The 120,513-nt window shown below is 36.7% G+C and overlaps 7 protein-coding genes, 1 long non-coding RNA gene and 1 other non-coding gene across 10 annotated transcripts; 8 read left to right on the top strand and 1 right to left on the bottom strand.

The window, feature by feature from the left end:
* Window positions 1-19,732: 19,732 nt before the first annotated feature.
* On the top strand, window positions 19,733-23,232 carry LOC133713106 (photosynthetic NDH subunit of subcomplex B 5, chloroplastic). Its single transcript, XM_062139228.1, has 5 exons — window positions 19,733-20,023; window positions 20,113-20,173; window positions 22,400-22,462; window positions 22,552-22,610; window positions 22,749-23,232. Exons 1-5 carry the CDS (start codon window positions 19,772-19,774, stop codon window positions 22,980-22,982), a joined length of 669 nt encoding a protein of 222 aa, XP_061995212.1. The 5' UTR covers window positions 19,733-19,771; the 3' UTR covers window positions 22,983-23,232.
* Window positions 23,233-25,314: 2,082 nt separating this feature from the next.
* LOC133709879 (serine/threonine receptor-like kinase NFP) lies at window positions 25,315-28,759 on the top strand. Its single transcript, XM_062135818.1, has 2 exons — window positions 25,315-26,481; window positions 27,870-28,759. The coding sequence occupies exons 1-2, from the start codon at window positions 25,345-25,347 to the stop codon at window positions 28,602-28,604; spliced, it is 1,872 nt and encodes a 623-aa protein (XP_061991802.1). The 5' UTR covers window positions 25,315-25,344; the 3' UTR covers window positions 28,605-28,759.
* A 3,953-nt stretch (window positions 28,760-32,712) lies between these two features.
* Window positions 32,713-42,507, top strand: LOC133708843 (putative ion channel POLLUX-like 2). Its single transcript, XM_062134381.1, has 24 exons — window positions 32,713-32,973; window positions 34,254-34,330; window positions 34,910-35,028; window positions 35,338-35,624; window positions 35,879-35,950; window positions 36,322-36,397; window positions 36,496-36,594; window positions 36,680-36,834; window positions 36,932-37,036; window positions 37,214-37,300; window positions 37,493-37,577; window positions 37,663-37,810; window positions 38,267-38,343; window positions 38,434-38,514; window positions 39,017-39,193; window positions 39,296-39,409; window positions 40,102-40,194; window positions 40,316-40,439; window positions 40,543-40,619; window positions 40,764-40,811; window positions 40,910-40,979; window positions 41,071-41,144; window positions 41,378-41,488; window positions 42,063-42,507. Exons 1-24 carry the CDS (start codon window positions 32,879-32,881, stop codon window positions 42,162-42,164), a joined length of 2,553 nt encoding a protein of 850 aa, XP_061990365.1. The 5' UTR covers window positions 32,713-32,878; the 3' UTR covers window positions 42,165-42,507.
* Window positions 42,508-43,832: 1,325 nt separating this feature from the next.
* Window positions 43,833-52,882, top strand: LOC133708844 (putative ion channel POLLUX-like 2). Its single transcript, XM_062134382.1, has 24 exons — window positions 43,833-44,405; window positions 45,483-45,559; window positions 46,108-46,226; window positions 46,364-46,650; window positions 46,901-46,972; window positions 47,344-47,419; window positions 47,521-47,619; window positions 47,697-47,851; window positions 47,949-48,053; window positions 48,204-48,290; window positions 48,477-48,561; window positions 48,650-48,797; window positions 49,262-49,338; window positions 49,420-49,500; window positions 49,939-50,115; window positions 50,218-50,331; window positions 50,999-51,091; window positions 51,212-51,335; window positions 51,440-51,516; window positions 51,674-51,721; window positions 51,819-51,888; window positions 51,978-52,051; window positions 52,302-52,412; window positions 52,551-52,882. The coding sequence occupies exons 1-24, from the start codon at window positions 44,326-44,328 to the stop codon at window positions 52,650-52,652; spliced, it is 2,538 nt and encodes an 845-aa protein (XP_061990366.1). The 5' UTR covers window positions 43,833-44,325; the 3' UTR covers window positions 52,653-52,882.
* Window positions 52,883-58,439: 5,557 nt separating this feature from the next.
* TRNAD-GUC (transfer RNA aspartic acid (anticodon GUC)) lies at window positions 58,440-58,511 on the top strand. The gene has a single exon. It is a non-coding gene; the product is annotated as a tRNA-Asp (tRNA).
* Window positions 58,512-59,745: 1,234 nt separating this feature from the next.
* On the top strand, window positions 59,746-70,015 carry LOC133711885 (putative ion channel POLLUX-like 2). The gene is made up of 25 exons (XM_062137963.1): window positions 59,746-59,969; window positions 60,791-60,867; window positions 61,424-61,542; window positions 61,672-61,958; window positions 62,214-62,285; window positions 62,655-62,730; window positions 62,827-62,925; window positions 63,006-63,160; window positions 63,258-63,362; window positions 63,513-63,599; window positions 63,786-63,870; window positions 63,959-64,106; window positions 64,574-64,650; window positions 64,741-64,821; window positions 65,309-65,485; window positions 65,588-65,701; window positions 66,377-66,469; window positions 66,598-66,721; window positions 66,823-66,899; window positions 67,198-67,245; window positions 67,347-67,416; window positions 67,507-67,580; window positions 67,863-67,973; window positions 68,216-68,267; window positions 69,906-70,015. Exons 1-25 carry the CDS (start codon window positions 59,893-59,895, stop codon window positions 70,013-70,015), a joined length of 2,595 nt encoding a protein of 864 aa, XP_061993947.1. The 5' UTR covers window positions 59,746-59,892.
* Window positions 70,016-78,775: 8,760 nt separating this feature from the next.
* LOC133708889 (uncharacterized) lies at window positions 78,776-79,523 on the top strand. The gene is made up of 3 exons (XR_009846110.1): window positions 78,776-78,896; window positions 78,983-79,107; window positions 79,232-79,523. It is a non-coding gene; the product is annotated as an uncharacterized LOC133708889 (long non-coding RNA).
* A 3,997-nt stretch (window positions 79,524-83,520) lies between these two features.
* Window positions 83,521-93,484, top strand: LOC133710225 (alpha-mannosidase I MNS4). 2 transcript variants are annotated; one of them, XM_062136237.1, is made up of 18 exons: window positions 83,570-83,706; window positions 83,828-83,918; window positions 84,577-84,696; window positions 84,815-84,907; window positions 85,521-85,607; window positions 86,376-86,466; window positions 87,525-87,580; window positions 87,822-87,894; window positions 88,282-88,391; window positions 89,469-89,519; window positions 90,430-90,518; window positions 90,601-90,682; window positions 90,806-90,919; window positions 91,075-91,154; window positions 91,319-91,454; window positions 92,062-92,132; window positions 92,237-92,462; window positions 92,675-93,484. In XM_062136237.1, exons 3-18 carry the CDS (start codon window positions 84,586-84,588, stop codon window positions 92,888-92,890), a joined length of 1,686 nt encoding a protein of 561 aa, XP_061992221.1. In that variant the 5' UTR covers window positions 83,570-83,706; window positions 83,828-83,918; window positions 84,577-84,585; the 3' UTR covers window positions 92,891-93,484. The 2 variants fall into 2 exon arrangements, with proteins under 2 accessions (XP_061992220.1, XP_061992221.1); XM_062136236.1 differs by lacking the exon at window positions 83,828-83,918 and having other exon boundaries at window positions 83,521-83,706.
* Window positions 93,485-95,469: 1,985 nt separating this feature from the next.
* On the bottom strand, window positions 95,470-96,948 carry LOC133710907 (auxin-induced protein 22D). The gene is made up of 3 exons (XM_062137048.1): window positions 96,594-96,948; window positions 96,197-96,502; window positions 95,470-95,950 (listed from the first exon to the last, which is right to left on the bottom strand). Exons 1-3 carry the CDS (start codon window positions 96,809-96,811, stop codon window positions 95,875-95,877), a joined length of 600 nt encoding a protein of 199 aa, XP_061993032.1. The 5' UTR covers window positions 96,812-96,948; the 3' UTR covers window positions 95,470-95,874.
* Between the last annotated feature and the right edge of the window lie 23,565 nt (window positions 96,949-120,513).

Below are 120,513 nucleotides of genomic sequence, written 5' to 3'. Positions count from 1 at the left end.
TAATTATTATTGTAATTATTATTATTCAAAAGGGCAAGTTTATTGTTCATTGCTTATATTTAATATTTGATTGAACAAGGTCCAAGGAATATGAGTTAAAGAGAAAGTAATCTAAAGAGTTAGATGTGTGAGACCTTTACTCTTTCACACTCTTATCCTAAAAGGTTCCTAGTCATAGGATTATCACTTGGACATTGATAATCCGGAAAGACTAGCACATACTATGTATGCTCAATATGGAGGATGATATGTCTCTTGTCATTTGTGTAGAGACACTAATACAAGTATGTGGGTGCTCTTAACTTAAAGAGTACACTGAACGCGATCATTAGAGTTCTTGTATGGAGTCTTACTTACATGTCAAACTTGAACTCTAAATTGCAATAATACAAATTAGTCCTTTGACCTGAGACACCATAGTTGCCTTATGAGTGAATGGATTATTTCTTGATGATGCAATAATATTGTGTCCCTTAATGGATATAATAGATGCATTCATTGGTATAATCAATTCGGTCATGGAGACATGTGAGTGTACAATAAGGAATCTCTATCCTTAAGTAAATAAGGTGTATGTTCAAAGATGTGATTCAATGAGTCTTTGGCCAAAGCATTGAATGAGATTAAAAAGGAGTTTTTAATCACATTCTAAGAATCACATAAGAATGAAAATCACATTAGGGGATTGACATATCAATTCCATACCCCGATGATGTGATTTAGAACATAGTGTTAGAGAAGGACCGTATTGTATTGTAATTCCAATTGAATAGGTTTTTTGTCATTCTACATTAACTAGGGTAGTCATGATATGTTGCAAGACGTCACTCATGACTTGTGAAGTCCCCGAGGATTAATAAACATTTATAATCCTAATAACAAGGGAGAATCAAAAATGGAGTTTTTGATTCGTAAACAAAATAGAATGGTTTCTATAAACTTCACTGCCTTGTTAATTAGAACCTAAGAGATCGCACACCATATTAGTGGATCCTTGAGATTGTATATGAAGAAGATTAAACAAGAGTTGGTTATGACCAAATAATTAATTAGATTTATTATTTGGACATAATTAGGTTTTTCGGGTAAAACCGAACCTATTGGGCCTAAACGATTGTCGGGCTTTTCGTGTGGACTTGGGCTTCACTAAATGAGATTTAAATGAAAGCCCAAGACACATTTTTAGTGCCCAATAACAAGTATGGACCAGCCAAAATATTGGCTTTATGAAAGTCAATATTTTCTTTTAGTAATTGGAGTTATTTCCTATTATATAAAAGTGAAAGCATGGACAAAGAGAATAAGTGTGTCTCCACACTATTATTTTCAGATTTGAGAGAGAGAGAGAGAAAGAGTTCTTTCTTGGTCCATTACAAAATTAAAGTAAAGAAGAACACTTGCATAATTTCTTCTTTTCTTTCATCTTTCTTCATCTCTTGATTCACTTGGTGAAGATCCTTAGAGGCCATATATTTTTGTGGCTCTACTTGTTACATCAAGGAGAATATTACAAGCACAAGGAGTACAAGAAGGAGTTCTTAATTCAAGGTGCTTCAAGGTGGAGGAAACACACACAAGGAGAGATCAAGGAGAGGAACTTTGGTGGTTCACTTGGATCGGATTAAAATCACGCTCCAAGGGTGAGTAGAACATAAACTCCCTCTTTGTTCTTCCTTACTATGCATGCTATGTTTATATACATATCACAATAAGCCAAGATCATGGGTTAAAGGAATGGATTTTATGTTTAGTTAGTAGTTTAATTGTTAAACTAATTCCGCACTAATTAAAAAGTTTTGAAATCCATCCATTCCTTCAATTGGTATCAGAGCCATTGGCTTAATTTTGATATGTTATAAACATGGCTAAGTATGTTGGTTGATGTGATTTTCTTAAGCTTAGAGTAATATGTAATTTAGATCATAAAATTTGCTTTATCATAAAAGTTATGAAGCATGTGATGTAAGGTAGATTTTATGATAGCTAGAAAAAGTTTTCTGGAAATTACATGTAAGAAGTGGTTTAAGTTTTATGAAACTTTGATGCATATGAGATATGTATTAAGGGATTCTATATGTTTCTTAATTAAGGTGTTAATCTTAGAAACATGTTAGATTATATATGTCTTAGGGTATGCATGATTTTTGGCTTCAAAGATGAAGTAAACAAATGTTCAATGGAAGAACACAAAACTGGAATTTTATTTCCAGCTTTGGAACATGTCTAAACTAGTTATGAACTAGCTAATTTTTCATGGTGTTTGCTTTCACTTTTGATCCATAAATTCATGAATTGAAATATACCTAATAGTTAATGATGACATAAAATCATTTCCATGTTTCCCTCACCAAAAGGTTGGTAGAGTTAGTCATCTTTACTATTAGTTTCTCTAAATTACTCACCAAAAGTTGGAATGAGATAAAAGACATGTCTCCCTAAATTATGAGATAAAAGACATGTCTCCCTAAATCACTCACCAAAAGTTGGTGAATCATGATGTAAAACATCATCCCCTAAATCACTCACCAAAAGTTGGTGATGCATGATGTAAAACATCATCCCCTAAATCACTCATCAAAAGTGATGTGAGACATCATCCCCTAAATTACTCACCAAAAGTTAGTGATGCATGATGTAAGACATCATCATCCCCTAAATCACTCAACTAATTTACTTGCATTAAATTAAAGTAATTTAGTGGTTAACTTATTTTGATTGAGTTAATTATGCTTGTTTAATTAACCTTGTTAATCTTGGTTAATTAAAGGATGATTATGGACTATGGCCAAATATAATTGAGCATGTGATTGGCCGACTATTCATTTTGAATGAATGTGGTTATGTAATTAAAGTAGTTAATTCATTTGGGTTATGTAATTAAAGTAGTTAATTCATTTGGTTGTGTAACTAAGTAGCTTATTTAATTTATTCAAGTTTGATTAAATTAAATGGGAGCTTGTATGCCCCTCATCCACTCTTGTAATCAAAGATGGAGGCACATGAGGATGATCCAAAGAAGAAGTTTGAAGTCATCAAGCCTTGAAAGGAGTTCAAGTGCAAAGTGTAATAACTTAGCTTAGTTATTTAATTCTCGTAATCGTTACGCGTAATTAAAATCAACCACCCAAACATGACCTTGATCCAACATATTGGCTCATGTTGGATCAAACAACAAGTCCATAATCATCCTATGTGACCTATTATAATTGCATGTTCATTGCACTTGATCAAGTAATTTTATATTTCCCATGATTCCATTTGAAAAATGTTTTTGATGAAATCAAATTGTTTTCTGAAAACAATTAGTGGGAGTATTTTATTATAGATCAAGTATAATGAATGTGTGATTGCATTAGGATCAAAGCAAATGCAATGTGATTGTTATTAATGAGATTATTAAAGATGAGACCTTAAAATTCCCTCAAAGTGATATTAAGTTGAAAAACGAAGAAGTCATTATGAATGCTTCTTTGTGGCCTTCCAACATTGTAATCTCCTAGTAGATGTTCTTGCATGTGAATATCATTCCGAACGGAGGTATTTCTTGCTAGGAGCATTAAAGAGAGGTTATTCAACATTTGATGTTGTAAGGTAGGGACAAATCTTGGTCAATATTCTATTATGATGAGATTTAATTTTTGATCTCTATACTTACATGAGATGTTGGGTATAGCTTAACTAGAGTAATTTATCAATATCCTATTATGGTGAGACTTAATTACTTTAGAGGCCAAAGTTATGGATATTCACATTTGATGTGATTGGATAAGAGTATCCTCTCATGGAAATTAAGTTGACTTATAGTTCTATTATGATGCGGTTGGCTTAATGAAAATGAGTCTTCCATACTCACTAAGAGTTTTAATTTTTTAATTTATACTCTCGAATTCCTTTGAGGGATTTGGAATTTGTTAAAATAGTGAGAGGGTGCCATTTGATTCTTAAGACCCGAGTCACTTGGTTTTAAAATCAATCTCACTTCTTTTATTTTATGTTATGTAGACTGCAATATGTCAGGACATCCTATCACCAAAATTCTCAATGAAAATCGTCTTGAGGGCCCAAACTTCAATGACTGGCTCCGCAATTTGAAAATTGTATTGACATTCGATAAGATCGCTTATGTCTTACAAAATGCACCTCCTCACACTCCATTGGCTCAAGATGCAACCGATGAGCAACGTGTTGCTTATCAAAAGCATAAGGATGATGACACGCAAGCTAAATGTGTTATGCTTGCATCCATGAACTCACAACTTCAGAAGCAACATGAGAATATGGATAGCGCCAGTTCTATATTACTTCATCTCACTGAATTTTTTGGTGAGAGAAATAGAAATGTGCGCTTCACAGTAGTCAATGAGCTTGTTAAGACAAAGCATGTGAGGGGTGCACCTGTTCATCAACATGGTCTAAAAATGATAGGCCTTATTGAGCAAATTCAAGACCTTGGATTTGCACTTGATGCGGAGCTAGCTCAAGATCTTCTTCTTTCCTCCCTAGATGATTCATTTTCTCAGTTCATAATGAACTATAATATGCAACAAATGGATCATACTCTTTCTGATCTTCTCAATATGCTGGTAACAGCTGAGAAGCAAATTAAGAAAGAGAGTGGGAGTGCGGCTATTATCGCTTCTTCTTCATCCAGTAAGTCCAAATGTAAAGGCAAAGGGAAGAAGAAACAAGTGATAAAGCCTAAGGGAGTAGTCCAAAAGAAGAAGAAGAAGGAACAAAAGGAACCAAAAGGTATTTGTTTCTTTTGCAACAAAGATGGGCACTGGAAGAGGAATTGCAAAGCTTATCTTGCATCCTTGAAGAACAAGTCTTCAACAGAAGGTATGATCAATGTGATTGAATCAATATTTACAGTTAATAATACTTCCACTTGGATAATTGATTCAGGTGCATCTCACCATGTTTGCACTTCGTTGCAGGACCTAGTGGGAGCAAGGAAGCTTAAAGCTGGAGAAATTTCCCTACGTGTAGGAAATGGCACAAGAGTTGATGCCAAAGCCGTGGGGACTTATATTTTGAAGTTACCATCAGGAGATACATTGGAGTTAAATAATTGTCTTTATCTTCCTATATGTATAAAGAACCTTATCTCCATCTCCATGCTTTTGAAGGATGGTTATAGAGTAGTTTTTGATAAACTAAGTGGTTTTGTATCTATTAATGAACGCATGATATGTCATGCTAATATTATTGATGGTCTCTTTCATCTAGCTTTAGATGGTAGTATTAACTGTATGAAGGAAAATGCTTTGGGATCTAAGAGAACTCGAGAAACGGTTAACCCCATTAAGATGTGGCACCTTAAACTTGGTCATATTAGCCAAGATAGAATTCACAAATTATCCAAAAATGGATACTTAGAGTCATTAGGATCTGATCCTATGCCTACTTGTGAGTCTTGTCTAAAAGGAAAAATGATCAAGTCACATTATGGTGGACAAAGAACAAGAGTTAAAGAACTCCTAGGCCTAATACATACCGATGTATGTGGTCCCATGTCCACTGTTAGTAGAGGTGGATTCTCATACTTCATAACATTTACCGATGATTATTCTCGGTTTGGTTATTTATACCTTATGAAGAACAAATCTGAAGCCTTTGAAAAGTTCAAAGAATTTAAGAATGAAGTTGAGAAACAAACCGACAGAAGTATTAAGGCTCTAAGATCTGATCGAGGAGGCGAATACTTAAGCAATGAGTTTATTGATTATCTCAAACAAGAAGGCATTGTTTCTTCATTAGCTCCTCCTGGAACACCACAACTCAATGGTGTCTCTGAAAGGAGAAATCGAACTTTGTTAGACATGGTTCGTTCCATGATGAGCTATACTGATTTACCTATATCCTTTTGGGGATATGCACTTCAAACAGCAATTTATTTGTTGAATAAAGTGCCTTCCAAGTCCGTCCCTCTTACACCATATGAGATGTGGCATGGGAAGAAACCAAGTCTCAATCATATTAAGATTTGGGGTTGTCCAGCTTATGTCAAAAGACTAGAAGCAGGCAAGCTTGAAGCTAGATCAAGCAAGTGTTTATTTGTGGGATATCCTAAAGATAGTTTAGGATATTATTTCTATCAACCTGAAGAACAAAAGGTGTTTGTTAGCAGGAATGCCACTTTCCTTGAAAGGGACTATGTCCTTGATGGAAATGTTGAGCAAATGGTAGAACTCAAGGAAGTGTCCAACAAGCCACAAACTAACACTTCATTTCCCGTTGAACAACTTCCTGAACCAACTATAACACAAACTCCAAGAATATCTAGTAGGATCCGGATACCTCCCAAGAGGTATGGTTTGTGTCATGAAAGCCTTGGGGAGTTAAATCTCCTTGGTGACAATGAAAACCTGCATGATCCTTCTAGTTATAATGAAGCAATGTCAAACGTTGACTCAAAGAAATGGCAATAAGCCATGGAATCCGAGATTGACTCTATGTATACCAATCAAGTCTGGACTCTCGTTGACCCTCCACCTGGTATTAGACCAATTGGAAACAAATGGGTCTTCAAGAAAAAGATAGGTTCAGATGGTAAAATAGAAACCTACAAAGCAAGGTTGGTGGCAAAGGGCTATAAGCAAAGAGAGGGCATTGATTATGAAGATACGTTCTCTCCTGTTGCCATGGTTAAATCTATTCGGATATTATTTGCTATAGCTGCTCACTATGATTATGAGATATATATGGCAAATGGACGTAAAGACTGCCTTTCTGAATGGCAACCTTGAGGAAGACCTTTATATGGATCAACCTGAAGGCTTTACGTCTAAAGATGACATTCATAAAGTGTGTAAGCTTCATAGGTCCATCTATGGACTCAAGCAAGCTTCAAGGAGTTGGAACATCCGTTTTGATGATGCAGTCAAATCTTTTGGTTTCACACAAAACATGGATGAACCTTGTGTTTACAAGAAGGTCAGTGGGAGTGCTGTTGTGTTCCTTGTACTTTATGTAGATGACATCCTACTATTTGGGAATGATGTAGGAATGTTATCTTCAATTAAAGTTTGGTTGTCCAAGACCTTCCTTATGAAGGATCTTGGAGAAGCTGCCTATGTACTAGGAATAAAGATCTATAGAGACAGATCAAAAAGATTAATTGGATTATCTCAATCCTTGTACATAGACAAAGTGCTGAATAGATTTCACATGGAACAATCTAGGAAGGGTTTTCTGCCTGTCAGACATGGCATTCACCTTTCTAAGAAAATGTGCCCACAAACGATTGAGGAAGTGCAAAAGATGAGCAAGATCCCATATGCATCTGCAATAGGGAGCCTCATGTATGCGATGCTATGCACAAGACCTGATATCAGTTATGGCGTAAGCATAAATAGTCGATATTAGTCCAATCCAGGTTTAGAACACTGGAATGCTGTTAAGAATATCCTTAAGTACTTGAGAAGGACTAAAGATTTATTCCTCGTTTATGGAGGTGGTGATTTGCAATCAGAGTTGCAAGTGGAAGCATACACAGACTCAGATTTTCAATCTGATGTGAATGACAGAAAATCCACATCAGGGTTTGTCTTCACCTTGAATGGAGGTGCAGTAAATTGGAGAAGCTGCAAACAAAGCGTTACTGCAGATTCCACTACTGAGGCAGAATACATTGCAGCATCAGAGGCTGCAAAGGAAGCAGTTTGGATGAAAAAGTTCATCACTGAACTTGATGTTGTTCCTACCATTGAGTCACCGATTCCACTTTACTGTGACAACAATGGGGCAATTGCTCAAGCCAAGGAACCAAGGTCTCATCAAAAATCCAAACACATCGAAAGACGTTTCCATATCATAAGGGAGATTGTTAATCGTGGAGACGTTAACATTCTCAAAGTAGCATCTGTTGATAACATATCAGATCCATTCACTAAGCCTTTATCACAAGCAAAGCTAGAACAACATCTTGAGAAGATGGGTGTACGTTTCATGGCTGATTGGGTTTAGTACAAGTGGGAGATTGAAGGAATTGTGTCCTAAAACAATCATTTTGATGTAATTATTATTGTAATTATTATTATTCAAAAGGGCAAGTTTATTGTTCATTGCTTATATTTAATATTTGATTGAACAAGGTCCAAGGAATATGAGTTAAAGAGAAAGTAATCTAAAGAGTTAGATGTGTGAGACCTTTACTCTTTCACATTCTTATCCTAAAAGGTTCCTAGTCATAGGATTATCACTTGGACATTGATAATCCGGAAAGACTAGCACATACTATGTATGCTCAATATGGAGGATGATATGTCTCTTGTCATTTGTGTAGAGACACTAATACAAGTATGTGGGTGCTCTTAACTTAAAGAGTACACTGAACGCGATCATTAGAGTTCTTGTATGGAGTCTTACTTACATGTCAAACTTGAACTCTAAATTGCAATAATACAAATTAGTCCTTTGACCTGAGACACCATAGTTGTCTTATGAGTGAATGGATTATTTCTTGATGATGCAATAATATTGTGTCCCTTAATGGATATAATAGATGCATTCATTGGTATAATCAATTCGGTCATGGAGACATGTGAGTGTACAATAAGGAATCTCTATCCTTAAGTAAATAAGGTGTATGTTCAAAGATGTGATTCAATGAGTCTTTGGCCAAAGCATTGAATGAGATTAAAAAGGAGTTTTTAATCACATTCTAAGAATCACATAAGAATGAAAATCACATTAGGGGATTGACATATCAATTCCATACCCCGATGATGTGATTTAGAACATAGTGTTAGAGAAGGACCGTATTGTATTGTAATTCCAATTGAATAGGTTTTTTGTCATTCTACATTAACTAGGGTAGTCATGATATGTTGCAAGACGTCACTCATGACTTGTGAAGTCCCCGAGGATTAATAAACATTTATAATCCTAATAACAAGGGAGAATCAAAAATGGAGTTTTTGATTCGTAAACAAAATAGAATGGTTTCTATAAACTTCACTGTCTTGTTAATTAGAACCTAAGAGATCGCACACCATATTAGTGGATCCTTGAGATTGTATATGAAGAAGATTAAACAAGAGTTGGTTATGACCAAATAATTAATTAGATTTATTATTTGGACATAATTAGGTTTTTCGGGTAAAACCGAACCTATTGGGCCTAAACGATTGTCGGGCTTTTCGTGTGGACTTGGGCTTCACTAAATGAGATTTAAATGAAAGCCCAAGACACATTTTTAGTGCCCAATAACAAGTATGGACCAGCCAAAATATTGGCTTTATGAAAGTCAATATTTTCTTTTAGTAATTGGAGTTATTTCCTATTATATAAAAGTGAAAGCATGGACAAAGAGAATAAGTGTGTCTCCACACTATTATTTTCAGATTTGAGAGAGAGAGAGAGAAAGAGTTATTTCTTGGTCCATTACAAAATTAAAGTAAAGAAGAACACTTGCATAATTTCTTCTTTTCTTTCATCTTTCTTCATCTCTTGATTCACTTGGTGAAGATCCTTAGAGGCCATATATTTTTGTGGCTCTACTTGTTACATCAAGGAGAATATTACAAGCACAAGGAGTACAAGAAGGAGTTCTTAATTCAAGGTGCTTCAAGGTGGAGGAAACACACACAAGGAGAGATCAAGGAGAGGAACTTTGGTGGTTCACTTGGATCGGATTAAAATCACGCTCCAAGGGTGAGTAGAACATAAACTCCCTCTTTGTTCTTCCTTACTATGCATGCTATGTTTATATACATATCACAATAAGCCAAGATCATGGGTTAAAGGAATGGATTTTATGTTTAGTTAGTAGTTTAATTGTTAAACTAATTCCGCACTAATTAAAAAGTTTTGAAATCCATCCATTCCTTCAATTGGTATCAGAGCCATTGGCTTAATTTTGATATGTTATAAACATGGCTAAGTATGTTGGTTGATGTGATTTTCTTAAGCTTAGAGTAATATGTAATTTAGATCATAAAATTTGCTTTATCATAAAAGTTATGAAGCATGTGATGTAAGGTAGATTTTATGATAGCTAGAAAAAGTTTTCTGGAAATTACATGTAAGAAGTGGTTTAAGTTTTATGAAACTTTGATGCATATGAGATATGTATTAAGGGATTCTATATGTTTCTTAATTAAGGTGTTAATCTTAGAAACATGTTAGATTATATATGTCTTAGGGTATGCATGATTTTTGGCTTCAAAGATGAAGTAAACAAATGTTCAATGGAAGAACACAAAACTGGAATTTTATTTCCAGCTTTGGAACATGTCTAAACTAGTTATGAACTAGCTAATTTTTCATGGTGTTTGCTTTCACTTTTGATCCATAAATTCATGAATTGAAATATACCTAATAGTTAATGATGACATAAAATCATTTCCATGTTTCCCTCACCAAAAGGTTGGTAGAGTTAGTCATCTTTACTATTAGTTTCTCTAAATTACTCACCAAAAGTTGGAATGAGATAAAAGACATGTCTCCCTAAATTATGAGATAAAAGACATGTCTCCCTAAATCACTCACCAAAAGTTGGTGAATCATGATGTAAAACATCATCCCCTAAATCACTCACCAAAAGTTGGTGATGCATGATGTAAAACATCATCCCCTAAATCACTCATCAAAAGTGATGTGAGACATCATCCCCTAAATTACTCACCAAAAGTTAGTGATGCATGATGTAAGACATCATCATCCCCTAAATCACTCAACTAATTTACTTGCATTAAATTAAAGTAATTTAGTGGTTAACTTATTTTGATTGAGTTAATTATGCTTGTTTAATTAACCTTGTTAATCTTGGTTAATTAAAGGATGATTATGGACTATGGCCAAATATAATTGAGCATGTGATTGGCCGACTATTCATTTTGAATGAATGTGGTTATGTAATTAAAGTAGTTAATTCATTTGGGTTATGTAATTAAAGTAGTTAATTCATTTGGTTGTGTAACTAAGTAGCTTATTTAATTTATTCAAGTTTGATTAAATTAAATGGGAGCTTGTATGCCCCTCATCCACTCTTGTAATCAAAGATGGAGGCACATGAGGATGATCCAAAGAAGAAGTTTGAAGTCATCAAGCCTTGAAAGGAGTTCAAGTGCAAAGTGTAATAACTTAGCTTAGTTATTTAATTCTCGTAATCGTTACGCGTAATTAAAATCAACCACCCAAACATGACCTTGATCCAACATATTGGCTCATGTTGGATCAAACAACAAGTCCATAATCATCCTATGTGACCTATTATAATTGCATGTTCATTGCACTTGATCAAGTAATTTTATATTTCCCATGATTCCATTTGAAAAATGTTTTTGATGAAATCAAATTGTTTTCTGAAAACAATTAGTGGGAGTATTTTATTATAGATCAAGTATAATGAATGTGTGATTGCATTAGGATCAAAGCAAATGCAATGTGATTGTTATTAATGAGATTATTAAAGATGAGACCTTAAAATTCCCTCAAAGTGATATTAAGTTGAAAAACGAAGAAGTCATTATGAATGCTTCTTTGTGGCCTTCCAACATTGTAATCTCCTAGTAGATGTTCTTGCATGTGAATATCATTCCGAACGGAGGTATTTCTTGCTAGGAGCATTAAAGAGAGGTTATTCAACATTTGATGTTGTAAGGTAGGGACAAATCTTGGTCAATATTCTATTATGATGAGATTTAATTTTTGATCTCTATACTTACATGAGATGTTGGGTATAGCTTAACTAGAGTAATTTATCAATATCCTATTATGGTGAGACTTAATTACTTTAGAGGCCAAAGTTATGGATATTCACATTTGATGTGATTGGATAAGAGTATCCTCTCATGGAAATTAAGTTGACTTATAGTTCTATTATGATGCGGTTGGCTTAATGAAAATGAGTCTTCCATACTCACTAAGAGTTTTAATTTTTTAATTTATACTCTCGAATTCCTTTGAGGGATTTGGAATTTGTTAAAATAGTGAGAGGGTGCCATTTGATTCTTAAGACCCGAGTCACTTGGTTTTAAAATCAATCTCACTTCTTTTATTTTATGTTATGTAGACTGCAATATGTCAGGACATCCTATCACCAAAATTCTCAATGAAAATCGTCTTGAGGGCCCAAACTTCAATGACTGGCTCCGCAATTTGAAAATTGTATTGACATTCGATAAGATCGCTTATGTCTTACAAAATGCACCTCCTCACACTCCATTGGCTCAAGATGCAACCGATGAGCAACGTGTTGCTTATCAAAAGCATAAGGATGATGACACGCAAGCTAAATGTGTTATGCTTGCATCCATGAACTCACAACTTCAGAAGCAACATGAGAATATGGATAGCGCCAGTTCTATATTACTTCATCTCACTGAATTTTTTGGTGAGAGAAATAGAAATGTGCGCTTCACAGTAGTCAATGAGCTTGTTAAGACAAAGCATGTGAGGGGTGCACCTGTTCATCAACATGGTCTAAAAATGATAGGCCTTATTGAGCAAATTCAAGACCTTGGATTTGCACTTGATGCGGAGCTAGCTCAAGATCTTCTTCTTTCCTCCCTAGATGATTCATTTTCTCAGTTCATAATGAACTATAATATGCAACAAATGGATCATACTCTTTCTGATCTTCTCAATATGCTGGTAACAGCTGAGAAGCAAATTAAGAAAGAGAGTGGGAGTGCGGCTATTATCGCTTCTTCTTCATCCAGTAAGTCCAAATGTAAAGGCAAAGGGAAGAAGAAACAAGTGATAAAGCCTAAGGGAGTAGTCCAAAAGAAGAAGAAGAAGGAACAAAAGGAACCAAAAGGTATTTGTTTCTTTTGCAACAAAGATGGGCACTGGAAGAGGAATTGCAAAGCTTATCTTGCATCCTTGAAGAACAAGTCTTCAACAGAAGGTATGATCAATGTGATTGAATCAATATTTACAGTTAATAATACTTCCACTTGGATAATTGATTCAGGTGCATCTCACCATGTTTGCACTTCGTTGCAGGACCTAGTGGGAGCAAGGAAGCTTAAAGCTGGAGAAATTTCCCTACGTGTAGGAAATGGCACAAGAGTTGATGCCAAAGCCGTGGGGACTTATATTTTGAAGTTACCATCAGGAGATACATTGGAGTTAAATAATTGTCTTTATCTTCCTATATGTATAAAGAACCTTATCTCCATCTCCATGCTTTTGAAGGATGGTTATAGAGTAGTTTTTGATAAACTAAGTGGTTTTGTATCTATTAATGAACGCATGATATGTCATGCTAATATTATTGATGGTCTCTTTCATCTAGCTTTAGATGGTAGTATTAACTGTATGAAGGAAAATGCTTTGGGATCTAAGAGAACTCGAGAAACGGTTAACCCCATTAAGATGTGGCACCTTAAACTTGGTCATATTAGCCAAGATAGAATTCACAAATTATCCAAAAATGGATACTTAGAGTCATTAGGATCTGATCCTATGCCTACTTGTGAGTCTTGTCTAAAAGGAAAAATGATCAAGTCACATTATGGTGGACAAAGAACAAGAGTTAAAGAACTCCTAGGCCTAATACATACCGATGTATGTGGTCCCATGTCCACTGTTAGTAGAGGTGGATTCTCATACTTCATAACATTTACCGATGATTATTCTCGGTTTGGTTATTTATACCTTATGAAGAACAAATCTGAAGCCTTTGAAAAGTTCAAAGAATTTAAGAATGAAGTTGAGAAACAAACCGACAGAAGTATTAAGGCTCTAAGATCTGATCGAGGAGGCGAATACTTAAGCAATGAGTTTATTGATTATCTCAAACAAGAAGGCATTGTTTCTTCATTAGCTCCTCCTGGAACACCACAACTCAATGGTGTCTCTGAAAGGAGAAATCGAACTTTGTTAGACATGGTTCGTTCCATGATGAGCTATACTGATTTACCTATATCCTTTTGGGGATATGCACTTCAAACAGCAATTTATTTGTTGAATAAAGTGCCTTCCAAGTCCGTCCCTCTTACACCATATGAGATGTGGCATGGGAAGAAACCAAGTCTCAATCATATTAAGATTTGGGGTTGTCCAGCTTATGTCAAAAGACTAGAAGCAGGCAAGCTTGAAGCTAGATCAAGCAAGTGTTTATTTGTGGGATATCCTAAAGATAGTTTAGGATATTATTTCTATCAACCTGAAGAACAAAAGGTGTTTGTTAGCAGGAATGCCACTTTCCTTGAAAGGGACTATGTCCTTGATGGAAATGTTGAGCAAATGGTAGAACTCAAGGAAGTGTCCAACAAGCCACAAACTAACACTTCATTTCCCGTTGAACAACTTCCTGAACCAACTATAACACAAACTCCAAGAATATCTAGTAGGATCCGGATACCTCCCAAGAGGTATGGTTTGTGTCATGAAAGCCTTGGGGAGTTAAATCTCCTTGGTGACAATGAAAACCTGCATGATCCTTCTAGTTATAATGAAGCAATGTCAAACGTTGACTCAAAGAAATGGCAATAAGCCATGGAATCCGAGATTGACTCTATGTATACCAATCAAGTCTGGACTCTCGTTGACCCTCCACCTGGTATTAGACCAATTGGAAACAAATGGGTCTTCAAGAAAAAGATAGGTTCAGATGGTAAAATAGAAACCTACAAAGCAAGGTTGGTGGCAAAGGGCTATAAGCAAAGAGAGGGCATTGATTATGAAGATACGTTCTCTCCTGTTGCCATGGTTAAATCTATTCGGATATTATTTGCTATAGCTGCTCACTATGATTATGAGATATATATGGCAAATGGACGTAAAGACTGCCTTTCTGAATGGCAACCTTGAGGAAGACCTTTATATGGATCAACCTGAAGGCTTTACGTCTAAAGATGACATTCATAAAGTGTGTAAGCTTCATAGGTCCATCTATGGACTCAAGCAAGCTTCAAGGAGTTGGAACATCCGTTTTGATGATGCAGTCAAATCTTTTGGTTTCACACAAAACATGGATGAACCTTGTGTTTACAAGAAGGTCAGTGGGAGTGCTGTTGTGTTCCTTGTACTTTATGTAGATGACATCCTACTATTTGGGAATGATGTAGGAATGTTATCTTCAATTAAAGTTTGGTTGTCCAAGACCTTCCTTATGAAGGATCTTGGAGAAGCTGCCTATGTACTAGGAATAAAGATCTATAGAGACAGATCAAAAAGATTAATTGGATTATCTCAATCCTTGTACATAGACAAAGTGCTGAATAGATTTCACATGGAACAATCTAGGAAGGGTTTTCTGCCTGTCAGACATGGCATTCACCTTTCTAAGAAAATGTGCCCACAAACGATTGAGGAAGTGCAAAAGATGAGCAAGATCCCATATGCATCTGCAATAGGGAGCCTCATGTATGCGATGCTATGCACAAGACCTGATATCAGTTATGGCGTAAGCATAAATAGTCGATATTAGTCCAATCCAGGTTTAGAACACTGGAATGCTGTTAAGAATATCCTTAAGTACTTGAGAAGGACTAAAGATTTATTCCTCGTTTATGGAGGTGGTGATTTGCAATCAGAGTTGCAAGTGGAAGCATACACAGACTCAGATTTTCAATCTGATGTGAATGACAGAAAATCCACATCAGGGTTTGTCTTCACCTTGAATGGAGGTGCAGTAAATTGGAGAAGCTGCAAACAAAGCGTTACTGCAGATTCCACTACTGAGGCAGAATACATTGCAGCATCAGAGGCTGCAAAGGAAGCAGTTTGGATGAAAAAGTTCATCACTGAACTTGATGTTGTTCCTACCATTGAGTCACCGATTCCACTTTACTGTGACAACAATGGGGCAATTGCTCAAGCCAAGGAACCAAGGTCTCATCAAAAATCCAAACACATCGAAAGACGTTTCCATATCATAAGGGAGATTGTTAATCGTGGAGACGTTAACATTCTCAAAGTAGCATCTGTTGATAACATATCAGATCCATTCACTAAGCCTTTATCACAAGCAAAGCTAGAACAACATCTTGAGAAGATGGGTGTACGTTTCATGGCTGATTGGGTTTAGTACAAGTGGGAGATTGAAGGAATTGTGTCCTAAAACAATCATTTTGATGTAATTATTATTGTAATTATTATTATTCAAAAGGGCAAGTTTATTGTTCATTGCTTATATTTAATATTTGATTGAACAAGGTCCAAGGAATATGAGTTAAAGAGAAAGTAATCTAAAGAGTTAGATGTGTGAGACCTTTACTCTTTCACATTCTTATCCTAAAAGGTTCCTAGTCATAGGATTATCACTTGGACATTGATAATCCGGAAAGACTAGCACATACTATGTATGCTCAATATGGAGGATGATATGTCTCTTGTCATTTGTGTAGAGACACTAATACAAGTATGTGGGTGCTCTTAACTTAAAGAGTACACTGAACGCGATCATTAGAGTTCTTGTATGGAGTCTTACTTACATGTCAAACTTGAACTCTAAATTGCAATAATACAAATTAGTCCTTTGACCTGAGACACCATAGTTGTCTTATGAGTGAATGGATTATTTCTTGATGATGCAATAATATTGTGTCCCTTAATGGATATAATAGATGCATTCATTGGTATAATCAATTCGGTCATGGAGACATGTGAGTGTACAATAAGGAATCTCTATCCTTAAGTAAATAAGGTGTATGTTCAAAGATGTGATTCAATGAGTCTTTGGCCAAAGCATTGAATGAGATTAAAAAGGAGTTTTTAATCACATTCTAAGAATCACATAAGAATGAAAATCACATTAGGGGATTGACATATCAATTCCATACCCCGATGATGTGATTTAGAACATAGTGTTAGAGAAGGACCGTATTGTATTGTAATTCCAATTGAATAGGTTTTTTGTCATTCTACATTAACTAGGGTAGTCATGATATGTTGCAAGACGTCACTCATGACTTGTGAAGTCCCCGAGGATTAATAAACATTTATAATCCTAATAACAAGGGAGAATCAAAAATGGAGTTTTTGATTCGTAAACAAAATAGAATGGTTTCTATAAACTTCACTGTCTTGTTAATTAGAACCTAAGAGATCGCACACCATATTAGTGGATCCTTGAGATTGTATATGAAGAAGATTAAACAAGAGTTGGTTATGACCAAATAATTAATTAGATTTATTATTTGGACATAATTAGGTTTTTCGGGTAAAACCGAACCTATTGGGCCTAAACGATTGTCGGGCTTTTCGTGTGGACTTGGGCTTCACTAAATGAGATTTAAATGAAAGCCCAAGACACATTTTTAGTGCCCAATAACAAGTATGGACCAGCCAAAATATTGGCTTTATGAAAGTCAATATTTTCTTTTAGTAATTGGAGTTATTTCCTATTATATAAAAGTGAAAGCATGGACAAAGAGAATAAGTGTGTCTCCACACTATTATTTTCAGATTTGAGAGAGAGAGAGAGAAAGAGTTCTTTCTTGGTCCATTACAAAATTAAAGTAAAGAAGAACACTTGCATAATTTCTTCTTTTCTTTCATCTTTCTTCATCTCTTGATTCACTTGGTGAAGATCCTTAGAGGCCATATATTTTTGTGGCTCTACTTGTTACATCAAGGAGAATATTACAAGCACAAGGAGTACAAGAAGGAGTTCTTAATTCAAGGTGCTTCAAGGTGGAGGAAACACACACAAGGAGAGATCAAGGAGAGGAACTTTGGTGGTTCACTTGGATCGGATTAAAATCACGCTCCAAGGGTGAGTAGAACATAAACTCCCTCTTTGTTCTTCCTTACTATGCATGCTATGTTTATATACATATCACAATAAGCCAAGATCATGGGTTAAAGGAATGGATTTTATGTTTAGTTAGTAGTTTAATTGTTAAACTAATTCCGCACTAATTAAAAAGTTTTGAAATCCATCCATTCCTTCAACAAAGGCCCCATCTGTGTTACATTTAATCCACCCTACCGGTGGTTCTTGCCAACCATGTCGTTGCAGCCTTGGTTGGGGAGGAGAGCTATTTGCTTTCTTAAAATCTTCCCACCACCCAATTGCCATTAATACTACATCACACGGATGTTGTTTCACTCCATCCCACACTTGTGTGTTTCTGTTTTTCCATATGGCCCATATGATCATCATAATCTTGCAAAACTGGTCCTTACTCACTGTACCAATTGACTCCAATAGCGATTCTTTAAATTCCATCGTTCCCATTTGAGGTAGAGGAAGACCTGCTGCTGTCCATATTTCAGTTGCATACCCACAATGATTGAATAGGTGTGTATTTGTCTCTACACTCCCTGCACAGAAGGGGCACATAAGATCCCCTATATAGCCTTTTGTACTCAAGCGTTGTCTATTGGGCAGGATAAGATCCCAAAATTAATTGTTGTTTAACAAACGAAACAAAAATTAAAGAAAGTAAAGCTTAGAAAATCAATTACAAAAAAAACAGATAAGTTATATGTTATAGAAAAAAGAGAAACATATTTAAAAAATAAAAAATATATAAAATTATTAGGGCTTAGTGGGCCGGGTCGAGCTTGGCCCTAACGGGCTCATACGGCCGAGCCGGGTTTCATTTGCATGGCTCATATCCTACCCTATTTGAAAAAGGGTCGCGCCGGCCCGCCCTAATGCAAGGGCCAAGTCGGGCTTCGGCCCTTTAGGCTGGGCTGGTTTAGGGCTGAATGACCAAATGATGACCCTTAGTCCAGATCTTGGATCCGAGTCAACTACTCATTTTGTTTTGGTATTGGTTCTAGTTCTTGAAAGTTTGTCAGCTAAAGTTCGATTTTCTGACACCCTCGGTTGCTCGGTGGGCGAATCACCTCTTCTAGGTGATCATATCACCGGTTACGGTTACAGTTATTATTACATTTACGCTGCTCAAATGACATATGCATTGCAGTTCAACGCGTATCGATATTTAGTCAAATCCCAGTTACTTTTCATTTTAAATGCACTTGTGCATCTATGTTTCATTGCTTTTCTTTCGATGCTTTTGCATTGCACCATGTACATCTTAGTTTTATTTAATACATATGGTCGTCATTCCTTTCACACACACAAAAAAAAAAAAAAAACTTTATTTTAGATCATTAAATGAATAAACTCTAGGGAGAAATATACAAATTGTCACTGAATTATAACTCATTTTACACTTTGGTCACTGACTTCTCAAATATATCATATTAGTCACTTATATTGAATTTTGCAATTCACTTTAGTCATTACCGTCGAATATACCATCATACACTATTAAACTTAAGGGTATTTTAGTTCATTCATACAATAAACAAAATCTGTTTATTAATTTCTATTTTCGGTCGAGCATGGTCGAGTTTAAAGCTTGATCAAGATTATGAGTATCTTGAAAAAGTTGAATATGAGCATGGTCGAGAGAGATAAAATAAAGAGCTAAAAAAATTATTTTCGTATCATCTTGACCAAAATATCATCTCAATAGTGAACATCTACGAGTCTTTAATGGACAAAATTGATGGAATGATTAAAGTGAAATACAGTATCTAAGTTGAGTGACTGAAATTATATTATTGAAAAATGAGTGACCAAAGTGTCAAATGGTTCAAAATTGAAAATTCAGTGACCATTTATGTAGTTTCTGCTTAAATTCTAGTCCCTCCTTAATATTCTTCTTTTATCTTTTCATTTTCTCTAATGTTATTCTCTGTAATTCTTTCAAATACGTGTCGAATTACAACCGGGCCTTCTCCAAATCGATACACACTGCGGGTGATTATAACACCCTCCGATACAGTTGCATGAAATGAAGCGCGCATTTGAGCCTCACACAACGGCTCAAACCGAAGATAAACCAGAAAAATGGCAGTCTGCTCCTCGCCACTTGCAGTTGTCTCTCCCAAACCAGCAGCACTCCCCAAACTCAGCTCTAAGCTATCGCAAACTAGGCTTAACGTTTCCTCTGCTCACATTCACAGCCCCTCCAAATCATCATTGCTCGTAAACTTGTCTAAGAGAAGTTTCACACGGTTGAACGCTGCTGGGTTCGCAGAGATCGAGCCTGACCTCAATGAAGACGCCACTAACCGTTGGGAAACTAACAGTATCTCCGCGGTACGTATCAAATAAATTATCTTTTCTTTTTTGATGGAATTTTGTGAGTGAATTTATTGTGATTGGTGGTTGTGTGTGGTTTATTTCAGGAGGATTTTAAGTATGGAGACTATGATGACCACCATACTTACCATGAAGGAGAGGAGACAGGTACTTCCATTTAGTGCAATTTTATTGTAGGATCATAGTTACTGTTATTTAGCAATTCTAAAGAATTAATATAATTTTTTTTTTTAGTCAAATTTTAATCACCAAATAATAGATGAGGAGGAAATGGAACCTAGAGATGAAAAGTTAGCAAAAATTGTTACGAGTGTAGGTTACTTTTGCAAATGAAGTAATGGAAGATGGGATTCTAATAGCATTGTGATTAGAAAACGTTTAATTTGCATTTAGATATGATATAGACTATATAGGACACTCAGAATGCATATAATCTTGGTTTTACCAGTGGAGGAGTGGTGAGACCAAGATTTGAAGGGTTGGCTTTGGAGCCAGTTTAGGGAGAAGAGGGCTTGTTGGTTAGGAAGACCTTGTGAGGAGGAGGAAACAAGAAATGTTGAGTTTAGCAAGGACAAACTTTTCACGTGTTGATGGTTTTCATTGGCTGTGTATCATCATTGTTGGGATTGGAGGTGATTTTCTCAAGGTGCTTGAAGAGCTTTAAAGAAATGGGATAGTAAATGTGTCATTAGTCACTAGTGGACATATATTCATCTTTTTCAGTAAAGGGTAGTCGCTGTTCAGGTAGTGATATAAGACCAGTTAATTTGGTTAATATTGCACAAAAAGCTTCTCAAGATTGAGAAGATTTTGTGAGGGCGAGACAAATTCTAGATGCATCTCTAGTAGCCAATGAGGTGTGCAGGAGGTGGAGAAAAAGAAAGAACAGGGCTTTGTAAAGCATGTCTATTTGGATTGGTACGTTTTCAGACTAAGTCAAGGGACAAACAGGTTAGACATTTCTTATTTCAGGGAAATCAGTCATTTGCAATTTGCAGCTGATGCTCTATTTTTTCTCTTGGGGATAGAAGATGACCTGAATAGCTTATTGAGGGTGATTGATACTATGATACACCATTATCTCGCCCATTTTAAGATTCCTTATGGTGTCACAAGAAGACTGGAAGGAGTAAAGTGAATTTATGTGGGAGTGGGTAGCAGAAGGTAAAAATAATCATATTGTAAGGTGGGATGTGGTGGTGCAAGCTAATTAAATAGCACAGCTAGAGGTGGGTAATCTGGTGAGGAGAAATGAAACTATTCTAGGGGAATGGCTGCGAGATTCCAATCAAAGAACATATCTCTCTGGTGTGCTGTAAGTAGGAGTAAGTACAGACTGAATCAAATAGCTGGAGTACAACCCATTTTGTTTCTTGCTCTCATTTTCGGGTAGGCACTAGGCAGTGGAGACAGACTGAGGTCTTGGAGGAGTGGTGTTTCTTCTTTTCCTTTGAGTTGCCATTTTAGGTTCCAAAGAAATCTAAATGGGATGGGGCTCACTGCATTGCTGCCATATTTGACCTGTTCTAATAGTTCCAGATAAGCTAGATACGAGAATTTGGTTGCTGGAATCTTTTGAAGTTTTTTCTGTTGAAATTTTTACGAAGTACCTCGTGGATAACTACATATAATAAGGAAGAAAAGTACCTTCCCCCACCCCCACCACCCTACCAACCTATGATTGTTAGCCTGGATAATTTCTCATTGAAGCTCAATCTTGAGATATGGTTCACGGAAGGCAGCCTTTCATTGTTACCTGTCTCCCCATTGGTGTCTTATGTCAAATAAGTGGGATAACACTGTTTTATATAATGAATTACTTTGTCTGAGGTTTAAATTTCCTTGGAGGAAAAGAAAAAAAAAGGTGTGGTCCTGAGAATATGTGCTATATGGCTAATATATGGGTTGAGATGGTTGATCTCTTCTGGGAAAGGGTCTGTTTTTAGGTTTCTTCATGGGCATCTACTTCAGCTGAGTTCAGGAATCTTTCTTTTTCTCTATTCTTTTACTTAATGTCTTTGTTTTTGGTTTTCTGAAGCAGACCTCTTATAGGTGCTTCTACAATTTTTCTGTAGTGGACTCTTTACTTTTAATGAAAGTTCTGTTACTCAAAAAAACAAAAGTGCTTTTTTTGAAAGCATGGAAATCAAAGTTGCAGTATCCCCCCTGGTACAGCCAGTTAATAGGGGATGCAACTGACAATGCTGCAGTGGAGTAACACCATTATAAGGAGTCCAAATAGAGCTATGAGTTTGGTGTTCTTGAGATTTGGCCTTTTTGTATCTGATTCAGCTCATAGATTGCTAAAGAAATTGAATACTAAATTGTACAATTCAATAATCTTGATTTATTGCTGGAATCTCTGTGATTCAGGAACCTTCTGGGGATCAATAGCAGAAGATGTTGAAGCAGTAGGACCCCCTACAGGTTTTCAGGGTATAAATGCGTACCAAAGAACTTTGATAATTTAGTAATTGACCTATAAGACAGTTATTGATCATCATCTGGTTTGATTCTTTTGGCAGGTTTAATATCATGGCTTTTTCCCCCTGCAGTTGCTGCCGCAATGTATTTTCATGCTCCGGTAATGCAAATTTCAGACGTATATGAAGGATTAATTAGACTGTCAATTAAGATGTTTCTTTGTTTGAGCATAAGCATTATGGTCTTGTTTATCATTTTAAGGAAATCAATATCTAATTTCTCTTTCTTTGTCTTTCAGGGGGAGTACTTGTTCATTGGAGCGGGTCTATTTACGATTGTATTTTGTATTATTGAGATGGATAAGCCAGATCAACCCCACAACTTTGAACCTCAGATATACAATATGGAGAGGGGATCTCGTGACAAGTTGATAGCTGATTACAATACCATGGATATCTGGGATTTCAATGAGAAATATGGGGACCTATGGGATTTCACTGTGAAGGCGAAGGATGATATAACAAAGAGATAAATGATGCAACACAGCACACCATAATCGGAATCTTTAACAACTTGAGCATAAAAGGTATAACTATATTTTAGGCCTCTTTTAGTATTGTCCAAATTCTCCTTTCTTTCTGCATTGTCTTATGTTTTGTTTATATATCAGGTTTAGTAATTGTAATTTGTAAATCTCCAAGAAAGAGAGAGTACATATATGAATTTCATTTATGATGTTATTGGTGTACAAATTCAATAAAATATGCAGCACTTATCTGTCAGTTTCTCTCCCAACGTACAGAAGCAATCTGTTAGTTGAGATTAAGAATATTCAAGTTCCCTGACCAAAAATTGAAAAAAGAAAAAGGGATGTTTGAGCTCTGCTGATACGTTGGGAAATATTCTAGTAATGAAAACTAAAAAATCACATCATGCTGCAGGCTACTCTCAAGTCTCTTGTAACTGGTATTATGTACACATATATTATGCTGAAGACTAGACATAAACAGGGGTATGTCTGTTTAGAATATGAACTCCAATTTATGAAGTGTCTGTCTGTCTGTCTTATCCACAATTCATATGCAGCTCCCAAGAGGGCACTTTTCCTTTCTTGCATTTTGACATGTGGAATTTGAACGTCCAATGTGACTTGATGATTGTTAGTCCAATATCAACTTTGTATGAAACAACAACATTCTAGGACCAATCAATTATGGGTTGTTTGCTTCCTATTTTATATTATGAAATCTGCATTTAGTATTAGCAAATCCAGCTGTTTAACACCAGAAACTCTGTAATCCATGATGAATCCATGTCGCTTTTTGGCCTTTTCTGTTCTCATAGACTAGATCACAGATCTGTAGCAGTTGGGCTTTAGAGTTGTTCTAGATTATAGACCAAATACTGAAAATAGACTAGTATTGTTGGCGTTGGTTTTTCTTTCCAAGACTGTTTGTACCATGAATATCATCTGAAATCAAGCATAGTCGCACTTCATAGCAATGTCAAATGTTACTGGAACATTTGAATCTTGTGTCCTCTGTTCCCTCTATGAAAAAGACTGATGTGGCTAACCTCTTTCATACGCTAACGTAAATTTGGAATCTAGTGTCAACATTAATACCAATGAAGTCATGATCAGATGATATGTATGAGCTCTCACAGGTATTGCAACTTTTTTCAGCTAGGTTTAGCTACAAGTCTACAAGCCTACAAAGCCACATTTCTTGCAGATACTTAGACTTTCATGTCATTATATCTGTGTTCACAATTGTTATCTCTGAGTCTTTGTATGTCATGTAAGTCAATCTTTGTCTGCTAAAGTGCGTAGCGTGCTTGAAAATATGGCCAACAGTATTCTCCTTTGCACAAGTTAGATAAGAGCTATTGACCAAGTCTTGGTCCTTCCATCCAAATCTTAGCTGCAAATTTGATGCCACAAGTGACATCAATGTACAAGCACTTTGGATTTACTTAGCTTCAAGGCCATGTTTGTTTCACAGAATCTGGGCATTGGGAAATGAAAGTCTTTCATTTCCTGTATTTTCCTGCGTTTGGGATGGCCCAGGAAGGGAAATTGATTCCTAAAGGAAAGGAAAAAGAGGAGGAAACTAGTTCCCCCCACCCACCTTAGGAAACTGATTAGGGTTTAGGATGGCCCAGGAAGGGAAATTGATTCCCAAATGAAAGGAAAAAGAGGAGGAAACTAGTTCCCCCCCCGACCCCACCCACTTGCAAAGTTATATAACTAAATTGTCCCTGCTCAAAATCATTATTTGCTAATATAACTAACTATACTTATTGTTTGTATGATTTTTGCACTACCCCTGCAATGAAAACTAAAATGTGCTACATTCCTAGTCTTTCCAAACATTGGAAAAGAAAATTGCTGGAAATTGTAATTTCTCATGCCTATGGAAAGAGCAAGGAATTGATTTCCTTTCCTTTCCTTTCCGCGAACCAAACGCGGCCCAAAAGTAAAGAGAGTTCGGAAAGTGATTTCCACACACCTCATCAGTACATTTGCACTCATTTTTCTGGCTTTTATGTTTCGGTAAAAGATTTTCAAAAGATTAGAAGCCTCTGATGTTCTGATCAAACGATCCAGTCTTATTATATCCCTTGGAATTCCAAAGCCTGATAAATTAGTGCAGAGGATAGTGGAGTGACGGCTACACTGGCCACATTGGACCTTGACCAGAAAATTTTACAGGTTTGAAAATTTATGAGACGGGACAACAAGTGGATTGATAATGCAGTAGAATTAAATAAGAAAGCATCTTTGACACCAATGTTGACAAAAGGGCTTCAAATTATTACATTAGAGCCATATATATACATCAAAACATACGCTGATACGCAGGTAGATCTGTCACAACTACAGGCATTAGAAAATGAGAAGCTCCAAACCCAAGTGTGTCTCTTCTCTTTTCCTGTTCTTCCTATGCTTCCATCTCCTTCTTCACCTTTCACAAGCTCAAGAGCCATCAACTGAAGGCTATACCTGCTCAATCAATGAGACCACCACCAATCCATGCCAAGCCTATGCCTATTACAGAGCCACGGCTCCTAACTTTCTTGACCTGGCCTCCATAGCTGACCTCTTCTCAGTTAGCCGCCTCATGATCTCCAAACCCAGCAACATCTCTTCCCCAACTTCACCTCTGATCCAAGACCAACCCCTGTTTGTTCCTCTATCTTGTTCCTGCAACTCAGTCAACACCAGCATGACCATCTCCTATGCCAATCTCTCATACACAATCAATAAAGATGACACATTTTACCGAGTCTCCACCTACAGCTTCCTAAACCTCACAACCTACCAATCTGTGGAGCTTGTGAACCCTACTCTTGTAGCCACCAACCTTACAATTGGGGTAACTGCATATTTCCCAATCTTTTGCAAGTGCCCCACCAAAACCCAGTCGCAAAACAACGTCAGTTATCTAGTCTCCTATGTGTTCCAACCTTCTGATAACTTGTCTACAGTTGCTTCAAGGTTTGGGGTCCAAACAGACTCTATAGTTGAAGTTAATGGCAATAATACTCAGCCTTTTGATACCATTTTCATTCCAGTGACTCAGCTTCCTGAGCTATCACAACCTACTGTTGTTCCTTCACCTCCTTCAAATAAGACTGAGAGGAAAGGAGTGATTACAGGGTTGGCAGTTGGGTTGGGGATTACTGGGTTTTTGCTGATCTTGGCTGTGGGAGTTTTGATTTTTGGAGGTGGGTTGGTGAAGAAGAGGAGAGGTATAAGAGGAGATGAAGAGAGGAATCTGAATCTATATAAGAATGAGAAGGGAGATAAGAGGGCGAAGGAAATGGAAGTGAGTTTGATGGCTGATGTTTCAGATTGCTTGGACAAGTACAGAGTGTTTGGTATAGAAGAACTCAGAGAAGCTACTAATGGGTTTGGAGAGAATTGCTTGATTGAAGGGTCTGTTTACAAAGGAAATATTAATGGGGAGGTCTATGCCATCAAGAAGATGAAGTGGAACGCCTGTGAGGAGCTCAAGATCTTACAGAAGGTACTCTTGTCTTTTCATTTTGTTTCTTTAACTTCTGTCTATATGGTAAAAGTTTTGCTTTTGGCCTATCTGTATAGCTTCACATGGTTACATTGAAATTTGATATTAGTTTCTGTTGCATGAAGTTTTAACTCATCTATTATCATTTCATCATCCCATATAGCAAAGTCTCATAGTTTAATGTTGAGTTAGTAAATATAGGATCTTTTTCTTCTGTTTCTTATGTTGATATTGTGCTTATAATAAAAACAACTGTGTTTCAAGATTAAGGATTACATGAAAGCATGAAGCAGTGTAGCTTTGGATATAAACTTAATATAAGCAATGGATTTGTAGTTGTATTAGGTAATCCAGTTGAACAATTCTTCCAAGAGACTTGCTCACTGAGAGTATCAATTGTCATTTGGCATATAAAAAGCTAGAAAGCTAGTGCCAAAGTAGAAAATAGGTATCATATGTACAGATGAAACTGTAGTTGATATCAGATCATTCGAATGATTTTTCTCTTTAGATTTAACCAAAAAATGACGTTGTGTAGAGGTTCTTTTTTTTAGTGATCAATGCATTTCATGTTCGTAAGCATGTTTTGGATTGCTACTAGGAACATGTAGTGAAGGAATCATTAGAATTCCAAAAGTCATAAGGATCCCGTTAAGAAACCTCATTATTAAATTGGTTCATCTTTATTGCTAATATAAGATGTTTCCTGTCTGCTTATTACGTTTTTGAAGTTTTAAATTGTATCTTGTTTCGTTGCAAGCTTTATAATAGTGATTAGGTCTGGTGGAGAAAAAACAATGTGAAGAAAATGTGTGCCGTCGGTGTCACAATTTGGGTCCATTTCATTGGATATGCTCAAACAAAGGGATATGCCTTACTAGGTTGATTTCAATAAATAAACGCTCAGAACTTATGCCTTACTAGGTTGGATTAGCAAAAGTCCTCTATAGATGACATAATTCTAAAATTCCGAGGAGATCGAGTTTGACAGACGTGATGAGCTTTCCAGATAAAATGAAGTCATAATCTAAAAGACTTCAAAACTGAGTTAGAAATTGTGTTAATTGGACACGAGGACTTTAAATTTTTGGTAGAAAAAACAAAGCCATGTATATCAACTCCAAGTGTGCCCTTAGGATTTGTTTCTTATTTGATTAGTTGGGAATACTTTTTCATGTTTCATGTTTCATGTTTTATTAGTTGTTTTATATCTATAAATAATAGGTTAGGTTACCTCATTATTTTAATTTTTTCATAATACTATTTGGTTGGTAGATAGAAGTTCAGGGACTTTCAGAAGGTTTACTTTTCCTAAGATTCGGAAGGTTTATTTTTTGCCATACTTTGAACTATATAATTGATCAAAGATTGACTTTCAAATTTTGCAGGTAAACCATGGCAATTTGGTGAAGCTAGAAGGCTTCTGCATAGACCCAGAGGATGCAAATTGCTATCTAGTTTATGAGTATGTCGAAAATGGCTCTCTCTATTCATGGCTGCATGAAAACCCGAATGAAAAGTTAAGTTGGAAGACAAGGCTGCATATTGCTGCTGATGTCGCAAATGGTCTGCAATATATTCATGAGCACACTAGGCCAAGGGTCGTGCACAAAGACATAAAGAGCAGTAATATTCTCTTGGACTCCAACATGAGAGCCAAAATAGCCAATTTCGGGCTTGCAAAGTCTGGTTGCAATGCCATAACAATGCACATTGTTGGAACTCAAGGTTATATTGCCCCCGAGTATCTAACTGATGGGGTGGTGTCAACAAAAATGGATGTGTTCTCCTTTGGGGTAGTTTTGCTAGAGCTTCTTTCAGGGAAGGAGGCCATTGATGAAGCTGGAAATATTCTGTGGGCTAGCGCCGGTAGGATTTTGGAGGGAAGTGAGGAACAGAAGGCAGAGAAACTAAAGCAGTGGGTGGACAAGGAGCTTTTCCTTGAGTCATGCTCAATGGAGAGCATAGTGAATGTTGCGACTGTTGCCATTGCCTGTTTGCATAAAGATCCTTCTAAAAGGCCAAGTATGGTGGACATTGTTTATGCCTTGTGTAAGAGCGATGAATTGTTTTTCGATATCTCAGACGATGGATCATCAGCTCCCCCAGTAAGAGCACGGTAAGTTTAGGTTCTCATTTTCTATTTGATTCAGATGAAGGGAAGACAAAAAATCAAATTCTTGCACAGGATATGAGACCAAGGGACTATTTGGTTTTACTAGTTGAGGCGATGTACAAGAATAAAGTGAGCAATAAAAGTTTGAGAATATTATCATTATGTACCTGTATATAAGATAGAGAAAAGTTATAGTACTATTTTTTGAGTCTTTTCTCGTACATAAATATTTCTAAAATTAATTAACTACTCTACAATCAGGAACCTAAAATTAATTAAAATTTTCTAAAATATTTCTAAAAAACTTTCTTTACCACATGCTTGCCACGTCAGCAAATAGACGGAGCCGTCATTGATTTTGGACGGAAGTATCATGTTGATGTCAATATAAGTCTTTAGGTATTATATTGATACTTTTGAGAGTTCACGTATCAAATTGGCCTTATCAGAATAGTTTGGAGACGGTAGCTGAATTTTTCTCATTTTTATTTCATTAGCTTTGAGGTTAGGTCCTCAAAATGAAATCAGGTCAGCCTTAAGGTATATACTCTATCAACAACTACTTTCTCATTTGTTTGTCTTATGATTAATGATCTAGAACATTACTAGACGAACTTCCAAAAAAAAAAAAAAAAATTCCGGAAAGGACTGTCTTAGAGTTTATATAAGACAAGAACCATCTTGAAAGTAAGGGGACTTTTGCCACCTAATTTAGTGGAGAACCTCTGTACAATGCTTAATTTTAGAATTCACCCGCTTATGATAGGAGTTATATTTTTTAGGAAAACCTTGCTGATATGAAACATATTGCTAGAATTTGGACTACAAGCCTTACAAAGAAATCACAATGTGAAAATGTACAGTTCATTGAGATATTAGAATCATTGAAGAAATTTTTAAGAGAGGACTTAAAGTGCACATTAATGTGATGGTCTACCTTCACCAAATTGACGTTGAAAAGAGGATGATGAGACCAAAATAACTAATGATATATTGTTGTTATTTTTGTGAATCATTAATCGTGAAGATTAAAACCCTAAAGGCTCTCACGCCGCACAACCTAGAAACCCTAGCACCTATCTCCGACCTCTGTGTCGGCTTCTTTGCAACCAAGGCTACTGGAATTCAGTCGACCTCCCTGCCTACAATGTCTAATATTGACTCTGTCACAAGAAGCTTTGCTACGTCGCTTGCCATTGCAAGCAATGATGTGGTTGACATCTCTGCTATGTCAGAGGGAGGCGCGCTTGCGTACCTCTCAGTCCTATCTCCTTGCAAGGCCACTCATTTCGAAACCGACTACGGCCATGGACTTGAGGCGCCATTTTTAGGCGTGTTTGGGTACTGAACCAAGGCTTTACCGTGCAGCAAAGAGCCCCAGATCGGTTCTTGTTCTCTTTCGACCTCCGCCGTGATAGCCGGAAAGTGATGATGGGAGGGCCGTGGAGTTTTAACCGGGCTCTGGTCGTGATGCAGCCATATGATGGTATTGCTCCGCTGCCATCGGTACAAATGCACGACCTATTCTTCTGGGTCCGCATAACCAATATGCCACCGGCATATGAACAACGGAAAACTATTGCCAATGTAGCCTCGGTTGCCGGTAAGTACTTGGAACTCGATGGAAAGTTGTTTGATGCTCTGGGGGAGATTCGGGTTCGTGTCTCCCACTCAATTTTCAAGCCTTTTTTTCTGGAAAAAACCCTAAAGTTTGGTCTAGGGATTGAGCGAGAGGTACACTTTCGGTTTGAAAATCTAGTAGGCAAGTGTGATATATGTGCTCGTATCTTCCATGAGAATGGTCCATGCAATCCGGATACTTTGCCAAATGGTATCAAGCCTGTTGGACAACCTGTAGCTCGTAAGCTCGAGCTCCCTCAGCCGTTTCTGGGATTCCATGGTCCTCAGTTCAAGGAGGGTGCATTCCAGTTTCAAGGCATCACTACTCCCATTCTGCCCTCGGTGGGGCGTTCCTTGTTTGGTGGTGCTGAGTCTAGCAAGCCTCGTAGGCCAGTGATCATCAGGCATGCTGAATCAAGGGTGACAAGTGCAGAAGACTCCCTTGCTATTGTGCTAGTTGATGCTGGGGGCCAAGCTAAGCGAGGTAGATCTTTTCCTTCCCAAAAAAAACTGAAATTTTTGATGTCTGACTTACTTGAAGGTAAAACTAGTCCGGTTGCTTCTGCAAAAAAGATAAAGTTGCCTGAATTCTCCTCTAAATTTAGTGCCAAGTCACTGGGCCTTGTGGAAACTCCTGGAGGAACGTTGGTGCCGGCTGAGGGCATGTGGCCACAGCCAGTGCTTGCACTACCAGGGACACAAAAGAAGAGAGGAAGGCCTTTGGGGTCCAAAAATAAAACCCCAAAGACAAAGAAGGTCTCTGCTGATGCGGTCCTAACAGTTCTGTACTCGGGTATACCCCCAAGCCCTAGCTTGAAGGGCAAAGACAAGATATAGTTGGTTGTGGTAGGAGCCTATTTACTATGTCTCTCTATTTTCCATAGTTTATAGGCTCACTTTTAATAAGTGAGCGATTAGTTCGAATATAGATGGTCTGTCTCTATGTATCAAAGTAGTTCCCTACTATAACTTCTTGATCTGTCTAGTTGAAGGCAGCAGAAGGATATGTAATGACCCTCTTGGCATGCGTTAATGAAATCCACCTTTCAAAAAAAAATTTGTGAATCATTAATATAGAACTAGGTGGTCGATCCAAAATAATTAGTTCTTGGCCATTGACTTCATTTATGTTCATGTGCTTTATAGTTTCATCAATGATACACCAACCCTGACTAGCCCCATCAATGCAGGCAGGTGTATTGCTATTTTGAGACACACGTTTCTGATATTAATTCTTGTCTTTTAATGATATATTGACTCTGGGCTTATGCTACTAACAATCCTTATCCTTAGACCTCGTTTGGTTTATGAAATGAATTTTTTAGGAAAGTGGTTCATTTGTATTTCTATAGGAGAATAGAATGATTCATTTTTCTCCCATTTTTCCTTGCAAGATGAACCATTTTCTCAACCTTGCACTTAATAAACATGGGAAAGTAAGCACTTTCTCTTTCCCGAATTTAAAATCAATGAAACAAACTAGGCCTTAAAGAAAGTAAGTAAGGTGAACTGGCTAAGGGAGGAAAGAGAAAGAAGTCTTCTCGGCTTATAAATCTAGTGACTACTTTTGAGTGAAATGACAATAGTTAGATGCAGACTTGAGTTCGATTTTTGTTTGTGTAGTTTTAGGGTACTTGCAGTGTCTGTAATAAGCTCATCACGTAAAAATTGAAACTACTTCGGTTCTGACTCTTTCTGTTATGCCCCCAAAGAGTTATTCGTGATGTATACTCACTTAATACACTCTCCCGTCCTTCCATTAAAAAAAAAAAAAAAAATGAAAGTGAGACTCTATTCAAATGTAAAATGTCATTCAAAACACCTGTCACATAAAATAGTAATAAATCCATCACGCGGTTCACCCGGCAATATTTTCTATGTTATGTTTAAATAGTTCTTATATGCAGCTGTAATATGTTATTAATCCATCACGAGGTTCACGCAGATTACCTCCCATTGCTTCGTATAAGTCAATGATCATGATCTACAAATCCATCCCTCTCCTCTCTATTTATGAGGTTGTCATTACTTGAAGGTGCGAAAACACATTATCGGTCCTAGTGTTATAGTGCCTTAGTGGTGAGATCACTGAGAATGAGATGGGTGGGAAGACTGAAAGAGACTTATGGGGGTGTTTACGATCTTTGATAGTAACCGGGCACATTAAAAAAGTTCACAATTTTGACAAAGTTTCCATCTTTTACAACGTTTGGCCTAGCCCCAAAAAAAAATCGGACCCAGTTACACGAATGTTCAAAAAGATCTGAGCTAATGTTCTCAATATCATCAAATATCACCCACATACCAATCGATCACCAAGTACTGCTCTGTATTCAAGTGAGGCAATAACTGAGGTGGATGGTGATGATTACTTGCTTACAAACGTTGAAAACGACAGTGCACTGTAGTTGCGATGGTCCACCAGGACCAACTTGGGTTGTTGCTTCTAGATAGCAAAAAACCCAATAAGAAAAAGACACCTCAGACTTGCCTCTCACTTATTCTAGTTCTGTTGAACAGAACAGAAGCCTTTTGTTAAGATCCTCTTGTGTCTCCCCATGTTTTAAATGCTGCTTATTGACCTCATCATCAAGGTCCAATCTTTCAGCTCAAAAACAACAGCTTCTTCTCACTAACAGAGATACAGCAGAAGAAGAGAAGATGGTTGTGAGTCAGTTGCAGCTATGCGTTTTGCCACATCGGTTTCCGAGACTCAACCCCTCTCCTTCTCCTTCTCCTTCTTCTTCTCCAAACAGGTATCTCTTCTTCTTCTTCTTCTTCTCATTGTTGCCATTTTGGCTTTCTGGGTTATTGTGTTTCTGTTGAGTTTATGTGTCAGGTTTTCTAGTTGGTGATGTGGCATTGAGCCATTGCCAGTTTTACATGAATTGAAGTGGTCTTGTTTTCTGGACAAATGGGCATTGAGGGTCAAAGGGTCTATGGTTAAGTTGGAGTGTGATTTGCTCACACTAATTTGAACTCCATCATGTGGGAGATGAAAGATTTGTGGAATTCTTAGGTATTTGGGAACTGGGAATGCTTAAAGTTCTGAACTTTTGTATAGTAACTCGAATCAAGATTAGCTATTGATATGGCATTGAGCCATTGCCACTTATTCATGAATTGTGGTTGTTGTAGTGTTCTGGATAATGGGCATTGAGGGTCAAATGGTTTAGTTACTGGTTTGTGAATGAGTTGGAGTTCATCACTTGGTAGTTGATATTTTTAGAGCTTTGTTTGTGGGTAGATTTTAATCTGTGTGTAATTCATAACAATTTGGGAACTGGTAATGCTTATATTTGTGAACCGTTGATCATAAAACTAATCAAGATTAACTATTTACGATTTGGCATTAAGACATTTTGCAACTTATACGGTTAGAGATGGATTGGAGTGGCTGTAGTGTTCTGGATAATGAACTTTGAGGGTCAAAGGGTTTATTTTCTGGATATGGTGTAGTATGCTTTGCACGAACTAATTTGGAGTCCATCACCTGGTAATTGAAAAAGTTTAAGGGTTTGTTTTAATCTTTGTGTAATTCATAGCATTTGGGAACTGTGAATGCTTAGGTTTCTGAACTCTTCCTCGTGCTACAAATCTAGAGATTCCAGGATTTAACTATTGGGGTATGCCAAAGCTGGAGTTGGAAATGTAGAATAAAAGGGCTTAGGATGGAGAGAATGTGTGGTGGTAAGGGTAAGAGAGTGATTGCTCAAAAATTTTAAGAAGTTTTTTCTTCTGGGTTTCAATTCCCCTTCCTTTGATTTCAATGTCTGTTGCAAATGTAGTTTTTGATTGTGTATCTATACTGAATTCAAGGTCCCAACGTTTTTGTCTGAATGATACTGAAATAATATTAGTTCTGTAACAGAGGCAAAATTCATTTTGCAATGCGTTTGCTGATATCTTTATTTGTACAATACTACAATGTACTGCATATTGCATATATTGGATAACGTGTTGAAGCACAGTTATCCTGAATCTATTTTTTGAGCTAGGAGCCATATGATGCTAATATTGACATGGTACTTCTCAGGAAATATATGCCCTGCCAGTTTTGGTGTATGAAATCTTCATCTTTACATGGACGTAATTTCATAACTCCAAACAGAGGTAAGAACAACCTGTCTTGTTACTAAGATTTTGAAATGCCTTCTAGTATGTATACTTTATCAAGTATCAATGCATTAATCGTCAATTTAGTACATAATTGAACAAACCTTATATGAGGTTGATAAACCTATGATTCCAATGTGGAAGAAAATCAGTGACTTTACCCAAAATTATTGAAGTGGCATCAGACTCAATCCTAAGTAGACCCATTTCACCTCAACAGTCATCTAGATTTGGTCATGTCATCCCCTCCAGGTTATCCTCCATTTTCTAAGCAGGTTTTTCTTGGATTGTAAGAGTTCTTTTATTCTTGGTTTAAGAAGTTGTCTATTTTGGTCAGATTGGTTGAAAAATTATGGTGATGGACCTTAAGTTTATTTGGAAAATAAAAAAACTAAGAAGTAAAACGAGAAGCAATAAAAATTAAAACAACAAGAAAAGGCGAAAGGTGTTCAATTGTGAAAATTTCTTTTTGTTTATTGCATGGATGGCTGTCATGTATCAAAGAATCATGTGTCTTAGTTATCCTTATCTTGCATCCTTCACGTTTTACCTATGTTGCGATTATTTTGTTTACAGGAAAAGGCAAGGTCAGGTCCCAAAAGACAGGCAATAAACTAGATTCCACTATGTATATAAATGTTGAAGATGACTCGGACACTGAACTTCTTAGGATAGAACAAGTAAAAAGTTCTCAGGTGAGTGTAGAGTAAGAATTTGCTTTACTAATACAAGTTACTTTATTTTTCTTAATTTCTTTTTCCTGAACAAAACAAAATTACAATAGGTTGTTCAAATATAGTTCATTTAAATTTTTATAATGGCCTCTCACTTCAATCATGGTTGGTCTTTCATTTCCAACCATGAATTTCATATTATTCATGCGATAGTGCCGGTAGTGGTGAAGGCGAACCCACTGTCTCTTGATCTTGCATTTGATTCATGCCATAGTGCTGGTGGTGATGATTTTCTAGAAAATGTTCTTATTGGAATTCTCTGTAATGCAGATTCACCTAGCTAAAGTCTTGATGGGATTGACGTGCTTATATATTCCACTTAGACTGGCAAAGCTAAATGTCGTCGATACTTTCATTAAGATTGTCCAAGAAAGACTTCTCTGCACTGTTCAAAATTTAGGGGCCGCCACCTTGCCTTTTGCCTGTGCTTCTAATTCTCTGAATAAACCACTGCCTCTTGGATTGGATGTGTCGTTGCCATCATTTCAAGATGTTAGATGGAGCTTTCAACGATTATTGTATCTTTTTAACGTCCAACTTGAGAAAAATGTTGCTACGTAAGTAAAATATGTAATTTTTTGCTCTTAGTTTATGATCCTGCAATGTCTAGTCAACTGATTAACAATCTTGCTTCTGATGTGTTGAGTAGAGTTCTTCACGATCAAGTTTAGGTTTCATGCTTGTATGAATGTTAACCATTCAGGATTATGATTATTATATGTGCATGATTATCATCAATGTGTAAGCCTTTAGGTAGCCTGCATCTTTGTCTTTAATCATGATGTTCTCATTTGGCTGGTCTATTTTGTAGGTTCTTCATAGTGCTCCTGGTAGCATGTTTCTCATTTGTTATCATTGGTGGTTTCCTATTCTTCAAGTTTAGGTAAGCTAAAATCTTTCTAAGAGTGTTGTGGTTATTTTAGTGTGGAAAATTACAATAGCCTTTGGAACCTCTACTACATTTAATATCTAAATTTTGTGTTTATTTTTGCGAGCAACACTTTGATTTATGAATTAGGCCTGATAAAATCATAAAATGAATTTAACAATAACCTTGTTTACAATGTTTGTTCTATGTGCACAAATTACTTTGAGTTTCTTTTTTGACCTAATTTTCCCATCAATTCATCAATCTATGATCAACTCGGTGTGCTGCTTAAATCCATTATTTGATTCTAGTCTGTTATAAATTTCTCTGTATTCCATTCTCATTTGCAAACCTGGATATGGGTTTCGGACTTCCATATTGCGCAGGGGTAGTAAAGAATCTTTGGAGGACTGCTTCTGGGAAGCTTGGGCATGCCTATGTTCATCATCGACACATCTAAAGGTGGAATATTTCTTTATTCTCTGAATTAGTCGTTTTTGTCATCATCTTTACTGTTTCTTATTTACCATATTTTAAATAATATGTATTGTACACTGCAGCAAAGAACACGTATTGAACGTGTTATCGGTTTCGTTCTTGCTATATGGGGCATATTATTTTACTCCCGCTTATTGAGCACAATGACTGAACAGTTCCGGGTAAATTCTTGAATCAAGAAATCAAGAAACATTTATACACTCAACTTACATGTAAACTGCATCCTTATGACCATCATTTGCACAGAGTAATATGTACAAGCTCAGAGAAGGGGCACAAATGCAAGTACTGGAGACTGATCACATCATTATTTGTGGAGTGAACAGTCATCTTTCTTTCATACTAAAGCAAATAAACAAGTATCATGAATTTGCTGTCCGCTTAGGTACTGCTACAGCTAGGTAATCTGTTCATGTGCTGTCGACATAGGTTTCTATCTCTGGATTGCATGATTAAGCTACTGCCTTGTGTATTTTCTATTGTATTACGTGTTCACAGGAAGCAAAGAATTCTTCTTATGTCTGACTTACCAAGAAAGCAGATGGACAAGTTAGCTGACCATATTGCCAAAGATTTTAACCATATCGATATCCTTACAAAAAGGTATGACTACTGAGTTATCAGATAAACCCAAAATATATTCAAATTCTTATTAGACATCTTGATCTGATGTTGAACAAAAATAAAAGTTTTGGAACGATACAAATGGTAATTAAATTTAACAGAGTATGTAAAACGTAGTGTGCTTTGATTTCTTACATTGAGATTTTACTGTTGCAGTTGTAGCCTGAGCTTAACAAAATCATATGAAAGAGCCGCTGCCAACAAGGCACGTGCCATAATTATACTGCCAACAAAGACAGATCGGTGAGCACTTGATCCACTTAGATTCTATTCGAGCAATTATTGTGGACTATATGCTCTCAAAGTTGCTTTGAAATTTCTTGTCACGCCAATAGGGCTTATGAGCGATATGGAAATTCCATTCCATTGAATATTCTGGCACATCAGAATTTCACTCCAGTTAACTAATTTGACTTGATATCCTCAATTGATTAGGTATGAAGTTGACACTGATGCCTTTCTATCCGTTCTGGCTCTTCAACCTATTCCTAAGATGGAATCCGTTCCCACTATTGTTGAGGTTATCAGTAATTACTGTATATGTACGAAATTATGTTATGAATTTTTCGGAAATCAGGTTAAATATTTCCCCCTAATGGATGCAGGTTTCAAGTTCAAATACATGCGAGCTTTTGAAGTCAATCTCAGGGTTGAAAGTAGCGCCTGTGGAGAACGTTTCATCCAAATTATTTGTTCAATGCTCTCGCCAAAAAGGACTCATAAAGATCTACAGACACTTGCTTAACTATCAAAGTACCAATACAAATCTCTCTTGAAGAAAAAACTAGTCTTCTTCTGAAGTTATTGGCGTATTTATGACCTTCTATCATTGAATCCTCAGTTTTCTTGAACCATTGAAACTTTTGAATCTCTATTCAAAAGGGTAAAGAATATTTTAACTTAAGTGCTATTCTTAAAGTGATTTGACATGACCATTTTAAGTTCATGTGTTGGTTTAGTTCAGACATATTTTTAATTGGAAGTTCAGTTCAGATTATTGAATGCATTTAGTAGTATGGTCTTCAGAATCAGTAATGTGAGCAATGTCTAGGCACTAGAACTTGAACTTTCAACTCAATCATGTGTTGCTTCTCTTTTTAGTTTGGCCATCCTACAATGTATTGGATGTTATTAATAGTTGTTGTTACTTTTAGTTTTCCTTCGCTTATGAGATGGAACACTAATTCATTTTTTTTTAAATTCCTGCAGAAAATGTGTTCAATCTTTGGAATTCTCCTAGTCTAGCAGGGCTAAAGTATAGGCAATTAGGGCCTGGATTTCAAGAGGTAATACCATCTGCCAAATGTACTTCTTTAGTGAATACATTATTTCATTTAACTGATTTGGATTGTTTCTGCATGTGGATATCCTTTCAGGCAGTTGTTTGTGGGCTTTATAGAAACGGGAAGGTATACTTCCACCCAAATGATGATGAGATCTTGCAGGAAACTGACAAAGTAAGCAGAGTTGTGGACACAATTGGCGCTCATTTATAAAATAAACTAAAACAAGCAAAAATGACTTGGAGATTTCTCATGACTTGTGAAAAACCGAATCAGGAATAGTATTGAAATTTTCTTCTTATAAATTTTTCAGACTCGTATGGTTGATTAGATTGTTATTCTGCAGTTTACTATGTCCTATTTTATTTCAATTCGTACAATTTACAACTATACAAGACAAAAAAGTATTGGAATCCATTAATTAAAGAAGTGGGAGAAAGAAACTAATCACGTTACAGTTTATTGACCGACTGCCTTCATTCTGTGCTTGGTTCAATTGTCCTAATATTAAAATTTTATCAGTTTGTTGGCTGAATGGGTGTAGTTAATCATCATAGAGTTGATGAGAAATTTTGTTATTCAATTTTCATTCATTTTGCTTGGACGAAAATGTTCAGGTAATCAAATTCCTCAAGTTACTTTTTAATTTCCAACCTTGTGCACTTTCCTCATGAAGGTATTGTTCATTGCACCTGTCAGTGGGGGTAAGAAACCTCCTATTACTTATTCGAATGTTAAAGAAATAAGCGATGCCGATCGAAGTTTGGAGGATGTAGAAAAGGACAGTGATACTCGATCGCATGCCTTAAAACTAAGGAAAGAAAACACACGTCCCAAGAGAACAGGCTCCAAGGTACAAACCTTTTTTAATTTTAGCAGCACATAATTGCTTGACATCCACAACACTGTTATATTTGGTTATCATGTCTGAATAAAAATGTTCTTATTAATGCAGGCTTCAGACGGGACTCTAGGACCAAAAGAATTTATACTTCTTCTTGGATGGCGGCCAGACATTGTTGAAATGATTGAAGAATATGACAATTATCTCGGACCTGGGAGTGTCGTGGTATGCACTTATTCGCTTTATCGTTTGAGTATGCATTCGGAAAAAAATTCATTGTAAAAAATTAGGACAAGTACGTGTGTGATGGAGTAGCATATCTAATGAGTGGCTGCAATGTACTCCACAATCCTAGGAAGATGAAATTGCCAAGGATCAACCAAGTTATTGAGAAACTTAACATTAATAATTAATGAATTGCGGACTTTGTAGTACTCCATAATACTAGAAAAGCAAGAGTTTATCTTTTTGTATAGCTTCCTATGCCAGCTAAGGTGTATCTTGAGCATCTTCATTTTCATCATTCTAGCTGTCCACATAGTTTCTGTACTGTCCTTTCACCTTATTGATGATTCTCATCAAGCTCAATCGGTATGCATCTGTGCTGACTAAAAGCAAACTGCGGTTTTTATGTCAAAAGATTGGGGTAATCAGAGTTGTGTCTTTACACTGTTTTAAATGATGTGCTTCAGAATTTAGCCTTGTGTGCATTTCTGCATCAGCTGGATGCTAGATTTGTAACAAGGATCATGTCTTCATATGAAATTACATGGATGTTAAACCTGCTATCAGTGAATTGACATTGTTATTGAACTCTTAAATCATTAGGCAACAGAATATTCATTTAATTATCTAAAGAAAGTTTCCAGACATAAAATAATGTGACCAGTCTTATCATCTTATGCATATATGTGCAGGAGATATTGTCAGATGTACCGTTAGATGACAGAAATAAGGCAAGAAAAGGTGCCGGTCAAGCCAAACTAAAACATGTGCAGGTTTCACATAGGGTACTGCCTCATTCAATGAACCCAGAGAGTGGAACCTTCTCTCTCATTATCTTTTTTATTTATAGTTTTCTTAAAAGTCTCTTTCTTTCTAATCCTTCATTCTTTTTCTCGTATGCTGCAGATTGGAAATCCAATGAACTTTGACACTTTACAAGAAACCATAAGCAATATCCAACATTCTTTGAAGAATGAAGATATTCCCTTATCCATTGTTGTAATATCCGATAGAGAATGGCTTCTTGGAGGTGAAATTACTTGAATCCCCATGCCCACAATTTGTCGTTTTTTTTTTTTTGGCTTTTTCTAGGGTCGAAATAGCTGACCTTGCATTAAAGAACCTCTCTTCAGATCCAAACAGGGCAGACAAGCAATCCGCATATTCCCTTCTTCTTGCTGAAAATATTTGCAACAAACTTGGCGTAAAGGTAAGTCTAGCACAATTGAACATCAGCATCCAATCAGTGAAGTTCAAACTATTGAGTCTTATTATTGATCAAATAGCTTTCGCGAAACACAGTCTTTATCTTCACATAGAGAAAGATAAGAACTGACAAGGTGGTGTATTTCAGGTGCAGAATCTAGTTGCGGAAATTGTGGACTCGAAATTGGGGAAACAAGTATTCTTCGGCAGACTTTGTGAAAGTTTTATGATTTCTATTGATACTTTCCAAATTAATGCTACTAAATACTTGCTATACGTTTGCAATCCCTATAGATCACAAGAATAAAGCCATCCCTGACTTATATTGCCGCGGAGGAAGTAATGAGCCTCGTAACAGCTCAAGGTCTTATATTATTGTACTATATGTAGCTCTCTCAACATACATAATAGCGGTATTCCAAATTAACTAGTAATTATATGTTTCTGCATAACAGTTGCTGAGGACAGTGAACTAAATGAGGTGTGGAAAGACATTCTGGATGCAGACGGTGATGAAATATATGTGAAGGTAAACTTCCTTAAGTTTTCAATTGTATACATATTTTACCTCAAGTGGAAATAATTATTAAGAGAGCTCTAAGGCATGAAAGGCATACTGAAATGGTTACAACATAAAAGGGACTCTTATTTGGTTTTCAGATGACATGATTTTATTGGGGTCTTTTGACTCATTAGCCAGATTGTCTTATCAGTAATGGTGTTAGTGGCTCTATATTTACTTACCTGGCTTTATACCAACAGGATATCAGACTCTATATGAAAGAAGGAGAGACTCCATCCTTCACGGAGCTTGCTGAAAGAGCTCATTTACGGAAGGAAGTTGCCATAGGTTATGTGAAAAACAATAAGAAGGTATATGTCATCTTCAGTTGTTTACCTCATAAATTGCTTTAGATTCTCATTCAAATATATATATATATATATACACACACACAGAGCAACGATCTGGAGCAGACGTCCGCAACCCAGAAAAAGTGCGGACGTCCCTACTCCGGCGTCGAGAAGGCAGCGATCGCTGCGCTGCGGGTGCCGGACGCACCCTCTGGACATCCCGGACGGCCTCGATCAAGCGGCGAAGGCGTAGGTGATCGGAAACTCAGCGGTGTGCGGCGAGCTAGCCGGAAATCATGGAAACCCATCGAGCTCGATTTCGAACCCTTCGTCGACGAGTCCAGCCGCTTCTGAACTGCTCTACGTTGTGGCCTGGTTCCGTCCGGCGACAGAAACGCCGCCGTCACTGCCCGATCAAGGCCGGAGGAGCGACGTCCGCACTTTTTCTGGGTTGCGGACGTCCACTCTCGAACGGCTCCGTCTATATATATATATGCACATAGATATTTGATCATATTTGATACCAACAGGATATCAGACCGTAAATATGTATAGATCAGATTCTCATTCATATTTGTTTGATCTTCTGTTGCAGGTTATTAATCCAGTTGCCAAGTCAGAACCCCTCTCCCTTGAGTTGACAGATTCGTTAATAGTTATATCTGAACTTGAAGGAGAACAACCGATCGTTATGTAGAATGGCCTCTTGGTCTTTCACAGTTGCCTATATCTTTCAGCCCAATTTTCCTCTCGAGTCTAACTCACTTGATAAGTATGGAAGCAAACGTGTTTTGACAATGAGCGTATTCTTTGAGCTTGCACAGTTATACCATCGGTCAGTACGGCAATAAAACTGCAAATTAATGAGTACATCACTTAGCTTCATTGTTGCAAGATTGTAACACTGATGTAGGGGTATCATTCTTGTTATGCTATAAAAACTATTGCATGAGATGCGCGAATGTGGAGAATTAGTACTAATTAGCTATTCTTTTAACTAAATAATGTTCTATCTGGTACCTGAGACTCAAATGAGGTTCTATCTGGTATCTCAGCTGATGTTGCCTTCGACCGACGTGGCTCAGAGTATGTGCCAAGCCATTTACACGTACACTAAAAGAACTTGATCATCTTGAGAAGGTACCATAAGCAAGAATGGAGAAAATGCTAAACTTGTTCGAAACTTTTTATTTATTTTAATCTTAATACATCTTTTCATACTCTCTTACCACTTGAGCTGACCTTCAAGATTTTTTTATATTTTTTTTAATGTTCTTGGTTGTACATATCCGTATATACTTGCTTCGACAACTATATGTCACCTTGCAGGAAAAAGAGAAGAACTCACATTTCAGTCATGGTAAATCTGATCGACCCCTTCTGTTCTTGTCCGAGTCTGTGCTCCGAAATGCAGCTTTTTTTATGAGATAGACTAGAGAGGCAGGAAAACAAGAACTATTCAAAAAATATATATATATATATATATATAAATATTTTTTCCAACTGTCATAGGGAAACTTGGGTTTACCAATTTACAAAGGTGTCAATTCAGGGTTCAATAAGAAGCGAGGATCACAGATGGAGTTCAATACTTGGCTCTCACACAAGCGTCCGTCGTCTTTCACTTTGATTAGGGACGCACGTTCTTTATTATTTGTCACTCTAGTGTTGTTAGTTTATGCAGCCGCAACTGCAAGTGCCACTACGTGCTTATTTAACCTGCATCTTTTATTGTTGTGTGTTTGTGTTCCTTGGGTCTACAATTTTGTATGAATATGTGTCACTACATTTGAATTGCATATTGTTTAGACAGTTGATAGAAGGGGATCCAAATATACCCTTGAATCAGATATGCAGCTCGAGAATCTAATTAACTCTTCTGTTTTAATTTTCTTTAACTTTCAAGGAAAGAAAAAGATATTTGTATTCTAATTGGCAGATAATCAAGGAATATTGCTGTACTATTAGCTATGCTGTACAACAAAATATTTGAACCGCTCTGTTTTGAAATTCATAGTCAAGCCTTATACGTTTATACTATGGTTGAAAAACTCAGCCTAGGCTATATGTGTTTAACTGAAGGGACTAAACCTTTTCACTATACTATACATGTTGATCTCTTTCATGTAGTCCATCTTGTGCATGGCATCAACTGTTGTGTTTTTTCTCATTTTGGCTACGACTTGTGATATGTATTAATTATGGCTTTTCAGATTCGTAATTAAGCCGGAAGAGTTACTTGACAATTAATGTTTGATCGTAGTGGAAACCAATCTGAAACATGGTTCAAGGAACCAGAACCCAACTGACAGAGTTTAATGTTAATATGTCGGTCCAGTTTTGTCCTATATATGCTTCTCAGGTTGCTATAAGTTTGAAAGTTTCAGTGTTAAATAAGTTCATACTAGAGAAAGTGGTGACAAATGGAATCCGGATACAAAATGAAGAATTTAAAAGGTTGAGAAACTTGAGACTATTAAGTTCATGGCCTAATCTTGATGGAATTTCTGAGAAAACTTCACTGTCCCGACTCCCGAGAAGTTGCACCCAATTAAGATGCAATCTTTGGGTAATATATATCAAGTGCGTACCGCTATCAATTATTGGTGAGGCAATAATTAAAGTGGATGGTGATGCATGATTACTTGCTTACAAGGTTGAAAACGACAGTGCATGTACGCGTACTGTAGTTGCCATGGTCCGGCCGGGTGCTGTTTCTTGTAGATACCCATAACAAAAACCCCAACAAGAAAAACACACCTCAGACTTGAGCTCACTTTATTGACCTCATCAAGGTCCAGTCATTCAGCTCAAAAACAACAGCTTCTTCTCTCTGACGGAGAGAGATACAGCAGAAGATGGTTGTGAGTCAGTTGCAGCTGTGCGTTTTGCCACACCGGTTTCCGAGACTCAATCCCTCTCCTTCTTCTCCAAAGAGGTATTTCTTCTTCTTCTTCTCCTCATTGTTACCATTTTGGCTTTCTGGGTTTGTGTGTCTATGAGCGCGTGTCAGTTTTTCTAGTTGATGATATGGCATTGAGCCATTGCCACTTTTACATGAATTGAAGTGCTCTAGTTTTGTGGGCAAGTGGACATTGAAGTCAAAGGGTTTATGATTTAGTTGGAGTATGATTTACTCACACTAATGTAACTAGCAACGTGGTTGCACATTTGTCGCAGGTGATATTGTGAGGTTAACAAAAAATGGATCCACTGGAAATAATAGTGGTTGTTGTTTTTTTTTTTTTTTTTTTTTTTGGACATAGAATAGTGGGTGGTTTAGTTACTTTTTCAATTTTACATTTTTTTCTATATATATTTTATTGACTTAAATTGATAATTATGTTATGTAAGGATAGTATGGACATTTTAAAATTTCATGAAAAACCTTGACACGAATAAAGAGCCTCCCGCATAGCAGAGTAGACAGATTTGTGTAATTCGCAAGTATTTGGGAACTGGGAATGCGTAAAATTCTTACCTTTTGTATATTGTAACTCGAATGCTCTTTTTTTATTTTTTTATTTATTATTATTATTATTTTTTAAAACTAGCTCTGAATGCTTTTACCATGTGCATTACAGTCACATTCATGTAGTTGCCTGCCATGTAGTTGCCTGCCATAGAACTTGAAAACTCATTGATAAAATTGGTCAGTTCGTCCGGTGTCGTATGTATAGATGTCTCCTTGGTGAGCCCCTTCACAATCGCTAATCACACTGTCAGGTATTGAACGAACAAGTATATTAATTGTGTGCATGTAGTTTTTGATTGTATGACAGATCCATACTGAATTCAAGTTCCCAACGTTTTTGTCAGAATGACTGAAATAGTACTAGTTTCTGTAACAGAGGCAAAAGTTCACTTTGCAATGCAATTGCTGATGTCGTTATTTGTACATTACTACAATGTACTGCATATTGCATATATTGGATAACACATTAAAGCACAGTTATCCCAAATCTAATTTTTGAGCTAGGAGCCATATGATGCTGACATTCATCGTACTTCTCAGGAAATATATGCCCTGCCAGTTCTGGTGTATCCAATCTTCATCTTTACATGGGCGTAATTTCATAACTCCAAACAGAGGTAATAACAACCTATCTATGTTAATAAGATCTTGAAATGCCTTCTAGTATGTATACTTTATCAAGTATGAATGCATCAATCGTCAGTTTAGTAAATTATTGGGCTTCCCTTTTATGAGGTTGATAAGCCTATGATTCCAATGAGGAAGAAAACCAGTGACTTTACAAAATGATTGAAGTGGCATCAGACTAAATCCTAAATAGACCCATTTCACCTCAACAATCGCCTAAGTTTGGCCATGTCATGCTTTCCAGGTTATCCTCCATTTTCTAAGCAGGTTTTTGATGGAATGTAAGAGTTTTAGTAAGTTGTCTTTTTTGGGTCAGATTGGTTGAAAAGTTATGGTGATGACCATAAGTTTATTTGGAAAATAAAAGACTAAGATGTAAAACAGGACGAAATAAAAATTAAAACAAGAAGCAAAGGCGAAAGGTGTTCGACTGTGATAATGGTCTTGTTGTTTCATTGCCTTGGTGGCTGTCACGTATGGTTATCCATATCTTGCATCTTTTCACATTTTACATATGTTGGGATTATTTTGTTTACAGGAAAAGGCAAGGTCAGGTCTCAAAAGACAGGCGATAGACTAGATTCCACCATGTACATAAATGTTGAAGCTGATTCGGACACTGAACTCCTTAGGATAGAACAAGTGAAACGTTCTCAGGTGAGTGTAGAGTAAGAATTTGCTTTACTAAAACACGTTACTTTATTTTTCTTAATTTCTTTTTCCTGAACAAAACAAATTTACAATTGGTTGTTCGATTATAGTTCATTACTTCATTTAAATTTTCTGGTATGCAGATTCACCAAGCAAAAGTCTTGATGGGATTGACGTGCTTATATATTCCACTTAGACTGGCAAAGCTAAATGTTGTTGATACTTTCATTAAGATCGTCCAAGAAAGACTTATCTGTGCTGTCCAAACTTTAGAGGCTGCCACGTTGCCTTTTGCCTGTGCTTCTAATTCTCTGAATAAGCCCAAGCCTCTTGGATTGGATGTGTTGTTGCAATCATGTCAAGATGTTAGATGGAGATTTGATCGATTGATGTATCTTTTTAACGTCCAACTTGAGAAAAACGTTGCCACGTAAGTAAAAAATGTGATTTGTTTTGCGCTTAGTTTATGCTCCTGCAGTGTCTAGTCAACTGATTAACAATCTTGCTTCTGATGTGTTGGATAGAGTTCTTCACGATCAAGTTTAGGTTTCATGCTTAGAATGTTAACCATTCATGATTATGATTATCATATGTGCATAATTATCATCTATGTAATCTTTAGGTAGCCTGCTTCTTTGTCATTAATCATGATGTTCTCATTTGGCTGGTCTATTTTGTAGGTACTTCATAGTGCTCCTGGTAGCATGTGTCTCATTTGTTATCATTGGTGGTTTCCTATATTTCAAGTTTAGGTAAGCTAAAAATCTTTCTAAGAGTGCTGGGATTATTTTAGTGTGGAAAGTTACAATAGCCTTTGGAACCTCTACTACCTTTATATGTATCTAAATTTTATGTTTATGTCTGCGAGCAACACTTTGATTTATGGATTATGTCTGAATAAAATCATAAAATGAATTTAACAATTATCTGGTTTACAATGTTTGTCCTATATGCACAAATTACTTTTGAGTATATCTATTTTTACCTAATTTTCCCATCAATCTATCATCAACTCGTTGTGCTGCTTAGTCCATTATTTGATTCTAGTCTGTTAAATTAATTTTCTGCTTCCGATACTCATCCGCAAACCTGGATATGGGTTTTGAACTTCCATATTGCACAGGGACAGTAAAGAATCTTTGGAGGACTGCTTCTGGGAAGCTTGGGCATGCCTATGTTCACCTCACACACATCTAAAGGTGGAATATTTTTTATTTTCTCTGAATTTGTCGTTTGTTATCATCTTTACGTACTGTTTCTTATTTACCATATTTTAAATAATATGTATTGTACACTGCAGCAAAGAACACGTATTGAACGTGTTATTGGTTTCGTTCTTGCTATATGGGGCATATTATTTTACTCCCGCTTATTGAGCACAATGACTGAACAGTTCCGGGTAACTTCTTGAATCAAGAAACATTTATACACTCAACTAATATGCAAACTGCATCCTGATGACCATCATTTGCGCAGAGTAATATGTACAAGCTCAGAGAAGGGGCACAATTGCAAGTTCTGGAGACTGATCACATCATTATTTGTGGAGTGAACAGTCATCTTCCTTTCATACTAAAGCAAATAAATAAGTATCATGAAGTTGCTGTCCGCTTAGGTACTGCTACAGTTAGGTAATCTGTTCATGTGCTGTCGACATTGGTTTCTATCTCTGGATTGCATGATTACGCTACTGGCTTGTGTATATTCTATTGTGTTATGCGTTCACAGGCAGCAAAGAATTCTTCTAATGTCTGATCTACCAAGAGAGCAGATGCACAAAAAAGTTGACGATATTGCCAAAGATTTTCACCATATCGATATCCTTACAAAAAGGTATGACTACCGAGTGATATATCCAAATTCTTATAAGACATCTCCATCTGATGTTGAACAAAAATAAAATTTTTGGAGCGATACCATTTAATAGAGTATGTAAAGCTTAGTGTGCTTGTGGTTTCTTACATTGAGGTTTTACTGTTTCAGTTGTAGCCTGAGCTTAACAAAATCATATGAAAGAGCTGCTGCCAACAAGGCACGTGCCATAATTATACTGCCAAAAAAGGCAGATCGGTGAGGACTTGATCAACTTTGATTCTATTTGAGCAATTGTTGTGTATGTGCTCTCAAATTTGCTTTGAAATTTCTTGTCATGCCAATAGGGCTTATGAGCGATATGGAAGTTCCATTGAATATTCTGGCACATCTAAACTTTTCACTCCATGGAACTAATTTGACTTGACATCCTCTATTGATTAGGTATGAAGTTGACACTGACGCCTTTCTATCCGTTCTGGCTCTTCAACCTATTCCTAAGATGGAATCCGTCCCCACTATTGTTGAGGTATATCAGTAATTAGTTTCCTTATGTACAGAACTATGATATGAAGTTTTCTGAAATCAGGTTAATAAATTCCCCTTAACGGATGCAGGTTTCAAGTTCAAAGACATGCGAGCTTTTGAAGTCAATCTCAGGGTTGAAAGTAGAGCCTGTGGAGAACGTTGCATCCAAGTTATTTGTTCAATGCTCTCGTCAACAAGGACTCATAAAGATCTACAGACACTTGCTTAATTATCGAAGTACCGATATAAATCTCTCTTGAAAAAAAAAAATAGTCTTCTTCTGAAGTTATTGGCGTATTTATGACCTTCTATCATTGAATCCTTATTTTTCTTAAACCATTGAAACATTTTGAATATCTATTCAAAAGGGGTAAAGAATATTTTAACTTGAGTACTGTTCTTAAAGTGATTTGGCATGGCATTTTAAGTTCATGTGTTGGTTTAGTTCAGTCATCTTTTTAATTGGGAAGTTCTGTTCAGATTATTGAATGCATTTAGTACTAGTAGTATGGTCTTCAGAATCAGTAATTTGAGCAATATCTAGGCACTAGAACTTGAACTTTTAACCCAATCATGTGTCACCTTTCTTAATTTGGCCATCCTGCAATGTATTGGATGTTATTAGTAGTTGTAGTTACTTTTAGTTTTCCTGGTTCAGTTATGAGATGGAACACTAGTTCATATCATTTCTATTCCTGCAGAAAATGTGTTCAATCTTTGCAATTCTCCCAGGCTAGCAGGGCTGAAGTATAGTCAATTAGGACCTGGTTTTCAAAAGGTAACACCATCTGCCAAATGTACTTCTTTAGTGAATAATTTGATTGATTTGGGTTCTTTCTGCATCTTGATATCCTTTCAGGCAGTTGTTTGTGGGCTTTATAGAAATGGGAAGATATACTTCCACCCAAATGATGATGAGATCTTGCAGGAAACTGACAAAGTAAGTGGAGCTGTGGACACAATTTGCTCTCTTTCATAAAATAAACTAAAACAAGCAAGGATGACTTGGAGATTTCTTATGACTTGTGAAAAACAGAATCAGGAACAGTATTGAAATTTTCTTTTTATAAAATTTTTCAGACTTGTATGGTTGATTAGATTGTTTAATTTTCTGTTACTATTTCCTATTTCATTTCAATTCAAACAATTTAAAACTATACAAGGCAAAAAGTATTGGCTGACTGACTGACTGCCTTCATTATGTGCTAGGTTCAATTTTTCTGATATTAAAACTCTATTTTTTTTGGCTGAATGGGTGTAGTTGATAAGAAATTTTCTTATTCGATTTTCATTCATTCTGCTTGGATGGAACTGTTCAGGTAATTAAATTCCGATAGTTACTTTTTAATTTCCAACCTCGTGCAATTTCCTCATGTAGGTATTGTTCATTTCACCTGTCAATGGGGGTAAGAAGCCTCCTATTACTAATTCAAATGTTAAAGAAATAAGCGATGCGAATCAAAGTTTGGAAGATGTAGAAAAGGACAGTGATACTCAATCACATGCCTTAAAATTAAGGAAAGAAAATATACGTCCCAAGAGAAGAGGCTCCAAGGTACAACCTCTTTTAATCTTAGCAGCACATAATTGCTTGACGTCCACAATGCTGTGATATATTTCGTTATCAGTCTGAATAAATATTTTCTTAATAATGCAGGCATCAGACGGGACTGTAGGACCAACAGAATTTATACTTCTTCTTGGATGGCGGCCAGACATTGTTGAGATGATTGAAGAATATGACAATTATCTCGGACCTGGGAGTGTCTTGGTATGCTCTTATTCCCTTTATGGTTTGAGTATGCATTTAGAAAAAACTTCGTTGTAAAAATTTAGGATAAGTACATTGATACTTCGGCAAGTGCATGTGTGATGGAGTAGCATATCTAATAAGTGGCTGCAATGTACTCCACAATCCTAGGAAGATCAAATTCCCTAGAATCAAGATCAAGTTATTGAGAAACTTAACAGAAATTATTAATGTGGACTGTGTGGTACACCAGAATACCAGAAAGTGGAATCAGAAGTTTATCTTTTTTCCTATGCCAGCTAAAGATGTATCTTGAGCATCTTCATTTTCATTATTCTAGCTATCCACGTAGTTTCTGTACTTTCTTTCACATAATCGATGATTCTCATCAAGCTCAATCGGTATGCATCTGAAAGCAAACTGCATTTTTTATGTCAAATGGGATAATCCGAGCTGTGTCTTTACACTGTTTTAAATGATGTCCTTCAGAATTTAGCCTTCTGTGCATTTGTGCATCAGCTGGATGCTAGATTTGTAACAAGGATCATTGATTCATATGAAATTACATGTATGTTAAAGCTGCTATCAGTGAATTGACATTGTTATTGAACTCTTAAGACATTAGGCAACAGAATTTTCATTTAATTATCTAAAGTTCCAGACATAAATGTCTCATCATCATGTGCAGGAGATATTATCAGATGTACCGTTAGATGACAGTAATAAGGCAAGAAGAGGTGCCGGTCAAGCCAAACTAAAACATGTGCGGGTTTCACATAGGGTACTGTCTCATTCAATGAACCCAAAGAGTGAAACTTTCTCTCTTGTTATCTTTATTATAGTTTTCTTGAAAGTCTGTCTTTCTTTCTAATCCTTCATTTCTTTTTCTCATATGCTGCAGATTGGAAACCCGATGAACTTTGACACTTTAAAAGAAACCATAAGCAATATCCAACATTCTTTGAAGAATGAAGATATTCCCTTATCCATTGTTGTAATATCCGATAGAGAATGGCTTCTTGGAGGTGAAATTACTTGAATCCCCATGCCAGCAATTTTTTTTTTTTATTTGAGTGCTTTTCCTAGGGTCGAAATAGCTGAGACCTTGCATTAAAGAACCTCTCTTCAGATCCAAACAGGGCAGACAAGCAATCCGCCTTTTCCCTACTTCTTGCTGAAAATATTTGCAACAAACTTGGCGTAAAGGTAGGTCTAGCACAATTGAACATCAGTATCAAACCTCCTTTCGAATCTGTGAAGTTCAAACTTTTGAGTCTTATTATTGATTTAATAGCTTTCGCGATAATAGAGTCTTTATATTCACATGGAGAAAAGAAAGGAACTGACAAGGTGGTTATTTCAGGTGCAGAATCTAGTTACAGAGATTGTGGACTCGAAATTGGGGAAACAAGTATATTTCAGCAGACTTTGTGAAAGTTTATGATTTCTATTTATAGTTTCCAAATTAATGATACTAAATACTTATTATACGTTGGCAATCCCTATAGATCACAAGAATAAAGCCATCGCTTACTTATATTGCTGCGGAGGAAGTAATGAGCCTCGTAACAGCTCAAGGTCTTACATTACTGTACTATATGTACCTCTCCTCAACATACATAATAGTGGTATTCCAAATTAACTAGTACTATGTTTCTGCATAACAGTCGCTGTGGAAAGTGAACTAAATGAGGTGTGGAAAGACATTCTGAATGCAGAAGGTGATGAAATATATGTGAAGGTAAACTGCCGTAAGTTTTCAATATATTGTATACATATTTTACCTCAAGTGGAAATAATAAGGATTAAGAGAGCTCTAGTTCAGCATGAAAGGAATATTGATATGGATGCAACATAATAGGGACTCTTATTTGGTTTTCAGATGCCATGATTTTATTGGAAAACTGGGTCTTTTGACTCATTAGCCAGATTGTCTTATCAGTAATGGGGTTAGTGGCTCTATATTTACTTACCTGGCTTTATACCAACAGGATATCAGACTCTATATGAAAGAAGGAGAGACTCCATCCTTCACGGAGCTTGCTGAAAGAGCTCATTTACGGAAGGAAGTTGCCATAGGTTATGTGAAAAACAATAAGAAGGTATATGTCATCTTCAGTTTTTTACCTCATAAATTGCTTTAGATTCTCATTCGAATATACATATGATTATATGCACATAGATATTTGATTATGTATTGATCAAATTCTCATTCATATTTGTTTGATCTTCTGTTGCAGGTTATTAATCCAGTTCCCAAGTCAGAACCCCTCTCCCTTGAGTTGACAGATTCGTTAATAGTTATATCTGAAGTTGAAGGAGAACAACCGATCGTTTTGTAGAATGGCCTCTTGGTCTTTCACAGTTGCCTGTATCTTTCACCCCAATTTTCCTCTCAGTCTAACTCACTTGATAAGTATAGAAGCAAACATGTTTACAGTGAGCGTGTTCTTTGAGCTTGCACCGTTATACCATTGGTCAGTTCGGCAATAAAACTGCAAATTAATGACTACATTACTTAGCTTTATTGTTATAAGATTGTAACACTGATGTAGGTTCATCATTCTTGTTATGCTATAAAAACTATTGCACGAGATGCGTGAATGTGGAGAATTAGTGCTAATTAGCTACATTCTTTTAACTAAATAACGTTCTATGTGGTATCTGAGACTCAAATGAGGTTCTATCTGGTATCTCGTCTGATGTTGCCTTCGATCGACATGGCTCAGAGTATGTGCCGAGCCATTTACACATACACTAAAAGAACTCGATCGTCTTGAGAAAGTACTATAAGCAAGAACGGAGAAAATACTAAATTTGTTCGAAACTTTTTATTTTAATCTTAAATCTTAATATATCTTTTCGTACTCTCTTACCACTTGAGCTGACCTCCAAGATTTTTTTTAATTTTTTTTAATGTTTTTGGTTGTACATATCCATATATACTGAGTTCGACAACTGTATATCACCTTGCAGGAAAAAGAGAACTTCATTTAAATCAAGGTAGATCTGATCGACCCCTTTTGTTCTTGTCCGAGTCTTTGCTCCAAAATGCAGCTTTTGATGGGATACAGACTTGAGAGGCAGGAAAACTGATGCAGAACAGATGGCAGCCCAATTTGAAGAACAGTTGGATCGTGCTAAAGGAGGAAAACGAAAAGTGACTAGTAGACGCGAAACAGCTTCACGGAGTCCGTTTGGGACGCACTTTACCTTTCCGGAAAGGGAATCGCGCCAGAAATCAAACTCGTCGCTTTGCTACGACCTGTGACCTTTTTCGGGCTTTCGGGGTCGTTTAGGCCCTCAAAACTGCATTTTTCTATTTTTCGTTGTTTTCGTTTTCCTAGTTTATTTCGGGTTGTTTTCGTTTTTACCCATGGGCTTTAGGGTTTCATTGTTAGTCGCCCTAGGGTTTATTATCTTATAAATAAGCCGCCTTAAGGCTGTAGAACACATCTTTTATCTTTTATCAATAAAATTGAGATTATTCTCTTTTATCTCTGGTGGACTCCAGAATTCTTGCTTAGGTTTATTGCTGGTAAACCTAGTTTTATCAATCCGATCATTCCGACTGCGTCAAAAACAAAGAAGAACTATTCAAACAAAAAAATAAGTAGGAAATAACTGTCATAGGGAAACTTGGGTATCATGAAACGTGAGTCCCCACGGACTTATGAAAACAATGGACTAAGGAAACAAACCCCAAATGGTTATATATAGTAGACCGCTTTAGGAAACACACTTGAGTTTCTATTGATTCTTTCATGGCTCCCATTATTTGAAAATACCAAACAGAACAATATTGCAATATAATTGATAGAACTGCTTGACAATGTAATGGCTTTATCAAGAAGTACACAAGAATTGCTAACGCAGTGTAAACCTCTCCACTGACGAAACTTCACTGCGTGGCTTTTAACGTAGCCAACACGAAAAAAACAATCATATATGAAACAAATGAGTTTACAGTATACAAGTAGTGTTGTTCATAACAAACACTTTCACTTAGCAACAAATGCTAACTTGAATTATAACTGATCTAACTTCTTACTTAATCACCACCCTATCAATATGAGCCTATCTACTGATCTTCCTTGATCTCAACATCTCACTGATCTTGACAAGGAAATATGCAAGTGACAGAGTATGTAAGGAAATGAAACATGTAAAGAGAGTTTTTCAGAAGATGATTCGTGTAAACATATGCCACACAATAAAACTCTACACATAAACTGCAGTTTCAACACCTTTTTATAGAGGAGCAATGCTCCCCCTCAATCAGAAATCTTTTTCGAATCAATCAACATAAAAACAAGGAAGGCTTTTAAAACTGATTTGATAAACAATCAAAGCTCAATGCTTCCTAATTTTTAGCAAAACCAATCGTTTATTTGATATACATCATTAAACCATTTAATACATAAATCAATTAATCGATATGCATATCAAAGATAATGATGAAACGAGTACAAGATCAGTGAGAGCGATTCTGCCAGATTTTCCTCTTCAGATCTTGCATGCTACATTGACTTCTTGAATCACCGGGAAACTTGGAGGAGTCCTTAACCGAGTTTTCTGCAATCTGTGCTTTCCTAGTAGCTGTGGGAAAGTTATGTGTTGAGTGGAAATAACCCAATATACTTACACTATTCACACCCCAAAAGTCTATGTCTTCCAGTTTCCGTAGACTCATGGGTTACCCAAAATCCCATCTTTGAGGATTTTTCTGATTCACAGATTGAGCCTTCCCTCGTTCAGTCTAAGCCTTTGATCGAGAACTCTGGTGTTGGTGATGAACTTTCTGATTCATCATATAAAGAAAAATATGATGAAGAAAGTATGATGAGGATGAGGATTAGATAGTGGAGAGGAAGATGTCAACAATGAAGGACCAGGAGGAAACTATGACGATGAGGATGAGATAGAGGTTGATCAGGAAGACTGCTTCTGGCCTGCTACAGATCCAGCAAAGCTTCAAGTATACCTGGGCAACAATGAAGAAAAATGTTATGTGGATGAGGATGAGGATGAGATAGCTAGAGTATGATTGTAGGTATTGTGATCCTGTGGCCAGAGAACCGGTAGTGACAGTGTGTGGACACTTGTATTGCTGGCCTTGTTTGTCCTTTTGGTTATTAAACTTGAACAATGAAGACTGCTGTGTTTGTAACACTCACATTAAGGAGTCATCAGTTGCACCAATTTACAAAGGTGTCAATTCAGGATTCAACAAGAAGCGAGGATCACCGATGGAGTTCATCAATACTTGGCTCTCACACAAGCGTCGTCATCTTTCACTTTGATTAGGGACACATCTTGTTTACTATTTATCACTCTAGTGTTGTTAGTTTATGGAGCCGCAACTGCAAGTACCACTATGTGTTTATGTTGCCACAGAAATGAATGAAGTGCTTATTCAACCTGCATCTTTTATCGTTGTGTGTTTTTGTTCCTTGGGTCTACAATTTTGTATCAATATGTGTCTCTGCATTTGAATTGCATAATGTATAGACAGTTGATAGAAGGGGATCCAAATATACTCTTGAATCAGATATGCAACCCGAGAATCTAATTAACTCTTCTGTTTTAATCTTCTTTTACATTCAAGGAAAGAAAAAGGTATTTGTATTCTAGCTAATTGGCAAATAATCAAGGGAACTTGCTGTACTATTAGCTATGTTGTACAACAAAGTGGTTCAAATGCTCTGTTTTGAAATTCATAGTTGAGTCTTATACGGTTACACGATGGTTGAGAAACTAAGCCTAGGCTATATGTGTATAAATGAAGGGACTAAACCTTTCCACTGTACTGTTGATCTCTTTCATATAGTCTATCTTGTGCATGGCATCAACTGTAGTGTACTTTCTCATTTTGACTACGACTTGTGTTATGTATAAATTACGGCTTTTTCAGATTCTTAATTAAGCTGGAAGAGTTACTTGACAATCGGTCCTTGCAAATTGCTAGACTATGGTTAGAAGAGTTGGGTGGTAAACTTCACAAGGCAAGACGGGATTTGACCAGTGTTGATCGTAGTTCAAACTTCTGAAAGGCATATATGTCAAATTAGCCAGAAAACATGGGACTTCTCCCCTCAAGTAACCAAAATCCAACTGACAGAGTTTAATGTTAATATGTCGGTCCAGTTTTGTCTATGCTTCTCACGTTGCTAGAAGTTTGAAAGTTTCAGTGTTAATTAAGTCGATAAAGTGGTGACAAATGGAATCCGGATACAAAATGAAGAATTTAAAAGGTTGAGATACTTGAGACTATTAAGTTCATGGCTTAATCGTGATGTAATTTCTGAGAAAGTGAAGTGATTACACGCATTTATATGCATGTAATTGTATCCAAAACACTAGAAATAAGCTAATCGTTGAGCCCATTATAATGTAATTAATCTAATTTTATTTATCTTGTAGCAAATAAGTAGAGTTGCGGAAACATGAAGAAATTGGCGGCAAAATAGAGCGAAATTGGAGCAAAATGGAGTTTCCGACAAAAGGACGAAATTATCAATGCGGGTCAACCATGGTCAACACCATCAAGGGAGTGGAATCCAATTGTCTCCGATAGTATATGTGAAAGTGCATTGAGAAGAAAGAAGAAAGAAGAAAAGAAAAGGAAAAAAATAAAAATAAAATAATAAATGACTTTGCTGACGTCATGATGACGTCAGCATCAGAATCAAACGCCCCCCCCCCCCCACTCCCACGTGCACTTCCTTCCTCCTTTTATTCCTTTTTCTTTTTGTTTTCTTCCCTTTTTCCTCTCTTCCTATCACATTCTGCCATGTGTCCCAATTCTTCTTTCTTCTCCTTCCAGCCCTACACCACCGAGCATCCATTCCAAACCTAATAATCATTCTATATATATATATACAAATATCCTCTCCCTCATCCTATCCAACACCAGCAGGGCCGCAACACAAAACAGTGCCCCCTTTGGGCTGCTCTCTTTCTCATCCTCTCCTCCTCCCTCTTCATTTTCTTTAGTTTCATTAGTTTTATTTTGGGTATTTAGAAGGACTCACTCAAGGCTTTAAGGGAATCATCATCAAGAGCACCACACCTCTATTTTGGGTAGTTGGGTGAAGAAATTGTTTGGTTCATACTAGCTCATAGCTAGAAGTTACCAAGCTAACTCTCCCCTCTCTTCCTTATTATCTATTCCATAAGTTTATTTGCTATTGATGATGTATTTGACTATGGGTAGTGAGTAGTTCAATTTTGGGAGTTAGGGTTGTGAACCCCTAACTCATATTGTATAAATATTGATGTTTTAATTTTAATAAATGCAATTTCCGTTGTGTATGCTTTAAATCAGAATTTATTGGTCCTTAGAAGCATGTTTCTAGGCTTTGTCACCCTTTGAAATTATGTTGTGGGCAATTGTGATGAGTAGATTGATAAATTGACAACTTATTGGTCTTGTTGCATCTAGGATTTAAGTGTGGTAACCATTAGCTAGCTTAATTGTAGCTAAGCTTACTTGAGTCTCTATTATCTTGCTCTCTAGGCCTCTAATTTTGGATATTGCGGCCTTAACAAGCGTAATGCCCAAATTAGAGAGTTGATTGTGGCCCTAACCGGCATAATCGATACACCGAAAGGATAATTGGTTTAGTAGCCTTAACCGGTACTAGATACGGGACTTGACACATATAGGAAATGCATGCATTTGTAAAATTGGCATTGATATTTGCAAGAGAGTTAGTGTGAATCACCCGACACTCCCATGTTCCCATTAATTTGAAAACCCAAATTTAATTTTCTAGTTCGTTAATTTGTTGTTTAATTTACTTTTTGGTTGCGTTTAGTTTAGTTAATTCACAATTCAAAACTTCCTACAATTTTCGACTCATTTGTTTATATCCACCACTAGGCTCTTAGTTTTGATTAGGTTTTGATGAAAACCAAAGCCGAGCATTGCTAAGGCTTGGTGCCTTAGATTAGCATTTTTGTTTATTTTCTTTTTCTTTTCTTTATTTGCTAAGTGTCTTTAGTTCCGACCACCCAAAGATTGTGGGTTAGCCACTAACCCCCGTGGTACGATAAACTTGGGCATAATATTTCCCTATCTTGACAACGATACGTACGCTTGCGTAAATATGTATCAAGTCAATGGCGTCGTTGTAGTATAGTGGTAAGTATTCCCGCCTGTCACGCGGGTGACCCGGGTTCGATCCCCGGCAACGGCGCCATTGACTTGACTCATAAACTCTCGCAAGCATACGAATCGTTGCCAAGTAAGGGAAAGTATTTGAACCTTGATTATCGTACCTCGGGGATTAGGCGTTGGACCTAACCGAGGTAATTGGCGGTAGAATCACTCAAATGCATACAATGAAAAATAAAAATAAAATAAAGTAAAATAATATTCACAAGGCACCAAGCCTCTGCAATGCTCGGCTTAGCTCACACTAAACCTAATCAAAGCCACTAACTTGTAGCCCAAATGAGTTATGCACAATGGAAGGTAGAATTTTGTTTGGGAGTTTTGAATTGAGAATTAACTAAATTAAATGCAAACTAAAATAAAAGCAAACAACTAATTATCAAGCAAGAAATTAAATTTGGATTTTCAAATTAATGGGAACATGGGAGTGTCAGGTGATTCACACTAACTCTCTTGCAACTATCAATGCCAATTTTACAAATACATGCATTTGTCAAATGCATGCATTTGTAAAATTGGCATTGATAGTTGCAAGAGAGTTAGTGTGAATCATCCGACACTCCCATGTTCCCATTAATTTGAAAACCCAAATTTAATTTTCTAGTTCGTTAATTTGTTGTTTAATTTACTTTTTGGTTGCGTTTAGTTTAGTTAATTCACAATTCAAAACTTCCTACAATTTTCGACTCATTTGTTTATATCCACCACTAGGCTCTTAGTTTTGATTAGGTTTTGGTGAAAACCAAAGCCGAGCATTGCTAAGGCTTGGTGCCTTAGATTAGCATTTTTGTTTATTTTCTTTTTCTTTTCTTTATTTGCTAAGTGTCTTTAGTTCCGACCACCCAAGAATTGTGGGTTAGCCACTAATCCCCGTGGTACGATAAACTTGGGCATAATATTTCCCTATCTTGACAACGATACGTACGATTGCGTAAATATGTATCAAGTCATGAAGTTATCCTGAGAAGCAGTAGATCAACAGACTGCATGATCTAGTCTTCACTAGCTTGCATGGTTCCATGAACAACAGTTGATCGATCATTTGATGATCAACTTTTTGCACCCAATTAAGATGCAATCTTTGGGTAATATATATCAATTATTGGTGTGGCAATAATTAAAGTGGATGGTGATGCATGATTACATGCTTACGTACAAAGTTGAAAACGAAAGTGCACGGTAGTTGCCATGGTCTAGGTGCTGTTTTTTGTAGATAACCCATAACAAAAACCCCAATAAGAAAAACACACATCAGACTTGAGCTCACTTTATGCACAGAAGCCTTTTGTTAAAGCCATCTTGTGTCTCCCCATTTTTCAAATGCTGCTTATTGACCTCATCAAGGTCCAATCATTCAGCTCAAAAACAACAGCTTCTTCTCTCTGACAGAGATACAGCAGAAGATGGTTGTGAGTCAGTTGCAGCTATGCGTTTTGCCACATCGGTTTCCGAGACTCAATCCCTCTCCTTCTCCAAAGAGGTATTTCTTCTTCTTCTCCTCATTGTTGCCATTTTGGCTTTCTGGGTTTGTGTGTCTGTGAGCGTGTGTCAGTTTTTCTAGTTGACGATGTGGCATTGAGCCATTGCCATTGCCGCTTGTTAGAATTTGTGGCTTTCAACACCACTTTTACATGAATTGAAGTGCTCTAGTTTTCTGGACAAGTGGACTTTGAAGTCAAAGGGTTTATGATTTTTTTTTTATTATTATTATTTTTTATAAAAAACCCCACCCCATTCCCACCCTTGATGGGGCTCGAACTCCTGACATCTTATATATGAGACCAAAGCCTTACCACCCCACCAAACACACACACCCAGGGTTTATAATTTAGTTCGAGTATGATTTGTTCACACTAATATAAGTAAACTAGCAACGCGCGTGGTTGCAGGCAGGTGATATCGTGAGGTTAATGAAAAATGAATTCACTAAAACTATTAGTGGTTTTTTTTTTTTTTGGACATAGAATAGTGGTGATTTAGTTACTTTTTTAATTTTACACTCTTTCTATTTATACTTTCTCAACTTAAATTGATAATTATGTCATATAAGGGTATTATGGGTATTTTAAAATTTCATGAAAAATCCTTGACACAAAAAAAATGCCATATGGGAGTTGACAGATTTGTGTAATTCGTAAGCATTTGGGAACAAAAATCCTTTTGTATATTGTAACTCGAATCAGTAACTCTGGGCAAACTACCTCTCCTTTTTTTTTTTTTTTAACTAGCTTTGAATGCATTTACCATGCTGTAGTTTCGACATTGCCTGCCATAGATGCTGACATTCATCGTACTTCTCAGGAAATATATGCCCTGCCAGTTCTGGTGTATCCAATCTTCTTCTTTACATGGACGTAATTTCATAACTCCAAACAGAGGTAATAGCAACCTGTCTACGTTAATAAGATCTTGACATACCATCTAGTATGTCAACTTTATCATGTATGAATGCATCAATCGTCAATTTAGTAAATTATTGAGCTTCCCTTTTATGAGGTTGATAACCCAATGATTCCAATGAGGAAGAAAATGACTACCAAAATGATTGAAGTGGCATCAGACTCAATCCTAGGTAGACCCATTTCACCTCAACAATCGTCTAGATTTGGCCATGTCATGCTCTCCAGGTTATCCTCCATTTTATAAGCAGGTTTTTGATGGATTGTAAGAGTTTTAGTAAGTTGTCTTCTTTGGGTCAGATTGGTTGAAAAGTTATGGTGATGACCATAAGTTTATGTGGAAAATAAAAAGACTAAGAAGTAAAACAGGACGAAATAAAAATTAAAAAAAGAAGGCGAAAGGTGTTCAACTGTGATATTGTTCTTTTTGTTTCATTGCCTTGGTGACCGTCACGTATCAAAGAATTATGTGTATTACTTATCCATAACTTGCATCTTTCACGTTTTACATATGTTGGGATTATTTTGTTTACAGGAAAAGGCAAGGTCAGGTCTCAAAAGACAGGCGATGGACTAGATTCCACTATGTACATAAATGTTGAAGATGATTCGGACACTGAACTCCTTAGGATAGAACAAGTAAGACGTTCTCAGGTGAGTGTAGGGTGAGAATTTGCTTTACTAAAACACATTACTTTATTTTTCTTAATTTCTTTTTCGTGAACAAACCGAATTTACAATTGGTTGTTCAACTATAGTTCATTTAAATTTTCTGGTATGCAGATTCACCAAGCAAAAGTCTTGATGGGATTGACGTGCTTATATATTCCACTTAGACTGGCAAAGCTAAATGTCGTTGATACTTTCATTAAGATTGTCCAAGAAAGACTTCTCTGTGCTGTTCAAACTTTAGGGGCCGCCACCTTGCCTTTCGCCTGTGCTTCTAATTCTCTGAATAAGCCCATGCCTCCTGGATTGGATGTGTTGTTGCAATCATTTCAATATGTTAGAGGGACCTTTGAACGATTGTTATACCTTTTTAACGTCCAACTTGAGAAAAATGTTGCCACGTTAGTAAAATATGTGATTTGTTTTGCTCTTAGTTTATGCTCCTGCAATGTTTAGTCAACTGATTAACAATCTTGCTTCTGATGTGTTGGATAGATTTCTTCACGATCAAGTTTAGGTTTCATGCTTAGAATGTTAACCATTCATGCTTATGATTATCATATGTGCATAATTATCATCTATGTAAGTCTTTAGGTAGCCTGCTTCTTTGTCTTTAATCGTGATCGATGTTCTCATTTGGCTGGTCTATTTTGTAGGTACTTCATAGTGCTCCTGGTAGCATGTGTCTCATTTGTTATCATTGGTGGTTTCCTATATTTCAAGTTTAGGTAAGCTAAAAATCTTTCTAAGAGTGCTGGGATTATTTTAGTGTGGAAAGTTACAATAGCCTTTGGAACCTCTACTACCTTTATATGTATCTAAATTTTATGTTTATGTCTGCGAGCAACACTTTGATTTATGGATTATGTCTGAATAAAATCATAAAATGAATTTAACAATTATCTGGTTTACAATGTTTGTCCTATGTGCACAAATTACTTTTGAGTATCTATTTTGACCTAATTTTCCCATCAATCTATCATCAACTCGTTGTGCTGCTTAATCCATTATTTGATTCTAGTCTGTTAAATAAATTGTCTGCTTTCCATACTCATTCGCAAACCTGGATATGGGTTTTGAACTTCCATATTGCACAGGGATAGTAAAGAATCTTTGGAGGACTGCTTCTGGGAAGCTTGGGCATGCCTATGTTCTTCATCTACACATCTAAAGGTGGAATATTTCTTTATTTTCTGAATCAGTCGTTTGTCATCATCTTTACTGTTTCTTATTTACCATGTTTTAAATAATATGTATTGTACACTGCAGCAAAGAACACGTAATGAACGTGTTACTGGTTTCGTTCTTGCTATAGGGGGCATATTATTTTACGGCCGCTTATCGAGCGCAATGACTGAACAGTTCCGGGTAACTTCTTGAATCAAGAACATTTATACATTCAACTTGTATGTAAACTGCATCCTTATATATGACCATCATTTGCACAGAGCAATATGGACAAGCTCAGAGAAGGGGCACAAATGCCAGTTCTGGAGACTGATCACATCATTATTTGTGGAGTGAACAGTCATCTTTCTTTCATACTAAAGCAAATAAATAAGTATCATGAAGTTGCTGTCCGCTTAGGTACTACTACTGCTAGGTAATCTGTTCAAGTGCTGTCGACATAGGTTTCTATCACTGGATTGCATGATTACGCTACTGGCTTGTGTATTTTCTATTGAATTATGCGTTCACAGGAAGCAAAGAATTCTTCTTATGTCTGATCTAACAAGAGAGCAGATGCACAAGAAGGCTGACGATATGGCCAAAGATTTTAACCATATCGATATCCTTACAAAAAGGTATGACTACTGAGTGGTATATCCAAATTCTTATCAAATATCTCCATCTGATGTTGAACAAAAATAAAAGTTTTGGAGCGATACCATTTAACAGAGTATGTAAAGCTTAGTGTGCTTGTGGTTTCTTACATTGAAATCTTACTGTTGCAGTTGTAGCCTGAGCTTAACAAAATCATATGAAAGAGCTGCTGCAAACAAGGCGCGTGCCATAATTATACTGCCAAAAATGGCAGATCGGTGAGGACTTGATCAACTTTGATTCTATTTGAGCAATTGTTGTGTATATGCTATCAAATGTGCTTTGAAATTTCTTGTCATGCCAATAGGATTTATGAGCGGTATGGAAATTCCATTGAATATTCTTGCACATCTAAATTTTTCACTCCATGGAACTAATTTGACTTGACATTCTCTATTGATTAGGTATGAAGTTGACACTGATGCCTTTCTATCCGTTCTGGCTCTTCAACCTATTCCTAAGATGGAATCCGTCCCCACTATTGTTGAGGTATATCAGTAATTAGTTTCCTTATGTACGGAACTATGTTATGAAGTTTTCTGAAATCAGGTTAATAAATTCCCCTTAATGGATGCAGGTTTCAAGTTCAAAGACATGCGAGCTTTTGAAGTCAATCTCAGGGTTGAAAGTAGAGCCTGTGGAGAACGTTGCATCCAAATTATTTGTTCAATGCTCTCGTCAACAAGGACTCATAAAGATCTACAGACACTTGCTTAATTATCGAAGTACCAATACAAATCTCTCTTGAAGAAAAAAGAAAAAAAACTAGTCTTCTTCTGAAGTTATTGGCGTATTTATGACCTTCTATCATTGAATCCTCATTTTCCTTAAACCACTGAAACTTTTTGAATATCTATTCAAAGGGGGTAAAGAATATTTTAACTTGAGTACTGTTCTTAAAGTGATTTGATATGGCCTTTTTAAGTTCATGTGTTGGTTTAGTTCAGTCATCTTTTTAATAGGGAAGTTCGGTTCAGATTATTGAATGCATTTACTAGTATGGTCTTCAGAATCAGTAATGTGAGCAATATCTAGGCACTAGAACTTGAACTTTTAACCCAGTCATGTGTCGCCTTTCTTAATTTGGCCATCCTGCAATGTATTGGATGTTATTAATAGTTGTCGTTACTTTTAGTTTTCCTGGTTCAGTTATGAGATGGAACACTAGTTCATATCATTTCTATTCCTGCAGAAAATGTGTTCAATCTTCGCAGTTCTCCTAGTCAGGCAGGGCTGAAGTACAGTCAATTAGGACCTCAGTGTCAAGAGGTAACACCATCTGCCAAATGTACTTCTTTAGTGAATACATTATTTCATTTGATTGATTTGCGTTGTTTCTGCATCTGGATATCCTTTCAGGCAGTTGTTTGTGGGCTTTATAGAAATGGGAAGATATACTTCCACCCAAATGATGATGAGATCTTGCAGGAAACTGACAAAGTAAGCAGCAGAGTTGTGGATACAATTTGCATTTATTTATAAAATAAACTAAAACAAGCAAGAATGACTTGGAGATTTCTTATGACTTGTGAAAAACCGAATCAGGAAAAAATTCTTATAAATTTTTTCTGACTCATATGGTTGATTAGATTGTTTAATTTTCTGTTATTGTTTCCTATTTCATTTCAATTCATACAATTTACAACTATACAAAAAGCATTGGAATCCAATAATTAAAGAAGTAGAAGAAAGAAATAAGCAGGTTACAGTTGATTGACTGACTGCCTTCATTATGTGCTAGGTTCAATTGTTCTGATATTGAAACTCTATCATTTTATTTGGCTGAATGGGTGTAGTTAATCATCATAGAGTTGATAACAAGTTTTCTTATTCGATTTTCATTCATTCTGCTTGGATGAAACTGTTCAGGTAATCAATTCCCATCGTTACTTTTTAATTTCCAACCTTGTGCACTTTCCTCATGTAGGTATTGTTCATTGCACCTGTTAATTGGGGTAAGAAGTCTCCTATTACTTATTCGAATGTTAAAGAAATAAGCGATGCGAATCGAAGTTTGGAAGATGTAGAAAAGGACAGTGATACTCAATCGCATGCCTTGAAATTAAGGAAAGAAAACACACGTCCCACGAGAAAAGGCTCCAAGGTACAACCTTTTTTAATCTTAGCAGCACATAATTGCTTGACGTCCACAATGCTGTGATATATTTGGTTATCAGTCTGAATAAATATTTTCTTAAAAATGCAGGCTTCAGACGGGACTCTAGGACCAACAGAATTTATACTTCTTCTTGGATGGCGGCCAGACGTTGTTGAGATGATTGAAGAATATGACAATTATCTCGGACCTGGGAGTGTCGTGGTATGCTCTTATTACCTTTATGGTTTGAGTATGCATTTGGAAAAAACTTCGTTGTAAAAATTTAGGATAAGTACATTGATACTTCGGCAAGTGCATGTGTGATGGAGTAGCATATCTAATAAGTGGCTGCAATGTATTCCACAATCCTAGGAAGATCAAATTCCCTAGAATCAATATCAAGTTATTGAGAAACTTAACACGAATTATTAATTTGGACTGTTTAGTACACCAGAATACCAGAAAATGGAATCAGAAGTTTATCTTTTTTCCTATGCCAGCTAAGGATGTATCTTGAGCATCTTCATTTTCATCATTCTAGCTATCCACGTAGTTTCTGTACTTTCCTTCACATTATCGATGATTCTCATCAAGCCCAATCGGTATGCATCTGTGCTGACTTAAAGCAAACTGCATTTTTTATGTCAAAAGAATGGGGTAATCAGAGTAGTGTCCTTACACTGTTTTAAATGATGTCCTTCAGAATTTGGCCCTCTGTGCATTTGTGCATCAGCTGGATGCTAGATTTGTAACAAGGATCATTGATTCATATGAAATTACATGTATGTTAAAGCTGCTATCAGTGAATTGACATTGTTATTGAACTCTTAAGACATTAGGCAACAGAATTTTCATTATCTAAAGTTCCAGACATAAAAGTCTCATCATCATGTGCAGGAGATATTATCAGATGTACCATTAGATGACAGAAATAAGGCAAGAAATGGTGCCTGTCAAGCCAAACTAAAACATGTGCAGGTTTCACATAAGGTACTGCCTCATTTAATGAACCCAGAGAGTGAAACCTTCTCTCTCATTATCTTTTTAATTTATTTATAGTTTTCTTGAAAGTCTGTCTTTCTTTCTAATCTTTCATTTCTTTTTCTCGTATGCTGCAGATTGGAAACCCGATGAACTTTGACACCTTACAAGAAACCATAAGCAATATCCAACATTCTTTGAAGAATGAAGATATTCCCTTGTCCATTGTTGTAATATCTGATAGAGAATGGCTTCTTGGAGGTGAAATTACTTTGAATCCCCATGCCCACAATTTGTCTTTTTTTTTTTTTCTTCCTAGGGTCAAAATGGCTTAGACCTTGCATTAAAGAACCTGTCTTCAGATCCAAACAGGGCAGACAAGCAATCCGCCTATTCCCTTCTTCTTGCTGAAAATATTTGCAACAAACTTGGCGTGAAGGTAAGTCTTGCTCAATTGAACATCATTATCAACCCTCCTTTCCAATCTGTGTAGTTCAAACTTTTGAGTCTTATTATTGATTAAATAGCTTTTGCGATAATAGTCTTTATTTTCACATAGATAAAAGAAAAGGTCATTTTCTTTTGGGATGGCCCCCTTTCTTTCGGGATTGTGGGTGGGTGCCAGTCACCCCAAATCGGCTGTCGCAGAGGAACTAATATCGCCTAATCCTCTATTTAATTAAAAAAAAAAAAAAACATAGATAAAAGAAAGGAACTGACAAGGTCGTGTATTTCAGGTGCAGAATCTAGTTACAGAGATTGTGGACTCGAAATTGGGGAAACAAGTATACTTCCGCATACTTTGTGAAAGTTTATGATTTCTACTGATATTTTCCAAATTAATGCTACTATATACTTAATTACTATATGTTTGGAATCCCTATAGATCACAAGAATAAAGCCATCCCTGACTTATATTGCTGTGGAGGAAGTAATGAGCCTCGTAACAGCTCAAGGTGTTACATTACTGTACTATATGCTCTCTCTGAACATATATAATAGTGGTATTCCAAATTAACTAGTAGTTATATGATTCTGCATAACAGTCGCCGTGGACAGTGAACTAAATGAGGTGTGGAAAGATATTCTGAATGCAGAAGGTGATGAAATATATGTGAAGGTAAACTGCCTTCAGTTTTCAATTGTATACATATTTTACCTCAAGTGGAAATAATAAAGATTAAGAGAGCTCTAGAAATAATGAGGATTAAGGGAGCTCTAGTTCAGCATGCATGAAAGGCATACTGATATGGTTACAACATAATAGGGACTCTTATTTGGTTGTCAGATCGATGCTATATTTTATTTGGAAACTATCTTTTGACTCATTAGCCATGCAGATTGTCTTATCAGTAATGGGGTTAGTGGCTCTATATTTACTTACCTGGCTTTATACCAACAGGATATCAGACTCTATATGAAAGAAGGAGAGACTCCATCGTTCACGGAGCTTGCTAAAAGAGCACATTTACGGAAAGAAGTTGCCATAGGTTATGTGAAAAACAATAAGAAGGTATGTGTCATCTTCAGTTGTTTACCTCATAAATTGCTTTAAATTTCTCATTCAAATATATACATGTATATGTATATGTATCTGTGTGTGTGTGTGTGTGTGTGTGTCTGTATGTGTGTGTGTGTGTGCGTGCGCGCGCACATACAAATTTGATCATATTTGCATGATACCAACAGGATATCAGACTCTAAATATATATTGATCAAATTCTCTTTCATTTCAAATGTGATCTTCTGTTGCAGGTCATTAATCCAGTTCCCAAATCAGAACCTGTTGCCTCTGAAAATCACCTCGGCCAGAAAGCCGAGAGATCAAGGAACAAATGTCCTTCTTGGTGAGTAGATTGCGGGGCGTGCCAGCACACGGCCAGAAGGCCAAGTGTGCAATTGAAGTTGTAGTGAGCGTATTCTGACTTCGTCGAGCGACTGAAAGCCGAGGAAGGAACAATCTCGGCTGAGGGTTCGATGCCTTTGGATCAAGGACTTTTGGGTTGTTCAATGGACGAGTCGCAAATAATGATTGGTAACCGAACAATTGCGTTAAAACTACTCCTAGTGCAAGAAAGAAAAGAGCAAGGAAGTAAACTCTAGATTAAGTGCAGAAAGGTAAAGAGCAATAAAGTAAATCGCAGGAAAGTAAATAGCGATAAAGTAAAGAGCGGAAAAAGAAAATAATAAATGGCTTGAAGAATAAAACTATCAACTATTATCAAAAAGTAACAAAGGAAACAATTGAAATAGCGATACTAGATTACAAGAAAAACGAATGAAAATGACTTGAACTAGTAGAGCTAACAACTAAGAATTGAAAAGACAACGAAACTAATCTGGAGCTAAGAAAAATAAAAAGAAACCCATGATGGAGTTTTGGCTGGAGTTGTGTGTGTCTCGTCTTCTGTCGATGCTTCTTTATATAGAGGTGGACTTGCTGGATGACCAAGCGGATGTAAAGTCTTTCTCTCGAACTCAAATTGCTTGCTTCAATCTTATTAGGACTCCTAATGCATGTTAAGTAATATACTTGATATATACTAAAGCCCCACGTCATCAGCTAATTAACAAATATGCACGATATATATGGCTTCTCAATATTTGATCATGCAATTAAGCATTGCACCACGTCATGCAGTAGAAACCCATTCAAATTCATTAAGTATTGTGCATGATTACATTTCTTTGGAGTGTTTGATGACCACCAAAATACGTTGACTTTAATTAGTTCCAACGTTCTTGCTTGCTGCATGGAATTCTTATCATGTCAAGAAACTTAATCTCCTCCAATACTTCTAGTTGGAACATATCTCTTCTTCTTAGCCTCATCAAGATAACCATGCTAATAATTAAATAAATCATTAGTAATTATCTTATTTTTGTCTTTTCAACGGCTGCAATTTCATGGAATGGAGGTTCATAACCGGGTGTAAACATAGCCCCCCCATTTTCTTGAGCATCGGCGAGTATCGCCGAATGGTTAAGGAAATGGAAGCTCTTATTCTCTGAAAATCTAGTTGACTCATTAATCATATATCATGAACCATAGCAAAGAGATCAAAATCAACTTATTCACTCTTCATGCATCCACATATACGTAAGACAAGTAACTAGAAAGTAGACAACTTTAAACTCAAGCATGTCTTACCAATGGTGCATGTGGTTGTCTTGCTATACCAAAGCCTTGTACGTATGAAACCTCACCAATTAATGCTCCATGCATGACTAATTAATCTAGCATTTGAAAAGCCATCTCCCTCACCATCATTTCATCTCAGCTTCTCATCAAGCAACTTTTACAAATGGAATTTATATTAAATCAAAGCCACCACCGAATGCTAGCTTGAAAGTTGTAACCATAGACTTTATTAATTAACTTGATAATTCCCAACCTGGGCTTTAAGATTTTTTATCATTGCACCTTAAAAATTGCAAGAACCAGGTACTGGAGCTCAGGTTTCCTTGTCTAAGTACAACAAGGAGCACAAAGATAAGGCTGAAATATTCTCTGCAAGTTCGCATCCTTCTAGTGGCCTTAAGGCCATCGATTAAACTCACCTGAACCTTTTTTTTTTTTTTTGCCATGATCAAAGATTGGATGCTTTTCTAGCCGCAATTGCTCCTCCGTGCCTCACAATCTTGATTTCTTCTTTCACATTTGAAATTTGCAGCGGCTGTTTGTTTGATTCCTTTTTGGCCTTTTCGACTTTGGCCGTTAGGAGACCAGATCAAAGAATACAAGAGTAAACATGAACAAGTTCCGCCTATAATTTGCACCTCTTGCCGCGGCCATTCTTTTTCTAAAAATTACACTTCCAATCCTTTTAGCCGTGGAGCTTTCTTTATTATTTTAAAATCTAAATACACCAAAGCAGAGAATTATAGGACAAAGTCGTCATGCCCAACTGGGAGGTGGCCACCAATGTTTAATCTTAAATCCTACACTTCCTATGTTCGCGGCCTGAATTTCATGGTGTTGAAGACCGCGAAGTATTGAACTCATTGGGTACTTAGCGAGATCATTCCGCTCTTTGGACTCTACATATGGTGAATTCCGAAGTACCCCCACCGCGAAGAAGTTACCAAATTGTTTCTTCAATTCTAATTTAGCCGATATTGCTATCATCACATCGGCTTTGTCTCCAATTACCATGTCAGTATACATGGTTTCTTCAAGTGTAGGAACCTCATGTTTTACCAAATGGTGGTCAGTGAGCCCCCCGAGTTTAAGGTCATTAAAGTAGTGATTTGGCTCATCGTCTTCATATGCATCGTGGAATGACTTTATGTTGAAGACAAAATTTGGTTCATGAAAATTTGTTCATAATTGATTGAATTGCATACCATCAACAACGCCTAGAAATATTTATCAGTCCCACTGGGCGTGCCAAAAGATGTTGCCTCTGAAAATCACCTCGGCCAGAAAGCCGAGAGATCAAGGAACAAATGTCCTTCTTGGTGAGTAGATTGCGGGGCGTGCCAGCACACGGCCAGAAGGCCAAGTGTGCAATTGAAGTTGTAGTGAGCGTATTCTGACTTCGTCGAGCGACTGAAAGCCGAGGAAGGAACAATCTCGGCTGAGGGTTCGATGCCTTTGGATCAAGGACTTTTGGGTTGTTCAATGGACGAGTCGCAAATAATGATTGGTAACCGAACAATTGCGTTAAAACTACTCTTAGTGCAAGAAAGAAAAGAGCAAGGAAGTAAACTCTAGATTAAGTGCAGAAAGGTAAAGAGCAATAAAGTAAATCGCAGGAAAGTAAATAGCGATAAAGTAAAGAGCGGAAAAAGAAAATAATAAATGGCTTGAAGAATAAAACTATCAACTATTATCAAAAAGTAACAAAGGAAACAATTGAAATAGCGATACTAGATTACAAGAAAAACGAATGAAAATGACTTGAACTAGTAGAGCTAACAACTAAGAATTGAAAAGACAACGAAACTAATCTGGAGCTAAGAAAAATAAAAAGAAACCCATGATGGAGTTTTGGCTGGAGTTGTGTGTGTCTCGTCTTCTGTCGATGCTTCTTTATATAGAGGTGGACTTGCTGGATGACCAAGCGGATGTAAAGTCTTTCTCTCGAACTCAAATTGCTTGCTTCAATCTTATTAGGACTCCTAATGCATGTTAAGTAATATACTTGATATATACTAAAGCCCCACGTCATCAGCTAATTAACAAATATGCACGATATATATGGCTTCTCAATATTTGATCATGCAATTAAGCATTGCACCACGTCATGCAGTAGAAACCCATTCAAATTCATTAAGTATTGTGCATGATTACATTTCTTTGGAGTGTTTGATGACCACCAAAATACGTTGACTTTAATTAGTTCCAACGTTCTTGCTTGCTGCATGGAATTCTTATCATGTCAAGAAACTTAATCTCCTCCAATACTTCTAGTTGGAACATATCTCTTCTTCTTAGCCTCATCAAGATAACCATGCTAATAATTAAATAAATCATTAGTAATTATCTTATTTTTGTCTTTTCAACGGCTGCAATTTCATGGAATGGAGGTTCATAACCGGGTGTAAACAGAACCCCTGTCCCTTGAGTTGACAGATTCGTTAATAGTTATATCTGAACTTGAAGGAGAACAACCGATCGTTATGTAGAACGGCCTCATGGTCTTTCAAGTCGCCTATATATTTCAGAATGGCAGCAGTATTGCTGCTGCAGCCATACTGAAAGATTGTAAGATTATAAGATTGATGTGGTGCATCATTGTTGTTATGCTATAAAAACTTTTGCACGAGATGCGTGGATGTTTAGAATTACTATTAGTACCATTAATAATGTTCTATGACTTCTTTCTGGTATCTGAGAATGGAATGGTATCTAAAAGACAACGAGCATCTAAGCCAGCTTGTGCATACCTCTGCAGATGTTGCCCCCGAGGTAGACTAATTAAACGAACTTGATCATCTTGAGAGTACTACAATCATGGAGAAATATTAAACTTGTTCATATCTTTTTATTTATTTTTTCGTACTCTGTTATCATTTGAAGTAACCTCGAAGATTTTTTTTTTTTTAAATAAATGTTCAATTAAGGTAAATTTGATCGACCCCTTCTTTGCTCCAAAACGCAGCATTTGGTGAGATAAAAACAATAATAAAAAAATAAAAAATATTAAAAAAAAAAAAACTGTTAATTTTTTGTTTTTGTTTTAAACGGTCATATTTGGGAAACTTGGGTATCATGAAACTTAAGTCCCTATGGACTTGGGGAAACTTGGTACACAGGCCAAGATACAAATCTCAATGGACTAAGGAAACAAACCCCAAATGCTTATATCTGGTACAGAGTACACAGCTTTAGGAAATAACCCAAGATTGTATGTTTGAGTTTCTGTTGATTCATTCATGGCTTGCTTTATTCACACCCCAAAAGTCATCATGGCTTCCAGTTTCCAGAGGATTGAGTTACCAAATTCATGCCTTCTAAATATGAGATTTTCATACCTAGGACGAACTTTAAAAGTTGGCCCTCTAATCATAATACACATTCAATTTTTTTTTTTCGGAAGAATTTACCAGAAGTAAATCTATAAACTCAAAATTCAACAATAAAATAGCAAGCAAAACGTAATATCCAAAACATTTAAAGTCACATAATAAGGCCAAAGATGTTACAAACCAAAATTTAAAAGATTAAGCTAAAGATGTTTCAAATTAGAATTATAAAAATGAGCTAAGAGCATCTCTAACAGAGTACTTAAGTGAAAGTTAAATATAGGAGCCGTGACCACTTACCCAATTTTAGTCTACAAATTGCCCACTTACTCCACCTAGAGTTTTTTAACCCTATTTACCCAATCAAACATTCATTGACAGTTTTGCCCCCCTAGACTCCTCTCAAACTGACTCTCTCTCTCTCTCTTTCCGGTTACGAGCAAACACACTCTCGAGCTTTCTCCCTCTCTCATCCTCACGGCCCAGATTCTCAGTGCCCGCTGATGATCTTTGTCGGCGTCGTAGCCGTCCTCGTCGGTCACCCAAACCAAACCTCCTTATCTGATGGTGGCGATGTCGAAGTCGTCGTCTGAAACTCTCTCTCACTCTTGCTCGCCGGCGACTGATCATCAGAGCAATCCTTGCTGCTTCTGCGGCGGCGAAGGCGATGAGCTCGTTGTCAATGGCATCGACGATCGGAGCGTACACCATTCCTCTGATTCGCAGTGAAAACCCCAAACCCATCGGAAATCGGCGACTCTGATTCGCAATCGAACTCGGAATCCTGATCAAATTCAGTTTCTTCAGAACAGCCACTCGATCCAGACCATTTTTTTTTTTTCGGTATCTTGAGATTGCAATGTAACTGTGGGGTTTGTTTGATGGTCTACTGGGGGCCAGTAGACACATTATTGGCCCCCAGTAGACTTTGATACGAGGGACAGGGATCACTATAGTGTGGTGTTTTGATAAGTTACCTGTTGTTTTCTGTGTATTAAAGTCAAATTATATGTGAATCCTACAAAACGGTGCATTTTTGGTGGTCTATTGGGAGGCAGTAGAGACATAGTATTTCTATTGCCCACCAATAGACCAACATAGTACACTACATTTCCACACTATAAACACAAATAAACGTATCAGCTATCAAAAACATAATTCCCACAAATAATAACATTGTGTCAATAGCTTATTGGGGGGCAATAATATGATTATTGGAGGGTAATAATATGATTATTGGGGGAGAGGAAAAAAATGGGCCAACGTGAAAATCAAGGAGAGTGATTGGAGATTTCGATTGGAGGAAATCAAGGGAGATTTTTAAGGGCAAAAAGATATTCTTGGAGGAGTTAATTATGTGTTGCCGTAAAAAGCCAAGAGAGAAACAAGGAAATAACGTGGAAAATCAAGGTGATTGACGCCACACAAGGAATGATATGCATAGAGATTTTCAAGGGAGAATTTTAAGGAAAGAAGAAGTCCAAAACAAGTCTAGGTTCATCCTACAATTCCTAAAAGAATTTTGGCCGAAAATAAAGAAGAAAATCAGAATTAATTCATGGATATTTCGGCAAGAATATATGCAAAAAATTATGGACTTATTTTGGATCTTTATGATTGGTTGGATGACACAACAAAGGTGACATGGCAGTCTGTGATTGGTCGAAGCTATGATTATTGGGAGGCAATAATATGATTATTTGGGGCAATAATATGGTTACTGGGTATTATTGGGGGGCAATAAATTCAGCCGCCGGAATCCGGTCACTAGTCCGGTAGCCGGATTCGAGATTTCGGCGACTATTTACCGGATTCCAGTGATCCGTTGCCAGAATCCGGTCGCCGGAGTCCGGTCACCGGAGTTCGCAGCTACCACTGGTCACCGGAGCTTAGCAAGGTGGAGGATGACTTCTCTCTCTAAGTGAGAAAGAAGGAGAGGGCAAAAAAGTCTCAAAAATAAATAAAAAGAATTTAAAAAGAATTAATTGGGTAAAGGGGAAATAATCCCTTAGAGTGTTTTGGGTAAATGGGGTTTTTAAACTCTTCGTTGTGTAAGTGGGCAATTGTTAAGCTGAAATTGGGTAAATGATCATTTCCCCTTAAATATAACCATTGTGTAGTTACTACAATGGTGTATTTCTCTAGGGCATTCCTGATTATCCTCTCAGATATTTCATCAATACTGCTATCACACAAGAATGCAGTTAGTTTTTGAGCTGCATCTTCGAGCTCCCTCCAAGTTTCCTGGTTATCAGCACTATCAAGAGTCTTGTTAAAAGTCTCCTTGACCGCATCAAAAAAGCTATCTACATCCAATTCTATGACTCTAATTTAGTAGCCGATTTTCCAGGTTTTCGAGATGAACGACTTCAAATATGCCTTTACAGAAAACCACATACGAATATCACCTTTCCATCATTTCAAAACTATTAAGAGGTCATTCTAACAGGGCAAAAATAGTATTCAAATAATTTCATCAACAGAAGTGTCAACTTCATTACTGAACAATTTCATCAACAGTAGAAACAGCTGCAGAAATGACATTTACTGAACAATTTCATCAACATTCACTAACATTAAACATTTAAACCCATTATTTCTAAAAAGTTAATAGGTAATTCTGACAGGATACAAAGCCCAAAACTTCTAAAACCTCACAAAAGTGGCAACTCCATTATTGAACAACTCCAGCAAAACTCACTGCATCATTTACCCATTTTAAGAAAGAAAATTACGGATCTTTTCGTGTTTAATTATCGTTTTCTTTCCAAATTACTATGAAATTGTAACTTAACACAAGCTTAACCATTAACAGAGCAAAAGCACTCACATTTTCTGATCAAACAGCTTGTCTGCAATTTTCTTGCTCCTGAATTCTTCAACCTCTGAATTTTCGTTTTCCCGCTCAAACAGGAATTGGGTAATAGCTCTAACATAAATGTATGCCCTTTCTTATATAAAGAGAGCCACATTGTGAAGGCACCCCCCTCGTAGGCTCTCGTCATTGAGGTCATCCCTCTCGGAGGCTCGTCAAGTGAACGAGTTTTGGGATTTTCGTTTAGCAGAATTGACTTTATTTCATCTAGTGATGGAAAAAGGGCCAGGTCGGGCCATTTGAAGCTGGTCTCTTTATGTTCCATGCTGTGTTCGGACCGACTTATTTAATAATGTACTCGGGCTCGTGCCGACCAATTTTCTTGTTCGTTTAAGTCTGGTTTAGTATCGTGTCTGGCCATATATCGTAACTATTTAGAAAAATAAAATAAATAAATCTCCAATACTTTTTCTAATCTTAATTTTCTAAGAATAATTTCCTAACGGTTTTTATATTCAACTATTTTTGAATCAAATTAAATCGATTTATCATTCATTTCAAGCCAGAATGACCGATACATACCCTTCCGCTGCCATCAACAAGACAATAGACAAACAAGACGTACGTTGTGGGGGCACATAGAAATAGATCTACTCAGTGAGCATCTAGCGTTTACTAATTTCTAGTAAGCCTATTACACTATGAAGCATAAACATATAGTACATAGACCCACTACCAACATAACAAACATATATGTGATTAATGGGGTCATTCCTTATGGATCCCAAAGACGAAACCCTAGAGGACCAGAGCCCATTAGTTTGGTCCAATTTTTATGCCCAAGTCCAAAATGCATTTCTATCTGTTTTGGGCACCTAAAGCCCATTTGACTTCGACACCCAATCTAATTTGGGCCACAAAAGTGATATGGGCACCCAACCCAAATTAGGTCTTCCCCCTCCTGCATCGATCAGAATCGCAGCAAAACTGTCGCTGCATGTTAGGGATGCAAGCCACTCTGTCTTCAAACCTTTAGGCAGACAACCTCTCTCGCAGGTTGAAGCACCTAAATTGTCCCAGCCACCTCTTCTTGGAGTACATAGCTTCATGCCACCACCATCGTGAAGCCTATCGTCGTCATCCATTGGGAACTGAAATCTTACCCTTTCCATGAACATATCGCTTACATCTCCATTGCCTTTGTCCAGTTTAAACCGATCCTCGTTGGCAATTTCAGCCCTTCACATGGCTTGAGCCTTGCTTTACTTGGTCGAATTCAACTCGAATCCTAACCAGCGTCCTCCCCATTTAACAAACTCTGACGCTAGAGTCCGGCGACCGCAAATATCCACTCCTCTCCAAAGATTGGAGAGGAAGTCCTAATGAGAGCTCTTCGAATGAAGTCGACGTTGGATCACCGCGAGAAGATAGCGAGAGGTAGTGAGAGAGAGAGAGAGAGAGAGAGAGAGAGAGAGTCCACTTGATATTAGCACCGACCGACATTACTTAGACACCCAGCCAAGGCGTTAGGGTTTGATAAAATTTAGAAGATCGAGGATCCGTCGCATATCGGGTATTGTTTGTTAAAATAATATTTTATATTCCACTATAAGAAAGAAAGATGGAAAGAAAGATTTAGTATCATTTTTTTTCCTCAATTCTATAATTATATCATTATGAGATTAATCTACTTTAACATACATATATATAATGAATTTTTCTATACGGACCTCCAAATTTTCGCATTTGACCTCTCTTGATTTTGAGTTTTTTTTTTTTTTTTTTGATCAGGTGAAATAGCATTCATTAAACTGCAATTACAACGTTGCCGCAATTATAGCACCCAAAAACGGGCTTACAATTGAGTAAAGCAGCAACTAGTACTGCACAAACTTACTCTGAAGACACTAAATTGAATTGTCAATGAATTCAACGACGAAGACTGAAAAGGATGGCTAATCGAAGTAACAAGGCCAAAATAAGTAGCATTGTCGGGGATGGGGTCAAGCCACAATAGATAACTATAGGGCGGGCCATCCCAGAATCTCCCGGAAACGTCAGCACAGGCTGATAATAAGATGCGCGGCCAAAAGCCGGCAAAAGACTGGATCCTAGTAACCCAAAACCAACCATCCAACTCAAACCATTCGTCAGAATCCATGACAACTACCCTAACGAGTAGGGACTTATTGACACTGCAGGAAACAGAAAAACACAAACCAAACAAAACTAGACGTAAATAGAGGCCCAAATAGCCAGGCCCAAACACAAAGGCCCGGCCCAACCACCACTCCCAGCAAGACTCCAGTGCCACAATCCACCAAGGAAGCACCGCGATCCACCAAGGCTGCCACCGACAAATCGTGCCCCGCCGGCAAATCACACCACGCCGAAGACCCACTTCACCCGCTGCACCTGCACCGTCGCTTCCCCACCACTCCTGCCGCTCCACCACCAGCGTCAGATCCCCAAGACCAGCGCTCCCCTGCCAGCCTGTCCTCGCCTGCTGCCGTAGACCCAAACACCCAAAACCCATGGATCTGCGAAAGGACCCGAAAGCAAACAACAAAGGATCGCCGTTGATCCACCGATCCGCAACAGCAAACAGTAGAACCCGCCACACCTTCCGACCGGCGCAAGACGCCTCCCCAATCCGACTAAGACCCAACGCTGGACCGGTCTCAATTAGGGCCGGCTCTGAAGGTGTGCAATGAGTGCGACAGCACAGGCCCCCAAATGTGAGAGGGCCCCAATTTCTTTTTTTGCATGTTTTATATTTACACATATTAGGCCCCAGCAAACAAACCTATATATTCTTTTCTTCTTTCTGCGTTCAATTTTTTTATTCTTTGCTACATTCTGTCGTTCACATGTGATTGAGAGGGGCCAATTTTTGTTTTTTATAGCTTTATTTTAAATAAATAAATATTAAAAGCTAAATAATATGGAAGAGGCCCATCCGGCCAAAAGAATATCTCTCCTTGTTTTTAGCAATATGTCTCTCTCGTCTCATCAATTCCATCCGTCCAAAACCTCTCCACTTTTTTTTTGTTTCTTTTGTGTTCTGTCTCTCTCCCAAACTCCCCTCCTCAATTCCATTTGATTCTCATCGACCTGGCGACCTCAGTACCTCAATACTCAGCCGCTCAGGTATGATTTTTTGATTTGTGATTTACAAATAAATTAATGTTTGCTTTAGTATTCCTAATGGTTTAATTTGGTTTCAAATTGTAAAGGTAGTGGTTGTTTAGCAATTTTCTGGGATTCTAAGAATTGAGAAAATTGGAGAAGGAGTGGTCAGCGGACTGCGGACTCAGAGTCTCATCTCAGTCATCCGAGTCTTTGATCTTCAAGAAATCAGGTTCTCTTATTTACATTCATTTGCTTCTTGTCTCAAGAAAGATTAAATGGACTTGCTTTGATTTCTATTGAGAATGAATATCTTGGAAAAATCAATTACGATAAGCTAATTGATGATTCTGCAGCTAAGAAGGCAAGGAGATGGATTTTCAAATGAATATCAATCAGTACTGATGGAAGAATGTATTATTTTGAGGGTTTTAGATGAAGCATCTTTTTGTAATATTTTTTGTTGCAAACTTTACACTTGTATTGAGTATTTAGCCTCTATTGTAGGCTCATCTAATGAGCTATCATTGATCATTGTTGGCTATTTGATTTTATATGGTGAGTTTGTTCAAGTATAAATATAAAACTAAAGCTTGGAGGGCCACATTTTAAGTTTCGCACAGGGCCTCCGAAAAGTTTGAGACGGCTCTGGTCTCAATCCCCAGCCACGCCACAGATGCAGCCACCTCACCTTCCTCCATCCCTGAGCCAGGCCTTCGCCCAAGAACCACGCCGCAAGCCCCTGTAAACATCCTATCCCGGACCGGAATGCAGCGGCAAGGGCGCCGGCTGCGTCCGGCCGGGAGAGAGCACTCTCGATCTCCTCTGGTTTTGTCTCCGCGCGTGAGGCGCGTTCTCTCCCTCACTCTCCCTCTAAGATTCTTTAATTTTACCATGTTCTTGATTTTGAGTTATCAAATTATTTATTTATCTTAATATAAAATTATGATTTTATTCAAAAAAAAAATTATGATTATGGCCAACAAATCACAGGCAAAAATTATTTCTCTACACCTCCTAATCTATACTATTATTAAGATAAGAGAGTTTGTCAGTCAAAACTAAATTTTTTTACCAAGTTAACCTTTATATATTAAAATACTGTGAAATATAATTAATCAATAGGGATAATATAGTAAATTGCAAAATAAAAAATAAAAGAATAAAAATATAAATTAAAAAAATTAGAAAATGTGGTAGTTGTACAAAAAGTTTTCCCACTACCTTTAACTTCTCTCCACACACATAGTGAGTGGGTCCTGCTAGTTTAAATAACATAAACCTATTTGCATGTCTTCATCTAATTAATGCAATGATCGCTTACTAAATTATCAATATGGTAAACATGTGACGGATATAAGTACTTGAACGTTTAATTCACTCAGATCGATTAGAGAGTCACGAGTCACACCAATTTACAAAGGTGTCAATTCAGGGCTGAAAAAGAGAAAATCACCGATGGAGTTCAATACTTGGCTCTCCCATGCACAAGCATTGTAGTATTTCACTTTGATTAGGGATTAGTCTTGTTTATTTTTTTGTTACTCTAGTGTTGTTGGTTTATGTAGCAGCAACTGCAAGTACCACTATGAGTCTGTTTTCACAGAATGAATGAAGCTAATATACGTTTTTGTTCTTCTTGTGTGTTTTTGTTCCATGGGTCTGTATCAATTAGTATCTTTTCTTCTTAAATGAGATATGTACACCGTCCCATACAATCTAATTTACTTTCAAGAATATAAAAAGGTATAGGGGTATTTGTATTCTAATTTTGGAAATACTATTGTTTGAACCAATATTTGGCAAGGCTCACATGGCAGATAGGTAGGTCTGACCTACAAAGCGTAATGAATGACCGCGGCTAAATTAAAGATTTACAAAGTTGATTATCAACTTTATGGTAGAAGATAACGTGTTCGGAGAACCGTTACTGAGATCAAATGACTCACAAGGCCTAATGAATGACGTCCACGGCCAATTAGCCGCGGCACGTTAAATGTTTATTGTCAAATTTATGACAGAAGATAACGTGTGCAGAGAGCCGTTATTAAATCAGGAGAGATCAAATGAATCACAAGGCGTAATGATTGACCGCGGACCCACAAGTCATAATGAATGACTGCGGCTAAACATCAAAGAGGTTGATTGTCAGGAGAAACGTTACCAAAGTTTGGGGCAATTAACTTGAATGAGCATCAGCGGGTGTTATTGCCGATCATCAGTTACAAGACCTGATTGATTGCTCATGAAAGAATCAATCATTGATAACGTCAAAAATATCACAAACATGAATACTGTTCTATTTGTAATCAATGCGGTCTTAGTTGTAAAGGCTGAGATTGCTTCTTTTCCTTCATTTAGTAGTTTAATTTCACTATAAAAAGGACCATAGAATTCATTGTTAGGGGTCCTCGACCAAACGCTCTACGCGATTACTCAAATTTTATCTCAATACATTTCAACAATTCAGCAACACTTATCAATTTTTTACGTGTTTATCTTATGGCTTTCTTTATCGGTATTTATCTTTCCTGCACTTTACATTATCGGTCTTTACATTCCAGCAATTTATCTTTTTGCTGTTCATTTTGCTGCACTTTATTCCCTGCGATTTACATCCTTGTTCTTTGTCTTCCTGCACTTTATTTGTTGCACTTTTACATTACTGCACTTTCGTTTGTGCTATTTATTTTCTGTTGTTTACTTTACGTCATTTACTTTATACAAAATCACAAAAAGAATTATCATCACTTCACTTTCACCTTAATCACTGAGTTACACAGCACTACGGCTAGGTAAGGCCGATCCGTGCTAAAGTCCTTGCATTCAAGGCAGAGAGAACCCCGCGGCCGAGATCGATCCTTCCTCGGCCCACAACTATTAGCTATGCATGTAGTAGAACAAAATGGTTCAAATGCTCTGTTTCGAATTTCAAAGTTAGATCTTATAATATGGTTGAGAAACTAGGCCTAGGCTATGTGTATAACTGAAGGGACTAAATCTTTCCAGTACTGTACTTTCCATGCTGATCTATTTCCTGTAGTCTATTTTGTGCATGGCATTAACTGTAGTGTATCTTCTCATTCTGACTATGCATGACTTGTGTATTATGGCTTAGATCTATTGAATTGATTCTAGAACAACTTAATCTCTTGCTCATCAGTGACCTTCGAATGAGTTTAACAGGTGTCCTCGATCCCATTATAGGTTTGAGTCACACAATTAATGTCTACTTGGATATTCGTCAGCATATATATATACAGATCCTATCCAGAGCGAGGCCTCGCTCTGAAATTTCAGAGTGAGGTTAGGGTTTATGGTCACTTTTCAGTCGCATATCCACATCTCAACCGTTCAGTTTTTAGGTACTAATGTATAGATCATCTCTGTAAAATTTCTGCCAAATTGATGGTCTTTAAGGTCTCTAACTCGCTTAAACCAATGGACGAACTGAATCTGTCCAACTTGAACCGTACTAGCTTTAAGGCAATTATCAACGCCTTAACGACTATCAATTTGGCTGAAATTTTGTAGAGATGATCTATACATTAGTACCTAAAAATTGAATGGTTGAGATGTGGATATGCGACCGAAAAGTGACCCTAAACCCTAACCTCGCTCTGGATAGGATCTGTATATATATATATATATATATATATATCCAATTCACGAGTCACACACTTGCTTCCAGAGGGGTACTAATGAAAGCCAGATTATCTAGTCACTTTGGCTTATCATTTGTCTTTGAAGTCTGTAATATAACTGTTTTGAGAGATGAGCTAGGGTGGGTTCATACATTCATGTATGAGCCTAGTTTTGAAAAGTTTTGTTGAACTGAATGATGTATGAGCCTAGTTTTGAAAAGTTTTGTTGAACTGAATGAGCTTTCAAGTTTATAGGATACACCCGCCCCATCAGTTACCAGGATCTTCTCATTGTAGAAGGATGAATTGGCGCGTAGCCTCAATTTCTACATATGATAGGAAAACAATGACTAGCAACTGTAATTGCCACTGGATTTTACAAAACAAAGGTGAGGTTCGCAATCGGCGACTATGAAAGAAAACATGTCAGAGGCTATAGCGATTACAGTTGAGAAATGGCGAGAGCGGATTTACATCTTGATTCTCAGAAAAATTATTTTATAATCCTAAATCCCACGTGCATGCGGTTCGAGCTAATATCATCAATGCACGCAATAACAACTTATTGTTGATTGGTCATTCAATATAATTTTTTGCACCCCAACAATAATGAAACTCACAAAAATAACTCAATTCAATTGGCCTAAATCACCACACAACAATTCCACGTAATAATTACTCGATTCTCTCATTTAAGCAATTATATCCGATTTGAAATTTACAATCTCAAACTGAAACCGAAACTGAAACCAGAACCAAGCAAGGTTTGATTCAGCATTCGTTGGCTTAGTTTCTATTGAGGTATTTTTCAGTTTTCGGGTTTTATATCTCAATAAAAAAAACAAATTTAAAAAAAAAAACCTCCAAATTTTTTTTTTTCCTCTAAATCTTAAAATCCCTCACAGAACATTTTTGTTTTCATTTTTATTTTATTATTTAAAAGTTATCAAACTAGCGCTCGGCTCAGAGGCAGTAAAACTCAACAAAGTTGGCAAGAGTTTTAACTAGTGTTTCCTTCCCAAAACTCACAGAGAGAGAGAGAGAGAGAGAGCCACAACACAATGCCCTCAGCTCCAATTCTCCTATCCCTCTTCTTCATTTTCCTCTCTGCATATTCCCACATCTTCCTCCACCCAGCTCTCGCCGATGGCGTCACTCCCGAGGAGGCTAAGCAGCTCAGGGACGAGGTACCCTTCTCCAATCATCCCCTAAACTACAATCTATTTAATTAGGGTTTTCTTTCAATTTGGTATTGCTTGATTTCACTGCCCTATTACTTTGAGTGATCTGACATTGGGGTTTATGTAGTCTCAGCTTGATTGCTACTTGAAAAAGCTGTGGAATTTGTACTGATTAGAGTAAATTGGAGCCCTTTCGGTTCTGGGAATTTCAAATTTGTGTAAGATAGGCGATCTTTTGACAGCTCAGTATCATGTATAAAGTTTTGATCTTTAATAAAATTTTAGTAAAAACTTTGGGATATGAGAATGCAGTGCTCAGTAGAATGTAGAAAGTTTTAATCTTGAATAAAATTTTAGTAAAACTTTGGGATATGAGGATGCAATGCTCAGTATGATGTAGAAAGTTTTAATCTTTAATTAAATTTTAGTACAAGTTTCGGATATGAGGATGCTGTGTTTCTGGGATTCGGCATGTTCTGGATCTTATCTCAAAATCGGCAGTTCACATTCTCTATAAAGTTTAGAATTTTATTACTGGTTCTTCTATTTCCCTTAGGATTATAGCCCTCTATAGAATAAGCTCTGTCACCAAGGAAAGAGAGTTGGGTGTTTTGGAAACAAGATGGTATTGTCTCAGAGTTCATGTTGTGTTGGTATTTGGTGTCAAGCATCGAGATCTTAGGAGACGATCCTTCTTGGAATTCTCTTTTTGAGAATGAGGAAGTTTGGAGTGTAGGCTGCAAGTACATTAAGCAAAGTAGCTTTAATCTATATTTACTTACGTATCTATATAGTTTTGTATTTCTTGTAAAGTTGTTGTTTTCTTCTTACAACATTGTTTTTAAATAACTTGGCAATATGTACTTTTCATTGTAGGTCAGGGAAATGTTTTATCATGCATTTAATGGTTACATGGACCATGCTTTCCCACTTGATGAATTAAGGCCTCATTCTTGTGGGGGTGAAGATAGCCTCGGTGGATATGCCCTAACTTTGGTAATACAAATCACAAATTCTTATTTTCAATTATTTCATTTTGTACTACTGCGATCTTGTTTTTAATGTTTGTATTCTTAAACTGTTGTGCAATGCGTCTGTCATTTTGTTGTCACAGATTGACGCTTTAGACACACTAGCTTTACTTGGTGATCGGGACCGCTTTGCTGCCTCTGTTGAATGGATTGGTAAAAACCTTCAGTTTAATATAGTGAGTATAGTATTTGTCTTTCTTATCAGTTATCACTCCTTGTAGATATCTATCTGCTCCTCTCTTATTAATGGTTTCTGAATTGCTGTTTTAAATATAAGATTTTAATGTTGTGTTTTGGCTTATATGCATGAATCGCATTAAAGTTTTTTAATTTTATTTATTTGTTTATTTATTTTATTAGTATTTGGATATAGACCTAATTTCTTGTTTTCTGGAAGATATCTCATTAGTTTAGTTGAGAACATTGTGTTCAGTATTATGATCTAACTACTCCAAATTAAGGTTATACCAAGAGGCTAGTTCTCAAGACCTGTAAAAGTTATTTTACATGATTTTGAACATGACAATTTGACTTGTTACATGTGAAATTATCTGGCGTAATATATAGTAGTGGATTGTTATTGTGAATATCTGACGTTGAATTGTTTTCCTCATGATCTTGATCTCATTGTTATTGTAGATTCTAAATATATATGTACGTATTTGCACTAGTTTAGTATCCTTATGATATTTATCCATTTATGATAGGATGGAGTTAATGTTATACATGTTACTTTGTTAGTAATGAATGACTTTGTCCATCTAACTTTGAATTGTTTGATTGTTGCAGAATAAGACAGTATCTGTTTTTGAGACTACCATCCGGGTCCTCGGGGGTTTGCTCTCCGCACATCTTATAGCAAGCGATTATGCTACGGTAACAATTAGTCGCATTTATCATTTGTTTTAATTCCATGAATTATAATTTTATGCCATGAGATAACAGGGGACTGTGCCCTTTAGAGGATATATATATATATATATATATATATATAGACACACACAGCCCTTCTTGGCTGCGGATATCCGCACCTAAGCAAAAGGTGCGGATTTCCAGTTTTTCCCCACTTTCCGATCATATTTTCACATCTTAACCGTTCAGTTTTTAGATCCTAATGTATAGATCAATTCTGCAAATTTTCAGCTAATTTGATGATCGTTAAGGCATTCAAAACTGCAATTTACCATTATAAACACGAACGGTTCCGGTTCGACAGATTCGGTTCGTTCATGTAAATTGCAGTTTTGGATGCCTTAAGATCATCAAATTGGCTGAAATTTTGTAGAGATGATCTATACATTAGGATCTAAAAACTGAACTGTTAAGATGTGAAAATATGATCGGAAAGTGGGTAAAAATGGGAAATCCGTACGTTTTGCTTAGGTGCGGATATCCGCACCTGAGCAAGGTTGTGTGTGTATATATATATATGCCATAAAGAAAAAAAAAGAGGATGGGTTAGTTGTAACGAAGGGTATATCCGTATATACCAATATAGCATTTCTTGCTTTTGCTGTCCAAGCATACTATTATGATCTAAGGTTCTTTCTTTTTATTAGTCCAGTGGAGTGCAGCGGTATAGAATCATAGAATTACGTAATTTGAAGGTCAGTATTGAATCATTCCTACACCCTTCTGTGGCAGGGCATGAGAATTCCAACATATGACAACCAGTTGCTGAACTTAGCTGAGGATCTAGGTCGACGATTGTTACCTGCATTCGACACTCCTTCAGGTGTACTTTACTTACTAGATTACCCCTTGTTGTTTAATGTACACAAAAGTCTATGCAAGATCTTTTAGGTTGAACTCTCATTATTTAGCATTCTTTATCACTCCCAATTTTTCAGAGGATTGCTCCTAATTTATGACTTTGGGTACCTGATAACATGTGTTGGTATATTCTGTTGGGAACAAGATTATGACTTATTTTACTCAAGACCAATAGTAATAAAATAAGCACAGCACAATTTATGTTGAGAAGCACAAATTGATGGCTGATCTGGAATTGAAGCTTAAGAAGGCATAAATGGTTGCTATTTTCTGTATGTTTTTTTTTTTAATGGCTGAATATTATAATTAACAAGTAAACAAGATCTCTTTGAAGTTGAGATGATTGTCTACTGGATAATAAATGTTAAACTTCGTATTACAGTTGCAAAAGCACATATTTATAGTACTGATATTCAAAATATACTTTTCAGCTTCCGAAAAAAGTATTACTGTGATTTGGTTCAGAGGAGATGCCCCTCTGGTGCCTCTCACTCCACTGGTGTGTGATGTGTTAAAGAGCAGCTCAGTTCGGATCATGTGTTGCTTTGACGCTCTGTTGCTCTATCTTTGTGTCCAGAATTATATAGGGAACTAATGTCAACTGGAATAATCCAGGCGCATGCAATGCCCTATTGTATGAGAGATATAGGTACTTGGGAGGCAAGAAAAGGGATGGTTGATGTAATGTGTCATTTTTTTGGTTGGTTTGGATGGAGAGGAACAAAAGAATCTTTGTGGAAGCTAGGGATGAGGATGTAGAACAATTGTGGGAGGGTTCAGTTTTTGGTGTCTCTTTGGGTCTCGGTCTGTCAGGCCATTATTTTCTAATGGAATGCAGCCGTGACTTAGATTTTGTTGCTTGTTTAGCTTTACTGCTTTTCTTTTTATGTTATTCAAGTGGTCACCTTGTCCTCTGTGCTGTATGTTGTGTCGTATATGCTTGTTTTTATTTTTTTTTATGTAAAGTTTTTTTCTTATATGTGAAAAAAGGTGTCCTTTCTAAGCAATCTTGCCTTGCAGGAATTCCTTTTGGATCTGTCAATCTAATGTATGGAGTTGATGAACATGAAAGCAGGGTAAGCTCTCTACTTTGTCTCTTTTATGTGCAACTTTCTTAATTCTTTAATATGCTCGGAGTCCTGACATGTATTATGACAATGAACAAGTAAATTTTCCTGTTCAAGCTAAAGCATAGTGTAGATGTAGAATCCTATCTGCAGTTGATTTATTTTGTATGTTTAATTATTTATCATATCAAGACTAGTATTTAGCTTGCTGCTTGCTGAAAATTTGAAAATTCAAACCTGGTTTATTTAGATTACATCAACAGCTGGCGGTGGGACTTTGAGTTTGGAATTTGGAGTGCTCAGCCGATTGACAAATGATCCCAGTAAGTAGTAGCTACCTTTTCTTCGCTCCAGTAGTTTTATCCTTCTATCTTGACTGGACTCTTGGCTTCTAGTTGTCTTCTTAAAGTGCCTGCTCTTGGGCTTCACTGACAGATTAATATGCATTTTATCGCAGCCTTTTATGGCCAAAGTTTATATTAAAGCCAGGTCGATATGTTATAAGCGACTTTACGTGCTTATTGTTTGGTATTGAAGTTGTAATTATGACCTCTATTCCTTCATAATTCGTCTGTAAAGAAGCTACTTGAATTAGGATATCCCACCTTAATTTCCCCATTTTTTCCTCTGTACTGTATTTGTCCTTTTTGGTTTCTATTTTTTACTTATGGAAGGGGAAGTTTACCTTTTCCATCTTCTTGTAATTGCAGTATTTGAACAAGTTACCAAGAACGCAGTGCGTGAACTTTGGGCTCGCCGTTCAAAGCTCAATTTAGTTGGTGCCCATATTAATGTTTTTACAGGTGAATGGACACAGAAGGTAACATTCCTTCTAACATGATTATGTTTAGAAACATATAAGTATGAGTCAGCACAGATCTAATATGAAGATGAATAACAATCTCTACATAGCTTCTATTGATATCAATGTAGAATTGTGAAAACTAAGCAAAGAAAAATCCATGTATGAGTCATGACTTGTAGATTCTTCATTGATTTCTGAATTTAAACAACCCTATGGCATGATGAACTGTTTCACTAAATCTTGTATATGTGACTTTCATCAGTACTGTTGGAAATCTTTGGGATGTCTATTGCTGGCGATAGTAATTAGGATATTATTTTTATTGCCTAAATCTTTGGGACCTTACAACATCGTTTCTCTACTATTAAGATTGTCAATTGTAATATAAAAGGAATTTCATTTCTAAAGGTTTTTATTGATCATTTAATCAATGTTGTTCTTCCCCCCTTTTCCATTGTAAATTAGTTTGGAGTTGTGTTTTAGATTTAGATGTTCTTCTATCTTCATTATCATAGATATAAATGTGCAAATAAGATATGGGCTAACTTGATTTTTCCAGAGTTTGAAAAGCTGAGCCTAATAACAATAGTTAATTATTGTGAAATTGAGGAATTAATGGTGGAGTAATTTCTTCTTAAGACTGATCAAGCTTCTCTGGTCTCTGGTCAGCTGTGATATACTACAAAATAATTCAGTATCTGTAATCAGACATACCATTAAGCACATGATATATGATTACATGTGGATTGATCACCCTAACCCAATACTTATGGTTTATCACTTTATCTATTATCACTGAGTGCACCTTAATATTTTGGTCATTCTGGCAAGGTGGGATTATAATCCTGCAGTCCTGCAGGGTTCCCACTGTCCCACTTAGCTGTCATACCTTCTGCACCAAATTAAACTGAGAATAATAATATCACCCTCTAGTTTGACCTTCCTAACTAGCACTGGATGTGCGGTACTAATAGGATAAATTAGTGGTTTTTTCTTTCCACCTTTTTTTTATTTGTGTTTGTACTCTCTATCCGTTTGGGTTTTTAACCACCCTCTTTCCTTTTATACTTACATTTCTTTGCTGCTTTGCAGGATGCTGGAATAGGAACTAGTATTGATTCTTTCTATGAGTATCTTCTAAAGGTGTGTAACATCAGTTGGAATTCTGAACACAAAAATGCCTGAACTACTATTTGAAACATCATTCGTCACATAATTGCCTGAACTAGTATTTGTCATGTTGGAAATAGCATTATCAGGTTCTTATGGTCGCCAAATCATATATATGCTTGTCAGTCATGACTGATACAAAAGCTCCTAGAAATAAAATCTGACAGGAAAGGGTTACTAATGTTTTGGGAGCTTTTGGGTTTAACATGACACGTCATATAAGTTATCTGCTAGATTGTTGGAAAACAGCACTCCTGTTACAGTAATATTACTTTATGGTCTTGTGACGATGAAGGCCTTTTATTTCCCTTAAAAGAAGACCTGGCTCTTAATAAATCTAGGAAGCAAAATGCTAGCCTTCTTTCTCATAGGCGATTGTCATTGTTGACTAGTTTGCAGTCTTGGTTTTCAGTACTTGGATGATCTTTTGGGTCATTTAGCTGGGAGTTAGTGGCACCTTAGTAATTTCTCATAGTTTTGGAATTACTATATTGCCCATTAATAAGATATTGAGAACCAATTGTTTTTTGTAATTATGTTAGCAAAGAAACTAGTCCAAAACTCCTAATTATTGCTATTTCACTTGGTGATGAGAAGCATGCTAGCATATCATGTTTAATTTTCATAATATGTCTTTGATCTACTTGATATTCGTCTATTCCGAGCATTTCTCTGATTTGAAGATTCTGCATGACAAATATAACTCGTGCAGGCCATATGTCTTCATAGAAAAATGACATTGAACTGTAAAATGTAAAAGACAGTATCTTTGCTGCCAGCCTAAATGTGTTCTTATAAGATCTGTAAATACATTGATATGTGAAAGGGGTGGGTTTTGTTTCTTTCTTTGTATTCTTGTTTACCATCAGTAACATCATTTCAGGCCTATCTGTTATTTGGAGATGAAGAATATCTGTACATATTTCAAGAAGCTTATGCCGCTGCTATGCACTGTCTTTATAATGATCCTTGGTAAATGCTGTAACTTTTATATCCTACCATGTTTTTGTACAGTCCCATTAACTTATTAGCACTTCAATTTAATTGTGTGTAGGTATGTAGAGGTAAATATGGATTCTGCTGCTGTTGTGTGGCCATTGTTTAACAGTTTGCAAGCATTCTGGCCAGGACTTCAGGTTTGTAATATATGACCAATTTTAAGATATATATAAATATATAATATGTATACAGTTGAGAATAGATAATCGAGAACTTGCTCGTTAGGTTTCTGTAAGATTGATTACTCTATCTTTTGGAAGGTTTTAGCTGGAGATATTGATCCTGCAATTCGAACTCATACTGCCTTCTTTAGTGTATGGAAAAGATATGGTTTCACTCCAGAAGGTTTCAATCTTGCTACATTCAGTGTTCAGGTACTATAATTAACCTTTTCTAAACCTTGATTTGATTTACTCTTATTTCAATTGTATGATTAATTTACTCTTATCAATATTTTCAACCCATATCACAGTAATGTTTTAGATTACCATATCAATTGCATCTGTAATCTTTCTACATTTATTCGTAGCATGGACAAAGAAGTTATCCGCTGCGTCCAGAGTTAATGGAGAGCACATATTGGCTCTATAAAGCTACTAGAGATCCCAAGTAAGCTCATAAACTTTAAATTTGTGGGCCCTTTTTAAGCTTTTCATTGCACATTTTACTTGGAGTGATATTAATGGAGTTTGTAAAATGTGCATTTCTATTACCTAAAAAACAGAATACCTTCAGAAAAAGGCATTTTAAATGTCTTATGTATTTCATTGTAGGTATCTTGATGCAGGACGTGAAATGGTTGCCAGCTTACAGTACAGTGCACGGTGCCCCTGTGGATATTGTCATATCTCAGATGTAGAGTTCCATAAGCAGGAAGATCATATGGAGAGTTTCTTTCTAGCCGAAACAGTAAGAACTTACATGTCAAATATCCTGTCTTCATCTTGGTTCTCTGTACAGTTTTGAAGATCATTATGGTAACAAAATTTAAATTACCTTCTCTCTGTAGCTAATACTCATGTTGGTTAATTAGAATTGACAGTAGAACCCAAATTGTTTTGGTTAAAAAATCCACTACACTAGGATAATGGATTTCCAAAAGTGTCTTATATCTATTAAGTTCTTGGGTAGAGCGGAGGTATATGAATGATATAACTAAGGTGACGAACATGTTTACAGTTAAAGCATACCTATTTTTTATCCTGGCTTTGCCTTAGCAGACTTGAGGATTTGTTTTTCTTGATAAACCTTAACATTTCTTAGTGAAATTATTATTATATTGCTCTAGGGGAAATATATAAGAAATTAAAGTAACCTATTTAGATTTTAAGATGAGCTTGAGAATGGTAGTTCTCACTTCCCTAAATATATCTTAGTGGCAACTGGCAAGGTAGTATTGGATTAGTTTCTGAACTCCTTTTTTTTTCTGCCAATATTGTACGGTTCCTATGGTTTGAATTGTGTCCTATCTTTGTGTTCATTTATCTTTTTCTTTTCTCTTATGCAACCCAATTAGGTTAAATATTTGTGGCTACTCTTTGATTTGGCTGTGGGACCTGATAACCTTGTTGATAATGGACCATACAAGTAAGTTCTTTCCACCCCTTCTGTGTTGTGCCTGACTTATTATTAAAGGTTAAGGAGCACACTTATCTTATTGCTGTATGCTGTGAAATTGCCTCTTCATACAGGTACATCTTTAGTACTGAAGGCCACCTATTGCCCGCAACCCCTGAAATATCTTTAGTGCAGGAACATTGCTCATATTTTGGGGCTTATTGTAATACTAGCAACATTAGACAGGATGCATCAGATGTTGCAACTAATCCTCTAGATAACTTACATGGAAGGGTTGGCACTGCATTACCATCTAACTCCCGTTTTTCTGATTCAACTCCTATATCAGGATTAATAAAAGTAAGAATTGCATACCATTTTCTTTTTGAACCTTTTATGCTTGTCTATTGGATTTTATTTCACTGATTTTAGTTGGCAACTAAAAGCTACCTTAAAACATAGATATTATTACATGTTTGATTAAATGGTTTTAAATAATTTAAGTCTGCAAAAGCTTGAGCATTATGAAAGTTTCACTTTTGAAGTCCATTGAAAATTTGTTCTGTCTGCAGGGGGTTTGCCCAGGACTAACTCATGGGCAAAAGTTTGGTATATCATATGTGTTACCAAGCCACAGAGCTCATGAGGATGTCTCCAGGAACCAAGGAGAGCAAACTAATGCTGAGAGCCATTCAATGGTGGTAGTGCAAAGCCAAAATTCTGATTACTCACCATCAGAAAATAAGAATTACCATGAAAAGTTGGTGGAATCGAGTGAGGGAGAATGAGCAAATGATCCACCTAAGAAATGATGATTACCCTTGCCCCTGTGCTTCTATTTTCTTCTGCTAGAAAAGTTCATTGACAAAAAAGATGATTCTAGAAAGGGTCTAGTCCAGCATGTCAAACTAATTCGGGCTGTATTATCAGGTGAAACTAGAAGCTTGGAACTGCGAGATTCTCAGCTTCAGACTTGTAAATTATGCGGCAATTGTTACAGAATTAAAATTTAGCTTTAGGGTGGAAATATAAACAGGAAGAATGAGGTTTTGCCAGAGATGCCTTGCTGGTTATACTTCCCCCCAAGACCTGAACAGCGTCTTCTGTTGGGCTCCATGTAAGTTTGGCATAGTTAGCATAATTATGTACACCATTTTTTTCTTTCATAGGTCCCAAAAGTTTGATTACAGATGGATAGGTACTCAAATAGTGAACTATTCTTGTAGATTACAGTCCAAGGTAATCATTATCTTAGAAGGTGATATACATCTTGACTTCTTGAAGACCCTGAACTCTAGGGATAGTTTACTTTCACAATTGTATTCAAAATACAATAAAAGGGCTGAATTTAGCTGATCTTACAGGGTTCCTTGTTGGGCTTATGACTGTTTGCTACTACTCATGTCTCTCATTTTGATAGGCAAAGCTGTTCAAATATAAGCTGGTAATTTATTTTTGCCCTGATACTGTGGGTCCTTTTACTGTTGGATCATATAGAGAAGACAAATACTCTCATAGTATTTGGCATTCTTTGATTATTTTTCTCTACTGAATAAGAAATCAATCAATTTACCAATTTATTAGGTCGAAACTCATTTTCTAAAGTTTTGTGATTGAAACAGAAACGAATTGATTTGTAATAACTATTTTTTTATTTTTATTGAAACACTACAGAAATGCAAAACTACTACAACTTCTCCTGCCAACCCTACATCTCATGCCTTTGATATGAATGTTTTTATCAAACGTTACTCATCAAGACAATAGAAATATAGAATGAGTGACATGAACTTTCAAGTGAATTGGGACCAAGCTATTAATATTAGTGATAGCTATTGAATTAGATCCACCACTCATGATTTTAGTTCAAATTTAGTGATATTTGAACTAGTGACCACACAATACTAATTATCCAACAAATATCTGACAGGCCATAGTTTACTGACAACCTTTGACACCTGCTTCTTAGAAGCACTTCAATTGTTTTTACAAAGCACATTTGAAGTTTTTATGATTAAAGTCTATGGGATTCCAAAATTACTTCCAATTAATGGCGATACATATTAAAAATGCTTCAACAAAAGAGCCTAAATTTCTAAGCAGTTCGGTCAGTTTGTTGTAGAACATCACTCAATTTGGCAGTGGTAGACAAACTCCCAGCAATACATGTTTGGAGTTGTTTACCCTTGTACAGTGTTGGCTAGTCTAGTACTACTGAAGTTAAATATTTTGGGTTAATTTCATTTTATTTTCTAGATTTTAGTTCCATGTGCTTCTAATTTCATTACTGAATTCTTTGCAGTCATGGATATTAATCAGTCTTATCTTTCCATTTGATTTTTTTTTTTTGTCCTAAACCTAAAACACCATGATGTGTTATAAAGTAGAGCATTTTTAGTGAATTATCTATTTTTTAATTTTTTAGGAAGCATGTTTAGGCTGCTTAATTTCTATTAAAAACAGTTAAAAGGGGCATGTTTTTTGCATAAACGTCTCAAGTTTTTATTCCTTGATGCAGGCACTACAACTTCTAATGAGGTGAGCAGAAAAACTGTATGAAGTTGTAATTTAATTTGAAGATGATCTCTCACAATTATAAGTCGCAACAAAAATAAAAGACAATCTCCTCAAAAAAAAAAAAAAAACAAGGACTATCTGAACCAGTCATATCTAAAAATTTAAAATATAGTTTTTAGTGCTTCGATAAAGATGACTTTCTTATTAAATCGCACCTAACATAAACAAAAAACACATAACAGTCAGATGCTTCCCAATTAATTTAATTATCAACAGTATGTACACAGTACACATAAGAGTGTAATTATTTAATGTGATGATTACAAAGTCCCAAATATTTTCTATTCATTTGTTAAGATTTTCAGACATGATGAAGAAAAAACTTGATGATTCTAATTTACCAAAGCACGGACTTACTGACATGTTTGCTTAGGATAGATTTACAGACAGCCATATCTTAAAATGCCAGGAAACATGAATCAATCAATTTTGCAACCATAAATATGATCATGTGAAGTGTTTTGTAGTGCTTACGAAAATTGAAATTTTAGAGTTGAAAATAGTTAGACTAGTTCATTATGTGGGGCATATCGTTGAAAACAGTGACCAATCAAATTGTTCCTAATCTTAAACTTGTCATGTGGAGTTTTTGATTGTGTTCCTACAACGCTTACCTTTTAACCTACAAAAACATGATTCGTATCTTAAGCCTAATGGAAATAACTTAATGAGTCATTTAATAAAAGTTCATTATCAACATGCATGATTTGCCTAATGGATAAGTTTTTGAAGTTGATAGAAATTGATCAACTTTGGATAGAAAAACCTGCACATCAAGGTTAAAGATGTATAACTTAATTTCTATATATTCATCAATATTATATAAATGCAAACCAAAACTTGATACATATCATATATATTCCATTTATACAATCTAACTGGAACCAAAATCTCTCAGCTGTATGCTGTTTTGGTTTGACTGAATCATCAGAAACAACAGGAAAGCATCACATATGCGCAAACCCACAACAAATCTTTGCTGCCAAACTTATGTAACATCCACTAGACATTCTCTCTGCTTCTCTATAATCCCTTGTTACAACTCCAAAGAAGATCGACGAGTCAGTGAGGAAACTGAGATCCGAATATGTATCTTCTTCGAAAACCCGAGCTTTGAGATTTTTGATCTCTCCCTGAGTGATGTATATATTTCTTTAATATTTTTTCTTCTCCTGCTCTTATGGGTTGCCCTGGCTCATACACCACAGCCCAAGCCTCTAGCTTCTGACCCTTTCATGATTCTCAACTTCTTACAGGATGACATGAACATTCTGCAATTTAAAAAAAAAAAAAATTGAGGACTTACAAGTATATGGGATTCAAACAATTAACTAGTGCAGAGAGATCGAAAACACGCACTAAGTACCAACTATTATCTATTATCCCATCTTTTAGAAAAAAAAGAGATCATGAGTGGATTCGTATATGAACAAACGAAACACTAGTGCTACATGTTGGATCTAAAAAGTTGGTGCTTTAAGAATTACTCAAGACTCAAAAAGAGAAAGATAACTTACTCCCATGGAACATCTCCAACTAGCATCCAGTCACCATCTTTGTCCTCGTAAGTAGGTGCATAATCTGATCCTTTGTAGCCTTCCCTCTCTGAGTATTGGCCCACAATGAATTTAAACATGGATTCTAGAGCCTTTAGCAGATCTGGGTAACCTTTGTAAACCTTCAGATCAATCTTTCTGAGGTAAGGTGCCCCATCCATGCTCACTTTCACATAAATCCCAGGAGTCTCAGCCTCACTAATCTTATTGGCCTGAAGGCAGTTCTTCCTGTAAGATCTAACTGGTGGCCACCCCACTATTTGTGCCCTGAAAGTTCAAGACATCAAAATATATAAGCATGATATTCCAAGTCCCATAATACTACTTTTCCAAAACACTAATTTGAACAAGCACTTACTTTGCAGGAGGAGCAGTTATCTTTTCAGCATCATCAGTGTTCCCCTTGGATCCAATCACTTCTTCACTTTTCTCAGGCAATGCTCTCTTCTTGTTTAAAGCACTACTGGGAACCGGCACTGCTTGATCTTCGCTTGCATCTGATCCCGGCAACCCCAACCTCAGCTCGGTTGCCTTGAGGTTGAGGTTAAGATCATTATCATAGCTCTTGCTGTCCATTTTTTCCCAACAATCAGATCAAAACCCCAGCAAACCAGTAAGTTAACCCAATTCCTTGATGGCCAAGTTCTTTTCTTTTGGTTCAGGCACTGCTTGTGTTTTGGACAAGTTTGAGAAATGTGTTTCATCTGTGGGGAGTTGGTGCATTATATAGAATGATGATAAAGGAGGAGTAGAGATGTGAAAGGCTTTTGTTAATTTCAAAATTGCATGAATTATGGACAAAGGAAAGCAAAGCTTGTCGGTAGCGATAGCAGCACCTTTGAGGCAATGTGTCCCAGCATTTGGGGGACACGACTGGGACAAGCTCAGCCTCCCCCATGCAAGACTCAAGACTGGGAGTGACGGTCAAGATGGGGTTCTGGGGGATTGTGGGAAGGACATCAGGACCGTTGATTTTAAGGGAGACTTGGGGAGCATCTCCATGTGGAAAGGTCCACACGGATGTTGGATATGAACTATGAGCATTTCCATCGCCATGTGAGGAGAAACTCTTCCATGGGGGACGGGGCAGTCGTATCTCGTGTGCAACCATTCCAGTGATGTGTTGCCACGTGTTCTCTGGAGATATGATTAACCGCTAATATATTGCCACGACTACCCAAAAAGGTTTTCTTCAAAAACTTTTTTCGTATTGATATCTCTTCATTTGAAAATACTTATGACTATTTGATCTTGTAACATAAATCTTTATTTTTTTTTTTTTGAGGAAAAAGATTTATTCAAATAAAGGGAAATACAAGCAAGATGAGAGGACATATCCTATACATTCCAGAAGTAAAGTACTACTGATGAGGAATGACAGACAACATCCCGCATTCCAAAACAAAAGAAATCATCTAAAACGAAAGCTAGGAAGACCCAACTTATCTCTTAAACAAAATTGATTAACGAAGCTTGGAGATGAATCAAACCAAGTAAAGCCTGTACCTGAAGCACCAAAATTGGCCAATGCATCAGCCACTTGGTTTCCTTCACGAAATATATGTGAATAACGAAATTGCATCATTGAAATGCGATGCACACAATTCTTCCATGCCACCTGTAATTGCCAAGGTACCATTTGGGGAGAGTGGAGAAAATTTAGAATTAGGGACGAGTCAACTTCAAGCCAAATATGCTTCCAATCGCGAACCCATGCAAGCTCGATTGCCTTGATCACTGCCATAACCTCAGCAGCAATGAAACTAGGAATGTCAAGGGATGATGAAATAGCACCGACAATCTCCCCATGAAAATCACGAAAAGCTCCACCATAACTTGAACGATCCTTCCCTCGCTTCCAAGCACCATCCGTGTTAACTTTGAACCAATCAATAATTAATGGGTGGATGCCAATTCACCTCATAAATTTTTGGGGCACCTCGTATGTCAATTTTAGTTTGAAAGACATTTTATGCATCAGATGTCTAACTTCGATACAATGTTAACCGGTTAGTTGTATAATAAAACACTTTAATTTTGTTAGTGATGAATTCCAGGTCCAAATATGTACCACATTACCTTAATGATCAATGGATCCACGATAAATACCATGTCAAGCAATTAAATTGCATACATTGTGGAAAAAGGTCCATCGAAGAATGAATGTTTTTCACCTTTGCTGGTCCTCTGAGAATTTTCATTATTGGTTTTGGTAGCATGAAGTACGAACTGATAGAAACATGCACTCATGAAATCCACATAAGTTAGCTGAAATTTGTGGTAGACAACCAATTAACCTGCTGGCCTATTTCAGCACTTATATTACTAGTCCTGAATCTGTGGTGTCTTAACTATAAGCTAGCTCGGCCACAACCTTTGTTCACTAATCCAAATGCTCATGAATTCTTTAAAAGAGAAAACGATATGCAACTACTTGATTAATTATCTACAGATTTAATTAGTTTAGTCAACATTAATTTCTCTACAACACGATTTGACTCGTCAAGAAAATGCACGTAAGAATATACAGTTATAGCAATTTAGGCCAGTCGACAATGTTTGACTAGGTCTATATATATGTGGCTAGCTTGTTATCCAAGTAAATAGATGAGACGTGTGGTGGTGATGCCATGTTTTGCATGCAGAATAATTAGTAGGAGTCTGCTAAGTTTTCGATCTCGATTATATTTATCAAACCTAATCCTATATACCAAGATATAAGATCATAATTTTAGCAGAGAAAATAAAACTACAATTGTCTGAAATATACGAATCTGAAATAAATCCTTTACAATCTTTTTTTTTTTTTTTTTTTTCTCAAATTGTTTTACTAACCCTGAACCTCGCATGTGAGTCTGAAATTTTAAATTTTGTACAATATTATACAAACTTCGGTCTTTTCACTAATCTATATTGATTTTGAGTTGTTTTCTATCTCTAATATGTCGTCAAAGCCAAGCAACAATTTATTTATATATGTCAAGCCTCTCGGTTATATATGCTCTTACACTACGTCACTCAATATGATGAGACCGATTGCTAAAAAAAAAAAAAAAAAGATGCATCGTGTCATGTGAGTACGTATGTTCGCAAATTCCTCTGTTTTTGATTGCTACCTACAGCCCTACTTACTTTCATGCGTGTCATTTGAGTGTCAGATCAGATTAACATATGAATCATCAGCAATTTACTTAAGAATAATGCATCAGCACCAAAGAGGATTATAGCAAACGCGGTTGCTTATCCTACTTAAATTTGACAACTGTGTGATTATGGCATGGTGTACCTGAATGTGGCATTGTGGCTGCTAAAGCAGACATTGAGGCCCGATACAGTATGTCAAAGGTTGGAATATATTCTTGAGAACTGGCTCGACCAAATTAGCAAGTCGGTGAATATATCATACTTTCTTAATTTCGCAGCTACTCTCTTAACTATGCCGGGTCTTATGTTCCGAGGCAAACGCGTACTCATGGTACCCAAATGTCAATTGAGGATTGACTCCTCCTTAGCTATAAGGAGAAAGAGAGAGATTAGGAAAGGAAAGTTGTCAATACCCATGGATATGTATCTAATTACGAGGATGTTGTGAGAAAATTAAACCAAATTCTTGGGTCAAATTGTGTTCTAATCACGTTGTAGTGACTTGCGAGAAAACAACTATTTCTTGAAACTTTACAAACAAGTTTAAGGTATTTAACGTCAAAAATTGAGTTTATATTGTATTAGTATAGCAAGCTAGTACCTTCGAACAAATAAAAATTACAATTCAAATTCAAGACCTTAGTTATCATACCATATTAGACCATAAAAAAAATTTCAATAGCTAAGTTTGTAAGTGAACAATTAACCACAATGTACATCAAGCTATCCCTCCAAAGAAACCCTAAACCCAAGTACTTAGAGCAACTCCAACAGATTCCCTATATTTTGATTTTTCTCTACTTTAGGGAAAAATAAGCCTCTTTTGCTCCAACAGATTCTCTATAACTATCCCTATTTTAGGGAAAGTGAGGAAAGAGAAAATCAAATTCCCTATATTTACAGCAAACTCTAAAATTTTAAGGAAGAATATGGAGATTTTAGAGATTGTTGTAAAATAGGGAATCTGTTGGAGTTGGAGAAGAAAAAGAGGCTAAAGCTTTGACTTTTGCTTCCTTATAATACAGAAATTATAGGGAAGTTGTTGGAGTTGCTCTTAGAATGTGAGGAATACAAAAATGTGCCGAACTGCCAATTGCTACAGGTAGCTGCCTGCCTCATTCTTAGGGCATCTCCAACGGGTGGAGTCATAAGCCATTTTGGCTTTGGCTTTTGTGGGGAGCATCTCCAACCATTGAGCATGTGGAGCCATTTTGACGATTGAGCCAAAAGTTGAGTCAAAATGACTCAACTTTGTAGAACGAAAGCCATTTCTGGGAGGGAAGAGAAATGGTGGGCCCCAGCTGCATGTGCTGCAATTGCAGCTGAAGAAGATGACGCGCCAGAGGGAGAAGACAGAAGGGACTCGCGGATGACGACAAAATAACGGCCCAGCAGTGGCTAACGCGCGAGACACGCGCTGGAGATGCAGCCGGCACATGGGGCCCGGTTGTGCAGAACGGGCGGAAGTCTTCCAACGGTAAGAAATCGAACGGCCCAGATTTAACTTCATTAATTCTATTTAAAATGAAAGGCCCAGATTAAATCTTTCTAAACATAAAAAAGTTAATATATATATACTGAATATCTAATCTGACGGTTCAAAAAATTGTATGGATTAAAATCAACGGTTAATAATAAAGTAAATGTGTTTTAAACCCAAAAAATATTGAAAAAATAAAAGAAAATTTTCTAAAAAATCATAAAAATGTTTTTTGCCCGTTGGAACAGTAACTTTAACAAATTCTATAAATACCAACATGGTTAATTAATTCTCTAAAATGATTAATTTATTAAATGACTTTAGCTTTTGACTAAACATGGTTGGAGATAGAAAAATTGAATGAATAGTGATGACACTAGAAGAGTCAAATTTTACATATGGCTTTGGCTTATGACTAAATGGTTGGAGATGCTCTTAGGATGCTCGGTTCACTTTCGTCTAAAAATGTATAAACATATAATATAACTCACGTAGGCCGACACTAAGCATCTGGGTCAGAGTATTAGCGCTAAAAACTAGTCTTTTTGGGGCACCCGAAAACCGAGTGGAAGGGGCTTTACCTTTAAGAATATTAAGGACTGTTTTCATGGCTGTAGGGTTCCCCCCGGCCTTCCTCCGAAAATGGGCATAGACAAAACGACAAAGGACCAGTAAGCTTTGGTGCAGTGATACCCCACAAGAGGAGGAGCTGCGTGCTCATGAGGAGCACTAGACAAAAATTAGGGTTTATGGGAACTTGGAAGAGGAGGAGGCTACCGATTCTCCTCCGTCACTACCTTTCTTCAATAAATCCGTGGGCATTCCCTAATTAACTCTCTCCAAGTCTCCAGCTACTCTCTTTTCTATATATGGCAGACTGGATATGAATGAATATTTATGGATTGGACCACCATTGCACTTGGTTCCCCTAATTTGTTTAAGTTTGCTTCATTGTGCACCTCAATTCGAATATCTTTTTGCAATTATATACGAACCAACTCATGTGTGGGTGTTCGTTAGCAAAAACCCAATCCAAAACCCTACCCTACTCAACCACCACACTCCATTCCACTGTATCTTTCGTCTATTAATCTTTGTTGTGTGTGTGTGTGTAGGCCCTACGGAGAATGTAGTACTAATGGAGGATATTTTGAGGACATTAGTTTTGTGATAAATACAGGTTAATCTTCAGCTGGCCGGACACGTTTACATTCTTCTTTCAACACAATATGAATGCCATGCTCTTATCTTAGAGTGTTTGTATTGAAAATATAAGGACGATTTGCATCATAATCTGATATTAATTTAAAAATGTAAACGCTTAATGCGACAATCAATATAGTTTAATTTTGACGTATAATATACTCTCTTGAAATATTATTCAACATGGTGCTGACAATTAACAATTTGGTGTCAATATAATGAATTATATCACATAAATAAGAAAATACATAATCATATATGCTCTCAATTAGAAAAAACAACTATGAAATGAAAGCGATGTTCTGCTAAATTTATAAATGCTCTGTTGTTAATTCTATAATTTTTTTATATTCCGGCAACCCCCCACTCCACAGATGAATTGCTATGGTAAAAGAACACATCAAGTTTTCTCCCATCATATTTACGAGTTGTGATTGCAATAATTGATTTCAAAATAAATTGTTACAGTAGTTAATTAATTAATATTACCATAACTATTGATTTAGTAATCAGGATCACTTCCGCTCTAGCTCTCATAAATCTATATATATACAAGTTTGTTATAAATTCCTATCATGACGCATCGCGAGATGAAATCAGTTGTCTCAGATTTCTGTGTCCTAATTCTGTTCCCTCAACATGATTGGTCCACAGAGATTAAAAAATGGAACAAAAGATTAAGAAAATATTTTTTTAATCTCTGTGGACCAATCATGTTGAGGGACAAAATTGAAATAGAATAATGGGAACAGCTGATTTCATCCCGACGCGTCGTAGGAGCATAAAGCACGCTCATCGTGTGGATGCACTCCTATCAACACCTATTAATTTGAAATTGTGGCTTTATTAATGTTCATCCATGCATATATTGTTAGACTGAATGAGCAAGACAATCCCATGATCAATTCACAAGAACATAAACACACTGAATATTAACCAATGCCACATGAACCAAAATACAAGTTTATGAGCTAACCTTCTTCGGTGTTGGGAGCCATTGCAGAAACACTAAACGATCTTGACGACAAACACAAGTTGATCTTCTCCTCAGCTCTTAATTTAAGCTCCTTCTATGGGGCAGGACTTGATGCTTTGTAACAGAGAGAGCAGGGACCAACACTTCCTATATATATTGGTTATGATCCTAAGAATCCTCCCATAAAGATGTTTCTTAGAAACCAAGTCACCAACAACTAGAAAACCTAATGCAACACTAAGTCGAATTACAATGTAATCCAACTAATGGATTCCTAACCTATGAGCTGATATAATTAACTCAATAGGTTCCTAGGTTTTGTACTTATAACATACAACTCCTATTTATGGACAAGATTCCAATCCGATTTGTAAACTAAATATAGATGATGATAGGTCCACTTTTATTCTAACATTCTCCCACTTGGACCATCATTGTCTATACAAACTGAATCAAGAAAATTCTCCAGAAATAGCTGAAGTGTGCACTGAGATGTAGGTGTACCTTAAATCCATTCAATTCTGTCAAAATACATAACCATTGCAGAATCAAGAAATAGGCATGTTCAATTTGAGCATACTCGTTCCAGACCACAAAACAATAGTTTTTTCACTTCACATGAATTTAACTTAATGTGATGCAATCAAATAACATTATATATCAAACTGCAGTTGTTATTTGAACACAGTCCAACCTAAGTATTTTGAATATCAAAATCACAATGCAAACACAATTTCTTTACACACAGTGGATCAGTATTTGCTTCTTACTGAATATATGCATATATAACAATCCACTTGAACTGAACTGATAAAATACAACAACCATAAATTTACCAAATTGAATAAATAATTAAGGCTGTCAAAACATCAACTGAAAATACCTCATTTTATTAAGTCAAAACATGAAGTACAATGTTTCTCAAAACATTTTGCTCCCACTTAACTTAAGCATCTTCAAAACTCGACAGAATTCCCATATTCCTGGAATGCTCTTTAAAAGCTGCTACTGACAATGCCTTAGTAAATGGATCAGTAACCTGATCCCCAGTCTTGATGCCCGAGATTTCAACTTCACCATCTTTAACTCTTTTTCTGACACTGTAAAACTTCAGGTCTATATGCTTAGAGTTAGTTGACCTTTTGCTATTCTTACTGGAGAACACAGCAGCCTCATTATCACAAAACACCTTCAAACTTCCAGTTACAAGATCACTCAACACTATAGTCTCCAAAATAAAATTTCTGATCCACAATCCCTCACACACTCCTTCATATATAGCTATCACCTCTGCCTGCATGGTGGAAGTAGCTATCAATGATTGTTTCATTATTTTCCAAGCTACTGCACCACCTAATAAACATAGCCACAGGTTGTGTTCGGCTCCAAAACCAACTGGGTGCAAACTGTCTCTTTTGAGCGTGTGCGCAGGCGTGCCAGCACCGTGGGGTACAGTCGTCGGGGAATCCCTTGACCTGACTTCTTCTCAAACGCTGTGGACTAGGAGAGCACCAACCTCGTCACCAGGTTCTTCTCTATGTCTTTCGGAAAAGGACTTCTTGCCTTACGGATAAGGGCTTTGGTTGTGATCTCTTCGCGACACCGAATCGATACTCAACGTTGTAGGTTGAGTAGAGCAATCACTGGGAAGTTTGGAGAAAGCATAAGTTTTTCTAAAGCGTGACTTTAGCTTCGCTGGGTTGCAAGGGCGTTACCCTTGCTTCGCTGGGTTGCAACTAGGTTGCAAGTAGATTTGCTTCGGAGAGGCTTTGATAATCTGTATGATTAGTTGATTGAAGAGTTGTGTTTTTTTCGTCCTTGAAACCTGGAATTTATACCCTAGGGTTTCGACTGTTCCTTGCCATAGAAGGATTATTGATTGAAGTTTCCTATTCAATATCCGCTACCTGATTCCAATAAGGGCTCATTTTCTTTATGGATCTCGGAATAGGTGAAGCTGTAACCCAAACCCAAGTAGGCTTATTTTTGGGCCGCAGGTATCAGCCCGCTATGCTAAATCCCCTAGAGGGATCTTGCCAAAAATACTTTGGGCTCAAACAGGTTGACTTCATAGATGTTGGATAATTCCCAGCAAAGTCAGAATCAGTAAAACCAACTAATTCAAGCTTTTTCACACGTTTATACACAAGCATATGGTCTTTGGTCCTTTGTAGGTACCTTAGAACCTTCTTACCAGCTGTCCAATGCTCATGTCCAGGATTTGACTGAAACCTGGATAGCATTCCAACTGCAAAAGACAAGTCTGGCCTTGTACAGACTTGTGCATACATCAAACTCCCTACTAGCCTAGCATATGGTATTGACTCCATTTCAGTTTTCTCAATATCAGTTTTAGGACACTGATATTTGGTCAGTTTATCTCCCTTAGACATTGGAACTTCACCATTAGCACAGGTTTCCATTCCAAATCTTTTCAGAATTTTTGAAATATAATTTTTGTTGAGATAATCCCAACAATCCCTGCTTCCTATCTCTCTTAATCTCAATTCCTAGCACACATATAATGCTTCTCCTAGGTCTTCATGTCAAAATTACTTGACAAGAAGGCTTTAGTATCTTTAAGCAATATCAAATTACTGCTAGCAAGGAGAATGTCATCTACATACAGGATAAGAAAGATAAAATTATTTCCAACAACTTTAAGATAAACACATTCATCGACAAGATTTTCAGAAAATCCAAGAGATGAAACCACTGAGTCGAATTTCTTATACCAGTGCCTACTAACTTGTTTGAGTCCATAAATAGATTTCTTAAGCTTACTGACCATATTTTCTTTTCCTGGTTCAATGAAACCTTCAGGCTGTGCCATGAAGATCTCTTTCTCCAGCTCTCCATTTAAGAAGGCTGTTTTTACATCCATCTGATGTAATTCCATGTCATAGTGAGCTACTAGAGCCATTATGATTCTAAATGAATCTTTAGTTGAAACAGGTGAGAAAGTTTCTGTAAAATCTATCCCTTCCTTTTGTGTGAAACCTTTAGCAACTAGTCTAGCTTTATGTCTTTCTATGTTTCCACTAGCATCTCTCTTGGTTTAAAAAACCCATTTACAGCCAATCGGTTTTTGATTTTCTTTTGGCTTCACTAGCTCCCAAACTCCATTCTTGTACATATACTCAAGCTCTGCAATCATAGCTTCAGTCCAAGAATCAGAATCTCTACTTCCAGTGGCTTGTTTAAAACTAGTGGGATCATTGTCATCTGACAATGCAGACTCAACTTCATTTAGGTATACCTCATCAATATCATCCTCCCCTCCAAACCTTGGTTTCCTCATTCTCTGTGATCTTCTAGGTTGCACAACTTGATTTTGTTGAGGTTCAGGTTGTGGTTGAGGTTCAGGTTGTGGCTGAGGTTCGAGTTGAGGTTCAGTTTGAGTCACTTGCTCTTGCTCCTGTCCTAAGTCTAATTCAGCCATTTTAGAATCATGATCATTAGTCTCTAAAGTTTCATCTACAGCATTTTGACCTTCGACTAGATTTCGACTTTGAGCCAATCCTGAGTTTAATAAATTATTTTGAATGCTTGGCAATACTGCTATATTATCCACATTTTCTACAATTTCTTCAAAATTCGAGGACAAGTCCTCAAAATTTGTATTGCAGACACCTTCACCTAAAAATTTAACTTGTTGAGTTTCAAAAACTCTGGGTGAATGATGAGGTGAATAAAGTTTATAGCCTTTAGACTTTTCACAGTAGCCAATAAAATGACAAGTTACAAACTTTGGATCAAGCTTTCCTAAATTTGGATTATAAATCCTTGCTTCAGCTTTACATCCCCAGACATGACAATGGTGTAAACTTGGTTGCCTACCACACCATAATTCAAATGGTGTTTTATCTACAGCTTTGCTTGGGGATCTATTGCAAAGGTAATTTGCAGGTCTTAAGGCTTCTCCCCAAAACATTTTTGGCAATCCAGAAGTACACATCATACTTCTTACCATGTTTAATAGAGTTCTATTTTTCCTTTCAGCTACCCCATTTTGTTGGGGATTATATGGTGTTGTATACTGAGCCTTTATGCCCACACTTTGCAGATATAATGCAAAAGGACCATTTTGTTGTCCTTGCTTAGTATATTTGCCATAAAACTCCCCCCCCCCTATCAGACCTCACAACCTTAATTTTCAAGTCCAGTTGATGTTCAACCTCAGTTTTGAAAATTTTAAAAGCCTCAAGTAATTGTGATTTTTTTGACAGTAAGTAGATGTAGCTATACCTGGAAAAATTGTCTATAAAAGTAATGAAGTAAATATTTCCACATATTGTCTTGTGTCTAAAAGGTCCACATATATCTGTATGGATTAATTCCAACAGTTTCTTACTTCTGTTGGCATTTTTCTTTCTTAAGTTTGTCATTTTTCCTTTATAACATTCAATACAGTTTTCAAGATCATCAAGGTCTAATTCTGGAAGTGTTTTATTTTTCACAAGTACTTTCAATCTATCTTTTGATATGTGGCCAAGTCTCCTGTGACACAAAAATGCAGATTTTTCATTGTGCAGGGTTCTTTTTACACCAGTAATGGTGTTTATGCTTGATGTGTTACTGTTATTTTCAACAAGTAAAGTTTCTTGTTGACCTAATGAAAATTCAATCTAAAATAATCATTCACAATAACACCAGAACCAAAAATAGAATAATCTTTAATTAAGTAAGAAATCAAGAGAATCCTTGAAAATTTTTATTCCATTAGAACCAATGTAAAAATTATATTCACTCTTAACCAAAAGACTAACTGACAGCAAATTCCTCTTAATTGAGGGAATATAATAAGGGGCTGTGACCACTTACCCAATTTCAGCTTCAAAATTGCCCACTTACTCCACTAAGAGTTTTTTAACCCCATTTACCCAATCTAACAGCTATTGACAGTTTCGCCCTTATTTTAATTCATAAATTACACTCCCCCTCTCTCTCTCTCTCGCTCTCTCATCCCCTCCTCACCCAGACCACCGTCAACGATATCTCTCTCTCTCTCTCTCATCCGCCTCCTCACCCAGACCACCGTCCTCGATCTGCCTCCTTTGCGGCTTCTCGGCCATCACCGCTGGTTACTCCATCATCGAGCCCAGGCAACCATTCATGTCCCCATGAGAAGCAGCACCAGACACCGTGCCAATCACTAAGTCAAATCATCGAGCCCAGGCAACCATTCCTGTCCCCATCAGAAGCAGCACCGGACCACCGTGTCAATCACTAAGTCAAACCACAAATCTGGAGATCAACGTCGACCTCAAACACGAAAGCCCGACCTTGACCCGATTCCAAATCCGATTAGACAGCCCGAGACGCCGAGACCACCTTGAAAGGGAGCCAACCCAAGGTCCTCAATCCCAGGTTTGCGATTTTGCTGTTGGTGTTTGATTCCGAGGATGAGCTTGTGCTTCTTCTTGGCGCGCTCGTCGTCGTCGTCCGGCGAAGGAGGAGGAGGGGCCGACTTCACACTCTTGGGTGCCCATAGCACTTTTTTTTTTTTTTTTTAATACACTGTGAACCCCGAGAATGAGGAAGGAATTGCAATGTAACTGTGGGGTTTGTTTGATGGTCTACTGGGGGCAGTAGACACATTATTGGCCCCCAGTAGACTTTGATATGAGGGACATGGATCACTATAGTGTGGTGTTTTGATAAGTTACATGTTGTTTTCTGTGTATTAAAGTCAAATTATCTGTGAATCATACAAAATGGTGCATTTTTGGCCCCCAGTAGACACATTATTGGCCCCCAGTAGACTTTGAAATGAGGGACAGGGATCACTATAGTGTGGTGTATTGATAAGTTACCTGTTGTTTTCTGTGTATTAAAGACAAATTATCTGTGAATCATACAAAATGGTGCATTTTTGGTGGTCTATTGGGAGGCAGTAGAGACATTGGACTTTATATTGGGGGGCAATAATATGATTATTGGGAGCCAATAATATGATTATAAATTGATCAATTGTTCCTGTAGTGTATTCATTTTGGTTTTGGGAGTTCATACAATTCACTGGACGGCAATAATATGATTTTTTGGAGGTAATAATATGATTACTGGGGGGCAATAATAGCCGGATTCCGGATTCCAGTCATCAGTCTCCGGATTTCGGTTACCGGTTCCCGGAATCTGGTCATTGGTCGCCGGAATCCGGTCACCGTTCGCCGGAGTCCGGTCACCGGTCGCCGGAGACCGCGCCGGCCACTAGTCACCGGAGCACAACAAGGTGGAAGGTGACTTCTCTCTCTAAGTGAGAAAGAAGGAGAGGGCAAAAAAGTCTCAAAAAAAAGAAAAAAGAATTAATTAGGTAAAGGGGAAATAATCCCTTAGAGTGTTTTGGGTAAATGGGGTTAAAAAACAGTTGGTGGAGCAAGTGGGCAATTTTTAGCCTAAAATCGGGTAAATGATCATTTTCCCATATAATAAACACTATCCAAAACAAGAAAATTTCCTAATCCCAAATCTAGTCTTAAGGATCCTACTGCCTTGACTGCAACCCTCATTTCATTCCCAACGCAAATGTTAGCTTCATCACTTCTTGGCTTCCTCTTCCTTATGAATCCCTGCAAACAATTCGTAATATGTAAGGGACTGCCACTATCTAACCAATAAGAATGAGGTTCAATGTTAACAAAATTAACTTCTAAGGAAAAAGTTTCTAAATGATCAAATAAATCAATCTTACCCTTTTTCACAAGCCATGCCTTAAAACCTGTATAGTCCTTCTTGATGTGTCCTACTTTCTTACAAAAGTAGCACTTGAACTTAAATGGCTTATTGACTTTAGCTGCTGCAGTATTTCCTGATGGCTTAGCTATAGTTTTCTTAGGTTTGAATTTGTTCTGTTTCTTTGGCTTTTCAACTAGATTGACTGAGGTTGAGGGCTGTTTCTCCTTCTTCATTCTACTATCTTCATCCACACAGATGGCAATAAGCTCATTCAAGGTCCAGCTCTCCTTCTGTGCATTGTAGCTAGTTCTCAAGGTATATATTGAAGCTAGGTGGCAGAGAATCTAAGGCATTGTGAACAAGCTGGTCATCCTTCACTCCCAAGTCGAGATCCCTGAGTCTAGCATTTAACTCAGTAAGCTTCAGAATATGTTGCCTAACTCCTCCACTACCAGTGTATTTTAGCTCATTCATCTCCTTAGAGAGCCTTGCTGCCTCAGCCTTATTGCTCTCCTTAAACTTCTCAGCTATGGCATCCATATAATCAACTGCTAAGCTTGGTTCATCTATGCTACCCCTCACAGTATCAGTCATGGTAGTCCTCATCACATTCTTAGCTCTATAATTTGCCCTATGCCAGTCTCGATAATATTTCTTCTCATCAGGTGAGCTATTGGCATCTATTCCATAGGGTTCTATATCAGTAAAACCCCTCACAGTATCAGTCATGGTAGTCCTCATCACATTCTTAGCTCTATAATTTGCCCTATGCCAGTCTCGATAATATTTCTTCTCATCAGGTGAGCTATTGGCATCTATTCCATAGGGTTCTATATCAGTAAAACACAAGTCCATGTTTTCATGCATCATCAGGTAGAACTCTACACCACTCTTCCAGGCCTTAAAGTTTGATCCAGTAAGCATCTGGATGTTATTCAAATTCATGTAGGTGATTCCTAGGGAGCAAAAAGAAAAGGAAAAAGTAAGTTTCAGTTTTCAACAGTTCTCAAAAAACAAGCTTTGTCAAAAAATGTTCTGCATCCATGTGTTAATTCTAAAGCAGTTCATATAAACACACAAGAAGAAAACATAAACAACTTGTAACCAAAATAAAGTAATTTTTAGCCCCAAAACTGTAGCCAATATCAAGCATCAATTTTATAGCAAAAAACATGATATTTTGGAGGTTCCTCAATCATTATGCCACAAGCAGTGAATTCATATTATTCTAAAGACAATCAACATCTTTATGATAGAAGAAAAGTCCCTAGAATCCAAGATTGAACTCAAAATTATGCATAATGTTGTTCCACTTTTAAACCATATAGCTCAAACTTCTTTGGAAGACAATATACATATACAGTTTAAAAGCAAAAACACAAGTTTCTGATCTTTTCTTCATCTTAATGAATTTTGAATAACAAGCAGATAATCACTTTGTGAAACATATCCACTTCACCATTTAAATTCACAGACCATGAAAAATTTCCTTTCAATCTGCAACTTTTAGCATAACAAGCATGTACAGGGAGATCGACTTAATCACATGTCATATTATACCATCGCAGATCACCAATTATAGAAATTTTACAACATATAAAACAATCATATCAAAAACATCAAGATATTTAAGTTCATTCCAGAAACCATCACATCACAAAAATAAATTCTGAAAATTAAGTTTCATCCAGTCACCATATACTCTAGCCTAGGTGCACGCCGGGAATGCCTCTATTGTTCTTGTATATTACCATGATAAAAAATACATTCCAAATTTTAAAAACCCAAATTTCCAGAATTCTAACCTTGTTCATTCTTAATTTGCTGCAAAACTTTATTGCGGAAGCATGATTTTCAACCAGAAACAGCAATCGATCAATTCGACCTCTTAATCCGCAGCTTTTGGAGTCATGAATTCCATGGAGGATATAAACATCCTCTGCGCTTTCAATCTCGGACCAAAAACCCTAAATCCCCAAAACGAATATGACCGTTAGGGTATAACGGTCCTCTGCAGAGGGGTTCTGAATGGAGTTTGGGTCCAGGTCAGCGCCTGCGGGTTTGGGCCGAAAATATCCTTTTTAAAATTTTTTGGGCCATTCGTGGCCTGTTTTTATTTAGCAAGGTTTAGAGTAAAATTATAGGTTTTTGCTGAAATTAAAATTTTGGTTCTTCCATAAATTGATTAATCAAAATTGATTTATGTTTGTGAAAACCTGATGCTCTGATACCAATTGTTAGACTGAATGAGCAAGACAATCCCATGATCAATTCACAAGAACATAAACACACTGAATATTAACCAATGCCACATGAACCAAAATACAAGTTTATGAGCTAACCTTCTTCGGTGTTGGGAGCCATTGCAGAAGCACTAAACGATCTTGGCGACAAACACAAGTTGATCTTCTCCTCAGCTCTGAATTTAAGCTCCTTCTATGGGGCAGGACTTGATGCTTTGTAACAGAGAGAGAGCAGGGACCAACACTTCCTATATATATTGGTTATGATCCTAAGAATCCTCCCATAAAGATGTTTCTTAGAAACCAAGTCACCAACAACTAGAAAACCTAATGTAGCACTAAGTCGAATTACAATGTAATCCAACTAATGGATTCCTAACCTATGAGCTTATATAATTAACTCAATAGGTTCCTAGGTTTTGTACTTAACATACAACTCCTATTTATGGACAAAATTTCAATCCAATTTGTAAACTGAATATAGATGATGATAGGTCCACTTTTATTCTAACTGTTATATGTCTGCATATTGTTCAATGCACAGGGATACTAGTGTGACTGAATTACACATGCATTCCATTATCATGATTCTATTAGAAGATATAGATAATACAACATGTTAAGCATTTTAAGTTTAAAATTTAGTATAATGTGACAATCAACGTACAATGCTAAAGTCGATCACCAAATAATTTGAAAATATACTAGTTAACGTTCAAAATGACTTGAGCAATTAAGGCTAAATGAACATATAGCTTCGAGTTCTTTTTAGGGACATTAATGTATGATAGTTCTTTCAATAGTAATCGACTTGCTCTCTACAGTGAGAGATCTTACAGTAGTAAAAAAAACATTGATGATCATGCTTTCCGTGGGCTGGTCTTTAAACTAGTTTATCACTATTAAATAATTAATATAGGGACAGGACCGGCCCCGAAATTTCATCTTGAAATTCGAGGTGGTCTTGCGGAGCCCACTTGTAAAGGAGATTTTATCGAGAATTTGGCAAAACCTCCCCTAAAAGTAGGCAACTCAAAACCTGTGAGAACACATTCTAACAATCTGCCTTACTCTCCTGGAGCCACCCTGCTCCCATAAACCAAACTACTCCACATCCAACAAAAACAAAAACACAACTCAAGTACCAAAATTTCAACAAAAGAACCTCAAATTAAGTTACAACAAATCCTCGTAGTTGGTTCAAAAACCTAAATGAAGAATACCCCAAATTTATACAACCCTAAGGTGATCAGAGCAATCTAAGGTATAAAAAAAAATGATAACTGGTAGGTTAAACAGATAATCTACAACAAGATGATGGCAGCGGATGCGGATACCATGCCTCAACTCCTAGTATGCCGAACAGCAACACTGCGAACTGGGCATTTGAAACCAAAGGGCCTAGGAGAAAGTATTTGCAAAATGTCAGAGTGAGTAGACAAAACTAACTAAATCGAAAAAAAAAAAAAAAAGTTTAATACTTTTCCCGCTTCAAAACGGTTTTAAAAACCAAGCATGCGATTCACCAATAAAAAGAAAAGAACTTTACATCAACCTTTATGAAATCATGTTTATCAGAGAGAGAAGCCAACAATTTAAGGTTCACACATATATTTACTCAAATGCACAACAATAGCTCAAGGAGTCCTCAAACATACCTGCATACATCATTACATAAATCTCTGAAAATGACAACCTTTATCTAGGCCTCCAGTACATTCCCCCTCTCGTGGAGCCACCGCTATTTCTAGAGCCACCAGTACATCCCCTCTCTCCTGGAACCTCCATTTGAAGACCACTAGTCCATTCCCTCTCTCCTAATGTCTTTGACTTAACTATGTAGCTACCAGTACATCCCCTCTCTCGTGGTGCTACACTCCTATGAGACCACTAGTCCATCCCCTCTCTCCTAGTGGCTCGAACAACATAAGTCACAATTCAACAAACAAACAAATATATCAAGTCATACAATAACTAACATCAAAACAAATCACAATTAATTCTCCAAAATCATCATATGCTCAAATTCTAATATTATATAAAAAATAAATAAATAAAACATTTTTTCAAAATTTCCAAGAACCATTTCACAAATATTTAATTCAAATACTTAGAATCGCATGACGTTCAATTTAAAATAAATGTCCACTCACAATATACAGCTAACGTGACACCCAGGCATAAGGATCCTCGTCGAGCAATAGGTCGGTACCTCGTCCTTCAATTCTTCCTCCACGCCTCAAATTGGATCATGAAACTTGGAGGGATTCATCTATAAAGAATGGCTTTCCAGAATGACCGAAATCGTCGAAGATGGTGGCCAGAATCGGGAGAAATCGCCTGAAATGTCCAACTGCTATAGTAAACGTGTTTTGCTTTGATCTTCGGTTTTCCGGCCAAATCGCCGTGAACCACTACTATAGGTGTGTGCTGGAGGAGGAGGAGGCGGTCCTAGAATGACCAGTGGCACACCGTCAGATGGTCGGAATCGGAAGATATGCTAGAAAAACAAAAAAGAAATTGAAACCGGGGAGAGAGAGAGAGAGAGAGAGAGAGAGAGAGAGAGAGAGAGAGAGAGAGTTACCGAGTGGGTAGGTTTTTGGAAATGGAAACCTACCACAGTAACTTTTCTTATTTATTCTAAATTACCATTAACAGTAACTTTAGTTTTTCGGTTATAACTTTCACATACGAACTCCGATTTTTACGTACCACATATGCATGGACTCGGTTTAATGTACGTCCTCTACGACTTTCGTGAAGAAAATTTCTCAAAACTGACCTGAATAAAAAATCAACTTTTTTGGGCCACTAAAAGTATCGAAACGAAGTAAAAAATGAAAGTAACTGTCATCTACTGTCTGAATAACTAGTAAATAGGTAAGTTGAGATACGGGACGTAACATAGAGTAATACGTGAACATAGACTTGATTTTCTTTATATATAGTACGGATTGCGAATACTGATATCAAAGACAATAACGTAGATCAAAATGTAAGATCTGGAATTTTATTGTCAACTAATCCCTCCCTTTGGGTCATGGAGTCTTCATATTTCGAAGAATATGTTTAAATAATACACGTGCTGATGTACATTTACATTCATTGTATGAGGCTGATTAATTTGCACCAAAAAGATTGACCGATGCACGCACCAGTTCACACAAAACAATGCAAATAATACATAAAAAACTTTTTTCATAAATCTACATGCATGAAATGATAAAAGCTTGGAACAGTACACATGTGATATATGTATAAGAACACGTACTATTACTTACTGAAAATTTGATTTATAGCTTGAACATCATCTTTGTGTTTCAACCCAATTACTGGTACATGAGGCATTGAAATTATAGTAGAAGAGTGTCAGAGATGATTCTCTTGAGCTATTCTTTTCTTGATTTTCCCTGAGGTGTAATTTCCAGGATCTCATTTTCTAGTTACTATAAACTCATTCTTCATCCCTTTTATTTCTTTCATCAAAAGAGGAGATTCTTTTACAGAAAAAATTAAAAGAAAGAAGGGAAATTCTAGTGTAGTGATGGGTATCTCATACCCACATTTACAAAAGTGAGAACAAATTTTGTTGTCAAAGTTGTAATTTGAGTCCTACTTTGTGTAATTTTAGTTCTAATAATGGTAATTACACCTCTTACTACATTTTACAAGTTTTTGAACAAATTCGTTGTCAATGTTGTAATCTTAGTTCTAATAATGGTAATTACACCTCTTACGACATTTTTACAAGCTTTTGAACAAATTCGTTGTCAATGTTGTAATTTTTGTTTAACTATATGTAAATAGTGTAAATGAATATGGTAACTTTTGTTCTCAATGTTGTAATTTTGGTTCAAATACTTGTAAATTTTTGTTCATATAATTGTAAATGAGGGTATCTCATACCCACCAGTACACTAGCTTGTCTCAAGAAAGAAAGATCTAATAACAAATTTATGGCAAATCTTTATGTAAACAATGCAGTTGAATATCATTTGGTGTAATAACAAGCTTTAGATTGAATGACTTTTAACAAATTTTTGCATAAGATCGACCTCAAGGACATCTATCGTTTACATTCTCAAAAAAAAAGGGACATCTATCGTTTCAGTTTGAAAAGGAAAGAAAAAGAAAAAGGACTTGAAGCCTGAGAACCACAAATGGAATTAGGGTTTTGCAAAACCAGCTGTCGACCTGGAATTAGTTGGACGATGTTAATCATGTTACGGTGGAAACATCACGTAGGGTTTAGAAATTAGAATACACACGTACGAGTGGTGTCTGTGAACATGTTAATTAATACGTATTGTTTTGGAGCCAAACAATACGTAGTCCCAAAATTTACAAGCCACACGAGAGGTTGGGGAGCTGGGTCCCCAGCCAGGATATCTGGGAAGCAGAGAGGTGGCCTTGTCTGTGGCTCTCTCTGATAAGTAATAACCCATTTGATTGAATGAAATTTAAGAAGAAGAAGAAGTTAGACAACGACTAAGTGGTTGTTGGAGTGAGCCACGTCTACGCACCCATGACCATTCATGGTATTGGAATTGTTATCATAGCGCTAGTTAGCTGCAGTACTCGATCTGCAGAAAATGGGGCCGTAAGCAACCTGGGAAATTGAAACACCATAATTCATTATTCATTATTTGGGTCCAGATTGCTTCTCTGTAGAGTCTTGTCAAGCACAGAACCGAAAATTCTACCGTACTCCAAAAATGGTTGACAGTAAATCGCTTGCACTATGTTCCCCATATTTAATGTAACTTTTTATCCACTCAATTATGATACTGAAAATTTAAACGTGAATATACTAAAATTGGTTGATCTAATGAAATAACTGTCGAACTTGGAAGATTTCTTTCCTGAAATCTAACATGAATGTTGGTCATACAATAACACATTCAACTCACTTGGATTCTTTATATATAATTAAATTTTAAAAATTAGATTTACCCAAATAAAATAAGTTATTAAATTTCAATATAGGTGTGTCACTTCGAGATGATTTAAAATTTAATCAATCATTTAGTGATGAAGTGCAGATTTCAACTATTTGAAGGTATTTGAAGACTTGAAGGAGTCTAAATCTTTAAGAGGAGCCCTAAATGAGGTATCCATCTTCGTTAGTAGAGCTTATACTACGAGACTTGTACAAGTATGAGAGGTGTAAGTAGAGACTCATATCTAATGATTATTCATCAACAAATGGTTATCTGGGATTGTAAAAATGGTTTCGAATATGATTGATAAAAAATTTGATTCCTTTCAATACAACTCAAGAAAGTTATAAACATTTTAAACAAAATTTGGAAACTAAAGGCATGCAGAGGGAAAATGATTATATCAAAGATTTTCTTATTCGGGCCTAGGTTAATATTGTAGGATTTGTTGGCAAAACCAGACATGCACTTTATTGATTTTGGATTTGGTTGGCACTGGGAATCTTAAAAAGGCCGACATTCATCAGCTGGGGCTATGTGTTTGCTAACAAATGTTTAATTTGACATGGGTTGACGGCCTTAGAAATCTTACAGGCTTCCATGGGGACTTCAGATCCATATTAATGCCCTACTTGTGGGTTGTGGCCAACATGCTCTATCATCTAAGATCAATGATTCCCCAGAAATTGCGATGTCTAGGGTACCTTGATATATGCCATACTCTTATTTTTTTTATTTTTAATAAATTAATATAGTGGAAACCTACTGAACCGGTTAACAGGTTACCCACTTAAATGTTGACATGTGTCATTTTTAAAAATAAAATTTACTATATTAACAACACATTCTATCTTGATATGTAATATTGTTAAAAAACAAGTAATAAATAATGTCAAAATAGTAAATTACACCAAGTAGAACTAAAATTACGACTCATGACCACACTTATTGTGGTTATTGTAATTGAGTGGTCAAAGATGTAAATATCATAGTAGGACAACTTTTATCAAATGGATACAATTGATTATCAAATGGAGAACCTCCTTACAATACTGAGTACTTACATATTTTTTGCTCTAATATTAATTTTACCATGTTTACAATACAAATGTTGTCCGAATTGTAAAAGGGTTGATAATTTTGTAAATGATATAGTTTTTGAAGTAGTTACTACAAATAGAACAAAAGTTACCACTTTTACATTAAAAGTTGAGGGTTGTGGTAAAATGTGTAGTCATTGTAGTGATCATTTCATTAATGATAAAAACATAAAGATTTACCACTATGACAACAAATTTGTTGTCAACTTGTTTTTTTTTTTTTATTTGTTTTTTTTTTATCCAATAATCAATTCATTCAATCTCAAGCCAGAATGGCACGGATACATACCTTCCCTTGCCACTTCTAGGACAAGTTTAGGACGTGGTATGCTAGCACCACCCATTAGACAACCAATGCTCACTTATTAAAACAAGCGAGCCTAAAAACTATGAAAAACTAAGCATAGCAATTAGGCTAGTTCAAAAAGAAAAAGCATAATCAAATCTTCTCCTTGCCCTTAACAGTTGGGCTAGGAGGTTTGGACAGATAAGCAAAACATGTCTCCTGCTCTTCTGCCACTTTCTTTGTCTTTGGAGGATTTTTATTTTTTGATCCTAGGGGCCTTCCCCTTTTCTTCTTTGATTCAGAGCTTGTTGACATTCCATCTTTGGGTACAAGAATATTTCCAGGGGCTTCAATCATACCAAGGGACCTGGCAGAGAACTTACTTGTGAACATTGGCATTTTTTGTTTCTTTGCCTGAACATCAGGGAGGAGTGGTTTAAAGAGCTCCAGCAGTAGGATCTTTAGCTTTTGAGGAGACTTTGCAGGAGAGGGAGGTAATTGGCGCTTGTCTCCCCTATTTTCTTTAGTACTTACTTCAACCGGTGCAGGTGGATCTTCAGAAACAACAGCAGCTATCGGGTTTTGGGTATTATCATCCTGTTCAGACTGTAATTCCTTCTCAACTTCCATGCTATCCCTTGGAGCAGCTATTTCAGGGTGGGATATTTCAATGCCCGGGGCTGGGATCACTGCCAGCGCCAAAGGTTGGTGGCCATCCTTTTCAATCTCTGAAACCTTCGAAACACGATCATGTAGAATGATAGGTTTACATGCCCTAACAGCTTCTTTGGGTTGGAAGAGAGACCTGCAAATAGATGGCAAGATAGGTGTGTGCACACCCTGAAAACGAAAAGTTCCATCCACAAACTTATTAGCAGCAAAACCTATAGAGGGACCAACTATGTCTTTCTGAAGATCTCCAGCTCCACGCCCTATACTTGGTGAAGCATGGCTACCAAGCAACGGGCAGTGATCCCCCTCATGGTAAATTAAGTTGCAATGATCACATTTGCCCATCAGGTTCTCAAAAAAATATGAAATTTCGACCTCAATCCCAGGTGCAAGTTTTAGGGTTTTCACAAGGAAAAACGATTTTGAGATATTATGAGCCACATGAACCCTAACCTTGCCTTGAGTTGCAAAAAGCTTCTCATCCATTTCGAGGAACTTACCGGCCACCGAAGCAATGTTTTTAATTATATCTGGCTCCTCAAACAGGGGCAGAATGTTGCTAATGCGCACCCAGAAAAAGAGTACATTCAGATCGACCTTATCAATAGGCATGACACCATCATACTCTTGCAAAACAACCGGAGCCTGACGAAATCTCCATGGTCCACCCTTCAAAACTTTGTTTCGATCTTTTCACATATTAAAGGCTAGGACGAAACGATTTGGTGTCCTCTCTTGAATCTTAAAGTCCTTATCAAGGACCCATACTCACTTGAGAAAGCGTTTCAAATCATTCAAGGATGCAGGTTTCTTCACCAGAGGACGTGCCAAAAGATAGGATTGTTTGGCACGTTGTTGAGTTCCAGCAGAGGCTTTTGAGACATCAATCACGTCACTGCTGGCCAACACAAGGGATGCAGCAAATGACGATGTTACAGCGTCAATGGTGGACATGTTGGCGGTAGTGAGAATGAGGGAAGAGAAACGTACGTCGCTCAGATTTCTAGGGTTTGGCGGCTGCACACAGAGCCCTGCCTTAGGGTTTTTTCTTTCTTATTTCTAGTCAACTTGTTAAATTGTCCATAAACTAGTAAATAGGTTGTAGGTGGGGTAATTACTACAATCAGAACAAAAATTATTATTTTTACATCAATTGTTGTAGTTTGTGGTAAATTGCGTCGACTAAAAGTAATTTCAATTTCGACGATGGAAATTACACAATATATTACTTAAATTACGCAAGGGAGAACTTCATTACACCAATGAGAACATACGTGCTTTTAGTCTAAATATAATGGTTTACCTATATGATAACACATTGTGGTAATATTTGTAAATTAGTTCAAAAACAGTAATAACAAGTTGTACGTGAAGTAGTTACTACATTTAAAACAAAGATTATCTATTTTTACATTAATTGTTGTGGTTATCGTAATTTTTTTGATAAAATGGAAGCATACCAATAGTATGTCCCGGTTCATAGATCAAGAATAGTACAGAAGACTACTCCAATAATACATTTCTGCTCAGAGTAGTCTAAGCCACATAAAACACCT

The sequence above is a fragment of the Rosa rugosa genome, chromosome 5, assembly GCF_958449725.1.
Source record: "Rosa rugosa chromosome 5, drRosRugo1.1, whole genome shotgun sequence".
NCBI classification, from domain to species: Eukaryota; Viridiplantae; Streptophyta; class Magnoliopsida; order Rosales; family Rosaceae; genus Rosa; species Rosa rugosa.
Note: the sequence above shows the minus strand (reverse complement) of the source record. Positions and strands in the feature narration are given on the sequence as shown.

Bases quoted from the DNA above. Each gene is read 5' to 3' on its own strand.
- LOC133708844 (XM_062134382.1), top strand. From the start codon at position 44,326: ATGGTTGTGAGTCAGTTGCAGCTGTGCGTTTTGCCACACCGGTTTCCG. The intron at 46,227-46,363 runs GTGAGTGTAGAG...TCTGGTATGCAG, and splicing joins AACAAGTGAAACGTTCTCAG to ATTCACCAAGCAAAAGTCTT. The intron at 47,620-47,696 runs GTAACTTCTTGA...TCATTTGCGCAG, and splicing joins CAATGACTGAACAGTTCCGG to AGTAATATGTACAAGCTCAG.
- LOC133708843 (XM_062134381.1), top strand. From the start codon at position 32,879: ATGGTTGTGAGTCAGTTGCAGCTATGCGTTTTGCCACATCGGTTTCCG. The intron at 35,951-36,321 runs GTAAGCTAAAAT...CATATTGCGCAG, and splicing joins TTCCTATTCTTCAAGTTTAG to GGGTAGTAAAGAATCTTTGG. The intron at 36,595-36,679 runs GTAAATTCTTGA...TCATTTGCACAG, and splicing joins CAATGACTGAACAGTTCCGG to AGTAATATGTACAAGCTCAG.
- LOC133713106 (XM_062139228.1), top strand. From the start codon at position 19,772: ATGGCAGTCTGCTCCTCGCCACTTGCAGTTGTCTCTCCCAAACCAGCA. The intron at 20,024-20,112 runs GTACGTATCAAA...GGTTTATTTCAG, and splicing joins AAACTAACAGTATCTCCGCG to GAGGATTTTAAGTATGGAGA. The intron at 22,611-22,748 runs GTAATGCAAATT...TTTGTCTTTCAG, and splicing joins CAATGTATTTTCATGCTCCG to GGGGAGTACTTGTTCATTGG.
- LOC133710907 (XM_062137048.1), bottom strand. From the start codon at position 96,811: ATGGACAGCAAGAGCTATGATAATGATCTTAACCTCAACCTCAAGGCA. The intron at 96,503-96,593 runs GTAAGTGCTTGT...TTGAACTTTCAG, and splicing joins ATAACTGCTCCTCCTGCAAA to GGCACAAATAGTGGGGTGGC. The intron at 95,951-96,196 runs GTAAGTTATCTT...TTTAAATTGCAG, and splicing joins GTTGGAGATGTTCCATGGGA to AATGTTCATGTCATCCTGTA.
- LOC133709879 (XM_062135818.1), top strand. From the start codon at position 25,345: ATGAGAAGCTCCAAACCCAAGTGTGTCTCTTCTCTTTTCCTGTTCTTC. The intron at 26,482-27,869 runs GTACTCTTGTCT...CAAATTTTGCAG, and splicing joins AGCTCAAGATCTTACAGAAG to GTAAACCATGGCAATTTGGT.
- LOC133710225 (XM_062136236.1), top strand. From the start codon at position 83,581: ATGCCCTCAGCTCCAATTCTCCTATCCCTCTTCTTCATTTTCCTCTCT. The intron at 87,581-87,821 runs GTAAGCTCTCTA...TGGTTTATTTAG, and splicing joins TTGATGAACATGAAAGCAGG to ATTACATCAACAGCTGGCGG. The intron at 91,455-92,061 runs GTAAGAACTTAC...CAACCCAATTAG, and splicing joins GTTTCTTTCTAGCCGAAACA to GTTAAATATTTGTGGCTACT.
- LOC133711885 (XM_062137963.1), top strand. From the start codon at position 59,893: ATGGTTGTGAGTCAGTTGCAGCTATGCGTTTTGCCACATCGGTTTCCG. The intron at 59,970-60,790 runs GTATTTCTTCTT...CGTACTTCTCAG, and splicing joins CCCTCTCCTTCTCCAAAGAG to GAAATATATGCCCTGCCAGT. The intron at 64,651-64,740 runs GTAACACCATCT...ATATCCTTTCAG, and splicing joins TAGGACCTCAGTGTCAAGAG to GCAGTTGTTTGTGGGCTTTA.